This window comes from Pyrus communis, chromosome 11, assembly GCF_041283825.1.
Source record: "Pyrus communis isolate YQ-2024b chromosome 11, ASM4128382v1, whole genome shotgun sequence".
NCBI lineage: Eukaryota > Viridiplantae > Streptophyta > Magnoliopsida > Rosales > Rosaceae > Pyrus > Pyrus communis.
The window spans coordinates 5,168,908-5,279,026 of record NC_142575.1 but is presented as its reverse complement, the minus strand read 5'-3'; the positions used below and the strand labels follow the sequence as shown (position 1 = coordinate 5,279,026).

Below are 110,119 nucleotides of genomic sequence, written 5' to 3'. Positions count from 1 at the left end.
TTCCTGCCAAGCCCAAAACCCTGGGCAGCCCAACCCAACCTTTTTATTTATTTTATTTTGTTTTGTTAATTTAATGGCCTTTGGGCCGTTTCCTTTAGGGCCTTTGGCCCGTTAACCCTAAACCCATTAGACCCAAACCCTTAGGCCCAAACCCGGATCCAACCCAAGTCCAAACCCTTTAACCCTACCCGGATCCAAACCCAGACCCGTTTGACATGTTGACCCGGACCCGGATCCGGTCTGACCGTTGACCCGGTCAACGGTCAGTGCTGACTTTGACTTTAACCGGTTAACGGTCAACGTTGACTTTAACCGTTGCCTTTTTGGGTTTTCGTGCGGGACCCCTCCTAGACTAATTTCGACGTCCTGAACCCGTTTCCGATGTCCGTTTTCCCAAATTCAGTCGTTTGTGTAGAGTTTGACTAAATGTACCCTTTATGTGCTTAGGGGCGTTTATCTGTGGCGTTTCCTTAATGCATACATGAAAAACATGATTTGATGATTATAGAATATCTGATGGATGACGATATGATATTTAAAACATGTTTAGAACACCTCTTTATAGTATAGATAATGCATGACTTTATACTATGAAGTTGATTTTCAATATATGTATGTTCACTGGTTTGGTACTTACCTAGTGGTCATTTCCGCTACGGGACGTAGGGATAGATCTGGTCCGTCCCGGGTGACGGTTTGGTGTTGGCATAGGGCCTGGACTGTGTTTTCCTCTGACTGTCTGCTTAGAGACGGGGAGCTGACATGGGGCCTGAAGTGTATTTTCCTCTGACGGTCTGCTCAGAGACGGGGAGCCGGCATGGAGCCTGGAGAGTTATATCGGACAGTCACTAATGATTATTATATATACAAGTTATGATTTGAGATATTTCATGACATGCTAGGTTTCGGAAAACCTATGTTTATCATTATATATGTGTTTTCATAAAACCTGGGGGTTAGTATGTTGATAACTGTTTTATTATATATATATCAACTTGGTCCACTCATGTTTGTTTTGCGCTCCCTTCAGGACTTAGAATCGAGGCATACAATCCCAACGTCCAGGCACTTCCGCATCGGCATCTTCGAGTCCTCTTGGTGTAGGACCCACTCCTTTGTTTCATTCAATGTTATATTATTTTCTTTTAGTGTTCTAGATTAGAGGTGTGCTCTGAACACAGTTTTTATTTGAATATTAATTATTCTTTTATATTTATAAGCCTTATTTATCCCTTGTTTTCAGCATTTGCACTAAATCAATGGTTTTCGTCACCCTCGGATGTCGGCCAGCACGTGCCTAAACTGGTATTCGAGGAATATCGGGATCGGGCGTGTCACAAAGTAAGGCAATGCCCTGTGCGGTGACACCATTTGCACTCCCTCAGGGCCAGCTTTGTGCAACATTATTAATTTTTTCATCTGAAGAAACTCCAATTGCTTTCTGCGAAACATTTCCACTTTCTTCGGCTGTTTTTTTGGAACTTGCATCAGGTTCCGATGCTTTTTGTGACGTGTCTTCACTTGCTTTAGCTTGTTTTTTTAAACTGTAGCAGGCTCTAAAGCTTGTTGTGACGCATCTTCGCTTTCTTAAGCTATTTCTTCAGCTGGCCTTTTCAGTTCTCTCGAAATCTCTACTTGTTTTTGCGATGTTGCTTCGCTTTCTTTAGCCGTTTGCTTCAATTCTGTTGCAGATAATTAATTTTTATGATCCAATTCCTGTTTCTTTAGCTGACCTTTTAAGTTATCTCGGAATCTCTACTGTTTTTTGTGATGCTGTTTCTCTCTCTTTAGCTGGTTTTTTCAACTCTGTTGTAGACTCTATTGATTTTTTTTGGTCCAATTCCTGTTTCTTCAGCAAACTCTTTCATTCTTGCGGACGTTTCTGTTTCTGTTTGAGAGACATTTTGAACTTCTTCAGGCGGTTTTTTCAACTCTTTACTATCGTCTGCTGTTTTCCCCAATACATTTTCAAAATTTTCAGCTTGTTTTTTTTTATTCTGCAGCAACCTCTGATGCTTTTTGTGGTAGATTTTTAGTTTCTTTAGCTGGTGGTAATTCTAGCCCAGCCATTGTTGCTTGTTGTAATACATTACCTAATTCTTCAACTGGATTTTTTATTTTTTCTGGAGCCTCTATCATTTTTTGTGATCCACCTTCGATTTCTTCAGATGATTTTTTCAAAGCTACATGAGCCTCCGTCTCTTTTTGTGATGCACTTCCAACTTCTTCAGCCGACGTTTTCAGTTCTACAGTAGCCTCAGTTGCTCTTTGTGATTCACTCCCAACTTTAACTGGTTTTTCCACTTCTACAGCTACCCCAATTGAAACGTTTCCATTTTCCTCTGCTGGGCTTTTCAACTCTGCAACTACCTCTATTTTTTTTCTTGGTACATTTTTAACTTTTTTAGATAAATCTCCTGATTCTGTGGCTGCCTTTGATGCTTTTTGCGATACGCTTTCAATTTCTTCAGCCGGTTTTTGCAGTTCTGTAGGAGTCTTGCTTGCTTTTTGTGATACATTTTCAATTTCTTCGGATGGATGGTTCAATATTGCAGGAGCCTCACTTGCTTTCTGTGATATTATTCCAAGTTCTTCAGATGGTATTTTTAGGACCACCGGAGCCTCTGTTGCCTTACATAACACACTTCCAATTTCTTCGGCTGGTTTTTTCACCTTTGCAGTAGCCTCGACTTCTTTTGTTGATACACTTCCAATTTCATCACCCTGTTTTTTCAATTCTGAAGCTGCTTCTATTGTTTTTTGCGATATATTTCCTGTTTGTTCTGCTGGGTTCGTTATTTCTGCTTCAACCTTTGTTGTCTTTGCCGATGCATCTTCAATTTTCTCAATTGGTATTTTTGACCGTGCAGCAGTTTCTGTTGCCTTTTGTGATACATTTGATGCTGCTTTTACTGATTGCTTCAGTTCTGCATCAACCTTTGTAGTTTTTTCTGGTACCTCTTTGATTGCTTCGCCTGGATTTATCAATTTTGTAGGAGCCACAATTGCGTTTTGTGTTGCACTCGCAATTTCTTCGATCGGTTTTTTAGATTCTACTGTAGGCTGTGTTGCTTTCTGTGATACACTTTCTATTTCTTCAGCTGGTTTTTTCAACTTTACAGTTTCTGCTGCCTTTTTTGATACGTTTACAATTTCTTCCCTAACTAGTCTTTAGACTATGCAGTCAGACTAGTTGCCTTCCACCAGGAAAAAAAAAAAGGTAAAGAAAGGCACTGGATGCTGGGTTTTGAATTCAAATAGACCAAGTCATAGAGCACTTGTGTTTGGAATTCGATGGTAATTGGTAAGTAAGACTGCCTACTTTTAACTCTTTTTAGACTGTCTCACTACTTTGGTTCAACACCTTCAAAGTCGCAAAAACTTTGATTAAATGCTGACTCTTCCCTGCACTAACTCAAGCATCTTATGCTTCATCAATCACTTTTCTGGCATTGTTTCTATGAGATCCTCTTCTAATTAGGAAAGAAGATCCCCTTCTAGTAGTCTAGGAGTGATGATTAATGATTTAATTAAGCTCGGAAAATACTCGACTAGTTCCAGGGAAGGATTTTTTTTTTCTTTTTACAAACAAATCACAGTTGAACACGTGAATATAAACTTTTCTTTTTAATAAGTCAGTTTATTATATGTGTCAGCCGATAACTTAGTGTTATTGATGAATGATATAATAATATACGTGAAAGGAGCTAATATTAGTGGTCCATTATATAATAATATACGGCACAGAGCAAGATACAGAACAGATTTGGTCCGGTAAGTTTCTATAAATTTGTGGTTCATGTTTTCAGTGCTGGATTTGGAATTTTGACGATGGTGGTTTTATGATTCCAAGTGTACGGCACCTACCAACTAAATAATGTTAAAAGAGATTTAATTGTTCTCTAATCAGGTCTTAGACTAAACTTGTGATCATGATACAGATTTTGGAGACAAATTAAGAAGCCCTTTATTGGCAGAAAGACTTCTTTACCCTTTTTTCTGAGTCTGTATTATTATTGTAATTTCATATACACACACATACATATGATGACGAAGAATTGTGAAACCACTTTTTTTACAATTTTTTTTACTTGATTTTGTATAGTTCACTCCGTAATTTGAGATTCCTTTTTGGTGGGGATATAAATGACTTGTATATATTTCGTTTTTGACTTTATTCTCTTATATATTTGGAAGAAGAATCTTGCTTCTAATTAAGTGCTACTGTGACCTAGTGATATGCAATGCCATATAGTAAGACAACCTAGCAATTATTAGCTACTATTTAGCTGCATAAAGTTCAATGACAGTACAAGCATATTTTGGAAGCTGAGTATGCATCACACGTGCAAACGTGCAAATTATGAGTGTAGTGGAGATGATAATACTTCGTTGAATGTATGCCCACATAAGAAATGATAGAATTAAGAATGAGGATATCTGAGGTAAAGTAGGAGTGGCTACAATTGAAGATAAGATGAGAGATAATTGATTAACGTGGTTTGGACATGTGAACAGAAGATCTGCAGATACTCCGGTTAGAAAATGCAATTATGGAGATAGGGGCTCATGGAAAAAGGGATGGAGGAAGACTTTAGAAGACTTGAAAAGAGATTTAAAAAAAATACATGAAGCACATAGAGCTAATGGAATATTTGGCGCAAAACCAAACGCAATGGCTGTATAGGATTCATACAATTAACCCTATAAAGCTTTGTTGTCGTTGTATTCTTAGAACGAGGGAGTATTCAATAAGGCTGCCACACTACTACGGTACAATGGCAGAGCAAGGGGTTCGGGACACGTTCATTGGGTGAGAGTTAAAATATGGATGACAGGTCACGTGATCTGGATGCTCGTATTGAAGTTTTTTCTCCCACGTAACAAGGTTTTTGTGGAACTAATTTCCGCATTGGACTAATGATCCATAACCATACAAAGGTAATGTCATGGCATGGATGTTTGCCACCCAAACCCAAAAAGATCAACTTGTTAGGTGATACTATTTTCCTACCCTTGTGAACCCATGAATTGATCGAACTCATTCCTATCCGGTGTAGGGTTCCAGTCCGTAACATTGACCCCTAATCGAACATGAAACATCTCTTCTTCATCGTTGAACACCCTGCCTATCTATGTGTGTATCTCTCAGCAGATTTCTAATACCGATGTGCACATCATATAGTAGACATTCCGAAGCATTACTTTTGTCCAACAGATGGTTAAAGAAAAAGGATGAGAGAATCAAGGGAGAGGAAACAAGAAAAACTAAAAACAACTTTAGCGAATTTACTACGTGAAACTTCAAATTTATACGAAGGGAAACTCGCTATTGCAGAGCATATAGTTAAACAATATGGCAAAACAATAAACAAATGGCTCTAGTTGCACTGTGCTGTTTTTCATTTTGTTCCATTTTCGAGATAGGCATACTAGGGTGACACCCTCGTGTCTGGGCAAAATCTTGGGTGCAACATGGCATATGCCCCTTCTATCTATCTTACTTATTGCATGACCGTGCCAAATATATTTTTCTCGGTCAATGAGATACTGTTCTACTCAACCCTGCGTATGAAGTAAAGAATCCAGACCAACATGGGCAATATAGTCATTGACAATTGGGTTTCTCCACAGTAAAATGACAAACTAATCACCATCCTTTTCCAACCCTTTCTGCAACTTGGAAAGAAAAGCACCCTATACCACTTTATTCCTAGTTTGATTAACATCTCAAAAACTAATTCTAACCACATACATATAGTATCTCACTATCCGTACTTCTACTTTCGGCCATCTTGTTTTCTCTCCATTTTCTCAACTTATATTCTGATTCTTCTCTGTCAAATTGCTAGTAGCTAAAATGCACTCCAGAATTCCCTATGGGCCCTAGGTCCCCTTTTTTGCTACAGTAAAACGGGATCCCTGCTAAGAAAGGGCTAGATATTCATACATCAAAAGAAAAGATATGAGAGGACATTTTGTAGGGTTTGATTCTCTATGATGCTTCACTTCAGTGGCCCCCCGGAGATATCTGGGAATAATCTCTTGTGGGGGACATATTTCTACATATCAAAGTAAAGAATATTGAAGGTCGGAAAGCAGAAGATGCATCGTATCTGAACAACATTAGTTAATGTAATCACAGATTAAACGGTTTCATTTCCGTGTGAGTAATAAGAATCGGAGAAACAGTTGAACAGATTAAAGAGTAGAAGTTGAGGCATACCTGGACAAGAAAAAGAGTATAACAGATAAAGACATACCATTGTCAATAATATCAGTTGGGATCCGAAGCTTTAGTTGCGATATATGAGACTGGAAACCTTGTCCTTCTATCTCTTTATTGTAAAGAACCGATTTTCAAATTGACATTCTACATCGATCCGATAGTATGACTTGTATCCGATCTACGAAAACATCCCACAGTCGACCCTTCATGCCAGCTGACTATAATGACAAGGAACAAGCGGCACGGTAATAAGGTAACATAAGAAAAGAACAGGATAAATTCATACATTCAATTAAGTACAGAGACATTTAACATCTAGGTGGAAATTATTCCTGAACGGTGGCTCTGCTCAAATAGACTCAGGAAACTCAGTCTACTCTTGAGAACGGTCTCAGTCATCGAATGATTTTAGCGCAAGGACCTTCCCTTATTGTAAGTCAACCCGAAGCCAAGAGGATATAAAGGGTCATATGAGTTGTCTCTGGCGTTCATGGGAAGCTGTTCAACACTTTTAAACCATGAAACTGGTAGTCTTCCCTCGAAGTCATAATCTCCGAAGATAACATCTGTAATTCCCTCTCCTTCGCTACCAGGCAACCAAGCAGCGACAAGAGCATCCATCTTTTCCAAGAGTTGGGGCTCTAAAGTTAAGGGCCTTCCAGATATAAGAATCACCAGCGTAGGGAATCTGTCAGCAACTGAGCTTATAACATCAGCTCCATTAAAGGGGATCACAAGTGTTGAATTGTCACCCCTGAATTCCGCATATGGACCTTCACCAACAGCTACGACTGCAAAAGAGATATCTTGGCGTGCTAAGGTCTCTGTTGACGGACATAGCTCATAAATAATTTCTGTATCATCTCCAACAGCCATCTCGATAGCTTCCAAGACAGTTGTGCCTTCACATGTAAATCACTTATTAGTTAAGTGTGTCTGTGCAATCAAGGCGAGAGTATACAATATTAACATGAAAATATACAATCTAAGAATTCCTTGTTCTCTACAAAATTTCAGCATAAGATTTAACTACGTTGTTGAAAAACAATAGAACCTAACTAGGGAGCAGAGGAAAGTTTTCGTTGTTTCTTCACCCCCGAAGAAAACTGTGGGCCAAGACCGTGGGAGCATACAATGATTTAGGAGTAATACATTACCAGATTCCCCATTGACAAGAAGAGAATGTCTCTACTTTGCATTAGTTATTCAAGAAGCAGATTTTCAGTTCAATAACTCAAAACAGAAAACTTATCGAAAACTATCTGTATGAAAGTTAAAATCCAACTGTCCTCGTCTAGTGAAGTTATACATAATGTCACATTAATAATTGATTATAACAATCAACCTATAGCCTTTCAATTATTCAAACGGTGGGCAAATAACATTTCATACCAATTGTGATCCTGCCACTGCGACCATCCCAAGTTGCTGTCCATCCTCCACACTGATATCCAAGATCATCGGCATGTGTTCCAGTAACAAGTATTCTTTTTACTTTTCTATCTAATGGGAGAAAAGGTTTGCTTGGGTCCTTTCCATTCTTCAACATAACCAAGGACTTGCGAACCGCTTCCCGTGCTAGATCTCTATGCAGCTGTACAAAAACATTAACAGTAAAAACTGCATCTCAGGTATCAAACCGATTGGTACAAGGTCCAAAATGCCTCAAATAAGAGTAATATTTTTAAAATAGAATATGCTCAATGAGCAATGCAAAGCATGTGATTTTCTATGAGGTGAATATAAGACACTACGAACTTACCTTGCAACCAACTATGTCTAGCAAGGATCTATCAGAGAAAGGTTGCTCAAAAATACCGGCAACAAACTTCACTCTCAGTATTCTTTCAACAGCATCATCTATCCTGGACATCGGTATCTCCCCATGTTCCACCAGATATACCAAATCCTCCACAAACTGTTCATATCTGAAAGGCACCATCACCTGCATGCCTTGTCAATCAGACAAAATATGTGCAAATCAAGGATTGAAACAAACAAATTGAACTTAAAGTTCAATGTCTACCATGTCAACTCCTGCATTAACAGAAGATGAAATGCAGAAACGATAGTCTGAACCTTCAGGTTCGCAAAGTTTGTCAAGTGCTTCCCAGTCAGAAATCACAAAACCCTGCAGCAGAAAAAAACATTGTTATTTATCTGACATCCCGCCTTTTAATGTTAGAGAAACTACTTTAAAAAAAACCACACAAAATCTGACAGTCACATCTAATTACAATAAAAATGTGCCTCTTTTAATTAATTTGAATTTCACTATATCATTCTAATGTTAGCAAAGTTGCATCAAATTGATCAGTAGGAAGCATATCAAGAGCCCAGAAAGCTAGCAATGAGCAAGCAAAATGTGCAGTGTCACATTTCTTTATAGAATCTATGATTATAACAAAAGCTCTTACAAGGGGTAAAAACATTGAATACCAATAAAATTGTAATTTGCGCAGAAATAGAACTAAGTGGAGAATAGGCTAACAAATACCCATTGTTTACTTGCTCTTTACCTAATAGCGCAATTTTGGGTTCATCTTTCCCACTAAGAAAAAGTAGCATGTTATATGGGTTCTTTACCTTAAATCCTAGCTTATCTTTCAATACTTCTGTCAGGAGAAAACGATCAGCATGTAATTTACTTCCATTCCAGCTGGAATAGGATGCCATAACAGTGGAAACTCCCTGAGAAATACAGTCCAGATATGGTGCCATATGAATCCTCTCTAAGTCCTCGTAAGATGATATGGCATTTCCCTCGTTTAGACCTTTATGTGTACCCCCATCTCCGACAAAATGCTTGGCACATGCAATAGTTTTGCTTCTGGAATAAAAAGAACATGGAATTTTAAAAATAATTTATAATCTTTAAGAGCAAGTTATATCTGACTTAGTAATGGAATACAAAATCAAGGTATGAATATGTTGACAAGAAGGATGAGAACGTGAGTACAATTTATAAATATCTAAGATAATTGAACTATGTGAAAGCATCTTGACATAACTTCAGATACAATTAATACATAGAAAAAAGGAGATGAGTTTTCAGGAAACGATCTCATCAGTGTCTATGTGAATCTCCAGCAAGTATTCTTTTTTCCATTTCTTCTTCCCTCTTGAATTCAGGCAAAGATGCAACATGTTTGATGAAAGATGTATACATGGAAATTTATTAACAGAGACTTCTACTTACCTTCCCATTACAAAAGGGTAGCCCTTTGGGTGTCCTTTGGGTGGCTGCCCCTGCAAGCCTGTCACAACGGTAGTCATATTTCTAACAATTTCAGTGTCTTCACTGAAACTCTCATAGCATCTTCCCCATCTGGGATCTTTGCAAACCTGTCAGAACCCATTTAAGTGAATTGCATGACTAATCCATTTAATTTCATCAGTCTTATTGTAATAACAAACATATGTCCCTCGTGACATACAGCAACACAGGGAGCAAAAGTATAGTGAATGCCACTGGCCCTGACTTCAAGAGCAGTTGCAGCACCAATCCTTTCAGCCAAATCAGCATCTCTGTCACACAGTTCATATAAGATGAGGGGAAATACAGGACTAAAACCGAACTTGTATCTATAAATTAGTAATTTAACTCCACTTTTTCCTTCTGGGTTTCTTTTTTTCTTTCTTTATATCATTCTTTTTAACTGAATGGCAACACAAATATATCAACCACTACAAGGAAATCAAATTAAAGGGACAAAGAGAACATAGAAATAGCCACCAACCAATTGGTGGTTACGCTCTACAAGCTATTAGAATGTGAGCATTCCATTCAAAACCAATTGGCAAGACTTCTATTCTCTGATGTGGGAATCGTATTCTCAACACTCCCCCTCATGTGTAGCGTCACTCCAACCAAATACCTAACACGTAGCCTGCTCTAATCCCATAAGAGTATCCAACGCAAAACCAATTGGCAGTTGGAGAGACCGAAGATCTTTTAAACTGTTATGCAAGGCTTTATTTCTCCGACGTGGGATTCACAATCTCAGTTTGAGTAGCATTATAAATATATGACTAAATTGCTGTTCCAGAAAAGATGAAATCTTGGGTCCATGTTCTTGCCATTCAACTTCCAGTTTGAGTAATGAGTAAGGGTGGAATTTTTTGCCAAATCACCAAACCAACCGTACCATACCAAAGTTGTGCCAAAAAATTTGTATCATTGGTAATGGTACGGTAATGGTATTCAAAACCATTACCAGTGGTATACCGTACCGTACCACTACTATTAATATTATATCATTTATTTATTCATTTCTATATAATTAGGTATTATTATCATTATATATGCACTTTATATTTTTTTCCTAGTCATTTATCCAATCATCTCACCCTCTAACTTCTACTTTCCCAATAAAAAAACCCAAGCCTTCTTACACTGCAACTCTTCATCTTTTCACTCTTCTAGCCACTGACTTCATCTCTGCTGATCCAGTTCCGGTGACTCTCTCTCTCCAGAGTCCATCTCATCTTCTCCTTCATCAAATTGAGATGTCTTTCTCCCTGACTTCGTCTATCAAGTTAATGTTCGTACAATTTTAAAGAATATAGGGATGGAATATAGAAATCTTTATACTATTTTTTTTTAGGGATATTGGTTCTTTCAGCAATTCTTCCATCTATTTACTTCTTGTTTCTTAAATGAATATCTATAAAATTCTTATAATTAAATAAAAAAAAGTTTTAGAAACCCAAAGGAAGTAGCCAAAACACGTTTGGGCCTTGAATTGGGTTGAAAAAAAAAACTCAAATTTTGGCCCAAAACAAAGGGGTAATTACTATTATCATACCATGTCAACCAAACTATTTGGCACGTGGAAATTCGGTATACTGAAAGTTTGTCACGATAATGGTAATAGATTTTATCATACCAAAAATTTGGTATGGTAATTGGTACATGGGTTTTGGTATGGTAATTGTACCAATATCACCCCTAGTAATGAGGAGGGATTCAAAACATAAATGATAAATTTCAATTCTTTTACAACATTTTCTTAGTAACCAAACAAAGCAGCAACAAGAAGTAAAAAATTGGATCAATTACAACTTTGAACTTAAAAACCAGTGAATGAAGCTAACCTGGATGCCCCAAGACCAACATTGTGAGGGAATATGGTGGCACCATATACACTGTTGTTCCCATGAACCGCATCAATCCCATATATCATCGGTATTCCGAGCCGGCTTTCAAGTGCCGACCTCTGAAACCCGTCGACCATATCTGCCCAGTCCTTTGATAAGGCATTCTCAAAGGGCACACTGCCTCCAGCACTGAGTATACTCCCTGCATGATAGAAACGCAGATATTGCCCTCCAGATTCTTTATGAAACGCGTGAAAGAAAGTAAAGACATGCATGTTAAAGTTCAAGCCATGGGGTACCGATTGAGAAGTCTCTGATGGCTTCTGGGGTGGAGACCCGGCGCTCGATTTGGGTCATCTGGCCGGCCTTCTCTCTCAAAGTCATGCGCGGAAGGAGGTCCTTGACTCGAGCTTCAATGGGTTCATTCGGGTTTCTGTATATGCAATTCAAGTCGTTGACTTTGTCCATCTTTGAGCAAGCTTAAGCTCTTCTTCTTCTTCCTTCTTCTTCCTAGCTTCAGCTGAACAGATCAGGTATGCAACTCTGAGTGTTACAAGTAAATTTGACCAATTTTAGCCGGCAGAGTTGCATTGCAGCATATTATTACATAAATTATCATCGCTTGCCTGGAAGCCGGCATATTATTACATAAATTATCATCGCTTGTCTGGAAGCCACCAATTTTCCACTTATGACGCGGATAACAGCATCTCAAATCAATGTACATTTTAAATGTCTTTTTATCTAAAATAGTCTTTCAAATTAACCTAATCCTTGAAATTTGAAATCAGCATTTTGATCTTTAAGATTTGAAACTAATAGAAGTAGTTTTTAAGTTGTCAAACATCAATCATTTTGCTCATTATGTGAAAAGTATCTATTAAATAAAGATAAAATGATAAAAATACTATTAAGTTTGTCATCTATTAAATAAGGATAAAATGACAAAAATACCTTTAATTTTTGTCAATTTAATTTGGCTCCTTGTTTATTAAATTGATGATATTTTTTTCATTATGATTTAACATATTTTTTCACGGAATGACCAAAATGATGGACAAACTCATGAACCACTTATATCAATTTCAAATTTCAAGAGTTAAAATGAGAAGTTATGTCAACTTTAAAGACTATTTTAACTAAAAAAAACTTAAATTTTGCACACAATAGTACGTGACATCGTGTTACATAAAAGTCTTTTTAACTTTTGAGACAATACTCTACATTACTATATTACTACCGACCTTTTGTTGTGTGGAGGATGTCACCAGCCTTCTTGCTTTGTCTAAATCTAACTTTCTTGTGATTGTGGATGTCGCTTACTATATTAAGCTTATTAATCAATTGTTTGTCAACAAATTTTTGGGGGTAACTGGAGCATCTACCATTCATAATTAGTCAATTGTTTGTCAACAAATTTTAGGGATAATTTGCGCATCTACCATTCATAATAGATATTGGCTAGTGATTTTAGCACGCCTTTTTCATACATTGGCGTAATCAAGTTAGCTAACACAATGTACCTCATTAGCACTCAAGCTTGAATTTCTCTCCTGGTATTTTGGACTACATATTAGAATATCTATCCAAAAAGCACGTACACATCTCTTAACCTCTACCCTCCCTCTTGAGGTTTCAAAAAAAGGTTTTTGTTTTACAATGTATAAGTTTTCTTGTGTGATCAAAGATGAGGTATAAATTTATCCGAATTCATCAAAGTAGATACATTTACATTGAATTCTCATAAAAAATGGGGAAGAAAAAAGAAAATTGATATGTTTCAAATATTTGAAACACACAAAGGTTTCCTACTCTAATCGTTTGGAGAACCAAATGAATCTGGTCAACTGTTATTCAACATCATATTATTTTTTTATGCCACAGCGGTTACGCAAATCATTACATTACTTTTTAATATTTTTTTTTTTAAAAAAAGAGGAACAATGGATGACAAGCCACGGTTATTCACCACTTCTACAAACTAACTTCTAATTTGTTCTGGAATCCTTGTCACGACTACTCGATCATCAAATTCATTAGTACCTGTTCAATTTAACAAGTTTTGCGTTTGTTAGTCTCGAAAACACAATGAATATAAGATCCCTCTCTGCAAGCTTTTAGTGAGAACAAAATTAATGTTGTGAAAATGTGAGTTATATTTATAATAATATTTGCTTATATATGAGGTTTGTAGAATAACGAGGTTTGTAAAATGTTTGCTTATTCACCAAGAAGAAGAAAAATATATTTTTCGTGGAATGTATACTTTGCTTACCTTGGTTTCTGTTCGTGATACATTTTCCATATCTTCGGTAAAGTTTTTGTCAAGTTTTGATCTCTTCAACTGGCTTTTTCAATTCTGCAGTAGCCTCAGTAGTTGGTTTCTTTTTAATTCAGGAGCAGCCTCCGTTGCTTTTGTTGCCACATTTACAATTTCTTCAATCGGCTTTTTCACCTCAATAGCTCCCTCATTTGCCTTATGTGCTACATCAGCACCGGCCCTAAGATTTCAGGGCCCTGTGCGAAAGTAAATTGACCTGAATATGCTAAGATCGTAAAATCTTTTCAGTTGTACTAAATTGTAATAGGACTAAGAATTTCATACAAACAACTGATGGTGTGGTGTATTCATGTTTTTCATTAATTTTAAGAGGTCAAGTGTTCGAATACAAAGTTGGGCAATGCCCTGTGCGGTGACACCACTTGCACTCCCTCAGGGCTGGCTTTGTGTAACATTATCAATTTTTTCATTTGAAGAAACTCCAATTGCTTTCTGCAAAATATTTCCACTTTCTTCGGCTGTTTTTTTCAAACTTGCATCAGGTTCCGATGATTTTTGACGTTGCTTTAGCTCGTTTTTTTAAATCTGTAGCAGGCTCTAATGCTTTTTGTGAAGCATCTTCGCTTTCTTTAGCTAGTTTTTTCTATTCTGCTGCAGACTCTATTGATTTTTCCGATCTAAGTCCTATTTCTTCAGCTGGCCTTTTCAGTTCTCTCGAAATCTCTACTTGTTTTTGCGATGTTGCTTCGCTTTCTTTAGCTGTTTGTTTCAATTCTGTCGCAGACTATTAATTTTTCTGATCCAATTCCTATTGCTTTAGCTGACCTTTTAAGTTCTCTCAGAATCTCTACTGTTTTTTGTGATGCTATTTCGCTTTCTTTAGCTGGTTTTTTCAACTCTGTTGTAGACTATTGATTTTTTTGGTCCAGTTCCTGTTTCTTCAGCAGACTTTTTCAGTTCTCTAGGAATCTCTACTGCTTTTGTGATGCAGCAGCAATTCTTTCAGTTTGCCCTTTTAAATTTGTTGGGACCTCTGTTTCTTTTGTCGATACACTCTCGGTTTCTTCAGCAAATTTTTTCATTTCTGTAGCAGCTTCAGTTGCTTTTGTTGGTACACTTTCGGTCTTTTCATCAGTTTCTTTCATTCTTGCGGACGCTTCTGTTTCTGTTTGAGAGACATTTTGAACTTCTTCAGGCGGTTTTTTCAACTCTTTACTATCGTCTGCTGTTTTCCCCAATACATTTTCAAAATTTTCGGCTTGTTTTTTTTTATTCTGCAGCAACCTCTGATGCTTTTTGTGGTAGATTTTCAGTTTCTTTAGCTGGTGGTAATTCTAGCCCAGCCATTGTTGCTTCTTGTAATACATTACCTAATTCTTCAACTGCATGTTTTATTTTTTCTGGAGCCTCTATCATTTTTTGTGATCCACTTTCGATTTCTTCAGATGATTTTTTCGAAGCTACACGAGCCTCCGTTTCTTTTTGTGATGCACTTCCAACTTCTTCAGCCGACTTTTTCAGTTCTACAGTAGCCTCAGTTGCTCTTTGTGATTCACTCCCAACTTTAACTGGTTTTTCCACTTCTACAGCTACCCCAATTGAAACGTTTCCATTTTCCTCTGCTGGGCTTTTCAACTCTGCAACTACCTCTATTTTTTTTCTTGGTACATTTTCAACTTTTTTAGATAAATCTCCTGATTCTGTGGCTGCCTTTGATGCTTTTTGCGATACGCTTTCAATTTCTTCAGCCGGTTTTTTCAGTTCTGTAGGAGTCTTGCTTGCTTTTTGTGATACATTTTCAATTTCTTCGAATGGATGCTTCAATATTGCAGGAGCCTCACTTGCTTTCTGTGATATTATTCCAACTTCTTCAGATGGTATTTTTAGTACCACCGGAGCCTCTGTTGCCTTACATAACACACTTCCAATTTCTTCAGCTGGTTTTTTCACCTTTGCAGTTGCCTCGACTTCTTTTGTTGATACACTTCCAATTTCATCACCCTGTTTTTTCAATTCTGAAGCTGCTTCTATTGTTTTTTGCGATATATTTCCTGTTTGTTCTGCTGGTTTCGTTATTTCTGCTTCAACCTTTGTTGTCTTTGCCGATGCATCTTCAATTTTCTCAATTGGTATTTTTGACCGTGCGGCAGTTTCTGTTGCCTTTTGTGATACATTTGACGCTGCTTTTACTGATTGCTTCAGTTCTGCATCAACCTTTGTAGTTTTTTCTGGTACCTCTTTGATTGCTTCGCCTGGTTTTATCAATTTTGTAGGAGCCACAGTTGCTTTTTGTGTTGCACTCTCAATTTCTTCTATCGGTTTTTTAGGTTCTACTGTAGGCTGTGTTGCTTTCTGTGATACACTTTCTATTTCTTCAGCTGGTTTTTTCAACTCTACAGTTTCTGCTGCCTTTTTTGATACGTTTACAATTTCTTCAGCCGGAATTTTCATCTCAGCAGCAACCTCTCTCGCTTTTTGTGACATGCTCTCAATTTCTTCTGCAGACTTTTTTAATTCTAAAATAGTCTCGGTTGCTTGTTGCGAAAAGTTTCCTGTTTCTTCAGTTGGTTTTTTCAGTTCGGCAGCAGCTTCTTTTGCTTTTCCCGATATTTTTTCAATTTCCGCAGCTTGTTTTTTTAATTCTGAAGCAGCTTCTCTTGTTTTTTGTGATAGATCTCCAATTTCTTCAGCTTGTTCAGTCAGTATGATGTTGGCTTCCTCGGATTTTTCTGTAGGCTTACATTGTTCCTGTTATGTGAAATGTAAGTATTAGTCAAACCTTACAATTTTGATTCCGAAAATCATGAGAGAACATTTTACTAGAGAAACAAAAAGTATAAAATTTGATTGAAAGTATGTATCTTTAGTTGCTAGGAGTTACAAACCTGTGATTTTTTTGAATAACTCGTATTTGAACGGTCACTTATTGATTCCTCAACAGGTTGCACTGCAGTTTGAGGTGTCAAAAATGTGCTGTCATGTGGCTTCATTGTGGATGAATCGCTTTTCACCTTGCCTCCCACCTTAGATTCTGAGACACCAATGTGTCTTTCGGGGTTGGAATTTGATGATGAAGCTTGATCCCTTGGGATATCTTCTAGTAACACAGATGTCAGAGATGATGATGATGATAAATAATTGGATTCAACAACAACGTCTTCATTCACCAGATCTTTCTGCACAACTGATGGAATACGATCACTATAAACTCTGCTTTCTGCAGTACGTTGGTCATCCTTTCTGCCTTGAATTGGGTTTGAGTTCGTTTTTGCATCCAGTTCTTTTTCGTCTTCATTTTCAGTTTCCTGTTGAAAATTTCCCTCAGTATAATTTGAATTCTTATTGTCCTTGATTAGTTGCTTAGTGTCCAAGGAAACATCGCGTTTATCAGAATTCGCAAAAATTTCCTCTGAATGCCTACTGGATGCTAAAATAGTCACCTCCTTTGGCTTTGACGACTCTCCCCCAGTCTCTTGCTTAATCAATATCTGGTCTCCACCATCTCTGTCTGCATTTGTCCTCTCATCTTTCAAATTAGTGGCATTGATTGCTGGCGTATTCACCTTCTTTGTCGTCTTATCGAGGGGATTCAATGATTCCTGTTCAATATATATATCCAAGAAGTTCAGAGAGAAAGTATGGACAATTTTATGTATATATCATGTATAAAATAGTTTACAAGATCAACCATAAATAGGAGAGGAATACAAGAAAGAAAGTGGAGGAATGGTGCGGACAGGGATGGCAGCTCAGCAAGCATGAGTGAAGACCTGACCTCCACTATCTCTAACTTAAACTAATACCTAGCTTTACATGATGAGGGAATATTGCTCTTAAATAAGCCTAAAGTAAACAAACAAGCAGCTAACCCTAGCCGAAAGTAAGATGACAATGAGTTGTTATCCATCACCAACTAAACAATGACAACTAGACAAACCCTACCACCAATAATAATAGATACTTCAATACTCCCCCTCAAGCTGGATCGAGAGTTCTTCTGGATCCAAGCTTGAAGAGAAGACGATCAAGTTGTGCAGAAGGCAGAAGCTTGGTGAACACATCGGCAAGTTGATCACTGAACGAACAAATACAGTTTGTAATAGCTTGGACTGAACTTGGTTGCGAACGAAATGACAGTCAACCTCGATGTGCTTTGTGCGTTCATGGAAGACGGGGTTGGCAGCAATATGCATTGCTGCTTGATTGTCACAATGAAGAAGAATTGGTTTGGAGGAGATGATTTCAAGATCACGTAGCAACCTCTTTAGCCAAATTAGTTCGCATGCAGTCGATGCCATTGCACGGTACTCAGCTTCTGCGCTTGACCGAGCTACAACAAATTGCTTTTTGCTCTTCCACGTAACGAGGTTACCACCAACAAGAGTGCAGTAACCAGTTGTGGATTTGCGATCAAGGACATTGCCTGCCCAATCAGAGTCTGTGTATCCTTCAATGGTGAAGTGTCCGTTGTTTTGCATGAAAATCCCAGTAGATATTGAGCTTTTCAAGTATCGAAGGATCCTTTTAACTAGTTGCAAATGATGAGATGAGGGAGAATGCATGAACTGGCTGACAAAGCTAACAGCATAAGCAATGTCAGGTCGGGTTATAGTCAAATAGATAAGTTTTCCTACCAACCTTTGATACTCCGATGCATTTTCAAGCTGGATGCCTGAGGTTTCATCCTTGAAATTTGTTGGTAGTGGTGTTTTGGCAGGCTTGCAATGCATCATATTTGCTTCTTCTAAAAGATCTAGAACGTACTTTTGTTGATTTAGAAACAAACCAGTTGGAGATTGATCCATTTCGATTCCAAGAAAGTATCGAAGTCTGCCAAGATCTTTGATTTTGAAGGTTGAATGTAATGTGGCTTTGAGAGTAGTTATTTCTTCTGGATTATCTCCCGTGACAATAAGATCATCAACATAAACAAGTACCACCAATCTTCCATGCGTACCAATCCTAGTGAACATTGAAGAATCTGCATTGCTTCGTTTAAAGCCGGATGACATAAGGACAGAACTAAGTTTTGAGTACCAAGCCCTTGGAGATTGCTTGAGACCGTAAATAGCCTTGTGAAGCTTGCAGGCTATTCCTTGTTCCTTCTCTCGTTCATGACCAGGTGGTAGTCGCATGTATACCTCTTCTTCTAACTCTCCATGTAGGAAGGCATTTTTTACATCCATTTGATGTAGAGACCAGTTTGAATTGATAGCCACCGAAAGAAGCACTCTAACTGTGTTCATCTTTGCCACAGGGGCAAAGGTTTCTTTGTAATCTACTCCGAAGGTTTGTGTGAAGCCCCTTGCAACTAACCTTGCCTTGTGCCGCTCTATGTTTCCATTTGAGTGAAATTTGGTCTTATAAATCCATCTTGCCCCAACCACACGTTGACCTTTTGGCAGAGAAACAATGCTCCAAGTTTGATTTTCATCAAGTGCCTTCAGTTCTTCAAGCATGGCTTGCCTCCATACAGGAGATTGGTGTGCCTCTTCGAAGGATCGAGGCTCAGAATTTTGGGATAACTTGGTCACAAAGACAGCATGAGATGGAGAGCTCTTGCTATGAAAAACCATTTGTCCAATAGGATGTCTAGGCGTGTAGATTTCAAAATCATCAAGCCTGGCTGGAGGTTGTCTGTTTCGAGAAGGATTCCTTCGTGGAGGAGGAGGTTGTTCAAGTTGAGGCTCTCTCCTTTCGAGAATGACTTCTTCATTATCTGCTTCCATACTTTTAGGAGCTGGCTCTATCTCAACAGCTTCATTTTGCGGTGTTGACAGCCTTGTATCATCAAGGAAGAGAGGGGTAGGAAACACTTCATATGAGAGCTCCCCCTGAGGTTCATCATCATGCATTTGAAAGAATGAGTGAGTTTCATCAAAACACACATCCCTGGATACACATACCTTTCTGGTCTTAGAGTCGTAGCATTTGTATCCATTTTGGGAAGTTGAGTAACCTACGAATGCACATTTGATAGCCCTTGGATCAAGTTTATCTCGGTGAATAGTTTGAATGTGCACATAGCATACACATCCAAACACACGGAGATGACTTATGTCAATTTCTCTCCCCTTAAGAATTTGGTAAGGAGATTTGAACTTCAAGATTCTACTAGGAAGGCGATTGATGATGTATGCAGCGGTTTGTATAGCTTGAGACCAGAACTTCTTTGGAACTTTTGCTTGTAACATTAGTGATCGTGTTTTTTCAAGCAAATCTCGGTTCTTTCTTTCTGAAATGCCATTTTGTTGTGGCGTTCCTACACAACTTGTTTGTTGCAAAATTCCATGCTCACTTAAGTAAGTTGTCATGATTTTGGAAGTGTACTCAGACCCATTATCAGACCTTAAGATGCCAATTTTAGAGTTAAAATGATTTTGAATTAATTTATGAAAATTTTTGAAACACTGGAAAGCTTCATGCTTGAATTTAAGTAAGTACACAAAAGTAGTTCTAGAGAAATCATCAATGAACGATATGTAAAATCTGTAACCATCAAAGGACTCTAAGGTGGCAGGTCCCCAAATGTCAGAATGGACTATTTCAAAGGTTTTGGTAGCTCTAGAGAGAGAGTAGGGAAAGGGTAACCTGGTGAACTTAGATTTTTGACAAACTTCACAATCTGGAATCACTTTACAGAAACTAGGAAAAAGAAAAGACATAACATGTGAAGAAGGGTGAGCTAATCTCATGTGCCACAGCTGCTCCTTGTTTACAGTGCTTGAGTTTACGTAGAAACTTTTTGGGAAATTTGAAGAGAATTTGACATAGTACAGTCCATTGAGGAAGAACCCTTTACCAATCGTTTCCTTCGAAACTTGGTCCTGGAAAATCACATAGTGAGTTGAAAAAATTGCAAGACAATTTAGCAAATGTGTTATTTTTCCTACTGACAATAGTTTGAAAGGAAAAGAAGGGACATGCATGACAAGGGATTCTTTTTGACTCGAGAAGATTTTGAGTTTCCCTCTGCCTACTATACGAACTTTGGTGCCATTAGCTACGGAGACAAAAGAAGGAGTGGAAAAGTTTTGAAAATCATTTAGTAAAGATGCATCGTTAGTCATGTGATCTGAAGCTCCTGAGTCAACTATCCAAAAATCACAACTACTACTAAGATCCAAAGCAGTGGAGATAGTTGCAATAATACCTGGCATGTCATTTTGTGACACTGAGTTTGATTGTTCGAGGAAGCCAGCAAACTTGCCGAGCATGGCTGAAGGAGTTTCATGATTTGTTGCTCCTTGTTTCTGTTGCAAGAAGTTAGCGAATTCATTTATGAGAGCAATGGGACTAGAGGAAAAGTTTATCACATTATTGGAGACATTGTCGCAAACAAGATTTCCTCTAGGAGTGTAGGCAGGCTTCATTTGGTTTCTTGGTGCTCTTCCATCGTCATTGAACTTAGGTTTAAGTTCTGGATAAAGAATCCAGCACTTCTCTTTTATGTGTCCAATACCTGTACGACCTATCTTCACACAGTGAGAACACTTTAAGTCTGGTCGTTTTCCCTTGTATGGTCTGGAGAAGGTGAAGGCTCTTACTTCTGATGGCCTAAAATTTGATTCTCCAACAACCATGTCTGCGTTCATGACCTTCTTTCTTACTTCTTCACGTTGAATAACGTTGCAGACCATCTGTAAAGTGGGAAGTTCAGGTGTCATTAAGAGATGGTTTCTAAGGTCTTCATAATCTGGTCCAATGTTGGCAAGCAACTGGAACACTTTATCTTCTTCAGCACGCTTTAAAAGAATGGTTGTGTCCGTGGTATGAGGTCTGTAGAGATCCAATTCATTCCATTTGGCCTTCAAGTTGCCAAGATGTTGAACAAAAGAGAGATTTCCCTGTTGTAATTCCGTAAGATCTTTCTTCAGTTGAAAGACTCGCGCAGCATTGTTTAGATCTCCATACATGTCTCGTACGGAATTCCAAAGTTGGTGAGATGATACTGAGTAGCTGGAAATCTCAGCCATCTTTGGTTCCATAGAGTTTAACAGCCAAGACATGATAAGTTGATCTTGGGATACCCATGCTGCATAATCCGGTGCAATTGTTTCGGGGATGATGTCATCCTTTTGAATGAATGGGAGCTTTCCACGTCCTCCAAGAGCGAGAGAAATAGCTCGTGACCAGGGCAGGTAGTTGAATTCGTTTAGAAGCACAGAGCTCAAACGTTGAATTGGATTGGTATCCATGGTTTCGTTTTTTGAAGTTTTTTTTGCTGGTATGGCCATAATGGCTCAACTGGTTTGGATTTGGTGGGTTTTTCGGAAGAACACAGAAGCAGGTCCAAGAGGAATCACTGCTCTGATACCATATGGACAATTTTATGTATATATCATGTATAAAATAGTTTACAAGATCAACCATAAATAGGAGAGGAATACAAGAAAGAAAGTGGAGGAATGGTGCGGACAGGGATGGCAGCTCAGCAAGCATGAGTGAAGACCTGATCTCCACTATCTCTAACTTAAACTAATACCTAGCTTTACATGATGAGGGAATATTGCTCTTAAATAAGCCTAAAGTAAACAAACAAGCAGCTAACCCTAGCCGAAAGTAAGATGACAATGAGTTGTTATCCATCACCAACTAAACAATGACAACTAGACAAACCCTACCACCAATAATAATAGATACTTCAATAGAAAGCAATAGATTTCTGCATATAAAACATTAATTGAAAGTTTTTTGGCAGATAGATTAGAAGTATATTTTTTTACAATACGATATTTTCTCAGAGTATTCGAGAATGGGACTCAAACTTGGGTGATTTATATTGGTTGAAATTTGAACTACTCATTGCTTGAATTCTATTAGAATTCTTCAACCACATTGCAACATAAAATAATTTACCTCTGGTTTTGCAGAAGAATGAGTCACCGAGTTTTCATTTGATTTCGTTGTTTCGTCTTGGTTTTCAAGTGAAAGTACAGTGCATGAGCTGGAAGTCCTTAGCTTTCCAACTTTTTCGACCGCTTGCCTGACATCGTCATAGCTGTTTCCATTATAACCCATTGAATGGGTTTGGATGTCTCCATATAAGTCTGTTATAGAAGATGACAACGAGCACACATCATCTAGTTCATCTAGGTGCTGCTGCATATGCATTGATGATGATTCAGAAGAATCCTTTATGTTCTTATTGTTACCCGAAAATCTTATACTTGCAAGGTATTTCTCGCTGAGTCCACATGCGTCCCAAAGTTTTGATTCATTTTCTTCTGTTCTTGATGATTGAGACGATGCTGTCCACACGTACTCTTTTTCAAAGTTTCCATCCAACGTCTCAGATTCCTTATCTGAAGGTGAATTGGCCGCGTTATCTGTCAGCGAAGGTGAACCAGCCTCTGAAACCTCCACCTGCAAATCAGAAGCTATAGAGTATGTAGGAGTATGACAAGTGCCCCTTTCAGAATAAAACAAGCGTTCTTCTAATCCACTCCTTTTGTTAGCAGACGGGCTAGAATCATACAACAACTCCTTCACAGATTTGCTCATAGGAATCGAACAATTTAGGGGTTTTGGTGGAAAATGCCTCACTTTTGATCCTGCATTTTGTGAGGGCCCAGGTCTAGTAGAATGAAAGCTCTGTTCATCGTCTTCAGAATATGATGTTGAGCTTGACTCATCGTTACTGTCATCAGCGTGTGACTCCATCTCTACACTTCTACTTTCCATCTTGTTCGTTGCTTTTGTGTCAGTCACCCTCTGAGTTTCGCTTTTTCCTTCATCTTTCGGTTTCACTGAACTTATTGCCGGAATGGGGGATTCAATAAGATGGGACTCGGTTCTGCTTTCAGCGGTATCAGCATTGCTGCCAATGTCGGACATGTTGTTGCGTGCCTTTGACAGCAGAGCTTCAATAACTTCGTCATGCTTACCCGACAACATTCTTTCGATATGCTTATCATGAGCTCCTGTCTCTACAGAAGAAAAAGAAATATGGATGCATTTAAGACTTACGAATCATAACTTGAACTACAAGCAACAAAAAACTTTCTAAAGCGGGAAACACGAAAAGTTCGTCTCACCTGATAGGTTTTTAAACCCGGAAAACCCCAATCCATCCAATGATTTTCTCTTGGGTTCCAATGGATATGAAGCAGCTCCCGAAGAGAAGCTCTCGTGCCGGCAAAATAACATTTCCTTCTGGTGAACAGTCGTGAATTCTTGTTGGAAACTATCCACCATAAGGTTCGGTTTCTCTTCATGTGGATCGTACGGAAGATCAAATGGATTTTGCATTGGTAACAAAATGGAAGGGGCTGAACCAGGTGTGTCCAGACTGCTTGAAAATAATTTCGCGTAATCAAATCGGGTGTTTTTTTCAACAAAAATTGGAGCAATCTGGCCTGGTATGATAGTATCCAGGTCAAGTAGACCTTTCTCAACTTGCATTTTGAATAACTTTCTTGCTCTTCTCCTGGCAATCAAACTTTCCAGCCTTTTGTTCCTTTCCATCTCCGAAAGCCCGAGATCCATAAGATTCCTTTGATCATCATCTGTCCACTGCACCGCCTTGTTCCCATCCTCTTGCATCTCTTCTCCATTAGTTCCACCACCTTTAGATTTGTCAGGCTGCTCGTCCGAGTCATCAGAAGATAACAGTTGAGATTCTGAAATGTCGGACTCTAGGACCGAATGGTGTTGCTTAACAAGAGCCTGAATATTTTCTTCTGCTGATGCTTTCGCCGTGGAGCTCTCTCCCTTATCAAAAGAACATTTCATTTTCTCCTCCGTGACTGCTTTCTTGCTTCTGTCAATCAATGCAGTTCCACCAATCAAACTATCTTTCGGAGTTTTGGATATAGAAATGCCTTTTCCTACATTGTAATAATCTTGCCCACTCGCTTCTATGCACCTTCTCGAGACATTTGTTCGTCTGCTTTTCTGTTTCATTAAGGTGCACCCATCTCGGTTGACAACACCATCACCTCCAACAGGATGGTCGGGTTTTTTACACGAAACTTGATCATTAGTACTTCGTTTTTCATTTCGTTTGGCCTCTTCTAAGATAGCGAGTCCTCCGGAAGTGTAAAATAATCTAACAAGAACAACAATGCAGACCAGAAATGGAAACCAGAAGACGAAAATATTGAAAAATACATAAAAGAGGTAGAAGAACAACAAAGTGGCTGAAATAAATGGATGCCTACGTACACATAGGCTACTAGTTTTCATGGAAAGTTTAAGCAATCTCCATACACAAACTAGTAAAGTCTCTGCTCCAACAGACATATCTACCTCTTTGAACAATCTCGAAAAATACAGAACCCGAAAAAATTACCAAACTAAGCGAACAATTGCTACATTAAAACCTAGCACAATTTGAGCAGTACTAGGACTAGAAATGGAGAAATGTACATTTACGCAGTTCTCGGACTAGAAACAGAGGAACGAAAGCAAACCCGCATTTTAAAAATTGTCGAAAATCGGGTTTTGAAGAAGGAAAACAAGACTAAGAACTTTTGAGATGGATGACGATTTCGATACAATAAAACCTTGTAAAACCGTAAGAAAATGTGAGGCAGAAAGGAAGAGCAAATGAGGGACGAAGAGGGGTCAAATTTGTTGCCTACGAAAAAGGATGAAAGTATCTCACAATCTTTTGCTTTGTGTGTATGTTTCTCTGCAGCTCCTCCGGATTTAGCAAACTTGTTTTTCTCTTGGCTCCTAGTTTTTGTAAGACGATCCTTCGTTTCAGGACATTAGTCCAAGCGTCCATCGCACAAACCTCGGCAGGACGAAATAGAAAACAGGTGGCGGTCGTTATTTGACTCTTTGCATTACTCATAGTCAAGGCCCAATCCTTGCATACACGTGTCGTCGAAACTAACATCAGGGTGCATATTCTCGTTAAATAAATTTTTAATCGAGTTGTTCACAACTTTATGAGCAAAACATACTAAAACTCAAACTCAAATATTTCTATTGAGTCAAACTTGAACTGATTTGTTTTTATTCCTAACCGATGAGCCAAGTTTGTGCCAAGTTGATATGAACTCGAGCCGTATTAATCCGCTTTACAACCCTCATGTGTTGCGAGGTACTATTCAAATGTAGCATAAATGCGGTTAGACCATTATCAATCTAAATGTGTGTAATTATTAAACGTAATACAAAGATTCTAAAAGACATTAGAAGCTAGTCGGGTAGCGCCTTAGGGTCTAGCGCTTAGGCAGCTAGTGGACGTCTAAGCAGATTAGATGGATTTAAGTAAATCTATTATATTTCGTATAAATAAATGTTTGTTTATACTTAAAATATATATAATTTTATTATGAACTGCAAAATAGAATGACATATATATTATGAAGTAATATAATATAATGAAAACATGGGAAACAAACATATAATGCGTGTTCATTTAAGTATTCAACAAATTTATTATAATTTATTAAAAGAAAAAAAATGTAAAATGAAAATTATTTGTTTTCTTTCTAAGTGAGTCTCAAACCTAGGTGAGTCTAGACGGGCTAAGCGTGCACCTCAACAGGTCTAGACGTCATTTCTTAGTTTTTAAATATCTAAACAATAATTAAAATAATGACCAGCTACCTAGAACTTAGACGGAACCTAAACGTCACTAGATGAAGATCTTTAGAACAGTGCATACGACTTCACTCATATTATAATAACATGTAATACCTACTGTTTGTGACAGTATAACAATCATACACCATTGTTGATACGCAGACAACCACGGCCCTAGATATCTTCTTGAACGTATTACGGGATAAAACTGAGGATAACGATAAGTCTCTTGGAGAGTTTAAAAGCCGAAAGGGGGAAGTTGACGGTTAAGATCTCCAACTCCTACTTCATCCGACGGTTCGCATCCCAAGTTCAACCTGTACTTTTATCATCTCTCTTTCTCTCTCTTCTGTGTCCCAAAAAGTTCCAACCTTTTGCCTCACAGCGCGATTGACGAAGCTCAAGAATTTCTATTTTTTTTATCGGATTGGGGGAATATAAAAACATGTTGTGTATATATATATGAACTTTTGAATTGGGAATTTTGAATTTCTAGGGTTTTTATTGGGATGTCGTCGGTCGAGTATTTACGTCCAACAATCCACAATAGGTTTTGCTTGAATTTGAATTTGAATGCGTATTACTCCCGCCATGGATTGGGATTCCTCCGCAGTCAATCGAGGGTTTTCAACCAGGAAGCGAGACGGTGCGTTTCGAACACGGCGGTGTTCCCTCTGGTCACGTTGTACGGACAGGGCGGCAGAGCTGTGCCAGTTTCGGACAGGTTCGGCGGCCTCTGGAGGAGCCACGGGGGGTTTCGGACGGTTAGGGCTTCGGCGAGCGGTCAGGACACAGATTCCGGGGAGAAGAGCGAGGCGAATGCGACGGAGAGCCAGGCGGTGAACAATAACCCGCCGAATTCGAACTCGCCGGCTTCTAATCGGCGGCGAGATAGTCATAAGAAAGAGAAATGGTGGTGGTCGAAAGGAGGGAAGTGGCGGTGGCAGCCGATAGTTCAGGCACAAGAAATTGGAATCTTGCTGTTACAATTGGGTATTGTTATTTTCGTTATGCGGTTGCTCCGGCCCGGAATTCCGTTACCCGGGTCGGAGCCAAGGACACCGACTACGTTCATTAGCGTGCCGTACAGTGATTTTTTGAGCAAGATTAATAGTAACCAGGTGCAGAAGGTTGAGGTTGATGGGGTTCATGTTATGTTTAAGTTGAAGTCTGCTCAGGGTGAGCAAGAAAGTGAAGTGAGTGTTGGTGGGGCGAGCAAGTTTCAGGAATCCGAGGCTTTGGTAAGAAGCGTGGCTCTGACGAAGAGGGTGGTTTACACGACGACAAGGCCAACTGATATCAAGACGCCATATGAGAAGATGCTTGAGAATGAGGTGGAGTTCGGGTCGCCAGATAAGCGGTCTGGTGGATTCTTTAACTCTGCAATGGTGAGTTTTTTTATCATTAGATACTGTGTGGTTTTTCTGCTGAAAAGATTATACTCACAAAAACAAGAAAAGATCAATTCTTGTGAACTAAGTAACCATTATTGGAAGTTAATTACTTAAGCTAATACGTGAATTATATTCGATTTTTTATGTGTAGGAGGACTGAGTGTAGTATTATGTTAATCCCAATGCATTAACTATTATAACCCGCAACCCCTATGTTTTAACATGTATTCTATTCGTAATACATTTCCTTTTCTGTTCGTGGGTGTGTTTTTGGATAGAAGTTAAAGATGTTTCATGCAAACAAGTTTTAATCTGTTGACTTGGCTATGCTCCTTGCAGATATCTTTGTTTTATGTTGCTGTGCTTGCATGGCTTCTCCACAGGTTCCCTGTAAACTTTACTCAGGTGCGAGCCAGCAGTGCTTTTTTCTTTCAACCCTTTGCCTCTTTCTTTTTTGTTTTTTGAAACTTGTTCTAGATGGTTCTCATTGAGTACATTCTTATGTACAGAAAACAGCCGGTCAGATTAGGAACAGGAAATCTGGGGGCTCTGCTGGTGCTAAAGCATCTGAACAAGGAGAAGCAATAACCTTTGCTGATGTTGCTGGCGTGGATGAGGCTAAAGAGGAGTTGGAAGAAATTGTGGTATGTTGGATGCTCCTCAGTTTACTTTGACATCACCAATGAATCATCAGAGTCTTTTAGAGGACCCTAAAGGCCTCCTACTGTTTTCTGAATTTTTATTTCAATTTTAATTATGCCAATGTTTACTGTCCAGGAATTTCTTCGGAATCCAGACAAATATATACGCCTTGGTGCTCGTCCTCCACGTGGAGTTCTCCTGGTGAGTTTTACCAAAGACCAGTTTATCTATGATGAATTAGACTTCGGAAACCAGGGAGTGGGAAGTCATAATGGTCTTAATTCAAATCTTAAGCATTTATTGTTGAAAGATGTGCCAACTATGGTGGGTCTTTCTCTTGGATATCTCCCATACCACAAGTTTTTTTTAGCATGGCTGCAGAACCGATAGGGAATTGACTCCACGTGTAGATAGGGTAACATAGAGCGCTACTACTCACGTATGGGTACTCTCTGTAATATCCTTTTGACACTTGATTTGCACTTGGTCTACTGTTAGGGTGTATTGTATCAATCGCCACCTGGTGAATCATATAGTTTTACCCTTGAATGGTCCCATTCACCGGTTGTAATTCAGTGCATTTCTGGAGGATTTGTAGAAGATGGCTTTGTTCTTTGTTTGTGTAATAACTAGTAAGCATGGCTTGTTTATCTTGCAGGTGGGTCTTCCTGGGACAGGTAAGACTCTTCTTGCCAAGGCTGTGGCTGGGGAAGCTGACGTGCCCTTTATAAGTTGCTCTGCTAGTGAGTTTGTAGAGTTGTATGTTGGCATGGGTGCCTCTCGTGTAAGGGATCTATTTGCACGGGCAAAAAAGGAGTCGCCATCTATAATATTTATTGATGAGGTATGGATATGGATAATGTAATTCTGTTGTGTAACTATCTTGATTCCTGGCCCATATATTTTTTAGTGGATTAGTTTCAGTATTTCTTCTTTTGCACAGATAGATGCTGTGGCAAAAAGCCGTGATGGAAAATTCCGTATTGTCAGCAATGATGAGCGAGAACAAACCTTGAATCAGTTGCTCACTGTAAGCTTTTGTCTGCACTTAGTTTTGAGTGTTTGGGTGATTTTGGCTACATGCCACTGACATTCATGTGTATGAATTCAAATGCAGGAGATGGATGGATTTGACAGCAGCTCTGCAGTTATTGTTCTTGGAGCAACTAATCGCGCAGATGTCTTAGACCCAGCACTTCGTCGACCAGGGAGATTTGATCGTGTGGTTATGGTTCGTAGTCCTTGTTTCTAGTATCTTTCTGAGTTTTAAATGATATGAAACCAAGCTTCACTTGGAAACATTGTGTTCCGCATATGTTTGTATATATGAATTTATATGCGAATGTACATAATCTTATATCACATTAAATCCTGTCTTTTCTCGTTAGGTGGAAACACCAGATAGGAGAGGAAGAGAGGAGATTCTAAAGGTGCATGCTACCCAAAAAGAACTTCCTTTGGCAAAAGATGTCTACCTTGGTGACATTGCTTCTATGACTACTGGCTTTACTGGGTATATGTTATTATTTGCTCATTCTTTAGTCTGTTTAAGATCTGCACTGAGTAGTAAATAATTAAACAAATGAAGAAAAAGTTATGCTTCTGACCTGTGCATTGGGAATGACGTTTCTGATATATATTCTGCAGGGCAGATCTCGCAAATTTGGTGAATGAAGCTGCTTTATTGGCTGGAAGACAAAGCAAGTTGGTTGTGGAAAAAATTGATTTTATTCAAGCTGTGGAGAGATCAATAGCTGTAAGTCTCTCTTTCCCTCTGTTATTTAGTTACACCTATTCTTGAATTATGATAAAAAAACTGTAATAAAATCATATATGACTATTTTTCAACCTTATTCATATGCTCCCAGCTGATTCCTGATATTAGAATTTCGTTTCTTGTCTTTCTTGAGCCGGTCTATGTTGTTGGTGCCTTAGGGTTTTTGTTTTATATTTGTACAACCCTTAGTCCACATTGTCTTCCTGATCCTCTGAAGTGTCTATACTTGTATGTTTCCTTTCCATAAATTCTTTAATGACCCAAGAGCTCCATTTCTTTGTTCTGGGTTTTTATTTTATTTATTTTCGTAAAACATGCTTCTTGGTGTATAATCTTGTTCATACCGTTCAATGACAGCATTTTTAAATCAAAGGTGTTCTTTTAATTAACTAGTAGAGAAACTTAGCCGAATTACTTGTTATAGGGTATAGAAAAGAAGACTGCCAAGTTGCAGGGAATTGAGAAGGCTGTTGTTGCACGACATGAAGCTGGTCATGCAGTAGTAGGGACTGCTGTTGCAAGTCTTCTTCCTGGACAGCCACGTGTTGAGGTGCATTTTGTAGAGATTTACTGAAAATACGTCTTATTTATTATTACGAATGAATCGATAAAAATAACTTGAAAATAATATGAGAAATTGTGAATAATTCAAGTCCTGCAGTAGCTCACTTATTAACTATCAATTTACATAAATATACTAATTATTTGCGTCTTTGTGTTATCAGAAATTGAGCATATTGCCAAGGTCGGGAGGGGCGTTGGGCTTTACTTATATTCCTCCAACAACTGAAGACAGATATTTACTCTTCATCGATGAGTTGCGTGGACGTTTGGTTACACTTCTTGGAGGACGTGCAGCAGAAGAATTTGTGTATTCAGGTCGTGTCTCAACGGGTGCACTCGATGATATACGACGAGCAACTGACATGGCATACAAAGCAGTAGCTGAGTATGGTCTCAATCAGAACATTGGCCCTGTGTCTATAGCAACACTTTCTGCTGGTGGAATGGATGAGTCTGGAGGAGGTGCTCCTTGGGGAAGGGATCAGGTCCAGTATATTTTTATTTTGTTTTTGTTTTTGAGTAAATTGATTGCTGTAAATACTGATCCTATAATGATAACAACAGGGGCGTCTTGTTGATCTTGTTCAAGGAGAGGTTAAAGCTTTGCTACAATCTGCCTTGGACATAGCTCTTTCGGTTGTACGTGCTAATCCTACTGTTTTGGAGGGCCTTGGTGCTCAGTTGGAAGGTGATATTTTGCTGCTTTGGTATTATTATATTGTTTCCTATGTTCTATAGTTTTATATAATTGAAGCCTTTTGCTATTCGGTTATGTGCACTAGTACTATTGTGGTAGCATCAAATTTGTGGAAACCAGCATGACACAAAAAGTGGCTATTAAATAAAATGAAGTTCAGCATGGTACAAAGAGTGGCTATTGAATAAAATGAAGTCCTGTTTCAGTTTAGTCTTTTGGCGTTTTGGACATTTAGCCATGTTGAAATTAGCTGTAAAATCAATCATAATCACTTGCAAATTTGTCGTGCTGGGACTTACACCGTGTAGTTATTATAGGCCTTGTTGATGAAAGATGCAAGTTCACAGTTGTGTTTGTTAGATTTTTCAGATTTTGTGTATCTATTGAGCTTAGGGACTCTCACATACAATAATATGCTCATAGTATTGGCAAATCTTGATCTTAGTGTGCAGACTGTGTGGTTTTTATTATAAATGTAACTCTGCAGTTATCATGGTATTCTGATAGTGTTTCTTGTTCAGAAAAAGAAAAGGTAGAAGGCGAAGAGCTACGGAAGTGGTTAAAATTGGTGGTTGCACCAACGGAACTGTCAATCTTCATTAGTGGCAAGCAAGATTATCTTCCCCCGTTGCAGACCATCGAGTCTCTTCTCCCATTGCAGACCGGCTCTTACTAACTACCATATGTTGTTATACTTATTCTCCTTGGTTTGAACTATGGAGTAGCTTACTGCTCTTTGTGCCGCTGTCCTGTCAGTGAATTCATCCTCTTTGTTGGCAGCAGCTCCCAGTTACAACTTGTATATTTTGGGTTCATTTTCTAACGAATGTGATCACGCTCTTTGTTTTACCTCACAATTCACCAGCCCAAGTTGCCCAACCAAAGAGAAGGGAAAGAAGCCGGAGAATAGTAACTGCACCCAAGCCTTCTCAAGTGTGTCGGTGTCACCCATATTAACTTCAGCACAACCGGGTTGGTGTCTGAAACTGTTGTACATTGACTGTTACTCAATTACACATGATCTGCCTATATGCAATGCTAATTGTTCATGAGTTGTATACGATAATTATTATACGAAAGATGTAATCTGCTCGTATATTGGTTCAAAAGTTCCGATGAATGGTGTGCATGTCATATTTTTGGTATTGGGATGGTACCCGCATTGTTGCCGGACAAAGAAAGTTTGCCCTAGGCTTGAACTCCGGTGGTGAGAAGCGGTACTGACCCAGGGGTATGCTAAAGTGGATTCAAAATCCAAGTACTGCAGGCATTGCGTCGGCAGTTTGATTTGTTGGTGGTTTCTGTTTTCGGTCATTGTTTTACCCTTGGGGTTAAGAAGTCTCTTTCGGTTTTTGATCTGACATCGAAGGAATTCTAGACATGGGAGAAGTCATTGTAATAGTATCTCAAGTCACTACGCACCGTCTCGTCGAATAGTTGTGGCAAGGGTAGAATACGGTCCAAATTAATTTGAGATGGGCAGAGATTGGTGATGGATATTATTGTCTGTAATCTTTATGCTTTGACATTTTGGAGTCCAAAAATATCAGCGTCCCTTTCTGAAAGAAACATAAGACTTTGGTGTTTATGGTTTTGGCCGAAGGAAGCAGAGGAACATCTTAACCTGCTGAAGGACCACTGTCCCCATATCTGTCTGTTTCCTTCCGTAATTTGAGTGTCCCATTCATTCACTTGTAACTTCAACTTTTCTCCACTACCAGTCCACTTTGTGACTAACGAAAATTCTTACTTTGGACTTTAGGCCATAGTTTATGAGCCATTTGTGTTGGTCAAATTTAAGGCGAGTCTTGACGCAACGGAAATGTTGTTTTTTTGTGATCGAAAGGTCATGGCTTCGAGTCCTGAAAACAGTTGTAAGACTGCGTACTATAGACCTCTTTCACAATCTTTGTAAACCAGGGAGCCTTGCCCCTTATATATTGATCAAATTTGATGATTCAATCCACAAGAACCCTAATGCAAACTAATTTACTTTAGGGATAATTTATAATGGAAAATAATCGGTTTCTTTTACCTGTAAAAAGTCATATGACAGTTTGATATATGTGCCTATTGTTCATTTTAATAATTTTAATAAATAATTTATATTTTCCAGATATGAAAGAATAACCTTTTACATATAAGAAAACAAAATGCTCGGTGAAGTAACATGAACAAAAAGTTTTGTACTTTCAGATATTAGAAAGGGAAAAATATTTTTTGTGCCCTTGTCCAAGGGAAATTGAAGTAGCAACAATAATAGTCTCCATATGTGGTTTGTGGACGATTGTAGATGCACGATGAGTTCACTAATAGAAAACATGGCATCAAAACACATGCAGTTGGCTAAGTAGATAGAAACTCAGATAGAGAACATTGAATTGAGATCCACTCCAGATCTTTGTATCTGGAGCTCGCGAATCAAAGAATTCGGACAATTTAATTTCAATCTTATGCCCCCATCCCATTAGTTCACTTAACAAAAACCTAAAATCTTGAACAGCTCGAATCTCTTTCTCTCTTTTGAAAATTAGGATTTCTCGGTTTGCAAACTCTGGACACAGAGATCCAGAGTGAATCTCATTCTGCGAATATTGACCATACATTAATGGCTGCATGGTGACCATATAGATTAGACGCAAAAAAAAAAAAAAAAAAAAAGAATGTTGGTATTCTAAAAGACACTTGTGAAATCAGTGGGAATAGCCAAATTTTCTACTAGTCGTTCTATGTTATATTCAATGGTTAAGAGTTATCCGCGATAATACGTTAATGGTTAAAAGCGTAATGTTAATAAGTGGCTGAGAACAAGAGCATATAACATGCATAATTAGCAAGTTGCTTAATAAGTAATGACTATTTCTAAACTCTAGTAGCTACTCTTTTATGTTTGGAGGCAAATGCCATATCTCTTTATGTACTCTCTGTCACCTTATGTTTTTGACACAATGTTTTATAATGTTTGCAGGAGAATTGACGTTAAACTGTGATGTAACAGAGAGTCTATGAAAAATCTCACTTTGAGAGAGTCCCTTATAGCATTTCTCTTATCCTTATTAAGCAATTATTCTTCATAATAATCTGCAGAAATTACAAGTTTTGTTGTTCAGGCTTGACACATTTTCTACTTCAATCGTTGTAATTTCAGTTTCAACAATTGGTCTTGTAATTCTGTTTGGTTAGCAATCCAAGTCGTGTAAATAAATCCAATATAATTAAGAAAACATACGAAATTGCTTATATTTTGGATTCATTGCAAACGTTTGGAGAGACAAAATTACGAAGTGATCTGCTTTCGTATACGGTGAGTTGTGTCTTTCAATGAAATTTATGATTCTTAACTTGATTGTAAACCAAACCAAAACATATATGACTGAAATTGCTAAAATTTGACAAGAACCAAACGAAGACACATAACCAAAGTTGAAGGACCTAAAGTAATTTGGAACATCTTACGTTGCCCCTTTCGAAAATTGAGAAGATCGCAACGTCGCACGTGAATGGTAAGGCCAAAAAAAGGCAGTTACATATTCATATGACATGCCAAATTTGTCAAGATGTTAATGAAAGACAGTTAGCCATACGCTCCTCATGAACAACTCCAAAGCATCCAACGAATCGTTGGAATAAAGTCACGATCAGCCATAACTTAATCATAAACTCACCAAACAGTTTTTAAATAATGTAATCACAAATTATATCATCGTCTCATTCCGTGTAATTATAGGATAATCTTAAACCATACGATATTTCAAAGTTGTCACACAATTTCACATGTTAGCATAAGACAGTTAGCCACACGCACTTCGTGAACAATCGCAAAGCATCCAAATTATACGTAACTATGAATTTGTTCGAACGGAGCCACCATGAGTCATAAATCTTAAACTCACTAAATAATTTTGAAGGAACTCTAGAAATTGGAATATGTAACTATAAATATATCTTCGTCCCATCATGTGTGATCAAATTTTAAAATTGAAACAAAGCAAAGATGGAGTGCCACTAAATTAATAAGTCATGTGTTTTAATTTTTTATTGAATTAAGAAGAATTCAGAAAATATCTGGCTAGAAAAATCACCTGGAGCCACGTAGTGTTGGCTTTCTGGTTACCTTCTGGAGCAAACACGAGGACACTGCTTTTTAACTCCCTATAAAATGCTACAACGTAATCTTAGGCAAGTGCTCAGGTTGTCATTGAAATTTTCAGTTGTGAGAGAGAGAACAAGATAAGCCTGTGAGAAGCCTTCCTTCTTCTACCAGCCCCAGGTTCCAGGTTCTTCCTTTCTCTCTCCTCTCTCTCTCTCTCGCTCTCTTCCAACATTTTCACTCTCATAATAATCCTTCTAGCTCACTTGGGCTGGTCTTAATTTTCTGTTTGGTTGCCTAGAAAGTTCAAGGTGCTTGTGAAACGAACACAAATTATCAAACTTTTAACGATTTTGGTTTCCTGCAAATTCAAACAATTTCTAATATCTGAGTGTTGAAGATAAATTGATTAAATTCTGATGCTTTTGTTTTGTTTTTGCATGCCTCACTGAAATTGTTCATTTCCTGAAATGGATGTGAAATTGTGAATAAAAATAGGAAATTGGTTGCATCTTGCCATGTTTTAGTTGCTTGTGGATTGACCTTTGATGTCCCAATTGTTTGCTGAATTCAGAAATGGCATCGGTGCATAGTGCCCTGACATCGGTTGTGTGCAAGAATGGCAGTCATTCTTCTGCAGCAAAGTTCCCAGCTACTACCTTCTTGCCCGGGTTTGATGCCGTGGGGCGTCCTTCAAGTCCGTTCAAGAAGGAAGTGTGCCTTAGTTCCCTGAGCTCAGTTGCTAAAGCTACACTAACCTTTGATCCCCCAGCAACCAATTCCGAGAAACCCAAACTACCAAGGCATACAGCCGATCCCGCTTCTCCTGATTTTCTGCCTCTTCCGTCCTTTGAACAATGTTTTCCCAAGAGCACAAAAGAACACAGGTCTATCTCTCTTTCTCTTCTTCCACTGCTTCATATGAATTAATTGGTCCAGAACTGCATAACTTGTTGGAGGTACATTTGTGAATTGGATTGTGGCGTACTGATGCGTGATTGCCCCTGCAGGGAAGTTGTTCACGAAGAAACTGGTCATGTGCTCAAAGTTCCCTTTCGACGAGTCCACCTGGCTGGGGATGAACCTCCATTTGACAACTATGACACCAGCGGTCCACAAAACATAAGCCCGCGCGTTGGTAAGCACAATAATTTTGTTTCAACGTATTTTTTTTGGTAGTCTTCCTCACCCTATGGAACTGAAACTTTGATTGAAAATTGTTATAATGTTCAGTTTTTATTACAATAATGTGGTTTCCACTAAAATGTCTTTCTATTGTATTGTGTTTCGGGCTTAAATTGGATTTCTTCATCCATTTTCTTGGTTGATGTTGATAACTAGGACTCCCTAAACTGCGGAAAGATTGGATTGAGAGGCGAGACAAATTAGGTGCACCAAGATACACTCAGATGTACTATGCTAAGCAGGGAATTATAACCGAGGAGATGTTGTACTGTGCTGCTCGTGAGAAGCTTGACCCAGAGTTTGTGAGATCAGAGGTGGCTCGTGGGCGGGCAATTATCCCTTCCAATAAGAAGCACTTGGAGCTGGAGCCAATGATCGTTGGGAGAAAATTTCTGGTCAAGGTCAATGCAAACATAGGAAACTCTGCTGTTGCCAGCTCTATCGAAGAGGAAGTTTATAAGGTCCAATGGGCAACGATGTGGGGTGCTGACACTGTCATGGATCTCTCTACAGGACGCCACATCCATGAGACCCGTGAGTGGATACTACGTAACTCCCCTGTGCCAGTAGGGACAGTACCCATTTATCAAGCGCTTGAAAAAGTGGACGGAATTGCAGAAAACCTGAACTGGGAAGTGTTCAGAGAAACTCTTATTGAACAAGCCGAGCAGGGTGTAGATTACTTCACCATCCATGCCGGGGTTCTACTGCGGTACATCCCACTAACAGCAAAGCGTATGACAGGAATTGTTTCACGAGGAGGATCCATTCATGCAAAGTGGTGCTTAGCTTATCACAAAGAGAATTTTGCTTATGAGCACTGGGATGACATACTCGACATCTGCAATCAATATGATGTCGCCCTGTCAATTGGTGATGGGCTGAGACCTGGTTCGATTTATGATGCTAATGACACTGCACAGTTTGCAGAGCTGTTAACTCAGGGAGAACTGACCCGAAGGGCATGGGAAAAGGATGTGCAGGTAATGAATGAAGGACCTGGACATGTTCCAATGCACAAGATTCCTGAAAACATGAAAAAACAGCTTGAATGGTGTAATGAAGCGCCCTTCTACACTCTTGGTCCTCTAACAACTGATATTGCTCCTGGATACGATCACATCACCTCTGCCATTGGTGCTGCCAACATTGGGGCTCTAGGCACTGCCCTTCTCTGTTACGTAACCCCTAAGGAGCACCTGGGATTGCCAAACCGGGATGATGTGAAGGCTGGAGTTATAGCATATAAGATAGCTGCTCATGCCGCTGATCTAGCCAAAGGTCATGCACATGCTCAAGCCTGGGATGATGCATTGAGCAAGGCAAGATTTGAGTTCCGGTGGATGGACCAGTTCGCCTTGTCACTAGACCCTATGACTGCCATGTCATTCCATGACGAAACCCTGCCAGCAGACGGTGCCAAGGTGGCCCATTTTTGCTCCATGTGCGGTCCAAAGTTCTGTTCAATGAAGATAACGGAGGATGTGAGGAAGTATGCTGAAGAGCATGGTTACGGGAGTGCTGAGGAAGCTGTGATCCGTGGAATGGATGCTATGAGTGCTGAGTTTCTTGCTGCCAAGAAAACTGTCAGCGGGGAACAGCATGGTGAAGTTGGAGGTGAAATTTACTTACCAGAAAGTTATATAAAAGCTGCCGAGAGGTGAAGGTCAGTAATTTCTTTTTATTAAATTTTATATTCTATAAAACTTGCGGAGAATTTAATTTACCATTGTAAAACCGTCAATTTCTGTACTTAAGCTGCATTCATAGGATGAATCGGTTTGAAGAAGAAATTTGCTATCGTGCATTCCATTATCTTCGTTTAGCAAATAGACCGCTCACATCTACGCTATTCTCATTATTTTGTTCATTTGTTCTACATCAGGAACAGTTGCAGGATCACGTGAATAACCAGATCAGTTTGACGACTCTGGAGGCTTTCGTGCATGATTGGCTTGTGCGCAGCGAGGTTTTCATTTTCATGTTATGGTATAGACATGGTTTGGTGTGTGTGAAATAATTCTTAATGCTCATGACATTATTGTTTTCTTGCTTGAGCTTGTGTTTCTCCGTAATAAAATGCTTTCCGTTCATATTACATCGATATTGTGTATATATTGTTGGCATCGTATTGACATAAAGGACGCACCAGGGGTGCCTGTATCTGCTCTAGCACTGGCCTCGTGGTTAGTATGCGAGGAGCAGGTCAGGCTGAGATAGTCCCTTCGAACCTGAACAGGTTAATGCCTGCGTAGGGAGTGTGCATCTCTTTTTCCTGTTTCTGTGCTTGCACAGGGAGGGAGAGCTTTCGTCCATGGTTCGTGCTAGCTGATAGCTTCATGGCCGAGCCAATCAGTCTGCACGGCTGGGAGTAACTGAGTGGCAATTCTATGATACAAAGAGGAAAACAGTGCCTATAACTCACCAGCTTCGATTATTTTCTTCTCTCGTCTATTGCAACTGGTTTATTCCTCAACACTTAGTTTTAAATTCACTGTACTTCAATTCGCCGAACTCGGTGCTAGATTCAAAAGCACTTTTAAAGAAAATTTTTTTGAGTTTCAAGAGCATTCGGAGTGCTTCCTGCAAGAAACAGTCGGTCGTTTTAAAAGCATTTCCAAATGAGCCCTGACTCGAGTCTTTCATGTGTTATAAAAGGGTTAGTTTTCCAAATTTCCTGTTAACAAATTTGGTTCAAGATCATATCCTTCGATACAAAATACTGAGAGAAACACCAAATAAGAGAGCTTAGCACTTTGTCACACATACAAAAAACCACAGAGACGAAGATAAATGTGCAAGAACATTGCGTTGGTAACAGTAATTCACGGGTAGTAATTTCCGCACTCCTTTTCTCCTCGTGCACTCGTCTGTGTCTTTCTAGCCCTTCGATTGAAAAATCCAGTGGAGAATGAAGGACAAAAGGAAGGAGGACTGCATAAGGAGAACAAGGGTGTGAAATCACTGCCCTAATTTACTCACAAAAGGGGTAACTAAACCAAATAGACACATTTGTATTGGATTTCATTTGCGAGTTTTACGACAAACACAAAAATGATGGACAGTGTTTCGAAACCAGCCTGCAACATGACTCGGTTGCAATCCTAACAAGGCATGGATAGTTGATCACACTGTTAGGGATGAACTGAGATGAAACCTCCTCATAGGTTAATCTGGGGGCCGAAAATATGTTAACAAAAACAGCTCTTTATCCGTCTCGTCACTCGGCTGCATCAGAACTCTCATCTGCAGCCGTCCCTGCAATCCAAAATCGAAAAACGAAACCAAATCAACACGAGGAAATTCGAAGAAAAGATCATCATCATCCTATACAACCTTTTCCTCTCCGTAAAATTACACAGAAAACCCATGACTGGTTCGATGTAAAAATGCGAGTAATGTTCGATACAAACTTGTTTCCGTAATCTAATCACCGATCATTTCCTACACGTCCCAGCCTGCAAGAATCAACGAATATGAGTTTGATAAAGAGAAACCACATTGCCCCCTGCACCAGAAATCCTGTATTCGCTTCCTCCGTCCATTAACATCGCACCCGAAATCCTGTATTTGATACATAAACAACCACATTGCACCTTGTCCTCGAGTTTCTATGTTCGTCTTCCCCCTCCCTAATATCGCTTGTTAGAAACAGAAAAACCACATTGCCCCGCAAACATTTTATCCTCCATGTCCGAAACTTGAACCAAATTAACCGCAGAATTGCTATCAATACGCATACATGGGTTGTGTTCTTAAGCTCAATTCAAGAAATTTCAATCAATGCTAAAAGACTGCAGCAAAAAACTAGTTCTACAAATGCAGATAAACGAAACAAACCCGAATCAAATCATATCAAACCAGCTTCAAAAAATGGCGTTAGAGACTTAACCTTCAACTTCAACTCCTCCTTCTTCTTCTTCTTCCTCCTCCTCGTCCTCCGTCTCGCCGTCGTAATCAACCCCGTACCTTGCATTCAGATAATCCACAATCTCCGGCGTCATGATCAACTTATCCGCATTCAAAATATCAAACAAATTCAAAGTCCTCGGCGTCAGCATCTTCAAAGTCCCAATATTTCTGCTCGAAAGCCTCACGTTGTTCGCCACTTCCGTCACCAGAAACGTCGTCTTCTCCTTCGGGTCCAAACCCCACCTCTTCATCGCCGCTATAAACTCCGTCGTCTTCGGCTTCTCAAGCTTCTCGAACTCGTCGCTGAAATCCTCCACCACGATCGTGTTCTCCGCGGCGCTCGCCACCGCCGTCGAAATCGCCAGCCGCTTCTCCTTCCGATTGATCTTGATGCTCCAATCCCTGGGCTTGGGTCCGAACACGACCCCTCCGCCGGGTCGTAGCGGGGTTCGAGTCGACCCCTGGCGGGCCCGACCCGTCTTCTTCTGCGGGTAAGGTTTTCTCCCTCCTCCGCTGACCTCCGCGCGGGTGAGGGTGGATGCTGTGCCGCGGCGCTTGTTCTGGAGGTCGGTGATGATGGCGCGGTGGACGACGGCGCGCGCGGTGTCGGGGAGCGCGGACTTGAGGTCGAGGAAAGTTTCCCCAACTTTGTCGCAGTGAAAGAGAGGACCGGGAGGGTGGCGAGCTCGGCGGAGACGGAGAGGGGTTTAGAGGTTTTGAGAGAATTTTTCGGTGCGAGGGCAGAGAGGGGTTTTTGGGAGGAGGAGGGGAGGAAGATTGAGGAGTTGAAGAAGGAGAGCGATGAGGGCGCTGCGGAGGTCGCCATTGTTGGAGAGCTGGAGCTGGAGCTCGAGTGAGAGAGAGTTTGTGACTGTGAGTGATGGTGTTGAAATTTGCTATCCACTACCGCTGCCTATCCGTTGGGTGCTAGGCGCGTCTTTGTATAAACGACGTGTCGTGGCAGTGCTTGGACCGGCCCACTTAAAAATCGAATCGTGCTTGGGCTGATCCGCTTGTACCTTCACTGAGTAAAGCAGTTACCCATGCGATATTCGAATTTCCTTCGCTATATATAACAGTTTCAGTTGTGGTATTAGAGAAGAATTAACATGGAATAAGTTCACAATCATCTGGTCCTGATCAAATGTTGTATTATCGTGTGTAAGTTTTTTATATATAGAGAGATTTTTCAATGTATCGAAACACTGCCCGCTACACTAAATGTCATAATATAATTAGTTAAAATTTTCTTTTAAAGTTATGAATCAGCTATATTATTACATTTAATGTACTGGACTACATTACCGGCATACAGACAAATTTATCCTGAACTTTTGCACCGTCTTTCAAAACCGGCTTAGTTCGCCAGAAAACAATGGGCCATAACACCACCTCAGTAAAACAATGGGCCAGGAGGGCCACGAGCCATTCTCCCCACTCTCCTTCGCATGACGCGTTAGTTAACTTCAAACAAATTTCAACTTCCTTGTCGACCTCGCAGTTCAGTTTCTGCACGGCCAAAGCTACAGCTTTTGCATTTGTCCTTCTTCAAATTATTCACTCTGGTTCCTCAAATCGTAAAATCGTCTGAAGAAAATAAAAAAGTTTCTGCCTTTCACACCCAGTCGGTGATTCGCCCTTTGGATTCATACGTTCTCTCAGTAAAAGAACTGGAATTTTGAGACATTGGAAATGGCGACCGACAGCAGCTCCCAAATCTACCACGAGCGGCAGAAGCTACAGTTTTGCCTCTTACATTCGCTCAACAATCTTTTCCAGGTAACCCTTTCAAAACCCATCTCTCTTTCCCTCTCTTTAATCTACTTCTTGTTTGAATTTTGTTTTTATTAGGAGAAAGGTAATAGAAGACTACCCCCTAATTATTTCTGCCCAAAACGATCATTCTGCTTTAATTTTATGATTTTAGACAACCTTAATGTGTATTTTTCGGTTTTAATTTGCTTATTTGATTTGAGTATTAAGTGGGTTTGATGCTAATTATCGAAAAAATGTTTGTAGAACAGAAAAAAGATGCATTTACTCGATCAAGCCTGAATGAGGTTGCTGAAAAACTTGTGCTTGAAGAACCCAACAAGGAAAAATGGACACCCTTTTCTGTGCTCTTTAAACCCCATCATAATTCACTCACCGGAAACTATGACATAAATGTGCTAATTGCTGCTTTAGAAGACAAGGGGAAGAATGTGGTTTGGCACGATCGGCGTAATGGGGCGTCTACGATTGATCTAGACGGGCCTGAAGATGCTAATTTGATGGGTGTTCTGCTTAATGTTCCGGTTAGAATGTTTGCCGGGTTATGGAAAAGTAGGCATTGGGTAACGTTGAGGAAGATTGGTGGGGTTTGGTACAATTTGGATAGTGATCTTGTTGCTCCTGAGGCCTTTGAAGATGCTGAAAAGGTTAGAGAATTCTTGGATTACATGATTGGACATGGTGGAGAAGTTTTGCTTGTTATGAATAATAAATAGTAATTTTCTTTTACTTGAATCAAAACATCCTTTTACTTGAATCAAAGTAATCTGATAGGATGTTCAAATGACTGTATATAAACTCTGCTTGTAACAAACTCAATTTTCAATCAGCTTAGAGAAGAAACAGTTTTGTTTCTTTTTCATTTCGGTTTGTTCCTATGCCCTGTGTGTATTCTGTTTCAGTCCTTAAGATTATTGAGGATATGTTGGAATTAATAGGATGATGCATTGGGTGGTAAGGATGCTACTAAATGATTTCTGTGCTTGCATATCTGGTCTTGAAAGGGCTTCTCCATTAATCTTGACGTGTTTGGTGGCTTCTGAGTTGATTTTTTCTTTTCTTTTTTTCTGAGGTGAAATGTTAGTAGTTGAGGGCAATGTTCTCATAGTAAACATCTGGATACTGATTTGAATAGACTGAGTTTGGTTTCAATGTGGATCATGTGCTTGACATGGTATAAGATATTTTTGCACAACATTTTGTGCGATATTGTGCATATTTGATCAAGAAATTGATTTCAGGTTGTCGCTAATCAGTATCGTTTGATGCTTGACTGATGATACATCTGAAAGGGAAAGTTTGGATGGATTTAGTGTGCTTTTTCCAAGTTTTGTTGACCACTTTCTTGCTCTGTAGAAAACAGAACTTAGTTTGGATCTTTAAGGGACCGTTTGTTAACCATTTCGATTTTAGTTTCCATTTTTTGGTTAGAGATAGAGGTTAAATAGAGGGGAGAAAGGCGGATACAGGAAATTGGTGGAAGGGATGCGCAAGAAATGGATACGGAATGGTACAGAATATAAAAATTAGAAACAATTATAGCTTTCACATTCAAGTTTTTGTTTCAGATATTCTCCTTCATTTCTCTCTCCCAACACTCTCCGTCCGCCGTTCTTCGGCCCTTTTCCCTTCATATCCTTCCCCTCGTCCTTGCCCCCTTTTCCCTTCATATCCCTCCCATCGTCCTTGCACAAGCAACGAAACTAAAACTTGTTGGGTTTTTTAGCCATGATGATTTGTCTTAAGTCTATTAGGAATTATAGTCTTTAGTGGATTAAATTGTTTTCCTAATTGAATTAGTATTTTTCCAATTGGAGTGATTTTTCCAATCGGAGTTGGTTTCTCGGAGAAGGATTTATAACTAGGTTCCAATTAGGATTAGTATTCCTTATTGAAGAATACCTTTATTATATCTATATGAAGAAGCTATTGCACGAGTTTTGAATTGGAGCAAAATAATAAGTTGTATACCACTCAATAGGTTAGAGTGAGAGAATATTGTAAGGACAAAGTGTGCGAGAGAAAAGAAAAGGATAAGAGTGTATTTTTTGTTCTTGTTATTTCAAGTTTTTCGTCAAGTCTTAATCAACGGGGTTTGGCAAGATTATTCTTTGTACTCATAATTGATATAGAGAAAGATTGTCGTTGATGCCCTGTGGACCTAGGCACATAGCTGAACCACGTTAATTCTTGGTGTGATCTGTCTTGGTTATTTTGCTTTCGGTTGTCCGAGTTTGTTTTGTTTTTCTCATCCTTAAACGCAATATCCACAACAAAACTAAAACAGAATGGTTACCAAATGGGCACCATAAGATGTTTAATGAAAAGTTGATGATCTAGACAGCTAGTGCATGTTATGTTATGATTTCAACGGGGTTTTAAAACTTGAGTGGTGTTCATCTTTGATATTATCTTAGTATATTGGAAGCTCTGCTTAATCTGTAAAGTATCCTAGTGCCCCACGACCATCTATATACCCTAATAACTTATGATGCACGGATTGCTTTAGAGATTCGAACAATGAATCAAAAGCACTTTAACACCAGCATGATGATTGCTGGTGTCTTCTTCCTTGCATCTTGTCAGATATCATTTTCGCCTTTCGATTTCTTCGTGATCAATCAACTTTTTTCGGGTTTTTGTTTCCCTCGGTTTTTCCTTTTTACAGTCCTCTTGCTGCATTCCCCTCTATAGCTCTACCCCCACCCTCACTCACTCAAAGAAAGATGAAAAGTTGTAAACTTTGGGGCTGTTAATGTTCTCCATTGTCTCACCAGACACTACCACTGCTATAAGCAGTAGATTTATAGAGTACACAAACTGAGGAAATAGAACTGTAAGCAGTCTTCTCCTAGTACCGACTTACTCGGGAGACAGTCTTTTAAGCTTTGTTTTTAGATCAAATCTAAGTCGATGTCTGGAACTCTATATTGATTGTAACAAGTTCACTTTAACAGAAATGAGGATGTGACTTGTGAATGTGTCATGCACAATGGCCTTAGGGAGAAAGTTATTAATCGACATCTGTATCTCTGTCTTTCTCACTCGTCACGTGACTATTCAAGTAAATAGGAGCACGTAGAAGACTCGTGTGAATGAAGGCACGAGTCTATGCAGAAACTTACTGGTGTGAACAATGCTGGAGTGCTAGTGTCACTTTCCGTCCATCCTATTTGTTTTTTGGTATTTTGTTGGTTGGAGGGGTCACTTTTTGACGCTTGCACGGAAAGATGCCTCACATTAGATCATGCTTTTGGTTACTGAGTTCTCTTTTCCTTTTTGGCATATCTTTTTGGCACTCTTCCATATACTCGGATTATAAGACTTATTCCCTACGAGCTCTCTATCAATTCAACTCGTATCTCGCTCGCTCTCGCTCTGTTTCTCTTTTCGGCCTGTAATTCTAGTATGGCAACAAGAGCCAATACCCAGGTGAGCCACAGAGAGTATGTAAAGAAGAGTCTTTATTTGAACCAAACTTCCACTAGGAGTGTTGTGCAAGACCAAAGGTTTGCTGACAGTTATGGATTCAGATTTTCTACATGGTCTGGATTCTTACCGATGAGTTTACTCAGAAAGCTGGCCGACAGGGTGGCGGGAACTCTATATTTGGGTATCGCACCTGTGAGGTCGAGGCCTTTGCGGAAGGACTCTTCATCTAGAAGATCGATGCCATTCGTGGCTCCTGTTGATTCTCATAGAGAAGAAGCCATTGAAGATTGCATTGAGTTCATCAACTCTTGTTCTCTTTCAAGATCAACTTCTACAGCCAAACATTCTCCTTAGATTTATGATGAGTTTCTGTTCCAACTATCGTTCTTATATAAATCAACTCTTAGTTTGTAACAAAAGAAACTCGAAAAACAAAGTTCATGGTATTGTACATAAGTTTGATGCATAAAATTGGAGAGCTCTGCCTATGCTGCTATGCATATGGTTATTGTTTGTAATTTGGTGTCCTTATGGCATAATGCAAAATTTCCAAGCGTTGCCTAGTGATGCAAACCCGAGAACAGTGACGTTCTAGAATTCATACAGCTGACCCACTTAGTAGAATAAGGCTTGGTTGTTGTTGCCAGCTGATGCAATGAATTAGTCTATTAGATGCTAACAAACTGCTAATTCTTCTAATTTTGACAAATTAAGTCCTTGAAGTAGTTTACAGGAGGTAACAAGATGAACATCGTAGAGGTCAAAATTTTTTGTTAGCGATTCCGTTTAAAGAATAGAGAAAACTTACCATCGGAGCTAAGGTGTCATCTGTGAAAATCAAGTTCGAACGTGCTTCGGAAAACAAAGAGAGGAAGACGATTACAGAAGCTCTAGGTTTTGTGAAGTCATCAAATAAGTACACATGTCCAGTGACTCTAGTCAGGCCGCTGTCACAAGGGGTGAGACCGTGAGATCCATGCATTGAGAGTTGCACTTACGCGGGCCAAATGGTATTCAAATACAAGAGGCTTGTTTGCTTGTGAGAGTGGTCGTGGTTGGTCAGGCAACCCCACTAAAATTTATCTCCTAAGGCATTCTACTAATCTTCACCACTTTGGTGGTGTGGGATTAGAATGTTAGGTTCTTTCTGATCACATGGTTTGGAGAGATCTTTCCAAATACCGGATATTGAAGCGGTACTTTACATGTCATAATTGAAGTAGAGAGAGGGCATGTGAAAATCATTTCTCACAGGGAAAACATCAACAGATCAGAACCCCATTTGCCACAATTTATTCTAATTTCCAAAATATATCATATATATTATCTACCTGCTGATCAAAAATGGATTAAAATGAAGATCTTTAGATGCAGAGGCAGGTGAAGAATTTAACATGCTTAACATGTTTCACAATGATCAATGAGTACAGAAAGCAAATTAGACACAGAATACTGCCTGAAATGATCAGTCCTTCTTGGCAAAAAGGCCTCCAAAGCCACCCTGCTTCTTCTTCGGCGGCACAACCACAGTGCCCTTGCTGCCGCTGACGGTACCATTCTTGTCCTCAACCTTCTTCAGGATTGGATCAACCTCAAGCAGCTGGTCCTCCTTCGCTAGCCCTCCGAGAATCCAATCAAACGGACCCTTCTCTTCTTTCCTTCCTCCCTTGGCCGCCGTTGCCGCGTACACTTGGCCGGTTGCTCTGCCAGTCACCACCGGAGGAAAGACCATTGTCAAGGAAGCCATGTTAAGCTTGTTTGAGTCTCTAGAGGAAAATGGTATGAAAGTTTGGAATGGTTGGGAGTGAATAAGAGGAGGGAAGCAAAGTGAGTAGGATAATGTATCCTCACTTTTTGTTTCAGTGAATGTGAGCCGCTGGATGGATTTTGTATGGTGACTTAGATTTGAATGGATTGTGTTTGTAGCACAAGCTCTCCACAAGTGTCTTATCCTCATTCCTCTAATATTTTTGGCCAATATTTTTGCTGCTGTCTGTAAATTCTACCAGGAGGAAGAATAAATAAAGGGTATTTTGTAAGATGAGGGATAGTTCTCCATGACGAGAAATTTTTTATTGTGACCGGAATACGGATGGTACACTACATGTTTTCATATAAATGGTGCAAAATTGTATTTTATAAGTTATTAACTTTTTAACACATATATCCTACCATTTGTATAGTGACACGTGATATACTATCCTGTGTTCCAATTACGTTGAAAAACCTCTCTTCAATTACATGGATTTGAATAGGACACGTGGCAGTACCATAACCTGCAGTTAGTGGAGACTAGAGTTTTAAAAGGGGCAAGTGGAGATGGTTAGCCAACTAGGTCTATTGGAGCTAAACGTTTAACAAACTAGGAAAACAATGCCTAAAAAGGATTGGAATTTGCATTCCATATGATTGCTGACATTTTTGGCATTGTTTGATGTCCAAGATTGAATAAAACTGAATGACTTACTAGATTCAATATGTTAAAGAAATAAATGAATGTTAATTTCTAAATCGCTAGATTAGTTAGTTATGAAAAGAAATTTAATTATATCCGGCCTCTCAAGATTTTTATAGAAATTAAAGGGATAAATGTTCTACACAGCTAATTCAATTTTAGCACCAAACGAGATCTTATAATTTGTGAGAGAGACGGCGATAACAACAAGAAGAAAAGTGGAAAAGGAGAGAGAGTGAAAATTGAATAGAGAAAATGAGAGAATTTTTGCACTGATGTAATTCTATGCTGATTTTCAAAAAAAAGAAAATATAAAAAATGTATTAAACATGTCACGCCTCTGGTCCACATAGGCACATAGTAACGTGGTATTCTCTTTGGGGCATGCCCCACTCAAAACAAGTCTTACCGATGTAGGTTGCACCTAACTTCACCTTTGCTAACCAAGACGATGTCAGATACCTAGTAACTAGCTAGTGTCCTCGCGCCCGCTCGTATATTGTACAGCGATACAGATTCCCGTACTCGTATCGTCAAGCATGGGGAACACTTATACAAGGTTATATGGACATAATTTTACACATAACCTATATTAGTAACTTGAAATGCCACACAGTGGTGAACTCGTTCAACCTTCCCTAGAAGCTGCAGTTAAACAGGCCCAAGTGTCAGAGTAGATTAAACTCGGGTTACGATGATGGCATGCCAAATAACTAGGTGAGAGTCGTGAGACCAGGCTAATAAATAGGCAGTGAAGAGTCATAGCATGCAAAGACGACTTACATGTAATGGGTATACCACTATAGTAGTGACCGGTGTCAATCATATAATATCATATGTAATAAATTTCTCACTACATGACGTTGTATTATTGACACAAAACGCCACAATGACTATATACCCGTGCTATATAAGTCCGTCTCCTAGCCTGTCGTGTGAGTTGAACAATGGGCAATGAAGAAGCCCTTGCCGTGAAGATTAGTGTGAGTGTGCTACCGTCAATAACCTTCCCCATAGGGAACGGTGTGAACAAGAAAATCATATCCATATGTGTGTAAAACAATGGGCATTGAGGAAGCCCTTGCCGTGTGGATTGGCGTGAGAAAAACCAAAACCAAAAACCAACCAGAACCAGCCCTATTTGACAAAAGTTCACCATGCATAGAATTTCTTTGACTTGCAGTACAATTTTGCAGTGAAACGTGAGATTTGGACGAACTACGCAGCATGGATTGGTGCCGATTGTCGTAAAGAATGGGAAAACGTGACCATTTGTTCTATGCAAAGCTCCATCTTTTCTTAAAAGTACTTGTAATATTTCAGATCAAATGAAAGTCAACTGAGCTTCATCTCTTAGGTATCAGCTAGGTGTCTCACTTAGAAAACACAAATGTTTTAGATTTCGTTTTCCCTGTTTTCTAAATCGGGTCAACCGACTCCACCCACCCTTTACTCTCACACTCACAGAGATTTGCTGAGCTTGCAAGAATGCCAAGGAAATCAACCATAATTTCCATGCATGTATTTAGATCGATTCTGAGGAAGCTTCTGAATTACTTGCTCTCCTTGATATGCATACATATACAAGAAAGTGTTTTTGAGTATTTTGCAGAACCCTAGTCATTAGGAATTAAATTCATTGCTTGGCAGGAAATAAGAAGAATTAAAAGATATATAATTCATCCGTATATATGGTCCCCAACCACCATGGAAAATGGGATAGCCATAACCTTACTTGTGAGCTTACAATTTTCAGCGATTTGGCATGCACATAAGTGGAAGTCTAGAAACCAACTTCTGAGTACATTACCTGATTCTTAAGTAAAAGTTGTGGCTAAAGTAGCGTATAAGTGTCTTTATAGTCATTAGTAAAGGGGTTTGATTAAAAACTTTCTCTCAATCTTTTCCTTTTGGCTTTAATTATTGTATGAATACAGTCCTTTAACTTTAGTATGAGTTGTATTTTTGTCCGTGAATTCGAATATTAGGTTTTACAGTCCTCAATAGTTAGGACTCGTATAATCATAGTGATCATTTTCGTTAACTCTATTAAATATTTTCTCAAATGCAAGAGCAAACAAGGAAATTCACCTTCCATCTTAAAAAATAATAAAATAATAATAAAAAAAGTATAAAACAACAATCATTTTATGAGTCTATACGCTGGTCTACAGAATGACTCGGTCCCACTCTTGCCATGTCACCATTGTGAAGAAAGACTCTTTGATTGGGGACCAAACCTCTCCAAGTGTTGTAAGTAGACTACCTCTTCAGGGTGCCCTATTGAGACCCCCAAACCACTTCTTCAAGTGCTCTAAGGACGACCACCTCTCTAGGGTGCTTTACTGAAACCACCAAACCACATCTCTAAGTGCTCTACAGATGACCACCTCTCCAGGTGCTCTACATACGACCACCTCTCCAGTGCTTTATGGAGACCACCTATCTAGGGTGCTATATTGAGACCACCTCTCCAAGTGCTCTACATATAAACTACCATTGAATGAAGACCCCTTGACCAAGACTAGATATTTGTTAGTCCTTAGACATTAATGAGTGGATAGAGAGAGGCCACATGAATCTGTATGGTGAGACTATCACTTGACCTTCCTTAGGAAGGTGGGTTTGTGTGTATAGAGGGAAGAGGGCAGAGGAAATTAGGGGATGGCTGGTTGGATGGAGAAAACCTACTGTTCTTTGGTTTCTCCTTGCCAACTAAAAGCTTTGAGCCATTTCATGGAACATTTGTAACCTCACACAAATATGTATATAGACTACAGTGGACGTGGCCTCGTTTATGAGTGAACCACTATCCTCTAAGTTAACTTTCAATTTTGAACATTAACAAAGTCATTAGATAAAATTTGATGGTTAATAATAGGCAAAATGTTATATATGTTCTTTAACCATTGTTAATGTTTTATTAGAACGCTAGCTAGTAAGGCCTTGAACTTTAATTATCTAATTGCGAGGCTGTGAAGAAATGTCTTTTATATGTTACAAGTTTATCAAATCTTAAATGTGTTTATGAAGCGTTGGGCTACTTCCTATATTGCTAATTAGTTTTATGGTGGAATTCCTCAACTTCCTTTATAGTATTATAAAAAGTTAACCCACATGTGAAGCCTAACAATCACATGTTTGCGTAGATTAGATAACAAAATGAATTGAACAAGTAGTCAAAAGACGCAAATCGGATAGCAAGAACGGAGTTGTTTTATTAGTTTCTTCTTTTCAATTATATCAAACATAGTATATTTCTAGAACCTATTAAGGCCCATTTCATGCCATCATCATCTTTCTAAATAACCCTATGTAAGCATGATCTTTCTAAGCATCATCTTTCTAAATTAAGTAATGACCATATTGTAAGCCAATGCCACGTACAAGGATTGAAAGTGATACTAAAATCAATGTTAGCGTACGTTAACATGTCGGCCGGAGGTGGCATTTGCTTATGGCCAGTCACCAAAGCAAACAATAAGACAGTTAAAACCAAGTTAATTAAAACCCTACCTAATTAATCAGTAAATAATCATTTTACTTCGGATAATTAATCTCCTCCCTCCCCATAAGCAATTATCTTCCATGCACCTACGCAAACGGCTACAAATTAACAATATAAACCCCTTAAATATTTAAAGCTTTGTAATTAGGTTCGATTTGGCAGCGACTTGTACGTATGCCCAAAATTTCCCAACAACTCTTCCTACAAAATTTCCACATTAATATTTATATCAATCTTTATATATACACCCGTCACACTTTTTTTCTTAGTATATACTGCTCGATCGCCCAATTCTATAACCTCAACACTGATATAGCTAGCTAAAATGGAAGCCCTACCGATTCTCTCCGCCCTATTTGTTGCCACATCCGTATACCTCTTCTGGTTCTACCTCTTGGCTAGAAAACTCACCGGCCCGAGCGTCTGGCCAGTTGTGGGCAGCCTTCCGTTTCTCTACTCAAATCGGAAGCAAATCCACGATTGGATCACGAGCAACCTCCGCGCCACCGGCGGTTCCGCCACGTACCAAACATGCACGCTCGCTCTCCCTTTCCTGGCTCGCAAGCAAGGGTTGTACACCGTGACAAGCAACCCTAAAAACATCGAGCATATTCTCCGTACCCGGTTCGATAATTATCCCAAGGGCCCGACGTGGCAGGCAGCTTTTCATGACCTTTTGGGGGAAGGGATATTCAACAGCGACGGAGAGACGTGGCTGATACAGAGGAAGACGGCTGCTTTGGAGTTCACGACGCGGACGTTGAGGCAGGCCATGGCTCGGTGGGTCAACCGGACGATCAGGAACCGGCTTTGGTGCATTTTGGATAAGGCGGCGAGAGATCATATCGCGGTGGACTTGCAGGACCTTTTGCTTCGCTTGACATTCGACAACATTTGTGGATTGACATTCGGTAATTTCAAAATTAACTCTCAAAATTTATTAAAAAAATAAATTAAATTACACTTTTCTCCTCCCTGTTTACTAAATATTATCCTGGTCCTTATACTTTTGATATTCAAAATTGTATCTACGTGCTCGACAAATTTATTGATATGATAAAATTTGGCAAATTAACCAAATGGTCTAAATGTTTCTAACTATAAGATGAGATTGAAAACGTTTAATTTGTCGGGACCAAAATGCAAAATTATTTAAATCTAAGTTCAAAAAGGTAAATTTGTAAAACTGTGCATGGTAGTTATTATAGTTATCATGTGGCGATATTCAAACTAACATTTTCCCACCAGGCAAGGACCCGGAAACTCTGTCGCCGGAGCTATCCGACAACCCATTTGCAAAGGCATTCGACAACGCCACTGAAGCCACCCTCCAGCGCCTCCTCTACCCCGCTTTCCTATGGAGAATCCAGAAGTTCTTCGCTCTCGGCGCCGAGCGACAGCTGGAGAAGAGCCTCAAAATCGTTGGGGACTACATGAACGACGCCGTCGCCGCCCGCAAGTTGACACCGTCCGACGACCTCATCTCCCGCTTCATGAACAAGCGCGACGTCGACGGCAACCCATTCCCAAGCGCCGTCCTCCAGCGCATCGCTCTTAACTTCGTCCTCGCCGGCCGCGACACGTCGTCGGTGGCGCTCAGCTGGTTCTTCCACCTCATCATGGAAAATCCCCACATCGAGGAGAAAATCATCGCCGAGATCTCGACGGTGCTGAAACAGACACGTGGTGATGATCCGCGGCTATGGACGGAGGAGCCCTTGGTGTTCGACGAGGCGGATAAATTGGTTTACTTGAAGGCGGCGCTGGCTGAGACTTTACGACTATACCCCTCCGTGCCGGAGGATTTCAAGTACGTCGTGAAAGACGACGTTCTGCCTGACGGGACTTTCGTGCCGGCCGGTTCGACGGTGACGTATTCGATTTACTCGGTGGGGAGGATGAAGAGCATTTGGGGGGAGGATTGCATGGAGTTTAAACCGGAACGGTGGATGTCGGCCGACGGGAACCGGTTCGAACCGCCCCAGGACGGTTACAAGTTCGTGGCTTTCAATGCTGGACCGAGGACTTGTTTGGGGAAGGACTTGGCTTACCTGCAGATGAAATCGGTGGTTTCTGCCGTGCTTTTGCGTTACCGGCTGTCTCCGGTTCCCGGTTTCCGAGCACAGCAGAAGATGTCGCTCACACTCTTCATGAAGAACGGGCTTCAGGTGCATTTGCGTCCACGTAAGCTTGGTGGTGGGCCAGGTTATGTGGCTGCCACCTCAGCATAGGCAGAGGTATTTTCGGGATTGTTGGCATGTGTGGGAAGATATTTTTTAATATACTGAAAACACGGAACGATATATCATATATTATTTTGCAAGTAGGAAAAGTTTCTTTTCGTTTGTATAATAATGTATGACGTATGTATTCGTGTTTCAGACATACTAAAAATCTCACAGGGATGGTGAGGATACAGAAGTCATTTAATTTGTTTTACTTTTAAAATGTATACTGTTGTCAAATGTTGTTGGTTTTTATTGGGTGGGTGGGTTAAGTAAAAAAGTGGGTGAGTGAGGGTTGCTCATCTGAGTTGGAAGATTTGATGATGTCTTTATGTTGTTAATTATATTCCATTTCATTTGATGTGGGTTTTTTTAATTAATACTTTTATCAATAAAATATAATTAATACTCTTCAAGCATGTTCTAGTAGCTAAACTAGATTAGCAAATTTTAAATAATTAGCATAACTGTGATATTTTTGTTTGCACAAAGGATACTAGGTAGGGAGAGTCGAACACAAAATCTCAGGTGCAATGATAAATTGATCGTATTACTTTAGTTTTAAGTTTTGATTTATGTCTGAACCTAATCATTCTCTTCTTGTTTTGACAAACATTTATTAAACCTATAATCTTGATATAGTATAACTATGTGTATTACGTGTCAATAATAGTTAATCGGATTGTTGAGTACAAATCTTATAGAAGTGAGACTTGTTTCCGTAAGTGAGTATTAACAAAGCAGTTGTAGCTAACCAACTTGTAGGAGAGACACCTTCCAGTTAGACAAACTTTTTTCGCTCATTCGGCATTTTTTTTTTTTTGGTGGTTAAATCATTCTACATATTTCGGACATTGTTTTCGAATTCAATCAAGCATCAAACGAGCCCATACCAACACACATTTTGATTGGAAGTGCTTTTAGGTGCTTTTGGTTAAATTATTTTTGAGTTCTCAAAACACTTGAAGTGTTTTCTGTAAGCAGTGGCGAAGCTACGTGAGAGTGAGAAGTGGCAGCCGCCACTCCCCTCACCGGAAAACATACCTAGGAGCACTGGTTCAGCCCCTCCCCTCCGGTCTCGTCGGAATTCATGGCACCTGTAAAAATTAGTTTTGGCTGATGCACTGTCTTGGTCGAATTTGTAGAGGAAGGGCGATAGTTTGGTTGGATTTGCAGGGAATGTAGCTTCAAGATCTTGCTCGTCACCACAAACATCACCAGGTTAAGATCAAATGGCGAATTGATGATGACTGGTCACAATCATCACCGTCGTCCATAATGGAGGACAACGATCGCAGTCTCTATAGAAAAAAGCGATTGATGGGTCGCAGGAAATAGGGATTGGGTCACCGGGAAGAGAGGAGTTGCGGGTGCGTCACCGGAGATGAGAGGGGATTCAGTGTTCGATGAGGGAGACGAAGAATGTTTGGTTTGCAGAATAAGGGATATTTGGTTGTATGGTTAGGGACTTGAAAATGGACATGTGTCTTTATTTTATTGGTCTATTAGGAGGTCAGTAAATGTCAGTACCAAGTATTATTCTTTTTTGTGGTTTATTAACCCATTTCTCTCCTTTTTTTTTCTTTTTTTTATTTTTTATTCTTGTATGTATTTTTATTTTGTCTTTTAAGATTCTCAACGTATTTATCTTAAACTCTCATATTATTTATAAATATTGTATTAATTTTTAAAAACAATGTAAATATAGTTTAATGCTTATTTTATGATAATTTAAAGGGAACTTTAACAAAAAAACTTCAGGTACTATTTACTTTAACGAAAAATTACATTTTTACACTAAAAAGTCAATACTGGTACTATTCACTTTAACATTTATTTTGTCCTTATCGTTAAAACTCAAAATTTTCAAAACATTTTCATTAGTTTTCCTTAATTTAAATTCATCTAGGCTCCTGCCTAGATCTCACTTAGGCACCTAGCTGCTAGGTCCCAATCCGTTTTTAGACTAGTGCCTAACATTTTTTAGGATCTAATTCTAGCCAATTTAAGCTTCTTACATTGGCTCTGAAATTATTGCTTACAACCGCTTTGGTGGAAAGACTATTTTCTGCTATGAATATTGACTCAAAACTTTGCACTCTCCAATATAAAAGCAATCACTTCGATTGAACCTTGTACTCTTTTGAATTTCGCCCCTCCCCTCGGCAAATCATGGCTTCGCCACTGTCTACAAGAAACATCATTGCAGGAAGCACTTTAAGTGTTTTTTTTAGGATTCACTTGTATTTTTACTAAGGACTGGTTCCAAAAGTACTTATGAAGAAAGTGCTTTCAACAATTTTACAAGCACATTCAAACTTCAATGTCTACGAATGAAGCGTAGTAGTTAAAAAAAGGGTATCTTAATGGGAAATGCATGTACATACAAATTACAATATACAACATTTACAGAAAATGGCTGTGTTGGGGGTTCATTTAATTTTACCATATATTCAGCATTAATGAAAATTTTGTATGAAATGCAGCCGGTTTATGAAACTTCAAATGTTGCAGGGAAGAACTAGCTAGCACCTCACTCTTTCGATTTCAAGCTTCCAGTTTGACGTCAAAATCTTTGTAACAGTTCTTCTGCAAGTCCAAGACTATCAATAAAATGATACTGCTTTCCTTCCAACTTCAATTTCTTGGCATTTTTGCTACCTCTCTCCTCCAATATAACTCTGAACTATAAAAGCTCAGGAATGAAGTGCCGGCGATTATTAAGAATCAAGTTATCTGTGAACTAATCTATGATCTTTTCGCCAGTTGAGAACAGATTCCAAACAACAGTTCCGACCAGGTAAAGGCCTACCGAAACCTTGAATACATCATCCCAAGAACCTGAAAAATATCAAAGCGGAGAGGGAGGGGTGTTGGAATCAGCTTGTTGCCAATGGATTACAACTTGATGTCATGATTTGATGTCCCCAAGGCCAACAAATTCGGGCAATTTGATCTCCGCTAACGCGTGAAATGCAAACTAAAATTTGCAATAAATGGAGACTGACCGTGTTGTAAAATGTAACCAGTGGATGCCGTTCCAAAGACACCTGCCAGCACTCCAGCTGTGTTTGACATACCAAGCAATACCCCCTGAGAAACAGTTGGAACAAAGATCATTAGAACCACAGTTTTCTCCTACTCTTCACTCTGAGATACAATAATACAATACTACAAATCCAAATAGCACACAATTGCCAATTGACTGATAGGCTTATGTTGGAACTCGGTAGATGTTTGATTTATGGTTCTAACACACAGTAGAAACTGGCACGGGCAAGACAAAACCAGAAACTAAACCAATACTTACAGAATATCGTGGAGCGATATCTTGATGGTTTGAATATAGACCAGATTGCGAGAATGCATCAGTTCCCTATTTAAGCAAAAGAAACAAAACAAGATAAGGCACACGATAGCTAATTATTGAATGAACAACAAAAATATTAAGCAATTGTACCAAGCTTTGAAACGAAGCATACCTGACTGCATGCCATGCATAGAACAGCCATTGCAGGAGAATTAATATGGCTCAACTGTGTTAGGAAGAAAGCAGGGCCTAGAAACCCAATTGTTTGCATAATCTGCGATGGATGATATAGATTAGTAACGCGACAGCTGAACTAGAAAATGTGATTTCTATCTCGGAAAACTGTTCCCCAAATAATATTTGGTTTAGATTAAAAAAGATGATGAAATATGATACCTTCCGAACCCTTGTCACAGAGAAGCCCTTGCTGACAAGAGTGTCTGCAATCCACCCTCCAAGATTTGCAGAAAATGCCATTGTTAGCCAGGGCAGGACGCAGAATAGCCCTGATTCGGTAAGATTGAACTTCAGTACCTAATGGTTGGATCAATGGTAAAATCAGAATTCAACTTGCAATTTCAGGCCTGATTGAACACTTTGCCACTTATGCAGCAACAAGCATTAACCAATTTTGTAGTACCGTCTACTTTGGCAAAGCCACAAGATAGTTAATTTTTATACTAGAAGGAAAACTATGCGGCATGAAACTAGGGTAACAAATGCAAGAAATGATGACTTACTTGGTTATAGTAAGTTGGCATCCATGTGAGAAGAATAAATGTTCCCCAATTGTGGCAGAAGTGAGACACTATCAGGGCCCAAACAGGTGCTTTGGACAAAATTAATTTCCAAGGAATCTGTTTAACAGGTTCCTTGGAAATACTACTTGCAAGAATAAGTTTCTTCTCCGCTGGTCGCAGCTCAGGATCCTCGAGAGGTGAACTGTGTGCCTACATTAACAGCCCCATGAAAAAAAAAATTCAAATATAGAACTTACACATCAGTAAAGAAAAAAAAAATTAAGGACATTGCTTAAAATACCAAACTTACAGCGAAAAGTTGTGCCTTAGGTTGCAAGTAACATGTTTCCTGAAAAAGAAATACTAATCTGAGAGGGGGTAAAAGTCAATCACCTTACTTAGCCATAGAGCGAACCAGACCGTCCCCAGAGAACCAAAGGAGTAAAAGACCGATGGCCATCCAAACTGATGTATTAGAAATGGTGAAAAGGCCAAGCCGGTGACTGATCCAAGATACATTCCACTGTAAACCAGAGCCAAAGATCTACTTCTCTCTGCTACAGGAATCCATTTCGACAGTATATTATTCATTGCAGGCATAGCAACACCCTGAAAAGAAAAGCAGACTAAGTGAATAGTAATTAGTAAAAGTTAACGAACAACCATGGTGATTAGTATTATCAAAAGTTGACAAATAATCATAGTAACTAGTGATCGATAAACAACCTATTTCCTACAGATTACTGATAAATTATAGAAGACCAACCTCACCAATCCCCATGAATGCACGAACAACGAGTAGGAAAGGCAATCCAACTTTAGCGGCAACAGGAGTGAGAATAGTAGCAATGGACCACCAAATGACTCCAAATGCCAATACTTGCTTCCCACCTACTGTGTCTGCCCATATTCCACCAGCAATCTGCCACTCACAGTCATAAGTTAACCAAAAAAAAAAAGGATAAAACATCAAGTGTTAACTCCCGAGGGAGGGCGTACTATAGATTAGATTACGATAAGTCCAGAATCTGATTCCCTCTAACGTAACTAAAAGAAAAACCAAAAAGTTTCTCACAAGCTATACTTTTGAATCTTTGATGGAACATCAGGAATGTGTCATCGATGTTACAGAACAAAAGGGCAATGGGCTTAAGTTTGTTTGAAAACACGATATTCTGAACCAGTCTAATCTACGAAAAAAGGGATTTGACAAACTCTAGTAAACTCGGTTGACCCAATCACATACAAACTTAAAAAATGTGATGTAATTACTAACTAGAAGAAGTGCATAAATGTAATTAACCTGAGTTAGGAGGTATCCCCAGAAGAAAGAAGACTGTATCAAACCAACTGTTGCTGGGTTCCAATTGTACTCTGCTGACATGGGTAGAATTGCAATGCTCATATTTACCTGCCACAGTTCACAAAAAATAACTTTTTACTGCTGTAATTAACTTCCACCTTCCATTTTTAATTACCATTTCCAAATTGCATAACCATTAAAGCTTCAAGCTTACTCTGTCCATGTTGCAGAGAAGGAAAGCCGAAAAGCACAAAACGACAATGACCCATCGTTTCGGAAAATCTTGTAACCACGAAACCTCCGCCGCGGACTCCACCTCCAAATCCTCCTTCCTCGAAACGACATCGTCCAACCCCTTCTCGAACTTATCCACCGATTTAACATCCGCAAACACTTTCCCGCTCCTCCGGTTACCACCGCCGCCCCGCGAAACGCGTACGAAACAGCAGTACTGCTCACGGTTCCGAATCCACACGCGTAACCGAAACGGCGGTTGGTGTCTCGGGTGATCGGCGCCGAAACTTCTCTTGGTGGCCGAAATATCGGGCAGGACGATGTTGGATTTCGGAGAGAAGGAGTAAAGAAGCGCTCTGGGGTTCATGGTTTCCAGAGCATGAAACGACTCACCGAGTCGCTGAGTCAGTGTACCGCGTTCCCAGCTTCGCAGGGAGCGAGACGCATGCTATAAGGTCGGGGGAAGATTTTTGGAGAGGGACTGTGGAAGGATATTTATCTGCACTGGCTGTGGTTAGAACACGTGGCGGTTGCACAGAAGGGATTTGGATTGTTAGGGGTAAGGGTAGGAGGCGGACGGTTTTTTTTCCGCTTTGTTTTGGGTTGGCGGGTAGTTAACTGTAAATTGAATTCTAATTGTTATTTAATGCTTCTTCAAAATGGACTGGGCTGTGCCAATTGAAAAGGTTTAGGCTTGGGCTTCTATTTCAAAACTAAAGGGGCTGCTCTTATGAGGTCTAGAAAAATGTTTTTTTTTTTTGTTTTAATTTACGATTAATCGTGTTTCTAACTTAAGAATGTTCATGGGTTATAGAAGTGCATTTTGGAGAATCACATGCCATATGCTTTGTTTCGTGAATGATCTTAATTGATTTTTTTCTCTAAGTGTCCCTCTAAAATAACTATGACAACACTTGTGTCCCAATGAAATTTGTTCTCTTGGGTCACTCACCCATCATACCTTGCACAAGAAAATGCCTAAACTGCGCATAATGTCCACAGTTCTTTCAGATGCTCAAGCTGAAAACAAGCCTGATGGACCTGGATTCTCTGCCCTCCCCATCTCATACCCTTTCCATCCCCTCCTATTTTTGTGATCACGGTAAGCTACGTCAACATTTTATATTCCCATTATTTTTTGTCTTATTATTTCTATAAAAAAAATCAATATAAAATGTTGACGTGGCTTAACCGTGACCACAGAAATTGGAGGGTATGGGATGGGAAGGGCAGACAATCCAGGTCCAAGGCGGATATAAGTGACGTGACAGTGATTTGGAACGTGGACCAGAGCTGACCGGATTGCACACCGGTTTTTTTTATGTCTTTTAATCTTTAAATTTTATGTTTTATTTTTTATTTAGTTTTACAAGGGAGAGTACTACTTTAATTTACACTAGTTGGAGGGACACGATGAGGAGGTAGATTTGAATTTGAAATGTGGTGCGCTTAAAAGAACTGTCCTGATCAAGGGATAATTTTACCACTTGCCTAATTTTCTTTAATCTAAATACAGTTAAGAGTGTAATCAAGTTAAGATTGAATATATTTTCAAAAGAGCGCATGCAAGTAAAAGGAATTTGCTTTACTCTCACATTCAAGTTTATGCAATATAATATTTTAAGTTTTCCTCAGCTGACTTGATAAGTCCATGGTAACTTCATAAGAATTGGATCTCAAGGATCAAATGAGTTTCTGTGCCTCTATGTACAAATCTTTTGGTAGGTGTTCTTAACAGATCGAACATTTAGGATTTAAGATCTGTTCAATTCTTTCGGCCTGATAATGATACCTTTAATGATAAGCCCACTTTTGGAGGGCTTGTCATGAATATAAAGATCAAAGATCACTTCTCCAGTTTCTCCTGCCATGGACTGAAAGCTGCCACCATTAAGCTCCATACACAGTCCTCTCGGCTTCTCGAGGAGACTATATCGGCGCTTCTTTTCTGTTCCGCCCTGCCCTGGGAGATTGATTTTGAGTGTAACAGGGAGTTCCCATCCGGATGCTCCATTTGTTAATTTAACAATGTAGGCAATCTCATAAACAACTCCTGATGAGAGCTCCGACATCTTGAACCGTCCTCGGACATCTAGGTCGCGTACGCCCCGTTAGTTTGGCTACCTCAATGTCATCCCTGTGAATCAAGGACGTAAAAATTCTCTTTTTCAAATTGAAAACTGTAGGCGTCTAGAAGGCATGAGTTAAATTCCGCTTGTGAAATTCGCCATACCTGGTCTCTTTATAACAATTCCAAAAACAGTATGGAGGACCCCCCAAGTGATAGATAGCTAAAGACCTTGCGCATAACATCATGCATTTGTAGCCAGAGTGCTACATCAGTCTAGCATTTATGTTAATATAGATACATACATAAAATCTGTGCCGAATGCCGCCGGCACGGAATGTCATTTTAGTATTCATTCTCCCCTATGCATACATATATACAAAAACTAATAAGCATAAGGTGTGGACCTCCGGAGTAATAGTTTATTTTCTTTTGATATGTTTTAGCTTTGATTTTTTCATCTTTGTATGACTCATCTTGATCGATGTTAGCTGAGTTTGTTATGCGTTGTTAACTCAATCCTTGACAGCGCAAGAGTAGAATGGATGTCTAACAGAGAGGAGATATTTGGTTCCAGAAGATTGTGGTCCGAAAGACTCAAAACCCATTCCTTCACTTACAGTTTAATCATTTGAGTCAGCAGGGATACTCACTTATATGGTCCAGATCTGTCCACACACGGTGGCTACTAAGTGTGAGAGACGGTGCTAGGTAGGCTTGGCAAATTGGTCATGTTTGTAGTTTTTTTGAGTCATATCCATTATCTTAACCCTTCGTGTCGTGTCAAACTCGTTAAGATAACAAGTTTTTGACGGATGATCCAATAACAATCCAATTCGTTAATAGGTCACGTCGAATTAACGGATCATGCAAGAAATTGATTAAGAAAGATATTGTCTAGAAAGCATATCTGAATCATTCTTTACTATTTATAACTTGCGGAAATGCCATTAAGCAAAGACTAACATCCTGACCTTCCACATATTTCTAGTTGTTGGTGAAGGATGCGTTCGCACTATATTCGTTAAGATAACAAGTTTTTGACGGATAACGATCCGATTTGTTAACAGGTCATGCCGGATTAACAGGTCATGCAAGAAATTGATTAAAAAAGATATTGTCTAGAAAGCATATCTGAATCATTCTTTTCTATTTGTAACTGGCGGAAATGCCATTAATCAAAGATTATTATTGTGAAAAGATTAAAAGTAGAAATATAAAATAATAATAACTTCAGGCTTCAAACTTGAAATCGGACTGACCATTTACTTTGAAATCCCAGAATTCTCCATTTGTTGAATCTTCCATGGTTATGTTGTTATGTTGTTTCACCCACAGTGCAAGAGTAAAGAACCTCTTCATCCTGGCTTCTTAAAACATACCAGTTCAGGAGGAACGACTAACATCCTGACCTTCCTCATATTTATAGTTGTTGGTGAAAGATGCGTTCGCACTATATTCTTTGAGTGCTGCATCTGGAATTGGTTGGTTTTTTTATGCTTTTGAGTGTTTTTAGAGCATCTCCATGGGATGAGGTTAGAAGCAAGGAAAAACTCCTCACTTCCAAGGAAAACTTTCCTTACAGAAAAGTTGATATTTTCTTGTGAGCCACGTTTTTTGTGAATTTCTAAGGTTCTAGCTCGGAAGAGCTGCTTACCATGACCTTCTAATTATTCTTTGGGAAGATCAATGACAGAGAGAGGACGGAAATTTGTTCTTCTCTCTGCTTGAGTCATTCCTTGATTTTTCTGTATGTTCAAGTATTCTAAGTTCTTTGAGTGTTGTCAAGTATTCTTCTGGTGCTGCTCAAGCCTTCCCATCTTTTCAACCGAAGGAACTTGTTCCAGAATTTAAGCGTCACATGCCTCGGCTATATATATTGCTCTCTTCAGGGCATCATCTATTAATTCAAGAAACACAGCCGGATTGTCTCTCCAGACTCCAAATCACACTACATTTGTGTTTCCTTTCTTTCACCCTTGTTTCTTCTTGTCCATTTGTTGTTTTCGGCTTTCCATTTTAATTCGGAAGAAAATAGCAACATGGCTGACTTGATTATCAGCCTTGTAAGTCCTATTGTAGAGATTGCAATGAAGAAATTGGCTAATGCTGCTACTAATGAATTCGTCAATATCGAGGATGAGGTAGAGAGGCTGAAACGTTCTTTTATGGAAGTTCAAGATTTGCTTAAAATTTTGGAAGGAAATCATCGGATGAATGCTCCTACTCCTCATGCCCCGAAGAACTGGCTCGAAAGGCTACGAGCAGCATCATATGATATCGAGGATTTGATCGACTGTTGGACAGCAGAATGTGAACGGTGGAAGATGAAGAAGCAGCAGCAGCAGGTACAAAAATTCCATCTTCCGTTTTGTGCTTTTAAGTTTCTCTTTCTGCATCGTGTGTTGTCTAAGTTGAGAGAAATTACATCAAGAATACATGAGATTAAACAAGATGGAAAATTCTATAGAAAAATGATAGGAAGAGATCAACTTCATTCAAAAACACAAGAAAAAACACGGGAAACTGGGTCCATTCCAGACAGTTCAGTTGTTAGTAGGGAAGAGAAAAAAAAGACCATAGAACAGCTGATAACAGATAAAGAAGCCAGTTTTTCATGTATTCCCCTGTCGATCCCAACTCTCCCATCTTCGACAAAACCCAAACCCCTGTCGATCCCAACTCTCCCATCTTCTTCAAACTACATATCTCGTTTGAAGATGCCTGTTACCTCGAGTTGAACCAACTACCTTCCCCCAATGATCTCAACCCTCTCAACTTGGACGAACTAGAAATCCTTCGTGGTCTCTACTACAACTACTTTGAACGATTACAAACCCGTACTGAGAATACTGACTTTACCTCTCTCTCCTTGGACCAACTACAAACTCACATTCGTGAACTTCTGGCTCGGAAACGATTTTTACTTGTTCTAGACAACCTGTGGAATCGTGAAGAATTGCAGCAACTAGTAGATGTCTTAAATGTGGGGGGCAACAGAAGTAAGGTTCTGGTGACTAGTCGGCAGAAAAATGTTTCAAGTATTATGGATTCAGAGTCACTCTATTCTCTGAAATGTTTAGTCATGGTCGTTGTTCAAAAAATTGGCACTCAAAGAAGATAGTAAATTTGGCGATAGCGAACGTCGGGAGTTTGAAAAATGTGGATGGGAAATTGTACGTATGTGTCAGGGTCTTCCTTTGGCTATAAAACAAATGGCAGGTCTGTTACGTGGGAAAAACTTGAAAGAATGGGAAAATGTTTCCAAAAGTCAAACATGGAAAGCAAAGCAGAAGATGATACTGGAGTTCGGCCTGCTCTTAGACTGAGTTATAATCACCTGCCCTCACCAGATCACAAGCAGTGCTTTTCGTTGTGTTCCCTGTTTCCGAAATCATATCTCTATGAGAAGGATGAGTTGGTCAAGTTATGGATGGCAGAAGGATTTATGCAACCACCTGAGAACGGAGTGCGAGAGAGGATAGAAGACATCGGAAGTTGATACTTCGAGGAGCTGTCAGACAGGTTCTTCTTCGAATGCTCAACTGAAGACAAGACAAAGTATAGGATGCATGATCTTATCCATGATCTGGCACTTTCAGTTTCCGGTCCCTTTTGTTGCCAAGTGAATGATATGAAAGATTTTGACGAAAAATCTCGTCATGTACCACTGCTTTCAGAACAAGTTGAGAAGCCTGCAATAGAGATCGCCAACAAATCGAAGAAGCTGCGCACACTTTTACTTCCTGTTCAACACTTGCAACTGAGAGCCTTTGGGAAAGGACAAGGTGAGATAATTCACTCACTTACATATATGCGTGTGCTAGACCTGAGTTCAAGCACAGTTGTCACACTGTCAGATTCAATTGGGAGGTTGAAGCCCTTGCGCTACCTCGATTTATCGGCAACTGAAATCAGAAAGCTCCCTGACTCGGTATGCAACCTCTTCAATTTGGAGACGTTGAAACTTTTGCGTTGTCCTTGGATTTTCAATTTGCCCAAGAACTTCAAAACTCTTGTCAACCTGAGACATCTGGAGCTAGATGAAATTTTCTGGTACATGGCCTTGATGTTGCCACGAAGCATGGGGTGTCTAACCAGTCTGCACAACTTGCACAAATTTCCGGTTTGTTTTTTGTTTTTTTTTTCTTCAAATATATTTATATTTTGTTTTTTTCCAATCCTTTTCTTGTTGTTGAGTGGGGGCATACGTCTGTCTTACAATATATATCTCTTCAGGTTAGCCGCGAAACAGGAAACAAACTTGAAGAATTGAAGAACATGGTGTACCTTAGAGGAACGTCAAAGCTGGAATATGCAGTGAATGCAGGGGAGGCCAATTTGAAAGGGAAAGAAATGATTCAGAAAGTGGTTTATGAATGGAGCAATAACGATCTTAATTTTCACGATGAAGCCGCTGCAAAGCAGGTACTTGAAGACTTGGAACCTCACCCAGAGGCTCTCAAGGAGCTCCAAATCTGTCGCTACAAGGGCACTGAATTTCCACGTTGGATGGGACAGCTCAGGAACTTGGTTAGTATTTGTTTGAATCATTGCAACAGATCCAAAGTCCTTGATCTTGGGGAGCCATCGAAACTTGAGGAATTCTGTCTCAAAAATATGCTAGAGTTGGAGGATTGGAAAGGAACGTTTGTATCCCTCAAAAAGCTAAAGATAGCTAACTGCCCGAAGTTGAAAAGGTGTTCAAATGATGCGACAGAAAGCAATGAATCATGGGAAATTCTGAAGATCAAAAGGTGTGAATCATTGGAAAGCCTTGAATTATACTACAACCAGCACCCGAAGAATATCACGCTTGTTGACAATCCTGTTCTGGAGCACTGGATACGGAAGGCAAATTGGAGAAATTTTGTTTTCAGTCGCATAATATTGAACGAACTCAAAATTATCAATTGCCCCAAGCTGCATGAGTTGCCAAAACCCTTGGAAAAATTGGAAATAAGTGGGTGCAATCCAATCGAAATGCAAGTACGCAAGTTCTCCTCAATCCAGGAACTTCGACATTTGGCATTGGTTGCATGTTCTGCAGATGCTAAAACATTAGTGGGTGTGCCGCCTTGTATAGATGTCTCTAGCCTATGTTTCTTGGCGATTTCCAATATCTCAAACCTCGTACGTCTTCCAGATTGGGGTCTTCCCGAACTCAGAGCACTCTACTTTCGTGACTGCAAAGCTCTTGAGTACTTATCCAACCAAGAAAACAAGTTGTTCCACAGATTCATCTCCCTCACAACACTCTCCATCCACAATTGTCCTCAGCTTGTAACGTTGCCAGTTGAAGGCCTCCCAAAATCTCTTGAGTATTTGAGTATTGGCTCATGTGCAAGGCTCGAGTCATTTGGCCCCGCGGATGCACTCCAAAACCTCAACTCCCTCCATGATCTATACATTGAGGATTGCCCAGCACTCCAGTCCTTGCCAGAGGGTGGGCTACCAACCTCCCTCTTGCATCTCTCTATCCAACGCTGCACCTCGCTGATACAACAATGTGGGAAGGAAGGCAGTGATTGGTGATGCGAAAATTATACGCACACAAATTAAACCCTCTTTTTGACAATTGTAGTATAGATATAAGTAGGGATCGTTCTTAACCGGGGATTAGGAGGGATTGCAAAATCACTTGGAAACTGACTCAAAAACGTAAAATAAAGTTTAAAACACTAAACTAGACTCAAAGAATGCAAAACTAAACACTTAAAACACTAAAACAAACCAAAAGACTCAAACAACACCCAAAACACTCAAAACTGCCTTAAAAACACTTTCTAGGCAGTTTTGAGCACTTTGGTGAATTTGGACGAATTTGTGTAACAAATTGAATCAAAACACTTATAAACACAAACTAAGACACTTTCTAACTAAATTGGAAACTAAAGTAAAGGGGGATTGAGGTTTTGACGAAAATTGAAATAACAAAACAAGTTAATAAACTAGGCAGATTGTAAAACGAATTCCTTGAAAACAAGATAATGGATGGATTAGTTAGAGGTCCATTCTCCACACATGACACTTTTGTATATGAATCGATTCTCCAATTGCTTTTCACTAACTATGATGCTCAACATCCCAAGTTAACCGTGATGCACTAATTAACCTTCAAATCTTCCTTATGTCAATGAATTGGATGAGATGCATGCGACAATTCAAATCATTCTCCAACGGTCCTCAACATGAATGCATAGAAGAGGTACAGTGAGAGATTATTATGCTCTATGAAAATTATAAATGTTGACGAGGCAATTGTAACTATGAATGCATAAAACTGTTGCCAAGAATTCAATTAACGCGGTTGTGACTAGCAACCTTCACTACTCATGTTTATAAACTTGTGACGATTAGGTGAAACTCGTTTATAAACTAGCATCGAGTTTATGCATGAAGACTAAGTATGCATCCCTAATCAACATACAAAAACAAGTTTTTATTAAACAGATAATTGAATTGCAATCACAACTTAACAAATCACAATTGGAAGAAATCAATTCATATTTCAAACATGTTCATGGCTTCAAACTTTCCCCTAACTAATTAGGGGTTTAGCCACTCATGATTACAGCAAACTTAGAAGATAATAACAAAGTAACCATTGAAATCAAGGAAAGGAAGTACACCTAAAAATTCCAACAACTCAAACTTGAATTGTATGAACGTTTAGGCCTCTTCTCCTCCTCTTTGTTGTTGCGGCACAAGGGGTTTTGATGAGTTTTGGGGGTTATGGATGATGTAGAATGATGTGTTTAGGGTAGGGATGGATGTAGGGGACGGCAAGGAGTGTTTTTGGGCAGAAAATATGAAGAATGGTGAAGTATGGCTGTGGTAGAGAGATGGAATGAATTTCTGGCGTGAATAGTTGTGTATGAGAGATGGTGATCTAATCTAGGGGTTAATATGAGTATATATAGGCACTTAAAACCCTAGGGTAATCAGATGTGGCTGAATAATCAAATGGGAAAGCATGTGGCTGAATGGATTAAAGAGGGAATGATGATGGGATAGCATGTGGGTGATAGCTAGGTTGGTTGGTGGCTGCAATGGTAAAGGGGGAAGTGCATGTGGCTGTAATGGATTAAAGGATGGGAGTGCATGTGGCTGCAATGGATTAAAGAATGGGAGTGCATGTGTTGGCTGAATTATTTGTTGGGAAACATGTGGCTGCCAACTAGGGTGAATGATTGAAGTGGGAATGGAAGAATGTGGCTGCAAGAATGGAAACATGTGGCTGCCAACTAGGGTGAATGATTGGGAATAGACTGAATGATTGGGAATAGACATACTTCAAATGATCCAGCAATGGTTTAAGCTCAAGAATGGGTGCCTGAATCACTGAAGGTAACAACTTGTTAGTAGAAACAGGAATTGGAATTGGGTTTGGAGGCTTACCAAAGTGGTGTGGCAACGACTCAAGGGCAGCAACCATCTCGGCCTCATCTTCACATGTAGGCACGGCATGGAATTCCACATGCATGCCGTGGGTTTTATCCTCTTCTACCCCTTCAGTTTTAAGTCTCATTCCTTTGGTAATGGTCGTTTCAAGGGGGTCCCTCTCCAAGGAGTCAAGATAATCCTGCGCCAATGAATCAAATATATCAATAGAAAAACAAGAATGATCATCTTTAGGGTATTTTATAGTTTCAGAAAGATTGAAATCAATAACTTCCCCATTAAATTCCATTGATAATGTCCCCTTGAACACGTTTATCTTGGTGCGGGCCGTTTTCATGAAAGGTCTCCCAAGGAGGATCGGCAATGGGGTAGAATGGGCCGAATCTTCCATGTCAAGCACATAAAAGTCCGCTGGGAAAATTAAATTGTTAACCTGCACCAAAACATCTTCCAAAACTCCTTTTGGATATGCATTAGAACGATCGGCTAATTGAATAATCACACCATCATTTTTAAGCTCTCCTAAGTTCATAGATGCATAAATTGAATAAGGCATGACATTAATTGACGCTCCTAAGTCTAACATAGCATGTTCAAACTTAGTATTTCCAATAACACAAGGAATTGTAAAACTACCCAGATCTTTGCATTTAGGTGGTAGTTTCCTTTGTAGCACTGCAGACACATTCTCACTTACCTGGACCACCTCCTTGTTTGAAATCCTCTTCCTCATTGTGCAAAGCTCTTTTAAGAACTTGGCATACTTAAGTACTTGCTTGATTGCATCAAGGAGCGGAATGTTGACTTGAACTTTCCTAAAGGTTTCCAAAATGTCCTTTTCACTCTCCTCCTTCTTTGATTGCCTAAACCTGCTAGGAAAGGGCATGTTTAGTGGAATAGAACTTGACAAAGTCGAATTTGGACTTACCTTAGGCATGTTGGACGGTTTTGGCATAATAGGGGATTGCGGCAAAGATTCTTTCACCCTTGCCGTGGCCTTTATTCCTTGTTCCTCCTCTTCTTGCAGCAACACGTCCTCTTCTTGACTTGTTTTGGACGGGCTTGGGGTGGTTCCGACCTCCTTACCACTTCTCAACATGATTGCCTTGGCAGATTCGAATCCTCCCTTTGGATTGACAATGGTTGAGCTAGGGAGCTTGCCTTGGTCTCGGAATTGTCCTACAAACTCCGCAATCTGCCCAATTTGTTTCTCCAAGTGATCCACCCTTTTGTCTTGGTTTTGCATGGCTTTGGTTTGATTATCTTGCCCCTGAGACAAATTGGTAAGTGACTTAAGAAGTGTTTCATTGTCTAACGACGTACCTTGATTGTTTTGGGCAGGTTGTGCTTGGTTTGGATTGGGGCCGAATGGCTTGGTGTAGAACCCCGGGGGTTGTTGTCTAAAGCCTCCTTGTTGTTGAGGTTGTTGAGGCTCCCTCCACTTGAAGTTTGGATGGTCTCTCCAATCCGGATTGTATGTGTTGGAATATGGATCATTCCTTGGTTGATTGTGGCTTGGAAATCCAATGGCATTTGCACTTTCCCATCCCCCATTCTCAATCAATTGAGGGCACCTTTCCGAAGGGTGTCCTTGGATAGAACATACACCACATACAATCGGTCCATGTATCTTCATTCCTTCGGCCATCTGAGACATAATAGAAGTAAGATTAGCTAACTGAGATTAAATATCGGATTGAGAACTTACCTCATTCAAGTGTTGCCGTGGGGGGTCCCTTTGCCCAAGTCCTTCATATTGTTGTGCATTTAGAGCATGGTTTGCAATTAGGGTCTTGGCTGCCATAGGAGTTTTGTCCACCAATGCACCTCCCGCCGAAGCATCGAGCATTTGCCTTTCAATGGGAAGAAGGCTTTCATAGAAGTATTGAAAGAGAAGCTCCTCCTTCATTTGATGTTGAAGACATGATGCAACAAGGGCTTTAAAACGCTCGCAGTATGCCGGAAAAGATTCTCCTTGACTTTGTTGGATTCCGCTAATTTTCTTCCTCAAGAGAATGACTCTTGAAGTAGGGAAGAACTTCTCCAAGAACGCTCTCTTCATGCTCTCCCAAGAAGTAACGGTCCCGGGTGCCAATTCATAAAGCCAATCCTTAGCCTTTTCCACAAGAGAGAATGGAAAAGCTTTCATCTTCAAAATATTCCCATCAACGTTAATGGATGTCATGCTTAAGCATACAACTTCAAACTCCTTCAAATGCTTGTTTGGATCTTCCATGGACAGCCCATGGTACTTGGGAATATGATGCAGCAAACTTGACTTCAATTCGAACTCATCGGTCTTGCCTTGGGCCGCCCTAGGATATTGAATGCATAATGGCATGGCATTATCTAATCCCGAGGCAGAAAGCTCCTTGATTGTTAGATTCTCCATCGCCATGACTTGTTCTTCGTCCTCCACTTCTTCCTTCTCAGATTCGGCCTCAGAACTAGAACTAGGTGGATTAGGTTCTAGTTGCTTCCTCTTTCTTCTCAAAGTTCGTTCAAAATCGTCGTCAAACTCCAAGATATTCTCACGAACAGGGTGAGAACTACGAGTCATACACTTGTACCTAGAACAATGAAGCAAAAGAATTTAGCAACTCTCTTAGAAGCACGGCAAATACACCCAAAACAAGGAATAGGTCACGGCATACAAACAAAAGCAAGCAGATTATGCACGGCAAACACAAAAATAGAAAGAAAGAACAAATACACACACTAGACTCTTGACCTTAAGACACACTTAGACACGACACAAACACAAGGGATTAGCAAGTTTACTAGTCCCCGGCAACGGCGCCAAAATTTGATGCGAAAATTATACGCACACAAATTAAACCCTCTTTTTGACAATTGTAGTATAGATATAAGTAGGGATCGTTCTTAACCGGGGATTAGGAGGGATTGCAAAATCACTTGGAAACTGACTCAAAAACGTAAAATAAAGTTTAAAACACTAAACTAGACTCAAAGAATTCAAAACTAAACACTTAAAACACTAAAACAAACCAAAAGACTCAAACAACACCCAAAACACTCAAAACTGCCTTAAAAACACTTTCTGGGCAGTTTTGAGCACTTTGGTGAATTTGGACGAATTTGTGTAACAAATTGAATCAAAACACTTATAAACACAAACTAAGACACTTTCTAACTAAATTGGAAACTAAAGTAAAGGGGGATTGAGGTTTTGACGAAAATTGAAATAACAAACAAGTTAATAAACTAGGCAGATTGTAAAACGAATTCCTTGAAAACAAGATAATGGATGGATTAGTTAGAGGTCCATTCTCCACACATGACACTTTTGTATATGAATCGATTCTCCAATTGCTTTTCAAACTATGATGCTCAACACCCCAAGTTAACCGTGATGCACTAATTAACCTTCAAATCTTCCTTATGTCAATGAATTGGATGAGATGCATGCGACAATTCAAATCATTCTCCAACGGTCCTCAACATGAATGCATAGAAGAGGTACAGTGAGAGATTATTATGCTCTATGAAAATTATAAATGTTGACGAGGCAATTGTAACTATGAATGCATGAAACTGTTGCCAAGAATTCAATTAACGGGGTTGTGACTAGCAACCTTCACTACTCATGTTTATAAACTTGTGACGATTAGGTGAAACTCGTTTATAAACTAGCATCGAGTTTATGCATGAAGACTAAGTATGCATCCCTAATCAACATACAAAAACAAGTTTTTATTAAACAGATAATTGAATTGCAATCACAACTTAACAAATCACAATTGGAAGAAATCAATTCATATTTCAAACATGTTCATGGCTTCAAACTTTCCCCTAACTAATTAGGGGTTTAGCCACTCATGATTACAGCAAACTTAGAAGATAATAACAAAGTAACCATTGAAATCAAGGAAAGGAAGTACACCTAAAAATTCCAACAACTCAAACTTGAATTGTATGAACGTTTAGGCCTCTTCTCCTCCTCTTTGTTGTTGCGGCACAAGGGGTTTTGATGAGTTTTGGGGGTTATGGATGATGTAGAATGATGTGTTTAGGGTAGGGATGGATGTAGGGGACGGCAAGAAGTGTTTTTGGGCAGAAAATATGAAGAATGGTGAAGTATGGCTGTGTTAGAGAGATGGAATGAATTTCTGGCGTGAATGGTTGTGTATGAGAGATGGTGATCTGATCTAGGGGTTAATATGAGTATATATAGGCACTTAAAACCCTAGGGTAATCAGATGTGGCTGAATAATCAAATGGGAAAGCATGTGGCTGAATGGATTAAAGAGGGAATGATGATGGGATAGCATGTGGGTGACAGCTAGGTTGGTTGGTGGCTGCAATGGTAAAGGGGGAAGTGCATGTGGCTGTAATGGATTAAAGGATGGGAGTGCATGTGGCTGCAATGGATTAAAGAATGGGAGTGCATGTGTTGGCTGAATTATTTGTTGGGAAACATGTGGCTGCCAACTAGGGTGAATGATTAAGTTGGAATGGAAGAATGTGGCTGCAATGATGAAGTGGGATGGCTGAAAATGGGATGGATTTGCCACAGCATAGAATGTGTTTTGTGGTTTAAAATAGGAAACAAGGCCCTTCCTTGCATGGCAAGGAAGGGAAACACCAAGGGACACACGGCAAGGGTTTTAATGTTGCAAGGGACATTGTTTTGTGACCTAGAATAGGTAGGAGTCCTTGATATTGCTCAAACATAAGATCTTTAGGTCTTCAATTTCGTCCATTCCTTTTGCTCCAAACATAAGCTATCCATTCCAAGTCCAATTTTGCTCCAAAATGCTCCAAAATGCATCTTTTTGCTTCCTTAGCCATATGAACCTAAAAACACACGAAAATGGCTTAAACTACTAAAACAACTAGGAATTAACAATATAAATGCACGAAAACAAGCTAAGTAAGTCGCCTAAATATGGTCCTATCAATTGGCCCAAGATCAAACATATCCCTGATCTGGAAATGGGGATGCCATCCACCGAAACTGCAACCTCATCACCCTCTTCTTCTTCAGCAGCTTAGTACCATCTTGGTGGGAGCTGCGCTTGCAGAGGTATGTTTAGGAATTTGAATTTAATTTGTTGTCTTCCATACTCTAGTCGCAAGTCAGTTGTTTATGTGTTTTGGTTTGTATCCAGCTTATGTGGTAGACCAAAACGTACCATACAAGTTTTCATGTTTGGAAATTCCCATTTGGGAAGGAGAATCGATTTCATAACAACTCCGAGGATTAAGATGTGTACGTGTTTGAATTTGCAGGACAAGCTTCAAAAGGAAAAATGGTTGCAGAATGATGCCAAGCTTCTCGCAATGCAGGACAAGTTCGTACAGTATTCCGTTCATCTCTATTAGGCAATCATTAGCTCGTAGCTTGAGATGTATTTCATGCATGCTTAACACATATACATCTCAAGCAAAGTACTATTATCAACCAATTATGTTAAAGGCTCTATATGATTGACTTGCAAAGGGATCTGAAGCTGGACGGAAAGCCTTGAGACGACGTGTTTCTGGAATCCTGCATGATGGTGAAACTCAAAGTGTACGCAGCCAGTTGACGAGAGAGACAATGCATTGCATTCTAAATCTATAACCTAAGTTGTTTAGTTTCTATACAATAAGCAGCCTTCCTCCATCTTCCTCCATCTATGTTGGAAGGGAAGACTGCCTGATGAATTTATGATTTAAAGTCATATGTACATACAAATTATTACAAAACAGAATGGTAATAATTCAAACCCGGGTTTCATATTACTTAAGGCACAAGGAATATCTTACGAAAAAATGCATATAACAGGTGTACAGGCAGAGAATCAAATACAACGAATTCCCATTTATGATGAGTAATATCATCACCAATACTACGATTAGTAGTATTGGTATTGTCGTTGAAGGGATCCAACCGAAGAAAAAGACCATCATCATCCTTAACTTGGAGATGATATTGCATGTGTAGCAATCATCTCCGTGACACACCCCAGCCCCGATGTTCAGTGGACATCCCGAGGTGTGCTGGCCATCACTCGGATAGGTGACGAAATCATAATATGCATAAAAACATAATTAAAATTATCAACCAATAAAATCTATCGAAAATTCGGCAGAACTTCAACTAAAATTGGGATATGCCCAAATTTAAAACACTTTGCACATGACCACAAATATTCCAACAAACGCATATAACAGGTATAGGTATGTACAGGTAGAGAATCAAATACAACACAATTCATTGTCGTTAAAGCTTCAAGCTTTAAGCTTAGTCTGTCCATGTTGCACAGAAGGAAGGCCGAAAAGCACAAAACGACAATGACCCATCGTTTCGGAAACTCTTGTAACCACGAAACCTCCGCCACGGACTCCACCTCCAAATCCGCCTTCCCCGAGACGACATCGTTCAGCTCCTTCTCGAACTTATCCACCGATTTAACATCCGAAAACACTTTCCCACTCCTCCGATTACCGCCGCCGCCGCCCGAAACCCGTACGAAACAGCAGTTCTGCCCACGGTTCCGAATCCCCACACGAAACCGAACCGGCGTTTGGGGTCTCGGGTGATCGGCGCCGAAACTTCTCTTAGTGGCCGAAATATCGGGCGGGACGATGTTGGGTTTCGGAGAGGAGTAAAGAAGCGCTCCGTGGTTCATGGTTTCCAGAGCATGAAACTACTCGCTGAGTCGCTGAGTCAGTGTAACGAGTTCCCCAGCTTCGCAGGGAGCGAGACGCATATGCTATAAGGTCGGGGAAGATGCTCGGAGAGAGGAACTGTTGAGGGAGGAATATTTATCTGCACTGGCTGTGGTTAGAACACGTGGTGGTTGCACGGAAGGGACTTGGATTGTTAGGGGTAAGGGTAGGAGGTGGACGGCTTTTTCCGTTTTGTTTTGGGTTGGCGGGTAATTAACTGAAGATTGAATGATAATTGTTATTTAATTCTTTTTCTAAATGGACTGGGCTATGCAAATTTAAAAGTTTTGGGCTTGGTCTTTAAAAGCTAAAGAGGCTGCTCTCGAGAAATCCAATTTAAAATGTTTGGGCTTGGGCCTACTGATCATTAGTAATGTATCAAGCAATTGATTGTGAAAGCTCGTTTTCTTAGTCACATGGTCATCCGTTTTTTAATTTGATATCAATGTTCGATATTAAAACATTGAAAACACATTTATTTGGTCGTCCATGTACAATTCGCATAGTCAAGCAATTAGTGGTGGAAGCTCGTTCTTGGGATAATGGTTGTGTCCTCGTGCCCTTTGTTTCCTCAAGGTTTAAATCGTAGTCGTACTGTTGGTTGCAAAGATGGGCTCACAAACTTCAATTCGAAAGCAGAATCTTGCGTACAATCGGGAATATTCAAATAGCGCTTATCACGTGAAAAGTAGTGAATTTTTGCCCTTAGGCATTACTTCATAACCTTTTTTTGTATATACAATCAGATTGTTTTTCAATACCACAGTAGTGTGCACGTCAAGTGCTATACATGTTAAGGAAAAGAAAGTTAGAGCTATTAAACATTTCCCATCCATCCAAACATATATATAGCAGCAGATCTGTGACATCACATTTTTTACGTGTGCATAATACAAAGAGAGAGATATATATATATATATATATATCTTGTTGTATGCAAGATTCTCTTACAGTGACTCTAAAATCGGTCCGTTCTTTATTTCACGAACGATCTTATTTGAATTTTTTTTTTCTTTATTGTCCCTTTAAAATAACTTTCATAACACTTGTGTCCCTTTGAAATTTGTTCTCTTGGGTCACTCAGCCATCATACCTTGCACAAGAAGATGCCTAAACTGCACATAGTGTCCACAGTTATTATACAAGTAATTGCAATGATGATTATAACGTGGATGGTACCAAAACGCTTTGTAGTTCAGTCATGTCAAGCAATTGGAGTTTCAGATCGAACCCCTTTTTTCTGTTTTTTTCTATAGAAAATGAAGACTTATTGCTAAAGACTCATTCAGTTTTCGACATAAGACTTTTCGTCTTTGATCCCACCACAAAGAAAGAAGAAATATTAAATGAATTACGCAGCCAACAAACATGCATCAACCCCTCACGTTTGTCTTCTTTCCTGCAGTAATTCATCTGATGAGTTCATGGCACAATTTGAAATTAAGTGTTGGGCTTCTAAAAGCTATCTTCTGTAGCAATCCTCAATCGCCTTGTATAACGATTGATCAATGGCTTTCGCGCTACGAGATTATGAGCTTATGGCAGGATGGACGAGCTCGTTATTGATATGATAAAGGATGGGGTAAAGTTCGAGCCTCGGATGACGGGGGATTATAATCATGGAAGCCTTCCGCGAGAGGGCCCTGAAGGAGAATTGGAATAATGAGAGGAAGAAGCCCCCTTAATCATGATAGTACGGCCTGAGATTGGAATGGGCGGAGTGCGTACTTTTTTCAATTTATTTATCTTCAAAGCTTTATTTTATTAAAGTAATATTATGATCATATACTAAAATATAGAGAAGGATATTCAAACTTGAATGCAGAAATGTGAGTACTTATATACTGCTCTAGCCGACTTAACCTTAATCATCTCAACAATCTTAAATGGTTATACAGGTTCTGAAGATATAAACAATACGCGTTTAGAACAATCACATAGTTGTTAATTCATGATTATGATCCTAAATTCTGATTACACCACAATGAGAAAACAAGTGTCTTCACCAAATGAGGATAACACACACACACACACATATATATATATAGCCTCACTCACACTATATCATGATATGATAGTTTATTTCAAAGCATGATTAACAAATAAAATGGTGGCCAATTAAAGCTGTGCCCTGTCCAAGTGACATCACATTATCACAGTACACATACATGGTCACCACCAAATGTAGAAATAAATAAGTAGAAGAATACACACCATGATTACCCACTAATCTAAAAGCAAATCGATGTCGGCAGCTTTCTCCTACTGACTGGGGCAAAGGAGAAAAGAAATAATACCTTATCAGTACAGATAAAAGATTTTCTTGGTGTGAAAATGAAAGCCTTACCAAAAGAGAAAAGCACCACAGCAGATGCTTCTTTTACTTCTTTTTCTTCCCCTTTAGTCTGCTGTGTTTTCACTTCATCGAGTCAACAATATCAAAGTCAAGTCAAGCGCACTTGTTGGCCAATTCTTTTTTAATAGTTCGAGACTACTGAGTAGTTTGGACAATGAATCTTGAATCTAAGATGAATTCACTGTAAGAGTTTGAACAATGAAAATTGTTTAAAAAGTCGGATTAGTGATAGGTTTTAGAAAGAGTTGTGATCTCAATTAGATTCAAGAAAGAATTTCAACTTTCTTTGGAGAGAAAAGTCTTTTTCTTCCAGTACCGGATCATATTCCAGTGCGTTCAGAGATCCTATTGTATCTAAGAATTCTTGTGGTTCGGAGGATCTTGCTACATGAGAACCAAGAAAGGAGAACTGTATAAAGCAAGTTAACTTATGCATTATGTGTAAAGGTTTACAAAAGTATATAAGGTGAGAAAAATTGTGTCATCCATCTATTGTCAATTAGTTTTTGAAAGGTGTAACCTCAATTTTTTTTTCAAATTTTCATAAAATTGAGGCTAAACATAGACCAATCGAAAATGTAATTTCCACTCTAAAAATCCCACAAATTAGTGTGATAAATTTTGTCCATAATTTCCCATCAACCTAGGGTCATTAGGTTAATTATGTGCCATTATTGGCTCATATTATAAGATAGGAGTGGGGTGTGTACCACTGTACTACCACAGACAAGGAGATTTCAACGCAATATTTTTCATCAGCCAAAGACGAATCATATTGGCCTACCAAAAACGAAAGCTACTACTAGACTTGTTCGTCAAGTGGGCCATGTGGCCCACATTAAACTATTATAAGGGTTGTAGAATCATGGAATCATAGAGCCCACAATGAAATAATGAAGACCGAGGCATATAGAAGAATCATAGGGGATAAATAAACCAATATATCACGAGATGTAGATTTCTACTTTGTTTGATGAATCCATCGAAATCCATTCAGTTTTTTTTAGTTAGGAGAATTATTTTTAAAATGATTGAAATCGCTTTTAGAGAAAATATTTTTGGGTTCTAAAAACATTTGAAGTGTTTTTCCATAATTCACTTACGTTTTTACAAAGGATTGGTTCCAAAACATTTTCATCAATAGCGTTTTCAGTTATTTTAAAAACACTTTCAAACAAATAGTAGCTGATGCTTCTTCCAAGAAACATTTTAAGTGTTTTCTTAGATTTCATTTGCGTTTTTACTAAGAATTTGTCTAAAAAAAATTTCACCAAAAATATTTTCAGTCATTATTTTAAAGCACTTCTAAACAAACCTTAAAACTTCACTTCAACTTTTATCTATGAGGGTTCCCAACTGCTAATCTGCTCTGCTTTTGTTACAAATTACTTGATGGACTAAGGTCTTTTTCTTCCTCTTTTCAGAGGATGGTCAAGAGCCAAACTCTTACGTAGAGGTAAGTAATAAACGGACGAAGCAACAGTGAGTCATCACAGCTATACTATTGTATACACATCAATACAGTGTGACACTATTCAGCTATGTGCGTACGTAGCTTATCGTGCATGTTTGGAACCAACTAGTGAAGAACTCGTACCATCATGGAAAATGTTTTTTGAGTGGTAAGATGAAGATTGTAATGCAGTTACGAAGTATTACGAATTCACATTTTATAATATAAGTAGATGAGAAATTTTGTATTTTAGAGAATGATATAAAACATGTCTTAAGATCTATATGAATTGTAACCCTAGATTGCTCAATGCTCATGATATTCACAAAATGTTTCTGAGACTGTTAATTTCCCTAAGTTGAATCAAATTAGGGAAATAATACTTTAACATTTGATAACGTGGAGGTAGCTAGAGATACCGATTCCTGCTGATAACGAAAAAGTAAACAGAGGCATATATGTCTCCAAAATGCATGGCCACAGCACTCGAAAAATTGTAAAGTAGAATCGATTACGTACAGCAACCAATTTAACCCCTCGAAGTTTGGTTTCACTAACTTAATTTTACAAATTAAATTAGTTTCATGCATGTATTGTTGGAGAGATTTTTTAGTGTGTCACGAATACGACAGTCTGGTATACTACATACATATTATAATACAAGTGGTTGAATACTTTAAAAAAAAAAATTTAACAAATTTTTAACGTTCAAGTATCTAACCATTTGTACATGACACTTGGTGTATTAACACATGTTTCCTACATACTGAATTTTTTTTGTACTCTTGGGGGTCCTCCACACACAGTGTCATCTTAAATAAATGGAATTTTGTCGCATTACTCCTTTTCTTTAGTCATAAAAAATAAAAACCTACAATTTTAGACAAAATCATGTGTCATATTTGTTCATATCCTTCAATGAAAAAACAAACTAAACGGCAAGAGCAGGCCTTGGATTCTTTTTGAGAAATGGCCGCATGATAAACCCCATTTATCTAATTGTTGGTTTTATGTATCAAAAAATTGTTTAATTAAAAGGAAAACTAATGAAAAAGTTTGAAAATTTTGAATTTTAACGATAAGGACAAAATAAATGATAAATTGAATAGTACAGGATTGACTTTTTAGTATAAAAATGTGATTTTTCGTTAAAATGAACAATACCAAGAACTTTTCGTTAAAATTCTCTTAATTAAATGGGTTGGCGCTTTTGTGGGAGAGCCTTGCACGTGTGGAACCACATCCATTCCGTAGTATCGCATCTAGGAGTTTGTTCTTGATCAATTTATTAATTTCTTCTTTAATTTCCAAGTAGATATATGTATTGGTAATTTGGTACGTGATCGTGAATAATGATGAGCTTAAGGAACTCCACATGCCAATCTCAGTTTCCCTCAATTAATACCAAGAACTTTTCGTTAAAATTCTCTTAATTAAATGGGTTGGCGCTTTTGTGGGAGAGCCTTGCACGTGTGGAACCACATCCATTCCGTAGTATCGCATCTAGGAGTTTGTTCTTGATCAATTTATTAATTTCTTCTTTAATTTCCAAGTAGATATATGTATTGGTAATTTGGTACGTGATCGTGAATAATGATGAGCTTAAGGAACTCCACATGCCAGTCTCAGTTTCCCTCAATTAATTGTTGACAATGATGAAGCACTTTGGATTGTCGATCATTGAGGTGATTAATTAGTTTTGATTAGGTATTTAATTCATGATCGAGAAGTGCATGCGTAAGGGGTTTTCGTATTTGATATAATGATTTACTTATGTTAAGACGTGTGAAAATTTTGAATCAAACTCGTTATTCATAAAAATTAAACTTAAAATTTTCACTTCATAAATACTAATATACCGTAGTGATAAGTGATTGTTTTTTAATTCATAGTTTTTATTAAAAGGAAATTGTAATGGCAAAGCTCAAGCAGACGAGAGATTTTTCAGTGTGACCGGTACACGAGATGGTATACCACATGTCATTATACAAATGGTGGGATATATGTGTTAAAAAGTTAATAACTTAAAAAATAAAAAATTTCACCACTTCTATAAAGATATATGATGTACCATCCGTATTCCCATCACAAAGAAAATTTTCCCCTAGCAGATGTTTTGTATGTCTCAAATATGTAAGGGAACGCTATGGTTAAAGTTGCGACAGAAAAAGTAAGATCCATGTGATGCATGCAGAGTGTTTCAAGTTCATGTATCATGTTCAAGCCAAACAAAAGCACGCTTCAAGTGAAACCGTAAAAAGTACAAGAAATAAAAAACAATCCTAGCTACGTCATCTGGAACTCTATTTTGATCTTATTTTATCTGTAACTCAAAAGTCATCGCTTTACTTCCTAAAACTCAAAATTCGTTACACTTTATTTGTGAACTCTCTCTTCTCCCTGAAATTTCGCCTCCTAAAATACATGTGGTGCCCAATACCCAATAAGACTATATCAACAATAAATTTGATTATAAATCTCTATTATGATATATACATAATAAGTTTACTCAAATACGTCTAGGTTCCCACCTAGGCGTTAGATGATATATAATAAATTTACTCAAATCTGCTTAGGTTCAGTTCACTTCCCTACTAGCTCCTAACGTCTTTTAGAACCTTCAACCTTGATTATGAATGACATTAATATTGCTTACTATCTGAAAGGATTTGATTGTCTACAATTTTTTGGGACCTTTTACAATTTTAAATTCCGCCCCTCATTCCGATTATTTCTGGCTTCGTCACTGGGTGCATCCCTTATACATATGATGCATGATAAATTCCCTTCAATGGAAGACTGTTAATTTCAGTCAAAAGTATGTTATACAGTAATGATATGTAAAATAAAAATAAAAAATTAATTCCTCGACGTAAGATATTCTCACTACCTCCCTATCATCTAAGAGAAACGAGATATAGAGATAGCTCTAGAGGCAGACAGAGAGATACCATGAAGTTGCCTTCCACCTACTCTTTCTCTCTTTTAGCTTTATTCTTCTTCACCTGCTCCCGTGTCCCACCTCCTCCCCCTCTCTATCTCCTTCCCCCTTCATGATCATCTACTCCTCTCTCCTCCTCCTCCTTCCATAATTTCCTAACCACCAATCATCTCTCTCTCTCTCTCTCTCTCTCTCTCTCTCTCTCTCTCTCTCTCTCTCCATCTTCATGCATACCCTATAGCTATCGACATCTACTATACACTCATTTTCCAAAACCCTAATGGCCAACATATCAACACTCTTCAACAAGTTCCTCTCTCTCCTTCTCCTCCTCCTCCACCTCGGCTGCTTCTCTATCACCGCCACCACCAATCACCAAACAAAGCATCATCACCGCCGTAAACTCCTTAAACCCACCACCCTAAAACCCCAAAAAGCCCTTTCCACCTCCTGGTCCTATCTCAAACGCATCTTCACCTCCAAATCCTGCAAAATCACCTGCACCAACATCATCCAATCCCACCTCTCCACTCCACCCCGCTCCTCCAGCCATTCCATCGTCTCCCTCGTCCTACCCGACCCAGACACCAAATACCCACCTGGGTCATTCCCCGAATCCGGTATCTCGGCCGGTTCCCACCAATTCTTCCCTCTCCGAAACGATATCTTCCCCTGTACCGCCTGCGGCGAAATCTTCCCGAAACCCGAGACTCTCGACCACCACCAGGCAATCCACCACGCCGTTTCAGAGCTCCATGACGGAGACTCGGGCAAAAACATCGTCCAAATCATATTCAAAACCGGTTGGACCGATACGCGAAAAGCCCCCGAAATTCACCGGATCCTGAAGATCCACAACAGCGGTAAAATCCTGTCGAGGTTCGAGGAGTACAGAGAGCTGGTCAAGTCGAAGGCGGCGCGAAACGGCGCTTGCCGGAGGCGGGACGAGCGCTGCATTGCCGACGGCAACGAGCTTCTCCGATTTCACTGCTCCACTTTCGTCTGCGATTTGGGACTCAACGGGAATTCTGGGATTTGTAATCACGAGTACTGCAGTATTTGCGGGATTATTAAATCTGGATTCTCGCCCAAGTTGGACGGAATTTCCACTTTGTCGAGTAGCTCCAGGGCACACGTGGCGATTCCGGAGGATATCGAGGAGGACTTTAAGTTCATGAACGTGAAGCGGGCTATGCTGGTCTGCCGGGTCGTGGCGGGTCGGGTCGGGTGTGACTCGGAGGAGGATATTGATGACGTGGACAAAGAGGGCGGTGGATTCGACTCGGTCGTGGGACGAGGAGGCAGCGGGGTACACTCGAGGGTCGACGAGGAGGAGCTTTTGGTGTATAACCCGAGGGCTGTGCTTCCTTGTTTTGTGATTATATATACTGTGTGATAGTGTGACAATTTGAGCGTTTGATGCATGTAATATGAACTTGTAGTACTACTTATTGTAGAGCGAGGATTGTGATTTTTTGGTGATGTGTGGTGGTGATGGTGTTTGATCCACTCCAGGTTTTTGCTTAGCCTGTGACCAAAAACATGTCACAGCCCTAATCCTCAATTTCTATTTCCCATCTTCTTCTTATTAATTTACTAATTTAGGTATGTGGATATTTATTTTTTGGTATGTAATTATATATAAATAGGATGATGAATTGTTGATGTTAATTGTTAGTGTCTTAGTGTGGACTGTGTAGGTTGAGCTCCAACCCTTTGTGGCCTTGTCGGTTTCTTGTTCTATCCCATTTAACATGTGATAGTTGGCATGGATTTATTGGTAATTGGTGCATCCTGCCATGTGAATTTGTATGCTAATTAGCAAAGCCTCACTTGAGAGTGGGATTTTTGTCCCATTTTAGTGTTTTTTTTTTTTTTTTTTTCTTTCAGTGTTAGGGTACGGTGTAAACTTTCACTTCTAATTGTTTTCATTGAATTAAAGTGATCCTGCCAGTTGCAAGTACCATACGGTGTAGTAAATATTTTTCTCTACTTGAGAGTGAGAAGGTTTTATGTTCGATCGACCTACATAGACAGAGAGTTTGGTATTTAATTATATGTTATAGTTGATTTATTATGTAGCTTAACCTGAATCTCCCACTTCTTAGATTAAAATATAGTTGAACAAAGATAGAAGGTGATTTTGGCAATTTACTAAAGGGATTTGTGCAGCTCTTAAAGGGTTCGTTTAAGAATGATTTTGGAGGGTTGGAATCACTTCTAGAAAGAAGCACATGAGAGGTTATTTCCCGTAAAAGTACTTTAAAATTTTACTTTAAATAATTTTATGGAAAAGCGCATAAGAAGCATTTCTCTAAAAATCATATAGTTGTGAGTTAGCGACATTATTGGGTGTTTACAGACGTACAGTCTTACCCTTCTAAAGTTCTTATTTCAAGGATTTGTGAGGACCAAATAATATTAGTCACAAGATTATCTTAGTTTAAATCTAAAGATTTAAAATATTTGACAACTTAATAAAGCAAAACCAACTAACAATCCATGAATCATTAGAAAACTCATTTTCTTGTTTTGCTTTATTAAGTTGTCAAAACTTTAAGCATTTGAACCTAAACTCTTAAAATGAGGACCTTATGAGAGTAGAGCTCATAGAAGCAAGGTGTTGAGAGACAAAACTAGAGTGCATACAACATTTTTGCTACCAAAAACCGAAGATATCCACAGAAGGACGAAGGTGGGCTTGTGAATTTACCTTATAAAAGGCCTAGATAGAGATACGTAGGTGGCAAATTGGGGTGCCCTCTTATAGTGTCACCGAACTATACATCTGTTTACGTAGCATCCTTTGTTACGAAGCATTCATAGTTAAAAGAAAATATGTGAAAGATGGAAGGACGGGGAAAATAGTATACGAATTGTGAAAATATAAAAGACGAGTCTTGGTGCAATGAAAAAGTTGATTTTTTGTGCTATGAATATAATTATCAAGATTATAATTTCTATATCTTCTCTAATAATCCAACGATCACAAGAAATCTCATCCTGAATTCTTGATTTTTGTACAATTTTGAACAAACCATTGAAATTTGAGAAAATCCAACTTTGTTGAAACCTGAACTTTTTATTGGAGAAATTTTCATTGTGCCGGAATACGGGTGGTACACTACGTATCATTATATAAGTAAAGGAAAATTTTATTATTTTTCAAGTTGTTAATTTTTTAACACAAATATTTCACCACTTGTATAGTAATATGCAGTGTACCACTCCATTTTCTGGACACACTAAAAAATCTCTCATTTTATTGATTGAAACGTTTAGAAAAAAATGTTGAAGTAAGACTATAGAAAATCAAACTACAACAAAGAGTTAACAAAAAAATTACCGTAATTCAATTATAGTCCCCTCCTCAGATGGCTTCATACTGTTAAATGTTAATCCATATAACAACCGCACCAAAAGCATTCGTTTGAAATCCTTAGCAAATTAACCACAGCAAGTGGCCTAGTGACAAGGGTGCGGACTGCAACTCCTTAATAAACAAAAAAATGTGGGAGGTTCCAAGTTCGATACTCCGAGTTGATGAGTCTGATTGTCTGTAGCCATAGGCAGAGTGAAAACACGTGGTATATCATCCATGTTCCCATCACAACTGAAAATTTCTAAAAACCCAGTTCATCACTACCTTGTTCTCCAAGCCACGTTCATACCTGAACATCAAACGCTCAAAAAGGCTAAGTTAATTTGAAGGTTTCGGGCAAGTTTGATGAGCTTCCGAGTCCGACTAGGATTATTCATGCATGTTTCCTTCCTCCGTGAGGTAGATTTTTGCTCTCTATATAAACTCCACTCCTTGTCATAACTTCATGCACTATTGCAATTTCCTCTGTGTCTCTCTCTTGCAAGCACTATTTGCAGTATAGCAATAGCTAATGGCGCCTAACATTAGTTTTCAAGTCCGCAGGTTTCAGGAAGTTACGTTATGTCATCGTCCCCCGCCTCAAATGCCTCGCCGGTCGCATCTTGACTAAAACCACTGCCACATGGTCCCCTGCCGCTGCCGCTGCTGCCGCGACCAGTAGAGAAAAATCCCACAAGGCCCTCTCATGCACCGAACCCATCGATCTTCCCTCCCCGCCCATAAATTTCTCCCACCCTAGACTTTCTCCACACTTTGGACCCCAAAAAATCCACCCCTGAAACTCGTCTCGATCTTCAAACCCTGAATCCGATACTTCAGTCTTTTCCCAACTCTCTCACCTAAAATCCGAAACTGTTCTAATCTTCCCTGTACATCCTGCCATTGCACTGAAACTTTCTCGAATTCCAGTCTCCTTGAAAAACACAAATCTGTCTAGCACGCCGTTTTGGTGCTCACCGGCATCAACGAGGGCACCGTCGCAAGATATTCGAAGACCACAAATGGACCGACACTTTGAAAGAACCCAAAATTCACCGAATTTTAGAGATCAATCATAGCGCCGAAATGCTAATGAGATATGACAAGTACCTACTTTCGGTCAGAAAGACAAGATGCGGACTACCTACACCTGGACAGAAAGACCCTATGAAGCTTCACTGTTCCCTAGGATGAGCTTTGAGCCTTTCCTGCGCAGCTTAGGTGGAAGGCGAATAAGGCCCCGCCTAGGGCTGCATTCTTCCTTAATCACTTGTCGTGCATGTTTTTTTATTTATTTCATGCTAAGAAAATTATTAAACTCTAATTTTGGTATATGCTTTCCTACCTATAGTGTCAATTGGAGTAGTCTGTAATGGATTCTATAAGCCTTTTTTGGGGTAAATTTTTGCTTATTAATATTCTGCATTATGAAAACTATCTGTTCTGTATTTTTTTTCCAATTTAATTATATTATATCTTTCTTTTTGTACCATGCATAAACTATTAGATTTAATTTTGTAACGTCATATAAACTAGGGTATTTTAATTTGCACTCCACCAAACTATTTTGTTGGGAAGTATGAGAACGTGCATGATACACGATGAACAATCTCGTGAGTTTGGTGCTAGTGCCCTTAGTGAGATCAAGCAACTGAAATCGAAGGTTGGTGGTATTGGCGATGGAAACTTGAGAGAAGTGATCATGGAGGCAGTCCGAAGTAGCTTTTCACAAAGTTTTGTTGACGACGAGAGAGAGAATTGCCTCGGACATGGTGGAGGTGATATAAATACAGACCAATTGGTCAGCCTGGAACCAAGTAACGAACGATGGATTAGGTTTGGCTGGCCAAGTTTGGCGACGAGGGCGTTAGCAGGCCCAGCAACGTACTCAACCATTTAATGTAGTTGGGCTTAGTGAGCTTGAGAAAGTGGGCGACGTTGGAAACCGAAAAAAGAAGGGTCGAAGGTGGAGGAAGCAACAACGACAGCAGCAGAAGCCATGGAGGAAATAAGAATCTTTAGGTTTTCAGGGAAGAGAGAAGAAGGTTAGGGTTTTGAGTTATAGAGAAATCTAGACGAGTGATACCATGTAGAATTGGTAAATTGGATGATTGTACGGATCTAGAGGCTTACACTTGGATACACATTCGTGACTTGGCATACAAGAGATATATGTGGGAAAATGATCATCTCCGGATTCACTTTGTGGGGTTCTTAGGGATTTCCACATTTTAACCGTTTATTGTACATCGTGTGGTCAGTTTTCTTCAGATACAATTTGTGTTTAATTTTAAATAAAAAAAAAGTTAAATAATTTCTGATCGCACGATACATGATGAACGGTTAAAATATGCGAATCCCTAGGATTCCCACAAAGTGGATCTGGAATCCAATTCCGGGCCTTTACAAGAAACCAAAGCCCACATGACTAATAAATTAAACCTAGCCCAGTATGTAGAAAAATCCTAACCGATTCCCGTACTCTAAGAATGACATATGGACAACAAGTTAGCTGATATATTAATGGTTGAACAATGACATAGTTATAACCTATAGATAACGATATCATAATCAAGGGAAGGAGAAGATTTGAACTCAAAACGCAATCAATTGAAAAGTAAGATCCTAACTACTAAAGCAACTCACCACTTGCATGTTGAAGATACTCTAACCGTCTCCTCAAAACTCGGTACCGTCGGACAGAAATGAAAATAAAAATTCTCATGGTGGGCTTGGTTGTGATAAAGATTTCATGCCTGGTGGCCTTCGTTGAGAAATCTCTTTCAATATTCTGAACTCTGCTCCAAACCCAGATCACAAAATAGTCCATAAGCCCCAAAATACATCCACAATTTCCGCGCAAAAAGCAGACCGTTTGAAATCCCACGCGAAACCCAAAAGTGATTGCTTTCCAAATTGCGGATTCCGGCGTCCCTGATTCGATTCACAGAAGAGAAGAAGAAGAACCAGTTCGCCTTCATTGACCTTCTTCGTAATGTTCTACAGAGAGAGAGAGAGAGAGAGAGAGAGAGAGAGAGAGATGGAGGAAGATGATTCGCACAAGGGTTTGACTTTGGGTGCATATGGTAGAGTTCCTCATTCCCAAATATCATTCAATTTCTGTGGTAGTCGCCTGGAATCTCGCCCTCCCACTCTGTTCCTTCCTTTCTTAATGCTCACTTACTCTCTCTCTCTCTCTCTCTCTCTCTCTCTCCCCCAGACAGTACTGCCACACTTGACTCAGATCCACACCTAATCACCTTTGCTCTTAAAAAAGATGAGTTTTCACGGATTCACGTTTTCTTCATGATTTTTTCGTTACCCAAGCGTTTGATATATCTCCCTTTTCTACTTTCACTAAGATATTCCTGTACATTTGTCCTCTGTTGTACATTTCCAGAGTTTGAAAGACTGAATAAAAAAAAGCGCGAAGGGTTTAATTGGTAAGAACACTTGTACCTGTGAGTACAAAAGATACGATTTTTAGCTTCAGAAAGTGAAAATTTGAGCCTAGTTTGCAATTGGGTTGTTGATTTTTTTTTTTCTTTCACTTTTGCAGGTTGGTGATATGTCATCTAATTTCAAGTTGGATGCAGCAAAAGGCCATGATAGTGAGGACCTAGAAGTTGGCTCTATCAATGAAGGAGTCCATTTGATTCTTCCAGAACGAAGAGCTGTGACATTGACTGACAGGTAGACTCCTTAATTACTCTTACCTTTTGATGATCGAAGGCTTTGAATCTCCACAACAAATTTGTTTTTTGTTTTGTTTTTGTACTTATTTAAGTTGAAGAAGTAACTTTGATGAACACTATGAATTTTTGTTAATGGTGGCCACGTTTATCCCATGAGTCGTCTTAGAATAATGACAATTTCTTGCTGTATTCATGTGTTGATGTTGTATTGTAGAATGAGCTGAGCATTTAGAATATGGTTGCTTTGTGGTTATATCGACACATTGTTAATTTGGCGCATTGTCCCCTTTTTTTGGGTCCTTTCTTTAAAGTAGGTTGTTTAGAGGGAGTCGAGGAGGGCACGGTGAGATTGTCTCTATTCCAATCGGTGGAGATGAAAAGCATGAACATAGGTCAGCAAGGAAATCTGGACCACTGTTGTCTGGAACAGCTTATTGCATTTCTTCTTGCAGTATGATATTGCTGAACAAAGTTGTTCTGTCCGGTTATAACTTCAATGCAGGCGTATCGTTGATGTTTTATCAAGTCTGTATTGTAATGCCCTTCCAAACGACTTTCTTTTGAATAAGGACGAAACATGTACAAGGGTTTCGATTTTTCTAGGCTGATAATTGATCCCTCGTCACTAATTTGATGATCATTTCTTTAATTCTTTGCAATTCCTTTAATTTAGGCAGTCATAGCGAAAACTTATTTCTTCTGCACGCTTCTCTGCAGAATTAAGTACAATAATTGTTGTCCTCTTGGGCTTTTCTGGAGTTGTTACAGTGGAAAAGCTGAATTGGAAACTGGTTAGGGTCTGGATCCCTGTCAATGTAATCTTCATTGGCATGCTTGTATCAGGCATGTATAGGTGAGTTGTAGGCCTACATATTTTGGGGCCTTTTATTTTCGTTTTGGTTTGGAGCTTACTGTTCTGACCTGCGGTAAATTGAACAACGACAACTTGTGAAGAGAATATTAATTATAACATCTAAATATACACTTCTCTTCATGTACAAACCTTTGACGTACTGTATTTCATTTGTTTTTCCTTTCAGTTTGAAGTATGTAAATATTGCAATGGTGACCATTCTGAATTTTGTGACAAATATTTTAGCAGCACTTGGAGAATTTAGTTCCGGAAACATCGGAATCAGAAAGTGTGGACTGCCATGTTTATGATGGTAATCAACTCTACACTTACCATGTTGCAGGAAACTGCCAGCGTTTTGATTCCCATATCATGTTCATTGCTCTGTAGATGAAATATAATTACTTGTTTCTTCCCCCCTAAATTTTTTTTTACAGTGAAGTTTGAAAGAGTACTATCGCTTCCGTATGTATTGCAGATTATCTCTTCTATCAGCAGCGGCATTACAGATATCTCCTTTGGCACAGTAGGTTACGCATGGCTGCTTTCGAATTGCGTACAAACAGCAAGCTACTCAGTAAGTAGCGGTTATTAAGTTTGGGATATTTGTAAATTCCAGTTTGTTTGGGAGACCTGTAACTTTATATTTGAATTACATAGGTCATTTTATAATTATAATTTGTGCAAATATTATCTCTTTGTGACAGCTCACTCTACAGCGAGTCATGGATGAGGAAAAAAAGTACACAAGATCTGAATCCCTCAACGAAGTATCAATGGTCGTGCTGAATAATTTGGTATCTCTACCTTTTGCTGCCTTCTTGATTATTCTGTTTGATGAATGGGAATATATAATGAACGTGTAAGCGTATCTCCCTAATTCAAGGTTTGACATAACTTCGCGCCCTTTTCTTTTTGAGAACATGTTAACTTCAGTTCTACTTACTCTTTTGGCTTCGATATGCAGAGATGTGATCAAATTGCCAATGTTTTGGGTTGTTGCAACAGCTAGTGGATTGCTTGGACTTGCCATCAGCTTCACCTCCATGTGGTTTTTACATCAAACTGGCCCAACCATGTATAGGTAATATCGATGTATACTTTAGCTCAACATGAAAACTTCTTATGAGTATCTATACAGGAACTAAAGATACTCTTCTGCTTTGCAGTCTCGTTGGTTCCTTAAACAAGAGTCCGATCTCGCTTGCGGGTTTAGTCCTGTTCAAGGTGCCCCTTAGCCTACCAAACCTCTTCAGTATACTATTTGGTAATCAACACAATCAACAATGAAGACATTGAAATACTAACGTGATTTTGTGGGGTTTTATTCTCATCTTAGTAACTTTTGTTTGTCCCAGGTTTATTTGCCGGAATATTCTTTGCCAGGGCCATAATGTCCTGATCCGGACCGCTCCTATTAGGAATGAAATGAAGGAACTGACTCGCGCTCAGATTGAAAAAACTGGCTGCACATAACAGTTTCTAGGCTTAAGTTGTTCTTGGTTTTGCTTTATTTTTTCGGTGGGAAGTCTTTTCCTTTCTTGTTGAAGAAGGCAAAGATTTTATTCCTGCAAACATACTGCATCAATGAGTTACAGGAGTTGGAAATTGCAGCTCCATTTACATTTACTAGCGGCCAAGAAAAATCACAAGCCAGTGGGCATACTTCCAATTTATTTTTCCAAATGTAATACTTGTAGCTAAAGTTTTGTTGATGAAGTATTAACATTCTTTTTTGGTTGAATGATCTTATCTACTTTAAGTCTTCTAAATCAAAATAGATACTTTTTGTTTATTAATAATTGTTTCTTTATAGATTTGAAGTCGGGATCTCCTCCAACAAAGCGGAAAATGAATGTCGCTAGGCCAATTACCCTAAATACAAAGAATTCACTTCTTAAAAGATGGTATTACCTTCAGGAGACCTTTTAATGTTTGTTTTGCGGACGTAGCTGTATTGACTAGAACCGGTGTGCTTCTCGTCATGCACTCAAGTTCATGTTCCTTCTTCTTTCAGAGAACAGACTAGTTAAAGTTCAATATCGCTTTTGGACAAAAAATAATAATAATAAATTGAAACATTGCTGGCATAAAATTTAGATTTTAGGTAATCACTCATAGATATTAATTACCAATATTTCAATTTTTATAACTTCTTCATCTACTCCAGTAACGGAAATATGTAGTGACCAGGGCTTGAGATAATGTTCCAAAAGTTTTAAATCGATAAATTGAGCTTAATATTTTCTTTGAAATTTCTCGTGTCAAAATTCTCAACCCTACGTCTCTTTAAGTCAAAGTCATCCATAAGAATGAGAAAAATTTTAGTGTGTCATGAACGTGACCTGGTACAAATGTCATAATACAAGAAATTGAATACTTGAAAAAAATAAAAATTTCAACCACTTATATTATAAAATTTGGTGTATCAGGTCATGTTCCTAGCACACTCAAAAAATTGCTCCATAAAAATAAACATCTATGTAACCAAAAAAAAAATTGAAACCAAATATATAAAATAAAATTATAATGAGGGAGATTAATATGAAAGAAAATGGAATATGTACAATTGGCTAAGCATTCATACAAAGCAATAAAACTGGGGCTTAAAGTTTGGCCAGAATTCCTCTTCCTAATTAATTATAATTAATTCATAATTAACTCAGACAGTCAAAACATTTTTCAATATTTTATGTCCCTCATTTTTTTATGGTATCAAATGGTCCAAAACACCCTCTCATTTCATTATGTGCCATGAGCTAAGAGTGTAGATATGGGGGCAATTATGTCTTTCCGTCATAATGGCGCCAAAGTGATTAACAGTTGGAAGCTGCCCAAATCATTACCTGAGGGTTAGTCCAAAATTTAAAAAATCTTGTAATAAAAAGTATTTTTAATAATTGTGGATTTTATAACCAACGCACTAATCTCTTTCCAGCTCTTTCTACTTTCTACAAGAAGGGAAGCTCAGGAGTCACAGCCAAAGACATTTTGAACCGTTAGATGCATCTCCGCATCAACGGTCCTTGTGACATGTGGCTCTTTACTAGGCTGAGTACATGCTAATTGTCAAGCTCTCGTTACAAGGTTGTTCTCTCTGTGTCTCTCTTTCTGACTCTAAGAAGTAAGCACAAACTGAAAACAAGAAAAACCCCTTAGAAAAGCTTACCAAAATTGAACCCTAAATTAATATCCTGAATTTCTTTCTTTCCTCTTGCATTTTCTCAGTCTTAATTTTCAAATGTCTCTTTTCATGGAGGGAGGTAGAGGAGGAGGAGGCGGAGGAGGTGGTGGTGATGGTGATGGTGATTATGGTGTTTATGGATTTACAAACAACACACAAGATCCTCCCCAGCATCACAGTATATATAAAACAGGTCCTCCATTGACAGCCATAGATAGGTTCTTGTGGGGAAGTCATCAAAGCCAAAACAATGCAAGCAACATAGATCATCAGAAGGTGGTTTTCTCAAATGAGTTGAGTGGTTTTGCTTCTTTTTGCGGTGGTGGTGGTGCAATATTTGGCCATGAGGCAGAAGCTTCTTGGCCTAATAATTATAGTATCACTAATCATCTCCAAGAGCCAAGCTTTGTGGATGAACTTTTTCTTGAACAAGGAGATGCCTTGATGATGAGTTGGGTTCAAGAGCAAAACCCTAATACCACAGGTGGTTTCGGAGAAGAAGGAAGGGTTTCTGAAAGAAGTTGTAAAGCGGTCGGAAAGAGATCTAAAAAAGGTTTAACTGCTGCTACTTTAATAAAGGGACAGTGGACTGCTGAAGAAGACAGGTAAGAATATATATAGATATATATATATATATATCTCTGTAACAAGAAACCGTGTGATGGTTCTCTTAATTTGCCCTTTTTTTTCTTAAAGCTTGTGGATTTTTTGTATTTCAAAGTCGATCGATCATCAAACAATGTTGCATGTAAAATTATTTGGGTTTTTTCTTATAGTTTATCGATTTTTCATGTTTCGTTGTTGATAGATCGATTTTTTGAAGCCATCAAATAATATTTCAGGTAAACTTGAATGGGTTTTCTTTTTTCTTTTGTTTGGCTTTGTTTTCGTATGGTGAAATTTTCAGGAAGTTGATCAGGCTGGTGCAGCAATGTGGAGAGAGAAAATGGGCACAGATTGCTGAGAAGTTGGTGGGTAGGGCTGGCAAGCAGTGTAGAGAAAGATGGCACAATCATTTGCGCCCTGATATCAAGGTGATTTGTTCTTAGATCTCTATAAACCAAGAACAAAAATTTCCTGCTTGGATACATTTTTAGATTTGTACAATTAATTAGCTACAAGTTAGAATTTCACCATAAAAAAGTATCCAAATTTTGCTATATTTTTGCCTGGATTGTGATACATGGCAAAGATATAGCTAAAAGTCAAAGGCGCAAATTTAGATTGTGAAGGATCTATTTGTGGATCTCATAGATCTCCTCTCTTTCCGTTTGGGGATTCAAATTTCGTTGTCAAAACCCTAGTTCTAGCTCAAGAACATTGAAGCATCTCATCTTCCGTTTAGAAGTAAACATTTTTGTAAAGGTTTATTTTGCATAGGTTTTTTGTAATCAAATTTCATTTTTAAAATATTTAGGGTTCGTAAGTGGAGGATTGTCTTGGTAGATAGGGTGTTCATCTCCATCCCATCGAACCCTCCCCCCTCTCTTTCGTCACTTACATAGATTTATCGGGTGTTGATAAAAATGAAAATGTTTTATAAGGTTAATTATTTGGATTAAAAATAAGAATTCATTGGCTTTTCTCTTGTAGTACATAATTTTATGTTCCATATTTTTTTTCTTGGTGAAATTTTATTTTTCAGAAAGATGGCTGGACTGAAGAGGAAGAGAGGGTACTTGTTGATGCTCATGCTAAAGTTGGAAACCGTTGGGCAGAGATTGCGAAACGCATTCCGGGAAGAACCGAAAACGCCATTAAAAACCATTGGAATGCAACAAAAAGGAGGCAGACTTCAAAGAGAAAGAACAAGCAACCTGAAGGCAACAATGGAAACCACAAAAACAAGCCTCATTCTTCCATTCTCCAAAACTACATCAGGAGCAAGAATCTCATGAACAACTCCTCCAATATTTCCAATGTTTCCACTAGTACCCCTACTAGCTCTTCCACTCTCTCTCAAAATGATCCATCAAAAACCCACCTCAACACTTTGGTCAAAGAGCCATCTGATCAGTCCACTACTAGCAACTGTTTTGGCTCTCCACTGAATTTGGCTGACTCTTTTTATGATGAACTTGTTTTTATGCAAACTTTCTTCACCAACAACCCTCACAATCTCAATCATCCTCAACAGCCTTCCAATTCCACTGACAACAATGTTGAACTAATTGTTAGTCCAATGGAACCCTCACAAAATCCAAACATGTACGATTTTGCTACTACCTCCACAACTAGTACCCCCAGTCCTACTACTACCACCCCTCTGTATTCTGACCTTTACCTCTCATACCTCTTAAATGGAGCCGACAATTCATCATCTTATAATTCAAATGATCATCATCCTCACTTAGGGTTTTGCAACACAAACATGGAATATTTGGCGTCACAGGATCATCATCATCTTCAAGCTGCAGCTTCTTCAAACGAAAAGAGAGAGATGGATTTGGTAGAGATGGTGTCTGCTTCTCAATGTACCCAAGGAACCAGCTTCTGATCTTTAACCTAGTACTTCGTTCTACCTTTGAAGAACTACAAGGAACTAATAAGTAATGGGTCACCTTAGAAAGTTGTGTAACCTAAGTTATCCTTTTTCTTTCCTTTTTGTTGTCTGGATTTGAAATTGCCAATATGGTGTTGGTTGGCTTAGTTGCTTATGGGAGTGTAACTGAACAAATGGTATGTGTGGTTTTTCGTTTTGTATATATAGCAGCCGAACTATCAAGTTTCTTTTCAGTTTTATTTGTGTCTTTTTCTTTGCTTTTCCTAACGGCCTCTGATTGATTACGTACTAGTTTTATAGATTTGAGAGTTTGGGTCGGTGGACGTGAAAGATAGTTAGAGTGGAATGGTTTTTCCCACAGTTCCATCTCCATGCATTGCATTTGTTAAATTGAATATTTCGTGATCACGTTTTTCTGTTTTCAGTTCACTTTAAATGGAAATTAAGATGAAAGAAAAGTGAGAAGAATATTTTTGTTTTGTTTTAACTTTGATAAGGTATATCATGTGGATTTATAATTTTATACATGTTTGTTAGCAATTTTAGTAAAATTTTCAATTTTTCAGCATTTTATGAAATCATTCACGCGTAAGCAGAGTTAGAAATTCGACTAAGAGGTGGAACCTAACAAAACTTATTAGGCAGGGGTAACTCGAGCTCTTTTATTAGTGACAATCAATCTAATTTGTAAAATTTCCTACTTTGGTTTCCTTTTATCTGCTTTGTGCTTCATGTTTTGATCAATAAGATAATTCAACACTTGTTTATACAGATAAGTATATGCAATTCAAAATGGATTCCGACATGATAGTGAAAAAAAAAAAAAACAAAACAAAACAAAAAAAGGGGTAGTTCACTTCAAACCTGATGGGGGTAAAACATAATTTATCCAGTTATGTATTATTTGTAAAAACTTAATATAGCAAAAATAAAAATAAAAACGTAAGAAAGGGAACGTGCATGGGCATGTGCAGGCATGCATTGGCTCCGACCCTGCGCGTAAAAGTATTAAAAACATGAGAAAGGAAACGTGCATGGGAATGTGAGGGTATTTCACTGGCTCCGCCCCTCCGCGTAAAAGTATTAAAAACATGAGAAAAGAAACGAGCATGCATTGGCTCCGTCCTTGCGCGTAAAAGTATTACCTATAAGTGTCATTTCACATCAATTGGTTGATTAGGCTTTCAAGTGAAATGGCAGCAAAACGGCCAAAATAATATCACTACGCAAATAATTACAAAAAAATTGTTATTGACATTATGAAAAAGTCATCATGCACTCTAAATATATAACGAGAATATTTGTCTATGCAAAATAACAGCCTTGAAATGTCAATAACATCATTCATAATTAACAGCTTTTGGATATTAGACTATGATTCTAAACAGATGATCAAAATCACAAGACCTGACTTATAGGAAAAGCCATATTTTTTGGTTTTTTGGTTTTACCATGTTTTCTTCCTCATTTATCCATATTCAGTATCATCTAGATTAAGGCTAATGGGCCAGCAATGGAGTAACTCAATAGTCAATAGAAACTAATCAAAATAATAATAATAATAACAATAATTTAAACTACATATTAATAAAACTCTCTTTTTCAACCAAAAAATGGTGAAAAGTCAATTTATTTTTCCACCTCAAAATAAAATTATGGACAGTAAAGTAAATTCACACAAAGTAAATGTTAGAGTTTTTTTTATAGCCTCACCAAAAGGTGACCTTAAGATCCTCTAATTTAAAAAAAAATAATAAAAAAAAATTCTCTCTCTAATTCCACGTTCCTCTCTCTCTCTCCCCCTCGATCTCCTTCCCATTTTAAAACAAAAATATATATATTTTTTCACACACAAAGTGACATAGTTGAGCTAGAAACGAACATTATTAGGCCTAAGATTGAGCTCGGTTATATAGAGAAAATTTGTAAGTGATGATCACACTGCCACGTTATTTCATTAGTTTACTTATTACAATATAAATAAATGACACAATTAATTTTTATAAATAAAGTTACGTGTTATAATTGGACAAATTGACATTACCATGTGGTAGTGTGTGATATTACCATGCATTTATAGATTAAAGAGGATGAAATAGAAGACTAGTAGACTACCCATGATGACTATCTTTGATAGAAACTAAATTTTCACCTTTGTTGAAAAAAACCTTCTATCCAAATTCTTCTTGGCTCTCCAGAAGTCTCAGAGCAAGACCTCTAAATTCATCAAACCAAGCTTCCTTGAAGAGATGAGGATGAGGATTTTGTGCTGCCAAGTGCCAAGATATCCTCTAGGTGGCTAGCCTTGAGTGTTGACCAGGTTTGTGTTGTCAGATTGAGTCGGGATTGGGTTTAACTAGAACGATATTATGGGTCTAGTCTATCAGTGATATTGCTTGCGGGTGTTCGTAGGATGTGAAGCAGCAACATGATTTTATCCTTTTATTTTGTTTCTGTCTAATAATTGCTCTCTATAAGAGAATTGCTTGATTTTAATTTTCGTTTTGTTGTGCTACCTTTTTTGGATCTATGTGTGAAGGGTGAAGCTGTTTGATTTACTGGATCTATTTCACTTGGTATTATGTGATCGTAGTGGTGATTAGGTGATATGATTGAACCATGGGCATTGTACTCTCTGTCACAATATATGATTTGAGATTTTTTTTCTCACATGATCTCCGTGTAAGACAAGATTTACTGGTTTTATTGATATGTGCAAGCTTGCAGTTCCTAATAAGCTTGAATTGAAGTATATTCATTGTTTTGCAATTCGTGATACTTTATTGTAATATTTTTAGATCTACTTTGCAAAGACTCTTTGAGGGCCCATTTGTTCATGAAATATATTTGTAATATATGCATGTTGTTCAATGAAAGAAATATCGCACTTTGCATTCATAGAACATATCAGCAAATCAGCTAAGTTATTCTTTTTTGCTTTCACGATTTTCATCTTTGTTTCGTTTTGCCTTTTGTTGTTGTTGATTCCCATTTCATTTTTTGAGAAAAATATATCTTGTTTTTTCTTGCTCTTCTTTTAAATACTGGTCTTGTTTCAATTGTATTCTCCCAACTCACTACGGCATGCATGCCTATTTTCGGCCTATTTAGGGGCTTTTTTTGGTTTCTGCTTTTCATATTTCGTCATATGCATAACTTAGGGTAAAAGTCCAATGAGTCAAAGTTGAATAGGTCTAGAAGTCCGAAAATACCTTTAAGACGCTTTTGACTGACCCAACTAACTATGGCATCCCAAACTCAAGTTTATTGATATATAAGTTGCGCCTAATAGTATGACATTACTAATATGACTTTGGAATTAATGTGTGAAAAATATTACAGTATATATTGAGTTATATCAATTTTTATATAGGTAGGAATTTTACACATTTTTTTTAGAACAAATGATATTAGGGGGAGGGAGTAAGCTAAGCCTCGCAATAGGCTAGCATTAATAATATGGTTCAAATTCGCCATTGGTGAGAATCGAATCTAAAAACTTTCACTCACAAGTTAAGAAAAATACTACTATAGTCAAGTGTGTCAGACTACTTGCATTTAAGTTGTGTCAGACGTGGTGTCGGTTTCAGCCGACGCAAAGTCCAAATATTTCAACCATATTTATACCTCTTTCTTCCCCATTACTTCCATGCTTTCATTTCCCTCTCTCGTTTACTTCTTTGGTTTTGCCCCGTGCGTTCTTACTCCCTCTCATTCTCCCATTTCAGCCTTACTCCTTCTCCTTTCCACTAACTTTTTCTATGGATCAACAAAGTGAAGATAAATGTTCTGAGGAACTTCATTTCGAGGAGGAAAAGTTCGAAGGTGGTTCATTTGTGAATTATTATTAATTTTTTGTTTTGTGTTTAAACTAGTATTAGGCTTAAACTGAAAATTTACTTTTGTTTCTTGGTTGTTAATTGTTTTTTTGTGTTAATAAGGAACATCCCGACGGAGGCATGGACCCTCAGTTCCCAAATGGACAAAACAACTTTGCTCGTTTGATTCGTCTGGAAAATACGTTAGTGATAACTCTAGTGCTTTTTCAAGATATGTAGCATGGGAGGTTAGAGATTATAGAAATCTCCCATTGACAACTGATTGCGTAAGATTAAGGAAGAAGAAAATGAAGTTTTCTGGTATAGAATAAAGGAATAAGATTAATCGGCTGTTGAAAGCAATGAACCATACAACTGGTTCAAAATCTTTTGCAAGAGTGTGGCAAGAATTTGTATGAGTTGTACATTTTTAAGATATTTGTATATTTTGTATGAGTTTTTGTATATTATGTGGAATGTTGGATATAAAATATTTGTATATTTTGTCACTATTTTTATTGTTAATAATTTTTATTAAGGTTTGTTTTGGCCTTTACATGAAATTTATTTATTTGGTTATATAATATTTATTTTAGTACCAATTAATTGAAAACGAATGCAGATTCTCGTATTTTTTATTATTATTAACAAAGATGGTGTCGGTTAAGACCGTTACTAGTTTGAATATTTTATTTATTTAATTGTTATCTGACGTCGATTTACGTATATTTTATTTATTTAATTTTATCACAATGTCGGTTAAAACCGACAGTAGGGTGGATATATTATAATTAAATTGCTATTGAATGTCGCTTTAAACCGACGTAATGTTTAAGCATACGTCGCTTTAAATCGATGTTAATGTCAGTGTCGCTTTTAACCGACGCTACGTAGTGGCGGATTAAACGAACAAACCGACATTGAAGGCCTTTCGTGACGCTAGCATTAGTGTCGCTATTCTAATCCGACATTACATTGTTTTATGTCGGATTTTTGCCAAATTTCCGACAGAAATTGGGTTTCATGTCGGTTTTTGCTTCGCCAGTGATAGCCTATATTGTAGTAGTGCTAGACTGTAATACTAAGTGGTTACACTAATTTTATTGGAGCTTACATTCCTATTACACATATGCTACAATAATGGAGATGATTCCTAATTAACTAAGAATAATCTAACACTACCCAAACTAAAGAACCTATTGATTTGAATTCCATTACAATACAGTCTATCTCTAACTCAATGATTTTGATCACGTTATAAGAGCACAAAATTAGTGTGAAGTCCTTACAGTGAAATTCTAAAGTCTATATGATTTGTGATGGTGGTGAAAGTCTGCACAACAGAAACCCTTTTCCAAGAGTGGCTCTCGAGTGTTGGATATAGGATAAGAATTAAACATTCAAGCATTTTAAGAACATGAACTGTAAAAAGAGAGTAAATAAAGACTTAGAGCAAGTCCACCCATTTTAGGAAGGTAAAGGCAAAGTAAAGGTAATGAAATTGTTTTTACTATTCACTCTTAAGTAGTAATTGTCCTTGTGCAAATCTACCCGTTTGCGAAGGGCAAGGGTAAGGGCACTGTTTATGAATATATTTTTTTAATTTATGTTTTGTAAGTTTGTTCCATGAAAATAAAATGATTGTAGCATTACAACCTGCCAAAGATATTAAAATAAATATTGAGTTGTGGTGTAGTGTGAGAAATGCAGAAGATAGTTGGGTATTTATATTTAAAAAAAAAAAAAGTATTTTTTAATTTTTAACCATTATAATAATCTTAGCTGTTCAATTTTAAATTTTTTATGTTGGATGCTCCAAATTGTGTCACGTGTCAGTGACAATTAAATTTGCAAGTTTTTTTACCGTTAGAAATCCAATGGCTCATCTTGAAGAAAAAAACGAGTTATTGGGTCGATTCCAACTGCCAATGGACGGAAGCCCAGGCGTCAATTGCAAAGGTAGTCCCACGAGCACAAGCCCTTGGTCCAATTGCCCTCCCCTTTTGGGACCGCTGGACCTGGATTTTTTGGCCCAAAGACAGTTCAACCCAATTGTAATGGCAACTTTGAGACTGCTGGACTTGCTCTTACATTGCAAAGGAAATGACTTTCTTAAGAAGAACAAACTCTAGTGCTGTCGGGCCACCGTATTCAATGTCGTCGAGCTGCATTCAGTGAACTACCATTGAAACGATCAACATATTTTTCCCATCATATTCAAACACATCGCCAAAAATTACAGAAATCATAATATATATGATCAGAATATATTTCTCGATCCCGACGAATACCTTGAGCTACTTCATTGATCATGCATGATATATAGTAGGGAAATTTTATTTAAATTCATCTAACCACTTTTTATACCTAATTTAAATTTTAAATGTTAATTATTTATTTTATCTTATTGCATAATTACGATTAAGTACAAAATGAAAGTAATAATAAAAATTAAATTTATCAATAGACCCATATATTATAATTAAACCCTAGCGTTACCCTTTGTTTATTCTATGTTCATTCCGACTAAAACCCTAATAGCTCTGATAGAGAAAAACAAGTTTTTCTATTGATAGATGGTGATTTTGAAGTTTTTAATCCTCCAACTAAAGTATGACTCGATTTATGGATATTTTGTTTATTTGCTTCTTCTTTGGATTAAATTTCATATTTTTTATATTATATTGTGTTTATTTTTCTCTGTCGTCTATATGCTCCCCAAAACACCAATGCAAGGACTTTTGATTAGTACTGCAAAGACATAAAACTTGATTTTTGGTGCAAATAAAGATTGCTCAACCATAACCACGAACTAGCGGGTGGCATGTCTTGCACCTTTTTTATTTGAAATAGCTTCAATTTGTTTATTTCTTTATTAACATAGCAGCAAAACACTCAGCCCTATGTCACTTCAAAGTTTCTTAAAAAGTATATGAAAATGCTTGATTTAAAAAGGACTGAATTGGAGCTTGCTTAACATTCTCTTGGAAAATTCAAGTCTACGGAATGATCTCTTGGATCCCAAGTCCATGGATGGGTTGTGGTAGCAGAAAGAAAAAAGCCAACCATGGAAATGCTAGTCCTATACGGCATATGCAATTATAAAGGGAATGAGTGTAAAGATAATTTTACATTTTGAATTGGGTTTGAGAGGGTAGTTTAGGTAATAAATTTGAGTTTAAAGAGATATTAATTCTTTAATAAAAAATAATATGGGTGAAGAGAATAAGTTGGGTGTAGAAAGAAATTAGATAGGTTCAAATAAAATTTTCCTACATAATTTTACAAAAGATCAACAATATAATCATAAAGTAACTATAGTGCCTCAAATTAAAGACTAATTTGCATTAGTAATGTAAGTTGTAACTAAGAGTTCTTGATTGATACAATTTCCCTCCAAAACCCATATGATTGGTAACTGACTAATGAGAGTCTGAGAGATGTGAGATTTTTCAATGTTTCAGAAACACGGTCTGGTACAACAAGTGTCATAATGCAAGTGGTTCGATCCTTAAAAAAAACGGGGCTGTTTTCTTGAAATACTAGAAAAAAATTCTTGAGAGAGAGAGGTAAGGAGAGGCATATGGGAGGATGAATGTAGACATGGAAGTTGTGTTAGGTTAACCAAACACCACCTTCCATTTCACGTGATATACCGTCATTTTCTGCTTGGATTTCTAAACTTAATCCCAATCCCCAAAACGACCACATTTTGCTTCTTCTCATATGCATCCATACCATATGTCTCCCATTTATCAATACCATATATGTCTAGTCATATTTGCCTTTCTAAGAGATTTATGCATCCTCTAAACTGCCAAAGTTCACATGGTTTAAACTTCATTAAAAAGGAAGAAAAAAGAAGAAGAATATGCTACTACATATGTGTCCAATATTTGCAAAGAATATTACCAACTTTGAGAAACATGCCCTTATGTATGAGTATATGCATCATCAGAATGACTCTTCATTGCTTTGTTTTTGTGTTCATAATTCTTTCGTCAAAGTCTATTTGTTGACCTCTAGAACCTTCATTCTTTGAGAATTTATTAATATTTCTCTTAAAATCTGATTACATGTTAACATGTGAGTAGGGGTACTCTTAGGGGCGGATCATTATGTGAAGGTTTTCCGAGAATTCTCCGAATATTCGGTACGAGTTCTTTTTGTCCCTATCAATTATTTGATGTAATGTCACATCAATTGGTTGATTAGGCTTTCAAGTGAAATGGCAGCAAAACGGCCAAAATAATATCACTATGCAAATGATTACAAAAAAAATTGTTATTGACATTCTGAAAAAATCATTATGCACTCTAAATTTATAACGAGAACATTTGTCTATGCAAAATAACAGCCTTGAAGTGTCAATAACATCATTCATAATTAACAGCTTTTGGATATTAGACTATGATTCTAAACAGATGATCAAAATCAGAACAATTGACTTATAGGAAAAGCCATATTTTTTGGTTTTTTGGTTTTTTGGTTTTGCCATGTTTTCTTCCTCATTTATCCATATTCAATATCATCTTAGATTGAGGCTATTGGGTCAGCAATGGAGTAACTCAATAGTCAATAGAAACTTGTCAAAATAATAATAATAATAATAATAATAGCAATAATTTAAACTATATATTAATAAAACTCTCTTTGTCAACCAAAAGATGGTGAAAAGTCAATTTAATCTTCTACCACAAAATAAAATTATGGACAGTAAAGTAAATTCACACAAACTAAATGTTATAGCTTTTTTATAGCCACCAAAAGGTGACCTTAACATCCTCTAATTTAAAAAATAAAAAAAATAAAAAAAATTTCTCACTCTAATTCCACGTTCCTCCTTTTTCTCCCTCTCGATCTCCTTCCCATTTTAAAACAAAAATAAAAAATATTCCACACACAAAGTGTGGGGGCATATGCTAGTAGCTAGTAATAATAATACTAACAAAAGAGCTTGACATAGTTGTGCTAGAAACGAACATTATTAGGCCTAAGATTGAGCTCGGTTATATAGAGAAAATTTGTAGGTGGCGATGGCATCGTCACGTAATTTCATTAATTTACTTATTACAATATAGATAAATGACATAATTAATTTTTATAAATAAATTTAAGTGTTATAATTGGACAAATTGACATTACCATGTGGTAATGTGTGACATGTGAGTGGGAAACTTCTCACATGGTCATGCTTGGGGCCTCGTAGGCCTTTGCCAAATTGGTTTGCAGCCTAAAAAGTGCAAATTTGGGCCCACCCATCCTCCAACGTATTTTCATTTTTACCGTTAAAATTTTGATTAAGGCGCTTTGATTTTCGCACACATCAGCATTTTTAAGTTTAATTTACATGAGCTTAGATATGTTTGTGGTACGCCAGCCATGAGTTTGGGTACGTTTCTTTGTTTGCATTTATAGATTAAAGAGGATGAAATAGAAGATTAGTAGACTACCCATGATGACTATCTTTGATAGAAACTAAAATTTTCACCTTTGTTGAAAAATACCTTCTATCCAAATTCTTCTTGGCTCTCCAGAAGTCTCAGAGCAAGACCTCTAAATTCATCAAACCAAGCTTCCTTGAAGAGATGAGGATGAGGATTTTGTGCTGCCAAGTGCCAAGATATCCTCTAGGTGGCTAGCCTCGTGTGTTGACAAGGTTTGTGCTGTCAGATTGAGTCGGTATTGGGTTTAATTAGAATGACACTATGGGTCTATTCTGTGCGGTGATATCGCTTTCAAATGTTCGGAGGGTGTGAAGTGACGACATGATTTTATCTTTTTATTTTGCTTTTATCTAATAATTTTAAAAAATTGTCTTGGGGAGTCTGGTTTTGATTTCTCTCTTTAGGAGAGTTTGCTAGTTTGAATGCACTCTAGCTATAAGAGAGTTGCTTGATTTTAATTTTCATTTTGTTGTGCTATCTTTTTTGGATCTATGTGTGAAGGGTGAAGCTATTTGATTTACTGGATCTATTTCACTTGGTATTATGTGATCGTAGTGGTGATTAGGTGATATGATTGACCCATGGACATCGTACTCTCTGTCACAATATATGATTTGAGATTTTGTTATCACATGATCTCCGTGTAACACAAGGTTTACCGGTTTTATTGATCTATGCAAGCTTGCGGTTCCTGATAAGCTCGAATCAATGCTTGAAGTCTACTTATTATTTTGCAATTAATGATACTTTATTATAATATTTTTAGATCTACTTTACAAAAACTCTTTGAGAACCGATTTATTCATGATACATATTTGTAATGCCTTTTGTTCAATGAAAGAAATATCGCACTTTGCATTCTTAGAACATATCAACAAATCAGCTATAAGTTATCCTTTTTCGCTTTCACGATTTCCATCTTTGTTTCGTTTTGCCTTTTGTTGTTGTTGGTTCCCATTTCATTTTTCCCAACCCACTACGGCATGCATGCCTATTTTCGGCCTATTTTCGGCCTTTTTTGGTTTCTTCTTTTCATAATTCGTCATATGCATAACTTAAGGTAAAAGTCCAATGAGTCAAAGTTGAATAGGTCTAGAAACCCGAAACGACCTTTAAGACGCTTTTGACTGACCCAACTAACTATGGCATCCCAAACTCAAGTTTATTGATTTATAAGTTATGCCTAATAGTATGACATTACTAATATGACTTTGGAATTAATGTGTGATAAATTTTACAAAATATATTGAGTTATATCAATTTTTGTATAGGTAGGAATCTTACACTTTTTTTTTAGAACAAACGATTTTAGGGGGAAGGAGTATGCTAAGCCTCGTAATATATTAACATTAATAATATGATTCAAATTCGCCGTTGGCGAGAATCGAAACTAAGAACTCTCACTCACAAGTTAAAAAGAATACTACTAGACCTTAATGCTAAGTGGCTACACTAATTTTAATTGAAGCTTACATTCATATTACACATGCTACAATCACGAAGATGATTTCGAATTAACTAAGGATAATTTAACACTACCCATGCTAAAGAACCTATTGATTTGAATTGCATTACAATAAGGTCCATCTCTAACTCAATAATTTTTGATCACGTTGTAAGAGCACAAAATTAGTGTGAAGTCCTTACAATGAAATTCTAAAGTCTATAAGATTTGTGATGGCGGTGAAAGTCTGCACAACAGAAACCCCTTTCCGAGAGTGGCTCTCGAGTGTTAGATATAGGATAAGAATTAGGAGTTTTAAACATTCATGTACTGTTCACTTAATCATATTTTTACCTTTTTATGATACTATTCATCACACCTTTATTTGTCATTTTTCATTAAAATTAAAAAAAATTTAGACTTTTCGTTAGTTTTCCTAAGAATTTAATTATTAAACATTCAAGCATTTAAAGAACATGAACTGTAAAAAGAGAGTAAACAAAGACTTAGAGCAAGTCTACCCGTTTTAGGAACGCAAAGGCAAAGTAAAGGTAATGAAATTGTTTTTACTAATTACTCGAAATAGTAATTGACCTTGTGCAAATCTACCCGTTTATGAAGGGCAGTGCACTGTTCATGAATATACTTCTTTTAATTTTTATGCTTTGTAAGTTTGTTCCATGAAAATAAAATGATTGTTTAATTTCAATAATTTATTTCAAATACAAGGAAAAAACATAGCTTTATAACCTGCCAAATATATTAAAATAAATATTGAGTTGTGGTGTGGTGTGGGAATGCAAAATATAGTTGGGTATTTATAAAAAAAAATGGTACTTTTTTAATTCTTAACCATTATAGTAATCTTTCTCAATCCCGACGAATACCTTGAGCTATGTCCTTGATCATGCATGATATATAGTATTACGAAAGATCAACAATATAATCATAAAGTAACTATACTGCCTCAAATTTAAAGACTAATTTGCATTCGTAATGTAAGTTGTAACTAAGAGTTCTTGATTGATACAATTTCCCTCCAAAACCCATACAATTTCCCTCTAAACTGCCAAAGTTCACATGGTTTATACTTCTATTAAAAGGGTAGAAAAAGAAGAAGAATATGCTACTACATATGTGTCCAATCTTTGCAAAGAATATTATCAACTTTGAAAAAACATGCCTTTATATATGAATACATGCATCATCAAAATGACTCTTCATTGCTTTGTTTTGTGTTCATAATTCTTTCGTCGAAGTCTATTTGTTGTCCTCTAGAACCTTCATTCTGTGAGAATTTATTAATATTTCTCTTAAAATCTGATTACATGATTAACATGTGACTAGGGATATTCTCACGGGCGGATCCAGACCACTTGAAGTCTGAGAAATATATATGTGAAGGTTTTCCGAGAATTCTCTGAATATTTGGTACGAGTTCTTTTTGTGCCTACCAATTGTTTAATGTAATGTCTGCTAGGTATATATCGATTGGTTGCGTCGACAATATTCGATAAATTCTCTCTATATTACTCATCAGATTATATCGACATGTGTCAGTATCTATTGACATGTGCGCAACATTATTTGATTGACAACAATAAGTGTTTAACAAAATGCATCAGTGAATAAACTAAAATAAAAATTATGCGCTTTGAGCTCTTTTTTTTATCTAAAAGACTTGTATTTAACACTGAAACATCTCAAAGTTCAATTTCTGGATTCGCCACTGGATATTCTTACAAAGAACTAGAAGTGTATTCTAAATTTAACAACAAAATCTCTCTTGCAAGTTATATAATGTAATAAGTAGTTATATATCGTATAATTTCTGCATTTCAAAGTGTTTTGACCCTCACTTAAGATTGGGAGAGACCCTCCTTCTCAATCTCCCATGCATCATTAGCCACTTTTGTTGTGGTATTGTGGCATCATTGTTTCTTAAGACAAAGGGTACTTTCACTAAACAAAATTAAAGTGAATCGCAGAATTTTCCAGAGCTTCGTAAGATAAAGGAGGAGGAGGAGGTCAATGGCCGATGCTAGTAAACAAAGTGCACGAGAAACAAGTGCTTTCATTGACACAGTAATATTTAAAATTTTGGAAGAAATTGTAGTAAACTTAAATATGGCACATATTAACAAGGTGGCTAATTGCACTTTTGCCATGTCATTGTGTCAACCCAAAAATATATAATTAACAAAATACACATTATGATCCGTGCAAAAGCAAACCGTGTATTCCCCAATCGCGACCACTTCCCGCTCATCAGCCAAACTCACTGTAATTGTTGCTGCCGTTTTGCCGCGCATGTGAGTGCGTCCCCGCCCACGTGCTTCCCCTCCGCCCCAAACGCCACCACCCCATTTTGCCACCGCCCACCAAAACTTGTGGAATAATAAAACGAAAAAACAAATAGAATTGGAAATGAACGGAAGGTGGCTGCTCTGCTCATCGGCGTCGTTGTAGAAAGAAACTTACATACATTGGGAATGTCAACATGACAAATTCAATACGCATTGTCATGCATTTGATGTAGAATATTGTCGTACTAAACTTCCCGTTGCATGAAAGTTTGTGCTTCGCTGTTCCATATTTCTCTTCTATACTATTTTCTCTTATTGTTTGGGGTTTTTTTTGCCTTTTATTTACTAAGCATCTTCGATGGCATCAGTCTCAGCGGAGTTGAGAGGGAAGCACGTATCCTCGCCACCGGTATTCCACAAAAAATGGGCATAGTTGGCGGCGTAGAAGGAGTTGCTTGGGTCAACCGAAATGGCTTCCAAGAATGTCTCCTCCGCCGCCCACAAGTCATTTCGAACCCTCCACAGAAACGTCGCGTATTTGTTGTACGCCTCCGCGTCCGGCGGTTGCACCCCTACAGCCTTCTTGAAGTACTCTTCAGCTCTGTTTATTAAATAAATCACCAATAAAAGTCAAACACTTGTATTTGACTCTTTGTACTTTAAAGCTCAGACTAATTTACGTAATTATCAATTAATCACTAAGAAGCCAAAGCAAAGATTTTTCATGTGAAACGCGTGAGCTGACCAAACTTGTAATGATTTTTTTGCTAAATAAGGGAAAGACTACCACACATTTCACCATCATACTATCACCAAATTTAAACACCCCGACAAATGAAAGGAAAAAAAAAAAAAAAAGAAGATAAATCGTCCATCAGATTTGAACTCAATACTATCGTAACAACAGAAATAGTACGGAAACTCTTTTAAAAGAACTTACAATATATTTTTGATAACATATTTTATAATATTAGCACAAAAATTAATGTTAAACTATGTGTTATAGAGACACCATAACGACCGAAGACACGTAAATTTTAATTCGTACCATGATATATTAATATTAATCACCCATCAAATTTATGGACATGAACATTAAAACTAACTAAACTAAGAGAACTCAATTTGTTAGACATGAAAATTAGAATTAAGCACTAAAACTATGAGACTTTTGATGAAATGGAACAGTACCTGTCGTAATCATGAGCAACTCGGTA

The 110,119-nt window shown here is 38.3% G+C and overlaps 12 protein-coding genes and 3 pseudogenes across 17 annotated transcripts in view; 8 read left to right on the top strand and 7 right to left on the bottom strand.

Moving 5' to 3' along the window:
* Window positions 1-6,310: 6,310 nt before the first annotated feature.
* On the bottom strand, window positions 6,311-12,050 carry LOC137743504 (uncharacterized). Its single transcript, XM_068483408.2, has 9 exons — window positions 11,629-12,050; window positions 11,327-11,531; window positions 9,667-9,757; window positions 9,429-9,574; window positions 8,816-9,059; window positions 8,256-8,360; window positions 7,992-8,174; window positions 7,622-7,823; window positions 6,311-7,131 (listed from the first exon to the last, which is right to left on the bottom strand). Exons 1-9 carry the CDS (start codon window positions 11,795-11,797, stop codon window positions 6,638-6,640), a joined length of 1,839 nt encoding a protein of 612 aa, XP_068339509.2. The 5' UTR covers window positions 11,798-12,050; the 3' UTR covers window positions 6,311-6,637.
* Window positions 12,051-14,762: 2,712 nt separating this feature from the next.
* Window positions 14,763-25,202, bottom strand: LOC148692740 (dentin sialophosphoprotein). Its single transcript, XM_088679398.1, has 4 exons — window positions 23,648-25,202; window positions 22,470-23,539; window positions 16,496-17,209; window positions 14,763-16,358 (listed from the first exon to the last, which is right to left on the bottom strand). The coding sequence occupies exons 1-4, from the start codon at window positions 24,852-24,854 to the stop codon at window positions 14,880-14,882; spliced, it is 4,470 nt and encodes a 1,489-aa protein (XP_088535524.1). The 5' UTR covers window positions 24,855-25,202; the 3' UTR covers window positions 14,763-14,879.
* A 982-nt stretch (window positions 25,203-26,184) lies between these two features.
* On the top strand, window positions 26,185-32,333 carry LOC137742714 (ATP-dependent zinc metalloprotease FTSH 9, chloroplastic). Its single transcript, XM_068482653.2, has 13 exons — window positions 26,185-27,538; window positions 27,884-27,949; window positions 28,054-28,188; window positions 28,322-28,387; window positions 28,845-29,030; window positions 29,130-29,216; window positions 29,304-29,417; window positions 29,575-29,699; window positions 29,834-29,942; window positions 30,388-30,513; window positions 30,689-31,012; window positions 31,092-31,215; window positions 31,746-32,333. The coding sequence occupies exons 1-13, from the start codon at window positions 26,660-26,662 to the stop codon at window positions 31,898-31,900; spliced, it is 2,496 nt and encodes an 831-aa protein (XP_068338754.2). The 5' UTR covers window positions 26,185-26,659; the 3' UTR covers window positions 31,901-32,333.
* Window positions 32,334-35,324: 2,991 nt separating this feature from the next.
* On the top strand, window positions 35,325-39,069 carry THIC (thiaminC). Of its 4 annotated transcripts, none has more exons than XR_015953486.1 (6): window positions 35,325-35,501; window positions 35,889-36,201; window positions 36,325-36,452; window positions 36,656-38,165; window positions 38,385-38,488; window positions 38,652-39,069. XR_015953486.1 is itself a non-coding variant. In XM_088680058.1 (5 exons), exons 2-4 carry the CDS (start codon window positions 35,891-35,893, stop codon window positions 38,161-38,163), a joined length of 1,947 nt encoding a protein of 648 aa, XP_088536184.1. In that variant the 5' UTR covers window positions 35,325-35,501; window positions 35,889-35,890; the 3' UTR covers window positions 38,164-38,165; window positions 38,385-38,597. The 4 variants fall into 4 exon arrangements, 2 of the variants coding, with proteins under 2 accessions (XP_088536184.1, XP_088536185.1); XR_015953487.1 differs by having other exon boundaries at window positions 35,405-35,494; XM_088680058.1 differs by lacking the exon at window positions 38,652-39,069 and having other exon boundaries at window positions 38,385-38,597.
* A 420-nt stretch (window positions 39,070-39,489) lies between these two features.
* Window positions 39,490-41,326, bottom strand: LOC137742716 (large ribosomal subunit protein uL4c). Its single transcript, XM_068482654.2, is given in 3 exon segments — window positions 39,490-39,757; window positions 40,392-41,066; window positions 41,069-41,326. Coding segments are annotated over 3 exon segments (882 nt in total). The 5' UTR covers window positions 41,238-41,326; the 3' UTR covers window positions 39,490-39,719.
* Window positions 41,327-41,875: 549 nt separating this feature from the next.
* JOSL (JOSEPHIN-like protein) lies at window positions 41,876-43,049 on the top strand. The gene is made up of 2 exons (XM_068483542.2): window positions 41,876-42,190; window positions 42,436-43,049. The coding sequence occupies exons 1-2, from the start codon at window positions 42,104-42,106 to the stop codon at window positions 42,898-42,900; spliced, it is 552 nt and encodes a 183-aa protein (XP_068339643.1). The 5' UTR covers window positions 41,876-42,103; the 3' UTR covers window positions 42,901-43,049.
* A 3,835-nt stretch (window positions 43,050-46,884) lies between these two features.
* On the bottom strand, window positions 46,885-47,476 carry LOC137742290 (uncharacterized). Its single transcript, XM_068482120.2, has one exon. It carries the CDS (start codon window positions 47,361-47,363, stop codon window positions 47,082-47,084), a length of 282 nt encoding a protein of 93 aa, XP_068338221.2. The 5' UTR covers window positions 47,364-47,476; the 3' UTR covers window positions 46,885-47,081.
* A 4,358-nt stretch (window positions 47,477-51,834) lies between these two features.
* LOC137743549 (cytochrome P450 86A1) lies at window positions 51,835-54,220 on the top strand. Its single transcript, XM_068483466.2, has 2 exons — window positions 51,835-52,490; window positions 52,828-54,220. The coding sequence occupies exons 1-2, from the start codon at window positions 51,905-51,907 to the stop codon at window positions 53,808-53,810; spliced, it is 1,569 nt and encodes a 522-aa protein (XP_068339567.2). The 5' UTR covers window positions 51,835-51,904; the 3' UTR covers window positions 53,811-54,220.
* A 1,931-nt stretch (window positions 54,221-56,151) lies between these two features.
* PHT4;1 (phosphate transporter 4;1) lies at window positions 56,152-59,916 on the bottom strand. Its single transcript, XM_068482261.2, has 10 exons — window positions 59,372-59,916; window positions 59,158-59,265; window positions 58,621-58,776; window positions 58,248-58,463; window positions 57,855-58,064; window positions 57,511-57,648; window positions 57,287-57,388; window positions 57,115-57,180; window positions 56,813-56,897; window positions 56,152-56,645 (listed from the first exon to the last, which is right to left on the bottom strand). Exons 1-10 carry the CDS (start codon window positions 59,756-59,758, stop codon window positions 56,548-56,550), a joined length of 1,566 nt encoding a protein of 521 aa, XP_068338362.2. The 5' UTR covers window positions 59,759-59,916; the 3' UTR covers window positions 56,152-56,547.
* Window positions 59,917-61,145: 1,229 nt separating this feature from the next.
* On the bottom strand, window positions 61,146-61,463 carry LOC148692739 (lectin pseudogene; annotated as a pseudogene).
* Window positions 61,464-63,300: 1,837 nt separating this feature from the next.
* Window positions 63,301-74,611, top strand: LOC137743158 (putative disease resistance protein RGA4; annotated as a pseudogene). The gene is made up of 4 exons (XR_015953292.1): window positions 63,301-64,155; window positions 64,197-65,585; window positions 65,699-66,980; window positions 73,773-74,611. The product of XR_015953292.1 is annotated as a putative disease resistance protein RGA4 (transcript).
* A 7,670-nt stretch (window positions 74,612-82,281) lies between these two features.
* Window positions 82,282-83,962, top strand: LOC137743754 (zinc finger (C2H2 type) family protein). The gene has a single exon (XM_068483697.2). It carries the CDS (start codon window positions 82,572-82,574, stop codon window positions 83,685-83,687), a length of 1,116 nt encoding a protein of 371 aa, XP_068339798.2. The 5' UTR covers window positions 82,282-82,571; the 3' UTR covers window positions 83,688-83,962.
* Window positions 83,963-88,263: 4,301 nt separating this feature from the next.
* Window positions 88,264-91,956, top strand: LOC137741349 (GDP-mannose transporter GONST2-like; annotated as a pseudogene). The gene is made up of 11 exons (XR_015953020.1): window positions 88,264-88,738; window positions 88,873-89,095; window positions 89,212-89,345; window positions 89,662-89,876; window positions 90,065-90,200; window positions 90,388-90,513; window positions 90,679-90,777; window positions 90,908-91,062; window positions 91,168-91,284; window positions 91,370-91,467; window positions 91,559-91,956. The product of XR_015953020.1 is annotated as a GDP-mannose transporter GONST2-like (transcript).
* A 1,485-nt stretch (window positions 91,957-93,441) lies between these two features.
* LOC137743159 (transcription factor MYB64-like) lies at window positions 93,442-95,881 on the top strand. The gene is made up of 3 exons (XM_068483054.2): window positions 93,442-93,989; window positions 94,292-94,418; window positions 95,030-95,881. The coding sequence occupies exons 1-3, from the start codon at window positions 93,442-93,444 to the stop codon at window positions 95,879-95,881; spliced, it is 1,527 nt and encodes a 508-aa protein (XP_068339155.2).
* Window positions 95,882-108,650: 12,769 nt separating this feature from the next.
* Window positions 108,651-110,119, bottom strand: part of LOC137743369 (Tetratricopeptide repeat (TPR)-like superfamily protein) — a 3,697-nt gene continuing 2,228 nt past the window's right edge. The window contains exons 2-3 of the mRNA XM_068483253.2: window positions 110,094-110,119; window positions 108,651-109,503 (exon numbers count right to left, since the gene is read on the bottom strand). The exon at window positions 110,094-110,119 is cut by the window's right edge and continues 1,621 nt beyond it. Of these exons, the coding sequence (XP_068339354.2) occupies window positions 109,248-109,503; window positions 110,094-110,119 (282 nt within the window). The 3' untranslated portion in view covers window positions 108,651-109,247. The remainder of the gene's footprint in view (window positions 109,504-110,093) is intronic.

Excerpts from the sequence above, each read along its gene's own strand:
- LOC137743504 (XM_068483408.2), bottom strand. The coding sequence starts at position 11,797 with ATGGACAAAGTCAACGACTTGAATTGCATATACAGAAACCCGAATGAA. Across the intron at positions 9,758-11,326 it reads GTTGGTCTTGGGGCATCCAG|AGATGCTGATTTGGCTGAAA; the intron begins GTTAGCTTCATT and ends ACTGTGTGACAG. Across the intron at positions 9,575-9,666 it reads CTTTTGCTCCCTGTGTTGCT|GTTTGCAAAGATCCCAGATG; the intron begins GTATGTCACGAG and ends GGGTTCTGACAG.
- LOC148692740 (XM_088679398.1), bottom strand. The coding sequence starts at position 24,854 with ATGTCTGTTGGAGCAGAGACTTTACTAGTTTGTGTATGGAGATTGCTT. Across the intron at positions 23,540-23,647 it reads CGGGTTTAAAAACCTATCAG|AGACAGGAGCTCATGATAAG; the intron begins GTGAGACGAACT and ends TTTCTTCTGTAG. Across the intron at positions 17,210-22,469 it reads ATTCTTCTGCAAAACCAGAG|GAATCATTGAATCCCCTCGA; the intron begins GTAAATTATTTT and ends TATATTGAACAG.
- LOC137742714 (XM_068482653.2), top strand. The coding sequence starts at position 26,660 with ATGTCGTCGGTCGAGTATTTACGTCCAACAATCCACAATAGGTTTTGC. Across the intron at positions 29,031-29,129 it reads CTATAATATTTATTGATGAG|ATAGATGCTGTGGCAAAAAG; the intron begins GTATGGATATGG and ends TCTTTTGCACAG. Across the intron at positions 29,700-29,833 it reads ATGACTACTGGCTTTACTGG|GGCAGATCTCGCAAATTTGG; the intron begins GTATATGTTATT and ends TATATTCTGCAG.
- THIC (XM_088680058.1), top strand. The coding sequence starts at position 35,891 with ATGGCATCGGTGCATAGTGCCCTGACATCGGTTGTGTGCAAGAATGGC. Across the intron at positions 36,202-36,324 it reads AAGAGCACAAAAGAACACAG|GGAAGTTGTTCACGAAGAAA; the intron begins GTCTATCTCTCT and ends TTGCCCCTGCAG. Across the intron at positions 36,453-36,655 it reads AAACATAAGCCCGCGCGTTG|GACTCCCTAAACTGCGGAAA; the intron begins GTAAGCACAATA and ends GTTGATAACTAG.
- JOSL (XM_068483542.2), top strand. The coding sequence starts at position 42,104 with ATGGCGACCGACAGCAGCTCCCAAATCTACCACGAGCGGCAGAAGCTA. Across the intron at positions 42,191-42,435 it reads CGCTCAACAATCTTTTCCAG|AAAAAAGATGCATTTACTCG; the intron begins GTAACCCTTTCA and ends TTTGTAGAACAG.
- LOC137742290 (XM_068482120.2), bottom strand. The coding sequence starts at position 47,363 with ATGGCTTCCTTGACAATGGTCTTTCCTCCGGTGGTGACTGGCAGAGCA.
- LOC137743549 (XM_068483466.2), top strand. The coding sequence starts at position 51,905 with ATGGAAGCCCTACCGATTCTCTCCGCCCTATTTGTTGCCACATCCGTA. Across the intron at positions 52,491-52,827 it reads CATTTGTGGATTGACATTCG|GCAAGGACCCGGAAACTCTG; the intron begins GTAATTTCAAAA and ends TTTTCCCACCAG.
- LOC137743754 (XM_068483697.2), top strand. The coding sequence starts at position 82,572 with ATGGCCAACATATCAACACTCTTCAACAAGTTCCTCTCTCTCCTTCTC.
- LOC137743159 (XM_068483054.2), top strand. The coding sequence starts at position 93,442 with ATGTCTCTTTTCATGGAGGGAGGTAGAGGAGGAGGAGGCGGAGGAGGT. Across the intron at positions 93,990-94,291 it reads TGGACTGCTGAAGAAGACAG|GAAGTTGATCAGGCTGGTGC; the intron begins GTAAGAATATAT and ends TGAAATTTTCAG. Across the intron at positions 94,419-95,029 it reads ATTTGCGCCCTGATATCAAG|AAAGATGGCTGGACTGAAGA; the intron begins GTGATTTGTTCT and ends TTTATTTTTCAG.